The 123,939-nt window shown below is 43.2% G+C and overlaps 2 protein-coding genes and 1 long non-coding RNA gene across 9 annotated transcripts; 2 read left to right on the top strand and 1 right to left on the bottom strand.

The window, feature by feature from the left end:
• Positions 1–11,492: 11,492 nt before the first annotated feature.
• Positions 11,493–37,910, bottom strand: RRP1B (ribosomal RNA processing 1B). The gene is made up of 16 exons (XM_037376698.1): positions 37,644–37,910; positions 33,274–33,356; positions 32,283–32,340; positions 31,496–31,581; positions 30,437–30,498; positions 28,106–28,235; positions 26,567–26,631; positions 25,863–26,023; positions 25,120–25,214; positions 23,989–24,086; positions 23,463–23,482; positions 22,929–23,054; positions 21,381–22,120; positions 18,387–18,533; positions 17,579–17,645; positions 11,493–16,457 (listed from the first exon to the last, which is right to left on the bottom strand). Exons 1-16 carry the CDS (start codon positions 37,888–37,890, stop codon positions 16,267–16,269), a joined length of 2,376 nt encoding a protein of 791 aa, XP_037232595.1. The 5' UTR covers positions 37,891–37,910; the 3' UTR covers positions 11,493–16,266.
• A 412-nt stretch (positions 37,911–38,322) lies between these two features.
• LOC119143002 (heat shock transcription factor 2 binding protein) lies at positions 38,323–72,865 on the top strand. 7 transcript variants are annotated; one of them, XR_005102539.1, is made up of 10 exons: positions 38,323–38,402; positions 40,735–40,885; positions 45,625–45,728; positions 50,021–50,170; positions 54,281–54,419; positions 56,526–56,643; positions 63,462–63,565; positions 67,026–67,122; positions 67,747–67,914; positions 72,159–72,235. XR_005102539.1 is itself a non-coding variant. In XM_037376699.1 (8 exons), exons 1-8 carry the CDS (start codon positions 38,367–38,369, stop codon positions 72,365–72,367), a joined length of 1,011 nt encoding a protein of 336 aa, XP_037232596.1. In that variant the 5' UTR covers positions 38,323–38,366; the 3' UTR covers positions 72,368–72,865. The 7 variants fall into 7 exon arrangements, 2 of the variants coding, with proteins under 2 accessions (XP_037232596.1, XP_037232597.1); XR_005102540.1 differs by having other exon boundaries at positions 67,744–67,914; XR_005102541.1 differs by lacking the exon at positions 67,747–67,914 and having other exon boundaries at positions 72,159–72,269.
• Positions 72,866–89,111: 16,246 nt separating this feature from the next.
• LOC119143843 lies at positions 89,112–123,544 on the top strand. Its single transcript, XR_005102847.1, has 3 exons — positions 89,112–89,253; positions 93,613–93,658; positions 122,692–123,544. It is a non-coding gene; the product is annotated as an uncharacterized LOC119143843 (long non-coding RNA).
• Positions 123,545–123,939: the final 395 nt, after the last annotated feature.

Genomic DNA, 123,939 nt, shown 5'->3' with positions numbered 1-123,939 from the left:
TCTCAGAAAAAAGTGAAGCTAGACTTCAAATACGTAGTCATCATGCATTCTATTATGCTATCCTCAGCCCTATTCTGCTTGAAAAAAATTAACTCCTGGGTACTCCTTGAAATCTGGGGATTACTAGGACTATTCAAAGAGTGAATAACAAGGTATGACAAAGGACTTCATTAGGAAAAAAGTAAAAGGCAGGGGAGGTTAGATCAAATGTAGCAATACAGAAGCTTCCTACTACAGCTGATGATGTAGTACTACTGGGATGATACCTTCTCAAGCTCCTGACCTTGCCACTAGACTGTGCATGGAGTATTATGATTTATTTTTTAAGGTAACCTGACCTCTCAAACCAGTTCTCCTTGGTCAGAGCAGAATATTTTCTGGAAATCATGAATTATGAGTAGAAGATTATCATAATTTGATCAAGAGAGAGGATAGTCAGAGAAACCAGTTTATCAACAACCAGCAATGTTTCTTCCACAGATGTTCTTTGTTCCTCCTATGCTCTCCTACAGTTCCCCTAAATCCTTCTCACATCTCCTCCACTCCTTTGCTCAGCCTGTCAGTGCACCAAAAAGCAATGCACCCTGTGGCAGACCTGAGGCAATAATACACATGACAGTTGGCCAGCAGCCCAGGAAGATACAGATCTTTACCTACCTTCTTTGCTCCTGGGTGGACAGGACAAAGATCTTTATGGGTCATGTGTTGCACAGGCTGTTGTCTTCCTAGGTCTGCGTTGTTACCCTTTGGAATTCCAGCTCACGATGCATGAAGAAATTGTGAGATTACAGTGAGTAACAAGCTTAACATGGGTCAACAATGTCACAATACTGCAATAAAGGTAATCACTTTTTGGCCTGCATAAACAATATAGCCTGCAAGACATTTGAAGTAATCTTTGCAGCATAATCAGCACTGGTAGGATCTCTGGTGGAGTACTGCAAAGATTTTGGAATGGCATTTCATTCAAGATGAAGCAATGTAACAATGCAAAAGGCCATAAGAAGGATCCAAGGCTCAGGGGACAGAACCTAGGAGGAAATGGTTTCTTTAGCTTAATGAAAGCCCAACTCTAATCACAGCCTAGAAATACATATCACACGGAGCTACGAAGGACCAGAAGGGAATAAACTGATGTCCATAATGAAGGGCTTACCTCCATTACACAGAGGATTACGAAAACCGCAGGAAGAGACTGCTTTGGAAGAGTGATGAGTTTTTATCTTCAGTTTCTTTGTTTTTCCATAACTAGTGGAAGACATACTTTTGTAAATGTCGATAGCTGTATTTAAGTTTGTCTTGGAACAGGGGACCGAGTGTGTTAACTACCAAGGTCTCCTGAAGTTCAGATCTTCAATATAAGCACAATAGAAAAGATATGGAGCTGCTAAGAATATGACACACTCCTCTTGAGAAAAGGTGCATAGAGAGAGGGTCTTAAATCAGATCTTGTAAATTGTATATGGATTCTTTAAACCATAGACATCAACAGAAAATAGGTCAAGGTTATGTAAAAGTTGTATGAGTAGCCTCTCCTTTTCTCAGCAAGTCTTCAAGGTGGCAGAATTGGATGACCAGAGAATAATAATTGAATCATAGAATTGTTTAGGTTTGAAAAGAACTTTAAGATCACCAAGTCCAACCATTAACCTAGTACTGCCAAGTCCACCACTAAACCATGTCCCTAAGTGCCACATCTTTTAAATACCTCCAGGGATGGTGACTCAGCTGCTTCCCCCTCCCGGCAGCCTGTTCCAATGCTTGACCACCCTTTCAGTGAAGAAATTCTTCCTAGTATCCAAACTGAACCTCCCCTGGCACAACTTGAGGCCATTTCCTCTTGTCCTGTCCCTTGTTACCTGGCAGAGGAGGCCAATGTGCAGCTGCCTGCAGCCTCCTGGCAGGGAGTTGGACGGAGCCAAAGGTCCCCCTGAGCCTCCTCCTCTCCAGGCTGAACAGCCCCAATTCCCTCAGCTGCTCCTCATAACGCTTGTGCTCCAGACCCTTCACCGGCTGCGTTGCCCTTCTCTGGACACGCTCCGGCACCTCCATGTCTGTCTCTGTTGTAGCAAGGGGCCCAAAACTGAACACAGGGTTTGAGGTGCGGCCTCACCCGAGCCGAGTACAGGGGGACGACCCCTTCCCTGGCCACACTGTTTCTGGTACGAGCCAGGATGCTGTTGGCCTTCTTGGTCACCTTGGCACACTGCTGGCTCGTGTTCAGCCGGCTGTTGATGAACACCCTCAGGTCCTTTCCCACCGGGCAGCTTCCCCGCCACTCTGCCCCCGCCTGTAGCGCTGCGCGGGGTTGTTGTGAGCCCAGTGCAGGACCTGGCGCTTCTCCTTGTTGAACCTCATGCAATTGGCCTCGGCCCATCGGTCCGGCCTGTCCAGATCCCTCTGCAGAGCCTGCCTGCCCTCAAGCACATCCTCACTCCTGACCGACTTGCTGTCACCTGCACACTTACTGAGGGTGCACTCAATGTTCTTGTCCAGGGCACTGATAAAGGTATGAAACAGGGCCGGCCCCAGTACTGAGCTGTGGGGAACACCACTTGGCTGCTAACTGGGTGTAACTCCATCCACCACCACCCTGTGGGCTGGGCTGTCCAGGCAGCTTTTAACGCAGCGTAGAGTGCGCCTGTCCAAGCCATGAGCAGCCAGTTTCTCCAGGAGAATGCTGTGGGAGGCGGTGTCAAAAGCTTTACTAAGGTCTAGGTAGACAATGTCCAATGGTGGACTCTCCAGTCAGAAGACCATGTTTATTTAAGGTACTGATTTTTGCTGGTCAGTTGAATGTTCACTAAGACAGAATGTAAAGTACCAATTTATCACTGTAATAATAATAATAATAAAGTATTAGCAGTATTAGAGGTCAGAGGGGGCCAGTATTCTTGTTTCGCAGCAAATTTTCACTTGGCCTTTATTAAAATAATTGACTTTGTCAGGAGTTGTCAATACTGGCAGTGAAGGAGCCATTTTTTCAGCTAAAGGAAGCAGATTGTTGAAAACTGATCTTGCCATCAAAGCTGTTCTGCATGGGGGAATTAGAAAGGCCATTCTAAACCCTTTGACAGACAAGTAGGGCTGCTGTGTCTAGTACAAAAAGAGCACCCATCAGTGCTGTTTCTCCAAAACCTAGCATGAAATAGAACTGCAAACTAGCAAGGTTGATATGCTGTCAGCTTTGGTGAAAAAGCAGCCAGCAGAAAAATTGTTGGACTTAAATCCATATTGACTCCACTAGCAATTATCATGCAGAGAACAGTACTCATAGATGCCCCAACTTCTTTAAACAGAATTGAGAGAAACAGTCCTCATAACAGGCAGTAAATAATGAAAGTGATATGTGTAATTCCGTACTCCAGATCCAATCATGCAAACTGCTGGGTGCTCCCTTCTCTTATAGCCTTTGAAATTTGCAGAACAAGGACCTGTACAATCTTTCCCACACCCCAGAGGAGCCTACTGCTGCAGCCATTTAAAAAAAAAAAAAAGTAATTTTATGTATTAAGAGATGACATGATCAGAAGAGTAACAGTGGGTATTCACTCTCTTACACCTTTGACTCAAACCTGTTCTCTATCACTGCCTTGCCGAAGCTCCATATATTCTGAGCATTTTTGCAAAATGGGGCCTCAGGGAGGAGATCACGCAACCTATCAATTTCCAAATGTCAGGCCTGCTCTTGCAATTCTTACATCAATTGTTTTATTGAAGTAAATGGAACTGCTCCTATGAATAAGACACAAGGGGCCAGGTGTCAGGCTGAGAGAGAGGCCAGCGATAACGTAGTTCTTTTTAAAATGCTGTATGACTGTCAGGTGTCACAGTTGTACAGCACTGTATAGCATGGCATTCTTGATCCTCACCTCCTTTAGAAACCTAAAAATATACCTCTTTTGTAAAAAATGCAAGACCACTCAGCTGTGAAATTCTAAGAGAAAACACCCCTTACACTGTTACAATTCCCAATAACTGTACGCAAATATTTTGGTTAGTGCTGATGTCTGCACATTTTGGTTCCAGTGTCCATTTAACGAAATGGTTGATATTAATCAAAAGGAAGCAGAAGGCTTCCTATGGGGGGCTAAGGGAGCTACAGTGCCTAGGATCAACTTGCAGTTTTGTCCTGTGCTATAGTTTTGTCCTGTGGATCCTCAAGATCCAGTCTTATTGCACTTAGTATCTACTGCCTAGTACTGGGGAAGAGTAACTTAGTATTATAAGGAGTTTAATCCCAGTTACACCTTTTTGTCCTTGAATAACCATACACCAGCATTAATGAGTTAGCACAGCAAGTGCACACAAGTCTTTGCCAACCAATGTATTTCTAGCAGCAGACCGATACCCTGTTTTGCTAAGCAGAGGTAGGAGATGCAAGCAGTTATGGTGCAATATAGTACAATGTGGCATGCAGTCGTGATAAGAGCTTTAGAGAAATGCATACAGATGTTTTCATTTTGCTTTTGCTTCATTTTTAAGGCATTTGGGAGGAAAGGGTGAAGGAATTGGTGTAGTATTACTTCTTTTTTTATACGTTGCTTTTAGTATTTTGATTGCACAGACACTTCTGTGCCTGGGTTTTAATATTTAATTTTGACAACTGTTTGATACAGATTTTGGATCAGAAATGCCTCACTATGTATATTTATTTTGTAAAACATGGTAACAGCTGGAAAAGAACAAGGCCTTTCCTGGCAGTGGGAATAAACCTCTCAGTCATGAACTGCATCTCTCAGCAGTTTGTCCTCTGTGTGTCTTGCATCACATGCTGTCGTCTTGCAGTCATGAGTCACTTGCTTCATCTCCCACAGCTCAGGGATATCGGCTTGGCAAAGCTACACAGCTTATTCCCTGGGGAAATGTGCACACAAAGCAGTGGGAAGTCAGGCTGCTGCTGTGCTCGGAACAGAACAGATTTGCATTTGAGTTCAAGCTGCAGGGAGTACATGCGAAGTTGACTAATACTGTATCTATTTCTAGTCCTGTTACCTGGGTAATGTAATTTCATTTTGTTCTTTTACTTCAGTGGTTACAAAAAGATTTTCTGCTTTAAATTAACCTTTAAAAATCTGAATGAAATACAGGAAGTTCAGAAACAAACTATGTAATTTTTCCAGTTAGCGTCTTATAACTAAATAGCAAAATAGTGAAGATACAGGACAGATTTCAGGAGTCTGAGAGACGTTAGTTCTGTTTCAGGCTGGACATTTCTTTCCAATTTGCTCTTGCCTTTGTCTGTGTTATTAGGGGACAGTTCTCCCCACTATTGTAGCTTTGACCATTGTGACTAGTAGCGGTGCGTAACCTATGTAGTTCTAAAGGTCTCCTTCTTAGTACAAAAGTATAATGGTAGGATGAAATTACCAGACATTAGTGGGACCAGAATTTCAAACCACACTTTCATCAGGAGTTTCAGAGTGATCCTAGGTTTGCTAGATTTAGTGTTTACTAGTATATTACTGGTTTAGCACCCGTTTAGGTACCTAAAGAGAGAGAGAGAGAGAGAGAGAGAGAGAGAGAGAGCTAACACCATCCCATCTCCACTCCTCCAGAACTGCAGTTCACACATATAGCCAGATTTACAAAAAATCAGAGAAACATGAAACATTTGCTTCCATTCTTGGAACATGAATAATGAACAGTTATTTCTGGGAATCCAGCTTAAGATCCTCTCAACAAATAGCAACAATTCAAAGGCAGTCCCCCAGAACTCTAGCAAAAGTAAAAGGATAAAATGAGAACCTAAAACTTAGAGCCCATTAGCATAACATGAGCAATGAAACTGTGTGCAAGCCACAGTATCTGGATTCAGGCTTCTGGAAAGGGAGGGCCAGAAAACAGAACGTTGTTTTGGACTCATTTCAGTCCCTCAACTAAGTGAAAGCAAGATGCTTTATACAAGATTATTTCTTACGAGCACCTTTCATCTTCCTAAATTTGGTATTCTGGAATTGAAGGAGAGAAGAGAGAACTTTTTACATAAAAATTGCCAACCAACACAGTGAAAAATATCCAGCAAGATACTGGTAGGTTTGGTAGCAAAGGTATTTTTTCAGGACAACCAACCACCTCTACAATTAAATAAGCTAAACCAATACAGAAAAGATATGAAGATTGCATGAGATAAATGGGCAAAAACTAAAAGTTGCCATCTGGTCCTGGCAGATACGTGAGCTGCCTATCATCATCATCAGTTCCCTGGCCAGTTACACATCATTGCCCATAGCTCGTTAGAAATAATCAGCAAAAATGTCTGTATCATATGTAAGCCCTAAAAGTGCCAGTGGTCAATGACAAATTCCTGTGCTTGGCATTAGAATGCAATCTACTACTTCCTACTCTTGGCAAGCGAATGTGTTGGAGTTCAGCCCTCAACAGCTAACTTGGTAGCTTGTGGACATCAAAAAACACTTTCTTCCCATCTTGCTATAAAGGGCTCCTGTATGGCTTTCTATGGGAGAAACAGTGGGCACTCTGCTCTCTGCCAGTCTATTTGAAGGCAGCGATGACTGATGAATGAATGATTCCCGTTCTTCCTTTCAAAGGGATTAATGACAGGGGAAGACTTGAGGGCTTTCTTTTCAGAAACCCAATTACTCTGTGGCAATACTCTGCAGAGACAAGCACACATTACTGGATTATTAAAGTGTTTACAGTTTCAGCCTTCATTTTGTAGCAGATGCCTCCCAGATGTTCACCATAGAGGTAAAGCCTATGAAAACATGGGTCGAGGCTTGAATGAGAACTGCTCCCTAAACTGCGTGTGGAATTCACTTCCCTGGAAAGCCTAACTCTTGGCGCTTCCACGTTTTTCACAAATCTGTCTCAAAGAGGTGGGATGTAATCAGGGATTGTCTCAGGATGTAATCAGGGATTCTCTCCACATCCCCACTACTTTGTAAAGAGCAAAATTCCCTCACAGAGAACTGTTTTAGTACTGTATCCTCTGAGCAAGATCACAGAGAAGGGTCCAGGCTGGAGCCTGACCAAACCTTCATTAAACTAAAGCTTTTAACAGCAGAAGGAGATTCTAAGAAATTGTGCACCCAAAAATCTTACTGGACCTTGGGAAGAAGTCTGGCTTTTTTTGTCATTAAGAAGGTCTTGAACTTCAGTTTGAGTCTTTTTCCTCTTAATTTAATTCTTTGCCTTTCTGACCTTGTACGTGTATTTTTGTGCTGAGTATTGCATTCAGCATGGTGTTAGCACTCTTAGTCTTCCGGGAAGGTGGACCATAGAAACAGTAACAGCAGCTTTTCACCAACAGACCTTGCAGGAATGCAAACAAGAGACGGTTTCCAACACTGCAGAACTTGTACCCACAGTCAAAACCACACAGTGAGCGGAACGCAAACCTCCCAGGGCTTTACTTTGATTATGCAAGACAAACATCTGAAAGAGAAATGTAAATAAGGAACAGTTTAGCCTAGGAACTGTGTAACTGCACCGGGCTACACATTGTATGTGGAGTCTTGTAAAATGCTTGTGCTGAAGCCATTGGAGATTTTGTTGTTTTTTTTTAAAAAAAGCAACTCTGAAATTGACTAGTGTCTGCTAGTATTGAATCCAATACACTGTGATATTTCAGAAGAATGGCAGAAAAATCCTAAACAAAAGATGTTACTAATAAGTGCTCTGTTACACAAACAAGTTAAACTCCCCCAAAGAAGTCAGCACACAACTGATTGTAGGAAAGATTTTGAGCTTCTGCCTTAAAGTTCTTGTCCAAGATAAAATGTTCAGAAGATTTCTTATGTAGAAAATAATCTCACCAATGCCTCCTTTAACATTTCTGGATTTTTTTCTGGTGTGGGGCCAATATCAGAAAGACAATATAGAGGTGCTAAAACCTGAAGCCTGCCTCTCAGAAATAAGGAATATAAGCAGCTCTACAGAAAACAGCCATATCTTTTCTTGAAAGTAAATTTCTGTAAAATGATGCATCTTCCAAGATGAAATTAATGTAAACATGCTTCTAAAAACAGGTTTTGGAGGTTCCTTAAATCCTTTTTTAAAAGGCTTCCTAAAAACCGAGATTTTTCCTCTCCTGTGTCTAAAACACATGCCAATGAAGTGGCTGTATTAAGGAAACCACTGCACAAAATGGTATTAAAATGGTATTTTGACCACCTCTTGGATTTTATTTACAGTAATTAACTGTACTATTTGCAAGATGTTGCAGCATTTTACAGATGAAATATTTTTGCCTCCTCAAAGTGGTTGGTGCTTTTACACATACAAAATGCTTGATTTTTGGTTCTACAATAGAGAATACACACTCGCTGTAATTTCAGGGATAAGAGGAAAAAAAAAATCTTTCACCTTAGAATTGTAGTATAGTTTAGGTTGGAAGGGGCCTTTAAAGGTCATCCAGCCCAACTCCCCTGCGATGGGCAGGGACATCTTCAACTAGATCAGGTTGCTCAGAGACCCATCCAGCCTGACCCTAAATGTTTCCAAGGATGGGGCATCTACCACCTCTCTGGGCAACCTGCTCCAGTGTTTCACCACCCTCATCATAAAAAATTTCTTCCTTATATCTAGTCTAAATCTACACTCTTAATTTAAAACCATTTCTCCTTTTCCTGTCGTGACAGGCACTGCTAAAAGGTTTGTCCCACTCTTTCTTATAAGCCCCATTTCAGTACTGAAAGGCCGCAGTTAGGTCTCTGCGGAGCCCTCTCTTCTCCAGGCTGAACAATCCCAACTCTCTCAGCCTGTCCTCACAGGAGAGGTGCTCCAGCCCTCTGATAATTTTTGTGGCCCAACTCTGGACCTGCTCCAACAGGTCCATGTCTTTTTTATGTTGGGGCCCCCAGAGCTGAACGCAGCACTCCAGGTGGGGTCTCAGCAGCACAGAGTAGAGGAACAGAATCACCTCCCTCGACCTGCTGGCCACGCTTCTTTTGATGCAGCCCAGGACATGGTTGGCTCTGCAAGTGCACATTGCCGGCTCATGTCCAGCTTTTCATCCACCAGTACCCCCAAGTCCTTCTCCAGGGCTGCTCTCAATCCATCCATACTCCAGCCTTGTATTGATACTGGGGGCTGTCCTGACCCAGCAGCAGGACCTTGCACTTGGCCTTGTTGTGAGGTTCACATGGGCCCATTTCTCACGCTTGTCCAGGTCCCTCTAGATGGCATTCCTTCCCTCAGGTGTGTCAACTGCACCACACAGCTTGATGTTGTCTGCAAACTTTCCAAGGGTGCACTCAATCCCACTATGCCATCGATGAAGATATTAAGCAGTGCTGGTCCCAATACAGGCCCCTGAGGGACACCACTTGGCACCGTCTCCACCTGGACATCAAGCCATTGACCACTGCCCTCTGGATGCAACCATCCAACCAATTCCTCATCCACTGAAGAGTCATCATCATCTGCACCTCTCCAGTTTAGAGAGAAGGATGTTGTGGGGGACTGTGTCAAAGACCTAAATGAGTCCAGCGAGATGACATCCGTAGCTCTTCCCTTGTCCACTGATGTAGCCACTCCATCACAGAGGGCCACTATGTTGCTCAGGTAAGACCCACCCTTGGTGAAGCCATGCTGGCTATCTTGAATCACCTCCCTGTCCTCCATGTGCCTTAGCACAGCTCCTAGGAGGATGTGTTCCATGATCTTCCCAGGCACAGAGGTGAGGCTGACAGGTCAGTAGTTCCCAGGGCCCTCCTTTCTACCCTTTTTAAAAATGGGTGTAATGTTTCCCTTTTCCCGGTCACCAGGGATGTCACCTGACTGCCGTGACTTTAAATATAATGGGGAGTAGCTTGGCAACTACATGAGCCAATTCCCTCAGGACTCTGAGATGCATCTCATCAGGTCCCACAGACTTACATATGTTCAGCTTCTTCAGGTGGCCACAAACCTGATCTTCTCTCACAGTGGGAGGGACTTTTCTCCCCCAGTCCCCATCTTGTGGTCCATCCACTTGAGAGGTATGGAAAAAGAGGCTGCCAGTGAAGACTGAGGCAAAAAAGGTAAGTACCTCAGCCTTCTCCTTGTCTGCTACCAGTTTGCTACTCTGGCTTATCGGAGGGGGTATGATTTCTCTGACCTTCTGGCTGACATACCTGTAGAAGCCCTTCTCTTACCTGAGTGAGAATTTAATTTTGGATACAACCATTACAGATGCCTGACTGCAGCAGACTAGTCAAATATGCTGAAGTTATTTTAGAGATCACTGAGTTGTCACATTGTATTTGTCCAAAACATCACAACTGTTGCAGTGTTACATTAAAGTAACAAAATCCATACTTTTTTTTTTTTTTAGTTCTTTTTTCCAGGAAGGGTTTTTTCTAGGGTTCAGCTTTTAGATATGCAACACGTGTTAATCTTGAAAGAGGCACTACATTTCTCCTTGATACGCATGGTGGGAATAACATGTGAAATACGCTTGTGTAACCTTGCAGACTGTTGTGCAAACAGACATTTTCTGCTTTCTTGGAAACACCAGCCAATATGGATCACTGAAATGCCAATCCAGGTCCAACATGCTTGCATGGATCCCACGAGGAACCATGGAGGGGCACCAAATCTTACAACAGTCCCTTGGAGCACGTTCAGGGCAGGCACTATAGGTTTCACCATACAGCATTCCACCACAGTGAGCAAGATCCTACACAGCATGAAGGTGATATAAGGTACTGCAGTAAGTCATATCTTAGCCCCACGACTAAACCACAAATGGGGACTTCCACCTGACACCACGTATAATAAAAGCACATGCAGCAATTTAATGCTATCACTATTGTCTTCCACACTGTCAATACATACTACCATCTAGAAACCTGTTCTGAAGCAAATCTCATTTTACCTGAGGATTTACGTTTCAATTTTACTAGTGCCACTGCTGTGGATAAGTTGCTTTTCCTTGCCTGAATAAAGTTTTTTGCATTTCTGAGAAGTCTGTGCCTGTCAAGAAAAGATGACTGATTTTTTTTTTTATTGATCCCATGCAGTTGGAGGGCCTGTCAGTACCCAAGGTGGAAACGCAGTACTCTCTAAGATTCTTGCATGTATGTAACTATGTATGGTGTGCTGCTGCTAATAAATAAGCAAACAGCTTTTAGAGTGTCCATCTCATACCTACTGTTAAGTTACTGCACAGTTACACAATTTTGAAATACACATCTTGCCACATTATCATTTCAATTACTGATTTTAATTGTCAAGGAATGACGGCATAATCTGCTTGTTTCTCCCGAGCAATCTTTCAGCTCCTGGTATCTACTCTAAGGCCCAATTACAAAGGTCAGAAGCTCAAGGTGTATGAACAGGCATATCCTATCATGACCCTACTCACTTCTGACATGTGTCTGGGTCATCATCAGTTTTGGTTATTTATACAATAAAGAAAGAGGGAGAGCGAGAGAGCGCACATGCATGCATACAAGAACAGCTTCCTTTGTACTTTTAAGTGGCCGGCCTGGATACTACCCTCCCATTTCCACCCCCAAATTTACAGATTTACCCCAAATACAATGTCCACAAAAAAGAATGGTTTATTGGACTAGACTAAATGATGTAATGCTTAGACGCTGTATTTGTATTAACAAAGCTGTTGCAGATGTACATGAAATGAGACATGGATTTTTTTTTTCTGCCTGTAATTAAGTCTAAGCACAGGAAATAAATGACAAAAAGGGCATCTGATGCTTTCCAAGTCACATAGCTTTGATGGACTATAAAAGATCTTGCGTACTTCATAATTTAAATATAATTTCAACTTGCCTTGCTGAATTTATTTTGTGCTTTTGAGTTCTCTTGAAGCTATAAAGAATTATAAACTATTAGCACTTGAGAAGTACAAAATTGACCAGATTCACAACAAAAATGCAGAGACAATCATTACAAAATACAGTCCTTTAAAATGTATGCCACATTACGTTACTTTGACTCAGAACGTGACTGGCAGCTATAGGGTTGGAATAACACTATGAAAAAACCTACGAAGCAACACCAAATCAGATTCTCTTCTCCTATCGATACATCTCTCCTTAGAGTACCATTGTGTCTGTTCAGTCGGTTCAGTGGATATCCCAGATGTTACATTTCTTTCTCCCTCCCCTACGCCCCCACCCACCTTTTTTTTTTTTCTTAAATGTTTATTGGAATTGTCATTATCCAAATATTTTGGCTCATGTATTCAATTTAACCCAACACTACTGATTAAACTGCACTGACAGTGCTTGCATTTTGTTTGTAAAGTCATCCTGAATGAAATTCCAGACACCACTGAAGACAATACACATTACATATGTGTATTTACAAAACATTCCACCAGTTTCATGGCACAGATGATTATGCATGCGCAAGAGAATCACCTTGAGGAGGGGAATTAGAGGAAAATTGAGTCTTAACAGAAGTGTAGTATTACGGAAAGCTTTTTAGGGTAAAATACAGCTATTGCCTTCAGGATGGTTGGCACGCACGGAATCTACGTCACCACAGTTCCCTAAGCAACACATCCTGCCAGTTCAGCACATACTGATAGGAGTGATGGAGGATGGAACGGAGTGGAGACCTTGCGGCCAGGCTCTGTCATGCTCCCTGCAGGAATGGGAACTTGATGGCACCACACAGCCGATAAGCTGCATGCCAGTTGTCACGCAAAGGATCCATGAGATGTCCATGGCTGAGCCAATCATTGTGGTGAAATTACTTTCCTCAGATGAAATAATCTCATTGTAATACCAACGCACACCTCCCTCCCAAAGTTACCTGCCTCCAAGGTACTACTACACCTCACTGGGCACACAATACCAGTTAGCAACAACAATGTATATGACTAGAGTTGCTCAAGCTCCACCTAAATGTGATGGAAATGGACTAGTCCTGGACTGAAATAAGTCCAGGGCAGGAGGAATTGTTGTCTGAACTCCTGGATTACCCAACTCTGATACAGTGTTCACAAAGCTAGGTCAATCCGACTCCCTCTAAAGTTGTTAATGAATGAAGGGACTTGTAATCAAGGGAGTCAGCCTTGGGGAGCATGAGAACAGATAGTGAAAAGAACACCATTATCTCAGTTACACAGAAAGAAGCCTTCAAGTGGGGAAAGTTCTGGCTACAAGAGGAAACAGGATGATAAGATGCTGCAATCCACTGGCATCGACAGAAAATTAGTTGAAAATAGGACAAAGATAATAGTGGTAGTGGGAGATCATGACCTTCAACTCAAACAACCCCCCTGAAAAAGGGCAAAACCCCAGTTGAGGAGCATGCGTAGTTAACAGAGAACTTCAGTAGTGCTAAGGATCTGTACTACTTTGCATTAGAAGAGAAACTTGTAACCAATCCTGTGTATGATGAATGAATATGCAATGTACTATGAAGTACAAAAAATGGACAGATGAGGGGAGACGGGATGGGAAGATTCCACCCTAACTTCTGGGATCAGTCAATGGCCTGAACACGTCTTCTTCCCCTATAGGGATGCCTTTTGGGTAAGAACTTTGACTTATGCATGCTAAATAACTAACTCATTCTACCTGTCATTAGTAATTAAGGTTTTGGTTGTATATAGTTTGGTAGTGTATAATTTCAAACTTGTTTTTGCAGACAGTCCCTGTCACCTACAATCACGAATCTTAACTTGTCACGATTTTATAATAAAGAGTGTTAATTCCGTAAACTGTTAGTGTGGGCACTAACCGCTGCTGGCAGCGGGTAACACGTTTAAACAAAGTGGGCAGACCCACTGAGGGGTCCCCCTGATGCTATTGGTGCGTCTCCCTGAACAAGGCAGTTGAATTGCCCTCCGATCCAGTGGGACTGTTCAGTGAAGGGTCCCTATAATGGGACGCTGACAGACTGGTCGGGCACAAGGGTCTCAGCTTTCCTGGGCTGCCAACAGACAGATCAAACACTGGGGTTGAGAAGATTCCCCCGCTCTCCTCCCCCTTTTCACATGACAGCATGAATCCCAACAAGCAACCACATCACTACAATCTTAGATAACAACTTGACTGCCATTTCTGCCTTCTCCATTAGCACTGTGGGCAACAAAATATTTGGACAAGCAACAGGTTCAATGGATCCCCCAACCAATAGAAAAAGATCCAGACAACAATTTAAACACACTTCCATAATAAGTTATATGTATTAAAACCAAACCCAAACCCCAATGTGTCCTGATTCTGGATTTTTCTGTGCACACCAGATCTACCTACTGATTGTTTTAATCTACATCCTTGGAGGAATGTGGCATCTTCACCGTAATGCATTAACAACCATGCACATACAAATGCTTTTATGCATATTCCACAAGAGACTTCTCACCCACAGTACAAGATAAACAGTACAACATATCAAACACTTTGTTAAATCCTACTTACCATCACCTTGTCAAAAAAATGCATTATGCTAATATACAATGAGTTTTTTTAAAATATAAAAGAACAATAATTGCTCAAACAGCAAGTATTATTAATTTTATCAGATGTATTCTCCAGAGTTCTTTACTGATCAGTCAAACCAATACAAACTGAAACAAAACCAAATGAAATTCAGTCCTTCACTTTAAATGAGAAAAGACAAGAGCAAAATGACTTTCTGGCAGTACCACAAACTGTGAACTGTCACAAACTTAGTGCAAGAATGGGCACAGATTAGAACTGAGCAACTGAGACCAACCAGCAATCTGCAAGTACACAAGTATTTTGAAGAAATTCTAGATGAGCTACAAAGAAGCAGTTTCAATCCAGTTGCTTACAAGGAGTAATCTGGCAGAGGACAGCCAGCATCAAAAACTGGTAAAAAACAGTATTGAGGTATGCAAATATATCATATCACAAAATTTAATTTTGTTGGCTGAAGTAGCTAAATGTTTACCAGTTATCACAAGACAAGATAGTGAAGCGGGCCTACCCTCTCTCTTATAGGATTACCGAAGTAACTGGTGGGAAGCTTCATGAACAGCTTTGCTCTGGCACCAGGTTTTACTTTGAAGCTGAGCTCTAACATAGAGATCTGCTGCAAAGCCTTTGCCTCATTTGTAAAAGCAAAACTTCCAAAGAAAGATTTCAAATCTTCCAACAGTATAAAACAAGTTTTTATTTTCACTTGCTCTCCCCTTCCTCACAGTTCCCCCTCAGAATACTTTAATGGTCTCTCACAGAAATACACTTCATTCTTTAGAAAAACCAAAACATGCAGAGTAGCCATAAAATATCCAAAAAACTTAACGCAAGGAAATGCTGCAGAAAGAATTATTCTGGTTCTACATCAAAGCCAAAATCAAGCTGCCTGGGCTGTAAAGTTTTACCCTGTACTGAGAGGCACCAAAGCTTTTAGAGAGATGTGTGTCCTAACCAAAGATGCACTACACCGATCTAGCTCACTTAAGTACAATCAGAGGTTCATTCACTGAATGAATCTGAGTTCTGGTAACATGTGGTGACACCAACTGCTAAAGTAGAAAACGAAAGTCTTCTCAGAGCTTCAGGAAAGACAGCAGTGGGGTGGGGGGAAGACCTGGAAATATCAAAGATTTCTCTTGCAAGAGCATTACTTCAGGTACAGTAAAGAGAAGCCCACTTACAATATGACAAGTGTGAACCAGCTTTGGCACTTGCGTTACTGAAAATAACGTGGTGACTATTCCCAACTCAGCAGGCAACCAGCTGTGAAGGTTTATGTGCAACAGTGACCACTTGAGCAGCTAGGCGTCTCTTACCCCAGGGAAAGCTTGCTTCCTATCTGTAAAGCTACCCAAGCCCAGCTGTTACTAAACAGAGACACGAGGTAACCATTACTTCCAGAAGAAGAATTAACAGAATGCCAAGGTCACACATGAAAACCGATGGGGTAAACTTAAAAAATTTATGAGCAATGAGTAGGTTTAAAGTCTACATTGTTTTTTTCCATTTTAAGCCCCGCAATTAAAACCAGTTTAATATCATGAAGTCCAAGTTTTCTTTAACCTCAAAAAAAAAAAAAAAATCACCGGAACAATCAAACGCTGAACATTCCTTAATTAAATGAACAAGTCTCTTGGGAATAACATGGGCAGAGACCATACTTTTTATAGACCAAACCTGAGCAGAGATTGAATTTTGTTTCTTTTCTGTAAATAGACAAAACAAGTATTTCAAGATACAGATGAAGTGGTGTCAAAATAGCGATGACCTAGGTCAGTCAGAATTTTGTATATACAATTTGTATTAACTTAAAAAAATAAAGAAGTTCCAAAATACCTCCAGAGAACATTCTAGGTTAGCAAAATGTCCTGTACAAAAGTAGGCCACATCTGTTGGTTTAAAAGAAGTTCATAGCAGTTGGTCTCTTCTTAGCTGATAGAGTATAAGGTTTCTTCGTTTGAGGCTCTCCTGCTGGGGTGCCACTGGGTGACTTCAGCACCCCATGACGGGGTTTCTGTTCAGGATTGAAAGCCACACGGGAGGGTCCTTCTGGGCTCACTAATATACTTTTGTCATTCTTTTTAAACTCTGTTGAAAAACAAGCAAACAAGTTAAAAGCAACACAACTCCTGGAACAACTGGGCCTGACAATCGGTTGCTGAACTGCCCAACCCTGGAAGTCTGCCTCAGATCCTCAAGTCCTTCACTAAGGATCAGAAACCTAAGACTATGGAAAAAAAGGAGATGGTGGTGAAGCACATCTCTTAGCAGAGTCTTTGAGACCGGGGTCTGCTCAGTCCACAGAGAGGCTGTGAACCATTCTCCATGGTTTCACAGACCACCAGAGACTCTGGGCCTACTCCTCTGAAATAAGTGGTCCAGCTGTCCCGAAGAACACCACACTTCAGTTTAAAAGATGACAGTGGGTAAGAAGTGTCTCTGCTCTGACTGTTAAACAGCACTGCTCTAGAGTCTCTTGGTTATCCCTTCTGCCAACAGGTAGACTTTTTCTTTTCTCTTTGTGCAGTTGTGTTACATTAACATAAAGACATGTGTCTAAACACACTGTTCTGAATTTGAATTTAGCCTATAGCACAACTCAGAGAGTTAAAAAAAATTAGCCAAATGAATACATGGAATAAACTTCCATGCTATGGAGGAAGAAGTTTATTTAACAGGGAAAACCACTGCTGCTTATACGGGGTATCCAAAAGGGAAGTAACATTTATCTACTCATTACCATTAATAAACCACAGGTAGCCAAGATAAAACTGAAACTTTGCTATTATACACCCTGAGCTCATCAGCATATCAGCACCTTTGTCCTGGGAAACAGAAGTGAGCAATGAAGACTGTGAAGTGCACTTTTCCCTAAGAGGTGTCCTGCAGAACAGGCAGCTCAGGAAGGTGAGTCTTGCTCTGCTGCACTGTTTTCTACCCATAAGGCTCCTTCTGCAAGTCAGTGAAACAGCACCCTGGAATCAGTGCAAGTCTAGCTGTCGGGCCAAATGTCCTGAACCTTACCACCTCCTCTGGACAGGAACTTGAGGATGGTTTATAAAGTATATGCAAACACTGAGATAAAAAAAAGGATCACAATCATCCTGTTCTAGAGAGGCAAAGTGTATAGGTGTGGATGAGTGCATACAGCTTCCCCCTTCCTTGACTACAAGAGAAATTGTGGAGACACACAGATGTATTAGACTCACCAGCAGTCATGTTTTTATTCAAGCCAAACGTGACTTTTTTGGAGCTTGATGACTGTAGCTGGTTCAGCTATAAAACAAAATAAAGACATGAAGTAAAATAAGATTTCTGAGGCAATGCTATGCGATCTTTTACCTTACCTGCATCCCATCAAAACCAATGCAAAGCACCTTCCTTCATTTGATTTAGAACACTCCCAGTCCTCTAGCACTGACCCCTGCTAAGACAGCAGTTTTTCTAGCCAAAAGCAAATGTATTTCATTTGTAGAGAAATCACATGCTCTCCTTAATGTCATTACATAATTCAACAACACACAAGAAGATATTTGTATATTAAATACACTGGCCCCACTGCAGTCAGGCCTCAAAGTGCAAAGACGGCTTGTTATATGTGTATTGTGAAAAAGAGGGCAGTCTTTAGAAGCCCTGTACTGTTGCCACCCTCCACAAATGGGAAGAAATGGATGCTCCAGGTCCTTAGCAAGACTGAAAGTCAGCTTATGCTTTTGCTTTCTTGCAAAATAAGCAGGTTCAGAATGGTGTCCTTTCAACAAGAGGGCATTTTTGAAAGCGGGGTGGGGACGAGGGAAGAAGAGATTTTAAGATGCATACAACTCATTTTCTGAAACTCTGGAGCCATGTGTGACTGCCTACAAGGAAACGCAACAGCATTTCCAGTTTTATCTGTCCACATGAGAAGACTAATGCAGGGTGGAAAAGACAGCATGAGTGGGTCATGCTCTTTGCTGGGGCAGGCAGCTTGGGAAGAGACCTGTGCCCAGACTCAGGGAGAAGGTGAGACCCCATTACCTGATTGGATGCCCTGGTGGAGGAGATGGCGCTTCTGGCTTTCCTGAAGAATACCGGCTTTGGTAGAGTTAGTTTTTCAAATTTTACAAAATCATTTCCTGGTTTTGCTTTCTTTTTCTTTAATGATGATAGAGCAGCACTGCTTTCCTATAAAGGAAGGAAAGAAAAAATTGCTCTCAGTGCAGAAGTACTATACTTAACTATACCTAGTAGAGTGATCAGTGCTCAGAGCTTATCATAGGTGGCTTCTGTAAATATCGTCACAGCTGAGAGAGTGCTAGTTGATACTCATAAAATCTAAGTGTCACGGTTACCTCTCAGGAGTTAATTTTGCAGTTAGTATGACTGAAAACAGCAGTTGAAGGCAAGCTCTGTGCAGAAATAGGAAGGTCATTGCAAAGCAAAGAAGGAACACTTGCCTGTCTCGTCAGACTGCAAACAAATGTGTCTTCTTCATGTGCATAAGGCTGCCTTACAACCGACCCAGCTCTCCTGCACACAATTGATGATTTTTTTGTTCCTTGCCCTTAAGCAAAAACTCTTCTGTGGTACCTCTGGACACATTAAGATACGCAACTAATGAACAAACCCAGCTTTACGCTAGATGGAGGAAAAAAAAGTGGAGTATGAAACCTGTCTACACTCTCAGAAAGCCAGCTATTGCACATTGCCACTAGTTTGCTACCTCACATTCACACTGAGGATTGCCATTTAAAGCAATCCTTTCCTCCAGCATAAGGCAATTCTTAGGACCTGTGCTGGCAGTGCCACTAATGAAATGCAAAACACCAGAGCTTTCCAACCTGTTGTCTAGGGGCCCCAGATATCTGTGGGCTACTGTCAGGGGAAGATCAGCTATGCTTCACGTCAACATACAGATGTGAAATTTGGCGAGCAGTCTGCAGCCGCGCTGTGGAAAATATCCAGGGGATATGGCTTCTTTCAATTTGAAAATCACTTCTGCTTTAAATAAAGCGAAAAAGCGTAAGTCGTTTCTTTCTGAATTCTGGAGACAACTGAGAAATAATGCTGAACTTGTTTGGGTTTTCCCCTTCTCCCCCTTGACATTTGAAGCCAATTCTTTGGAGGTGTGTGTTGCCTTTAAAATCAAGAATCCAAGCACGCCCCTCACGATTTCTGGGCACAGGACCAGTATTACATAACTAAACCCAGGAAATAAAACATATTATTTCTCAAGCAATGAAAACAAAATCAGCAAAGCCTAATTTCCTCCACATTAGTACATTTTAGCTTTACCTTGCCCTCTTTTTTTCTTATACCAACATTATCATTCTCCTCCTGACTCAACTCCCAAATTTCTCTCCTTGCCTCTGTCCCCCTGCTGCCACTCAACACACACATACACACACAGCTACCTGGATCAGGCAAGGACCAGCAAATGCTGTAGTTTCTTCAGAATTATATATGGCAAGAGTGGCCCACTAGCCCATGCACTGACTGGCCAGCCAGCCAACAGGCAAGTGCTGAGGCCATGTTGCTGTCTTTCCTTCAGTGGCTACACTAATTTGTGCCAAAAACTAATTTCCATGAAACCTGCAGGAACTTCATCTCAAACCTATCACAGATCTTTGAACCTTATAATATTTTCTTAGAAGCCAAGCTTTTATAGAGAAAGAAAGATGAGGTATGCAACATGTCGGATTTAGGTAAGAGGAGAAAAAGCCAACAGTTCCCACTTTGGAAGCCCTGCAGTGAGAAAAATGCAGCTTGCATACTGGGGAGAGAGAAATGTTTTGGTTCTTCCCTCTCAGTACTTTATCATCAAAAATTTTAAAATATCAAAGTTATTTTAATACTATTTAATCAATGTTTCAAAATGCATTTTTTTCTCCATTGAAGGACTGAGTAGTTATATCAAGTTCATATACTAGGCTGCACTACTTAAGTTTAAAACTGTATGATAAGTCAAACAGAGGCGAGTTGATAGGTAACATGCACTTTTTAGTCAGAGGAACACGGAGTTGTTTTGTACTCTGAATATCATTTATGCTTTCTGAATTTTCTTTCCACCAAAGTGAGACTGTCAGCAAGACTTCCAAGAATATAATGGAACCCCTTAATGTGTTAGGATGAATACACACACAAGAAATGAGCAGTTAAAAGCATTTCAGTGGCAGGAGAGGGAAGAACCCTTGCACTCTCTTCTCTTAGCCACGCCACCAAAAATACACAGTGCAAAATGCTTCTCAACTCCCAAACTGCTGAGCAAAATCAACCCTATTCTATTTGTTGCCAAGAAGAAAATGGATATGGGAGGTAAAGGGTAGAAAAGTTAGCTTGTTCCCAAACTGCAAGACACACATTTTTGAAGACAACTACAACTAGACTTTCCTAGTAAAAACCCTACGGTATTGACTTTGTATGAAACTGGACCATTCATAAATGTGATTATACAGCCATTGATGACATTGAAGGTCACAGTGTCATATTTTCTGTTCGCTTTTTCCCCATACAGCACTAACAATTTGTTTAAGATGGAGAAATGAGCTAGCAAAAGAAGCCACTATTGGAATTGCTGAGGGCACAAGCAGCTTATACTGATCTAAATGTGTGCTGCTGCTGCTGAAAAAGGGAAGTTCCATCTTCCCAGTCTCATCCTTTTGCCAAAATATGCCATCTGTGAACATGCTGTAAGCTCAGCCAGAGACCCAATGCAAAATAATAATTAACCCAGTGACACCCCCGCCCCCCCAAAAAAAAAAAGACAACCCCGTACCCCAACAATCCAAGTTTCAGCTAGATGAGTTCTTTTAGCTAAGTAGCTGGCACAGGCTTTAGTGTTGTTGCGCACGAGGGCGTAAGACCATGGCGGTGGATGTGGATTTCTGGGGAACTGAGTTTTTTTGGTGACAATGCATGATGACATTAGCACACAGCCTGCTCATCAAGCCCCAGACTCAAAGCTAAAGCCAGATTTGAAAAGGAGCCTGGCAGCTCATCAAGAAGGCAGAGAAAAGAATGAGATATACATACCTCCTTCCTGCTTTTCTTGCATGCGGTGTCCAGAACTCCATTGACTTCAACAGAGTTTAGCACCTCTTTTACTTTTCTCTTCTTTTTCAAGTTTGCTGCTTTCTGGCTGGAGGCTTTTATCTCTTCCAAACCAACCAGCTTTGTCTTTGTCTTCAATTTGACCTTTCTGGAGGGCACAGATTCAGAGTCTGCATCTGCTGGCAGGGTCCCCAGCAAGCCCTCCTTGTTGGATTTCACGTCAGTTTGCTGCAAAAGGGTATTCCCATTCACCAAGACAGCCCCTACCTTCTGTTTCTTCTTCACAACCTTAAGAGTTAACGGTGTGACAGATGGGCTGACATCCTGTGCCTCGCTGGCATTAGCTGGTCCATTCTGACATGCTGGTTTTACAAGAACATTTTGCACTTTTGGATTCACTTTCTTCACTTGACTCTTTTTACTCTGTTCTGCATCATTCAGACTGCTCTGTGCAGAGATACTGTGATTTTCTCTGGTGTCAGCTGCTACATTTGTGGTCTCATTTGCCTCATTTACTAGCGATTTCTTTTTCTTCCTTTCCTTGTTGTTTTCTGGCACCTTTTCCTGGCCAAAAACATTAGATCCAGATGTTTCAGTTATTCCCTCCTCACGATTTCCATTAGCTGCTCCAGAATCAGCACTTGGGCTGTCCCTCTTCTTCCTTTTTCTCCTCTTCTGGGAACCTGATGCCTCTTTCACACTTGACATCTCTTGTTCATCCTCTAAATCCATTCCAAAAAGAATACCATATAATACAGACGTGAAACACAAAGGTACTTACAACTGAATTCTGATGGGTTTTTTTTGGTGGTTTTTTTTTCTTTCTTTCTTTTTCTTGTCTTTTAAAATAGGCATACCATTTTCCTGCCACCAGTCAGCACAACAACTTTACTATTATAGCTGGTCAGGACGCTGCAGTCCTCTGACACCTGGCCTAACTAATATTTTGCTGATCTTGCCTTGTCACAGCTAATATCTAAGCCATTCGCTGTGGTAACCCTATTTAGTATAACAATATTCCTATAAAAAATTATTACCCACCCATTAAGCCAAACAGAAGGGCAACTCAGGGGTTCAGTAGTTCAGTGACATATTTTGGGGTATGACTGGGCTTTTGCCAATAAGCCATGATGCTACAGATACTTGCACCTGGTTCTCAGTAACTCTCTTCACCTTCCAGAAATACCCCCAAACTCCTATATTCTAACAGTCATCCTATTTTAAGAAGGCTGACATGTTTCTGTTTTCCTACAGTAAATGGAACTGCTCAATGGAGCAATGTATACAACTGCTTCCAGTTCTGCTTTTGACTGAAATTTTTGAGGTGATGCTTGCCTCACAACTGGTGACAAAATTCCCACCACTTTCAAAGAGACCTTAATCTCACATTTAACCTTCATCACAACATGATACAAATCAGCATATCCTGAACAACAGGTTTGCCTTCTTCAGAACTGCTTATCTGATACTTTGACAAAATACTCAAGCGACTGCAGACTGTCTCTCTTCCAGAAGTTGATCTTGCTTTACCTTCCACTTTTTCCAAATTGTTTTTCTCCCATGGCTTGACAGCTTTTTTCTTTCGCCTTCCCCTGCTGAATTCATCATCATCTTCATCTGTAGAAACATCTTCAGGAAAATCTTGGGGGAAGATTCCTGTTGAGGAGGAAGTATAAGGGATCTGAAAACTCCCAGCTCTATTTCTATGTACAGTTATGCTGTTCATATACAACATAACTCCCACAGAAAGAAAATCAACCCCTTGCTCCCCACTCAACCTGAAAGAAAATCATAGGAATGATTCCTACTTGTTTAAGTAAAAATAATCTCCTTTCATTTAAGGACAAAGTACAGGGTTGCTCAAATTGTGAAGGGGATTTGGCCATCTCACCAAAAACACGTAATGTATCTTAATGAGATTTAAAAAAATCAACCCAAAACAGTATTCTTGAATAACATATTAACAAAAAAAAAAAAAAAAAAAAGCAATATACATTGTACAGGGACAATATATATCCTTCAATGGAAAGAAACTACTGCCTCTGTATGCTGCTCAGTCCTTACCTTCTGCTAAGTCCTGGAACCTGGAGGTGGGGCAGGAGAGAAGGAAAAACAAAACAGTATTACTGGTTTAGTACCAATAATTACACTAGCAGCACAGCGTCACTTGTCACTGTACTTACGGATTTGTCAAAATAGGAACAACATACTTTGCATAGGAAGTTACAAAGAAATTCCAGAAGAAATTTGCCTCAGAAATCCAAAACCTCAAAACCAAATCACTGAAAGTATTGAGAAAACACCAATGTAATGCTTCTCCCACATCTGTAACCTGCGTATCGCACAATCTAATGTCACATCCTGCAGTACAAATCCACCGAGTGCGGACACACCTCAGCTAGCTGCAGTTTTCTGTACCTATGATGAACAGTAACACAGGCTTCAGGCACCTTATGTGTGTTATCTGGGGCTGTGAGACAAGCCTGCTCTCGTGACATTGTCACCAGGACAAGCGAGGGTAGAGAAAAAGCAAAGCATAAGATGTTTAGGACAAAGTGGCACATGCAAGGTGTATTTCAACAGAACTCACTTTTTGACCAGCTTGTACAGACGCTTTCGGTTAAGGGAAGGTGTATTTTTCTTGCTCGCCAATTCAAAGAGTTTGTCAGCAACAGCCTTATAATCAAACTGTTGGAGGAAAGCATTATACAGCTTTTCTTAGTTAGCTTATTAATGCAGGAGAACCCAATGTGACTCGTGTTACCAATACTTCAAGTAGCATACACATCCTTTAAACAGCCACCTCCTTTGAACACAAAGTGTTTTCTCTCTGTTGAAATTTACACCCCCTTCACATGTATACTGACTTACAGCCAGTTGCTTCATTAACAGAACAGTTGAACTCAGTATCACTTTCTCAAACATTCCTAACCTTAATACTTACTCAAGAGAGAAGCCAACCAACTTCAAAACTCCTACAAATATTTAAGTAAATATCAGATTTAAAGCATGTCGTATCCTAATTCTTGCTAAAAATCCACAGATGCATGAAGTGTATCTACCATGCATGTGCATGCATGATGGGTGAAACTGTCAAAAACACTTCACTGCACTGGAAGTGGGTCTACAAAAAACCCAGATTGCAATGTTACCCTCTCTCCCACGTATCCCATCGGCCACTACTTTTGGTCTTACTGTCAATGAAACCTAAGCTGATTGCTTCACCACCCACAGTGATGTGTGGCTTTTACCATACACTTTTGAACTCTTGAAACAGGAAGGGAGGAGCACAGAAAGAAGGTATGGGAGAGAGGAATGAAGAATTCAGAATTGAAACATGAATTTATTTTCTCATAAACTGTTCACAGAGTACACGTTACATCAGGGGTCCTCAAACTACAGCCCGCGGGCCGGATACAAGCCCCCAGGGTCCTCAATATGGCCCCTGGTATTTACAGAACCCCCCAGCGCCGGGGGTTAGGGGGGGAAACCAAGCAGCCGCAGGTGACCTCCTGCCACTTCATCCGCGCGCCGGCCCCCTGTTTAAAAAGTTTGAGGACCCCTGCATTACTAAATACCACCTTACATTAAAGCAGAAGGAGATTAAAATTTTGTAACATGCTTATCTGATTAATACCCTTTACTTCTGTACTTCCTGAAAGGGATGGGAAAAAAGAAAACAAAGGGTGAGTATCAATAATAAAGCAAACAAGCCACAAACCTGAAGAACAGGCCCGATACCATCATCAGTATTTTCAGAAACATCCTCTGTTTTTTCAGAGCTCTGCACTGATTTTCTCGACAAACACCTTTCTGCTATTGTAAAAAAAATACTGAATATTAATGTTTAGTTTGTTTGACATAGCTTGAGATGGTTGCTTCATTAACAGAACAGTTGAACCCTGTAGCACTTTCTCAAACTGTGACAGCACATGGTACTCTGATCACTCTGACAGAAGATCAGATGTATTTTTCTTCATGCAATCTTGTGAGCCTGGACTGATTGAACTACTTTACATCACCATTATGCAATACACAACTGTGGCATTATCTGAGTGCCTTTTAAAAAAAATTGCCTCTATACCAGAGTACACCTGGATTGAAAATCTTCCTGCTCAGATTTATTTTACTTTTTTTTTAATTTAAAATGCCCACAGAATGCCAAAACCTCATCTTGTTCAAAAATGTTATGGACAACCAAGCCAAAAGCCAGACTGGGTTATCATCTAGCACTGTTGCAGAAAACTGTATTGCCTGATTTTACAGAGACCAGTGATTTTTGTGACATGCTCTTATGGAGTCACTTTGTTTAAGCACATCTGAAGGGAAGACAGGAAAGCACAATTATCCTTACAACTCCTTGAACATGTGTTTGACTGGTTCAGAGCAGAAATGTATTTTTAAGAAACAGATTTTTTAAATCCCACAAAGTGTTACCAAAGCAGTTTAAAACTTTCTCCTCACCTTTGGTTTTAAGCACCTCTTCATTTTCCTGTTTGTCTTCTTCAGACACATCCTCATCTTTGTTGCTACCCAATTCTCTCATTAGATCCTCAATGGCGTAGGGGGACTGATCCACAATGATCTCAAAGATACCAGTGGCTATGGCGTGCAGCACACATCGACTGTGTTACAAGACAGCAGGGATGAGAGTCAAAAGGCAGAAGCATACACACCTTCCCCTCTCACATTAAAAAAAAAAAAGAAAATTTGAGGGGCACAGGGAACATGGGTAAGAAAGTGGACAAGCATCTAGCTCTCCAGATGAGGAAAGTGAACCTGTTACTTCCTAAACAGAAGCCCTTTAATCAAGTGTCCTACCAGTGTTTTCCTCTTAAATTTCACTGTGTTTATATGCTGCTCTATATTACGCTGCAGCAACAAAGGATCTAATTAGCTTAGCTGTTCTATACACGTTTAAAAAAAATTAATAACCAGACAAAACCAACAGAGCCTGATATAGTTCTCACAAATCCATAAACACTATCTACAGCTCTGATGAATACAAGTTTTCTTCAAATGACTGTGCACATCATTAGTAAAATATCCTTTCTCTACATTCTGAAGTTATACTACGACTCTTCTTCAAGCCATTTATTACCATGTGGAGTGGTATATGCAGAATTTCTTAATTCTTAAAAAAATATTTATCCTTTCATTAAACTTACTCCTTTGATTTGGCAGCAATTTTGCAGAAAGGTTCAATGAACTTGAGATTCTGGTCTGCTGTGAGCTGTATGATTAGAAAGAAAAAAAATGAGTACAGTAAATATTGTATGTGTACACTCAAATTCCTTGAATATTTGGTGTAGGGGGATCTTCTTCAAGAAATTAAGTCAGAGTTTTTCAGCATACTATCTAATTCCAACTGACAGGAGTATCCAGTGACTTTTTGTTATGACTACTACCACTAACTTCCAGGTATTTCCTGGAAGCATTATAAAAATGTTGACTGCTTTGCAGACTTTCATCTACCGAGTACAGAAAGATAAAAAAGCTTCTAATTTTAGATATGGAAACATGAGGCAGAGAAAACAAGTAACTTTCGCAAAGATGGTCTGTAGCAGACGTGAGTAAGACCTGGGTTTAACTGGACTGCTTGGACCAAAACACTGTCAGCTACTTTAGTAGTACTAAAGATAAAAATCCTTCCCTAAATTAAATTTATGAGCATCAGCTGTGATTACACATAGTCTAGAGAACTAATTCCCCATGCTTCCTGTGAATGGCTTAGTCACAGTTTTCTGCCTGTGGAGCTGCAGAAATTATTTGGGCTCCAAGTGCAGTCACTTGTGCAAGCACCTTCTCTCTCACACTTCACAATCCAGAACCACAAAAACCGCAGGCAGGATTGCTTTCAATACTGACTGCAAAGAATACAAATGGAAAATTGCTGACAGCTTTGTCCATTGCAAGACGTATCCAGATGTCAGAAACAAGAGGAGGTGAATGAGCAGAAGTCTGGAAGGAGGTGTGGGGCAGCGGGCACCTCACCCTAGTAGAGTAACAGAAGAAATACTCTGAAGTATTTCTGAAGAAGTTCAGTGGTGACAGCTGCAGGAACATGCATTCAGTTGCTGGAAAACTCTGCATCACTGTAACCAATACAGCGACCACTGTAACAATCAACCAAAACTAAGGACAACTGAAATAGCAACATACAGCTGAGAAAGACAGATTCACCAGCAAAATAAACAACTGGATGTAGAAGGTAAATTTGCTCAATGGACAGCCAACAAGGTTTGAAGCCAGCAATTAGCAAATATTAGATAACTTTGAAAGCTCACTTTCTTCCTCTATTTAGGTGTCATACTATCAGCCAAGAGCAGGTTTTACATCAGTTTTTGCAAAAGCAAAGACTGGCAAACATGTTCACACAAGGGAAAATATGTTAATTCCCTTCTGTTGAAACAAACAAATGAGAATAGTCTTAACTTTTCTATTTCTATTTCCAACCTCAGTTTGGAGCAGTATAGCAGTACTCAGGAACTTGAGAGAAACTACTATATTCTCACTGTCTATAACAAGCCATGAGTAAAAGTACCAGCACAAATTGTAATAAGTCACTTTCTTCATGGTTATTCAACGTTCCTACATTACACTTAAAACTGTTAAAACATAAATAATCTAAAAATTCTGTTTCTTCTAAAATGCTGCATGCTACAGTTAACATTAATCAGGAGGAAAATGACAAAGTATTTTCTAACCTCCTCTGCACCAACTTTAGCCAATTCATCCAGATAGATATCAATGAAATGTAACTTTATCCCAGTGGGAGCATTGCTGCTTGCGTCCATAACTTCCTTCATTAGTAGCTGCAGGAATAGTTCAATTAGACTGGCGGGGGAAAAAAAGAAAAGAGAGAAATAAAAGAGAACAATATATTCACATCCAATTGCTCATGTTCTATTTGCTTTGAAATCAAACTCTAGCCATTCACAGTTTTATCTGTTCTTTAAGATGGCTATCCAACACTCACAAGAAATAAATCCAGTGGTCAATTTTCACATTTTAAAGCAAACTTTTTAAAAATATCCATCCATAATCAGAAGTCCTTACAGTCTAGATGATTTTGTGGCATCATACAATCCACTCAATGCAGTTTGCTGCAGTGAAAATCACTGTTTTAAAATTCACACCTTAATTTGGACTCAAGTTTATTATGCTATATGATTAATGGATAGGAGGAGGGATTCTGGCATTTGAGCAGGGCATTCTGAAGACACAGCTGTCGCATTCATCTATCCTTGATGGACAACACCTCATACCCTTCCATTTTATGAGACAAATTGCATTTTGGTGCATAGCCAAGGTTTAAATTTAATACCGATCCTTCTCAAACTCATTTCAACTGTGCAGATTTTGCCTTCATTAAACTATGTTATCCACTGTCCCTTAAAGCAAAACGGTAACATTGAAGAACAGATCAATGCCTAAGGTAGGCATAAAAAAATTACCATCCCAATAGCTCAAGCCAAAAGTGACTGAGCTGTGTACATGTAGGACTGTGGCTCTGTTCAATTACTGACTTCTGGAGTACTAACAAATACTGCTGGAGTGACATGGCTCAAAGAGACATGCTGTCATTGCTGCATCTGAGCGGCACTTGGGACTTCTTTTCCTTTTTTTTTCTGCCTATCCTCATCATCTTTCAGGAAAGTGAAGCTATGTATAGTCCATGTGTTCTCCCCTGACGTTCTGTGGGGCCTCCTGCAATTTTGCTTATAACAAACATTTCCAGTTCCAAAGAGAATTTAAAGCATTCCAAACCCACAAAGATTATTTCAGTTTCACTTTAATACTCTTCTCTTCTAAAAGCATTTTAAAAGAAAAGATAAACGGAAAACATGCTAGGCAGCTTCTAGGCTACACCTAGGAGGGAATTGCAGCTCTTGAGCACCCTTGCTCTGCAAAGAAAGGAATCATGATTGTCTCCCCCCATGCTGCTTCCTCTGGTGGTGAAAAGCCTCCAGGCCATCCTTCCAGTGAAGCTGGAAAAAAGGAGACCAAAGCCATAACAAACCGCATCAGGCATCAGTTTGGGTGACCATGTCTCTGCCATGGGAATGTGTGTGGGGAAGAAGGGGTTCAGATTTATCAAACCTCCTCACACACTTTCTGTTCTGGTCAATAAACATTTTCATCTCTTCAACCTGTGGGCATTCACCCAATGCAAAATTAAGGTAGAAGAAATGGGGTGTACTTTAGCTTTGCATTCCTTCCTATTTCCACAAAAATATGCCTATATGCATTCCACATTTCAGAAGGCAAGAGGGAGAAAGGATAACCTAACTAGGTTATCAAGTGCTTTTAATTAAAAGACTTAAAGTTCTTCATCAGTTTAAACACAAAGCAAGCTTAGAAGCGCCACAAGAGCTCTAGACAGAGCAAGATGACTGCATTTACTTCCCATTTAATAGAATATAGAAGAAATACAAACAAAACCACTGATGTGTACAACAAACAGAAAGCTAGTTTACAATTAAGGAGTTCCATCTTATCAAAAGACTGTGATTAAATACAGTAAAATAAAATAAAAATAAAAATCAAAAGTCACAGCCAATCAGAAAAACAACATAACCCCCAAAAATTTAATTTTCTGGGATGCAGGCTCTCTGTCTAATCCCTCCACACTCCATTGATAGCTCTCCTGACTAAATCAGTCAGATCTAGCAAACTCCGTGAAAAATCTGGATCCCTCAGATTTCATGACTGCTTGGAATACCACATGAAAAACTCCTATGTTCAGGTTTTGCATAAGCATACATGAATTACTTTCTCAAATCTTTTTCTGTGAAACACAATAAATGGCTTAAGTGAGTTACTGATTGCAGTGTGCTTTTAACTTAATGAAGCATAACACAACTTTTTTCTAAGCTACACATCATAAGTGATCTTCAGAACAAGTAAGACTGAGTGTTAAGACTTCATGACAGCACCACCTATGGAGAGGAAGGATCTACAAACTGAAAACATATTAGATAAAAGTAAATTGGGCAACTTCTTCATGATGCAACTACATTCAGAAATCTGTTTACCTTTCATCCCATTCGTTTCTTTTCAGCGCTTCAAAGGATTGCCTCAAAATCCTACGCATTAGCTGCGAAATACAAAATTTGTTATACATGTTCTTCATGAAACAGATAAAGGAGTTACTATGACTGAAATATGAATAGACTTCTTAATAAACTTCTTTGTAGCACAATAAAGTGGAAAGCTTCCTCATATGAATGTTTTGACAGACCTATCATTTCAAGCAACAGAAGGATGCTGTGAAGCTCAAAAGACAATGAACTATTTTCATATCTTAAGTCCAGAAAATTCCACAACCATCTCTACTATACAGCTTTCTCTTGCTCTATCACCCTGAGCTCTTCATGAAGTGCTGCCAAATCTAAAAAAACCCCACAGCTCAAATGGAGACAACAATACAGGGCAGATGATAACAGTAACAACTTATTTACTTAAAACTTGCACTAAGAGACAGACATATGTAAAACAGCTACATTAAACTGGCTCAAAACACTCCATTTACTGAAATAACTGTTTCTGCTAGGATTTAGAAACAAAACCCAGCAGTGTATGTGCCTGCAATTAACTTATTTCAAAGAAGACTAATGTGAATTTCCTCTTTACAAAGGCAGGTCTTTTCAGATTCTTTTCTCATTGATTTTACTATTTGTTTTAATATAGTGTTTTCTACAGAAAGAATTCTGGTAGCTGAATGTACTTTAGCAATGGAAAGTTGGGGTTCTAGTGACAACTACTTTATACAGAATCACAGAAGTCTTTAAACAGTCTGGTCTAAGTAACTGATATTGATGCAGTGTCTTCTGAGACAGTATTTGTATTCCATACAGAAACCAATGAGAAACATTACTAAGTTCTAAAGGAAGGCAAACAAGAAAGCACTTGCAGCATGACATAAACCGTAACGGCTTTTAGATTTGCAGTGGTGAGTGAAAGCCTTTAAAACAAGTGTCTCTTGCGATGCATCAAGATGACAGTCACTTCTCTTCTCTTACAACATACATAAATGCATGTGCAGACAAAGCTGCTTCCCAGCAAGAAAAGATCTGCAGAGGAGTTTGTATTACCATATAGTACTTATCAAGACGCAGACTGTCTATCCCAATCCACTCACGGTTCATAGTTTGCCAAAATGTCTGAATGAACAGGTGTCCTGTAAGAGAGTAAGAAAAAATATCTGCATGTCTGGCACAACAGTTTATTTTGCTAACCTAAAAGAATCTCAAGAAATCACTTCAACGTGAGAAAGGGATGCATTTCCCTAGAGATCAGCCTAGCAACAGGGATAGAGCTATGGGAAGACATGCTTGAGACGGGTACAAGGACAAGTCAAACTTCAGGACAACACAAGAAAAGGCACACTGTTAAAGGTAAGTGTAATTACAGGGACAGCTTTGTATCTATTTTGTGTTACATATGCACAAGTTAAGAGAAAAATACCCATTCTGCACTCATTTCTATCCATGCAAGTTTTGGCATTGACTGAGCACTCTTATTTCATGTGCATTTTGAATACTAGGTGCTTAACAGCTCACGAAAGAGGGTTGATTTTGAGTGGGAAATACACAGAACAAGTCAGTCTATGCAGAATAGCAAAGTAAGGGGACAAGTTTGCTTTGCTACCCCATCCTGCAAAGTCTCACCTTTATCATGCTGGATATACAACTCTTCCCTTGCAACAACCAGAACAAACTGCACCTCATGCTTCCCTTAATGCAATCACACACACCAGCTAGACACAAAGCAAAGAACGAAAGCAGCACCCGTATCTGGCTGTCTCTGTACAATAGTGGTCTCAAAATCACCAAAGATGAAAGTATCTTACAAAACATTAGACAATGAAATAGTACTTACGAGCCTCTGTATTTTGAATCACATGGATAAGCTGTGACATATTGTCTGCAAGTTCCTCCTAAAAGTTAATAGTATAGCACATTTCAGAGCTTGGTCTCCTCACTGAACATTCCATCAGAAAACAGCAAGAAGTATGAATATCATTAAACATCTTTCAAAATGAAAAATACTCTTTTAACAGCTGCTTTAGTACTGCAGTTATCCTTCCACATGGATTAGGTCAGTTGTAAGAGAAGATTCAACGGTATCAACCTCTGTTTGTTTCACCAGATCCCTGCACAAATCATCTTTCTGACAGCAGACAAAATTAAAGTAGGGGGAAAAATATACCATGTATTTGAATTAACAAATGATGTAAAAATTTAGGGGTACTGTTTTCATATACCTTAATTGTAGGTGGAGCTCTCTGTACTCTGTGTGAGATAAACCTTGTTCATGCAAACAGACAAGTCATTTGAAAACTGATTAAGTGAGGTTACTAAGATCTGGTAATCCAAAACTGGTGTCTTTTGAGAGTAGGGAGACAAACTGGTAGTAGTTGACAAAAGTCAGTAGTAGAGACAAATCTGGTAGTAGAGGAAGTGCTACCAAACTAACAAAAGAAAAGGATGTGTGAAACTTTCAAACTAGGCTAACTAAAGACTGCAAGTACGTTGTAGTTGCAGTTAAGGGGAACTTGCTGTTACTGCTTTAGTTCTACCAGATTAATGAACTTCATAATGGTATATATTTCAGTTCTGGTTTTGGAAGGTAAATGGCTACACCTGCTGTTCAGAGGGTGACTCCAAACGTGCCATTTAGGCTTCTGTTCATGTGGTGAGTACCACTGAGTTACAGTCACCCCACCTGCACTTGCTGTATATGGGCAGCAGCAGAAGAAAAAAAAAGGTGAGCAACTCATCAGGTAATTTTCACTATTCTAAATTAGTACGTCCCTATAGTGTATTTTAGAAGAGAACCTCTCAAGCAAATATAAACCCAGTTACAATACCTGTAGCAAAGGTTTATCCTGCATCCACATACAATAGAACAAGCCCTTCCATATTTTTAGCAGTTCTTCCTGGCTGAAGCCACCTAGAACAGAGAAGAAGTCTGAATGAAAATGAAAAAGACCCGTATTTCCACCAAAATATTTTCACGCAGTTCCCTCTGTTCCCTGCTTTCTTCTTTGTTTTTGTTATATTCCCTTGGGTAAAGATTGGTTCCTACTGTAAGCACACTAACTGGAAGGCAACTTGGTGTAGTTCAGTGATTCCATCACTGTAAGCTTCTACCTTGTAGCAAAGTAACAAAGATTTCAAAGAAATCACAGGTGGGATAAGATGAATACTAAGATAATTCTGATAAAACCCTCGGGCATATTTTTAGCACCAAGTTTGAAAGACATTTTTAATGAGGGCATCATATCTAATTTTGCAAGAGAGATGATGTGCAAATCCTCAGAGATAACTGAAATGGCTTTTGGGTTTGTTTAATTTTTTTTTGTCTTTTTTTTTTTTAAATAAAAGTCTCACTTTATCAATAGTTTTGTTCCTTATTAGAGACTTGTTTTGACAGAATAAACTTCTAGCAGTCAACACACTTATTTCTATATTTAAATATATAATCAAAGAGCCTGAGAAACTATAATGAAAATACTTTTATTCCAGTTAGCCTTAAGATACTGTATTGCCTGAATTTTAACAGCAAAGAATATTTTTGCTATTGACCATAAAAATTCACATTATAATCAAAATCATATACTACAGAAGGAAAGTACTACATGGAAAATAAAATTTTACTGTCAATAATAGTTGCTCAAGAACATTTTAAAAACTGGATTATTCATGACATCAAATACATTTCTGGGAAGTAAAAATGTAACAGTATACTGTTACAAGGTAGCTACAATAACCTACTACAGCTATTTTCAAACTATGGCCTATTAAGTACTCTCAAGTAATTTCAAGAAAAACCACGTCAAAAAGGTAATCAACTTCAGTAAGCTCAAATTTCGTCCAAAAAGATCACTGTCACTTTTGAAAAATGTTCAGGGGTCTGCCAATCAAAAAAGCCTGACAGCCAGTACTAGATGTAAATTGATTATCTCCTCCTTGGACCAAGTAATTTGAAAGCAATTATCACTACTGCATCATTCTCCACTCAGACGAAAAATTGTAAACATGTTAGTTAAATCACCTACAGCCATGCTTGGTTAAAAAGAAAGGGAGTATTGCTGAGTGAAGGAAATACGCAAAATGCTATGTAGGAAGAAATGTATCTAGTAATATTAAGCATTAGTTATAAATTTAACTTAGATTTGGTAATAATGTTAAGATTAAATATGAAACAAATCACTGATTTAATAATCATTGAAATATTAAAATTAATAACATTTCTGAACAGAATTATATGCTATTATATATAGATTATATGTAGCAGTAAGGAGCAGGATTAACCTCACACACAGCATTAACTCTACAGAGGCATCAGACTTGAAGCTTATGTCCAGGGGATGTCAGCTGCAACCTATAAAGATGGCTCAGGAGTTCTTCCCTGTCTAGGGAATACAGACTTCCATGGGGTTGCTTTTCATACACGGAGGGCTTTTTAAAGTGTCCTAGGCAGTCCTGACCCTGATCAAAAGGTTTTAGAGTAAATTTCTTATCCTAGTCACTCAAAAAGTTGTTTCAAGATTGTGTTTTCCATTTTTCAACTTCATGTGCCCTGCTGTCACCATCCACAGCTGGCAAATAATAATCATTCAAGCAAGGTTAATTTAAAACCTGAATCTATTGCATTAGCAACTACAGTGTGCAAAACTGAAGGCCGCCTTTACCTTCAAGCTACCTTGACAAATATTTTGGGTTTAGGGTCTGAATTGTAACTCTCTCCCTATGCACAGCAGGGTTGCTTGGATTAATACTGTTAGAACCACTCACTGAAGGCACACTACTTTAATGCAAGCCTTTTAAGCTTTTTTTATTTGGGAGTTAGCTGTTTTGACATTGCTATCATTAAAAATGTTGGTATTTTTCCTATTCTAAATAATTTCCAAGGACCAGATTCCACATTTCCGTGGAAATTACATAAATCCCTTACAGATCCAGGCCCAAGTTAAGTGCAGCTCTGTCAGATAAGAAACCACACAGCAATCTTTTATCTTCTACTAAAAGTTACTTTTATTTAATATTCTTTCACCAATTAATTTCCCAATGTCTCTATAAAGATATCCTATTATCAGCCCAATACAGCATGCTCTTCTCTTTCAAGGTAGCTAACAAAAAACCTGCACACAAAAAACAAAACAAAAAAAACAACCAAAAGACCACTTCCAAGGAATAATGTGCTCATTCAAGCTCATCTGCACGCGTGACAACTTCAGTAGTTCTATGCCTTATGTAGCGTTTAACTTCTTGTTGAAAATTAAGAGCTCTAGCTCTTTGAAGAAGTTTCCCCAGCACGATCCATAATTCAGCCTTAGCACAGATCATACGGAGCAGTTCCGTCTACCTATGAAAGTTGTGACTGAGGTGAACGTCAGGTAAACTCCACCACACCTTTCCAAAGTTAGCATGTTCTCAGCTGCTCAAATTAGGGTATCTAGCTGGGTTGTCTAATGTGTAAACCTCATCTCCCTCAGAATGCTGGATGGATATAAGACTGCTAATTAATAAATAACTCCTGAATAAAATGCTTTCTCTCCAAGTCAAAAAAATTTAACCTCTGTTTTAATATTACCACCTTGAATAGTACATAGCAGTAAGTAAATCTAGGTGGTCTGGAAATTAAGTCACCCTTGTTTCTGACTCATTTGCATTTCATGGTGGGCTGACTGACACGCAGAAGGTTCACATCCCAAGTGACAATTGCCCAGGGCAGGGGGGGTGGGATTCCTAATATCTTATCTTATGGCATTAGCTTAACCTCCAACCTTCTCTCTCAGTTAGGGCACTCCTCTCTATCTGGATACTTCCATAAACTTAAAGGAATATGCACTTTGCAGCAAGCTGCACAAAGCACTACTGAACACAAGAGAAACCATGTGCAGCTTAGGAAGCCTCCAGAGTTCAAAATAGTTGGAGGTTCAGATGGTACTTGGGAGGAATACAGTGTACACTTGCTTGCTCTTACTAATCCCCAGGCAACCCTTACACCTACGGTAACTGTCAGAAATGGGACGGTGGGCTATTTGGCTCTCTAGCCTGACCGTGTAAGGCTGTTCTTACATGCTCTTCCCCCGTCAAATGCATTAATGGGTCAAATACTATGCAGAAAGGAAAGAGAGTAAAATGAAGAAACAACATCTATTCCCCAGAGTCTTTTCAAGGAATTATCTCTGGGTCAACCAGTATTCCAGTTTCAGTTTAGCTCCTGGGGTGCCAGGTCTAGGCTGGCTTCCTCAAAGCCGAATGAGTGTGTATGCATAAACCTCCGTACCAGTTTCCCAAATGCTATGGGAAGGTTTACTAGGTTAGACACAGTGTTCGGCAAATGCTCATGACCAGTCTCCTTCCCTTGATTCTAAGGTGGCAGTACACAGCTCCCAAGTAGGACAACAAATGTTGTTGGAAAAATGCTTTTGATACTATGAATGTGGAGGTAACAGGTAACCCAGATAATCTGAATGAGTAACAGAATCGACTGCAATTATACAAGTGCTGAAGCACTCCTGAGCTTTCCTCCGATGCTCCTGAGTATCAGTCATGGAAACAGGCAGCCACCACTTCACTAGGCAGCACAGCAGAAAATAAAACTATATGCTCCGTATACTGGGCTGAGCTCAGTCGGGATCTGTCGGGATTTCTGTCCTCTTCCTAGGAATAAGAGCCTGCGAGCTACACTGCTTCCATCCCGGCCACGCTACTGCTGCCAGCCAGGCCCCTGCACCCCCCGGACCAGGCAGATCCTCCCCGAGCCCTCCAGCCCCCGGCGGCGGTGCGGTGCCCCGGCCTGCCCGCGGGGAAACCCATGGGCAAGGATCGGACCCGAACGGGCCTCTGCTCCCTCACGGCGTGCTCGGCCCTCGCGGTATCACCGAGGCAAATACTTCCTCTGATGAAATATGTGCGTAAAAGTAAAAAACTAAAAACAATCCAAAAAAAGCAAAACAAAAAGAAAGAATAAGAAAAAAATACCCAAAAGGAAATAAAATAGATAAATAAAAAAAAAAAACCCAGAAGACCCACAGGTGGCGGCCCCGGCCGGGGAAGGGGGCGGCCCCGGCTCCCCGCCACACGTGCTTCCCACCGCCGCCAGCTGCCGGCCCCCCGCTCCACCCGCGCCGCACCGCTGGGCCCCGGCCGGCCCCCCGCCCCCACCGGCCCCCCGCCCCCACCGGCCCCCCGCCCCCGTCCCGGGCCACGCCGCCCCGCGCCCTACCGGCCGTGCGCTGGGTGCGGACGCTGATGTACCCCCGCAGCTTCTTCAGGGCGCGGTCCCGGATGCGCTTCTCGTTGGCGGCCAGCCGCTGCGCGAACTGGATCTCAGGCGGCTGCACGGCGGCAGGAGCCATGGCCTGTCCCCGTCCCCGTCCCGGCCGGGCCCGTCCCGGCCGCGCCGCGCTGCGGAGAGCTGGGCGCCGCCTGATGGCGTCACCGGCACCCCTGTCGCCCGCCTTTGCCGTCATCACGGGGCGGGCGCCGTGGCCGCGGGTAGCTGGGGCAGCTGCCGGGGCATCCCAAACCCGTCTGCTACGGCTTGAAAACTTGGCTGTACAAACGGGACGGGAGCAGCCGAGGGAAGCATCTGCCGGGGCCCCGCGGCCCCCTCACCTGCCTACGGCCCCGCACCACCCACCGGCGCCGTTAGCCCCTGCCCCAGCGGCGCCACAGCCGGGCCGGTCTCCAGCTCCCGCAGCCCTGCCCTGCCTTGCCCGGCCGTGGGCGCCGCCGAGCCGGGCTCATGTCTCGGCCCGTCCCCAGGGAGCCCGCGGCCAGGGCCGCCCTGGTGCTCCTGGCTGCTCCGGGCCCCCGGCCCCGCTCCGGCCCCGGCCCCCCGCCCGCGGGGAGGGTGTGGCTGCCGTGAGGGACGGGGTCAGTGACGCCAGGGGCGGGCCCTTCCCGCCCGCGCTCCCTCTCGAGGCTGGCGGGGGCTGGGGGCGCCATGAGGCGCCACGCCGGCCTCGCAGGCGACGCGCAGGTAGCGTGGGCGGCCCTGGCCGGCCGCGGGTCGGCGTGTGGGGACCCCGCCGCGGCGGGTCGGTCCCCGGCGGAGGAGAAGGAGGGCAAGCGGGGCCTGTGTGGTGGTCGGCGCTGGCCGCTGGGCCTCGTGGGGCCCTGAGGAGGCGCTGGCGGGGCCTGCGCAGTGGAGCTCCGCGGGGGACGGGGCGTGTCGGGCAGGGCTGGCGGTGGGGACGTGGCCGTGCGAGGGGCGCAGGAGCTCGGCCCCAGGGCCTCGTTGTCCGGGGCTGTGGTGACAGCTCCGGTGTGCTCCTGCCTGCAGTGTTGGCTCATAAGGCGCCTGTGGGCGAGGGCGAGGGACCCTCACCCTTGTGAGCAGGGAGCATGGTGGAACTGTGTAGAGGAGTGCAGGGGACACCGGGGGCTGGGAAGCGGAGGAAGGGCTGGTGGTGATTCTCTGCTGGGTGTTCTTCACCGGCTGGTGTCTGCCCTGTTCAGCCCCTGTCAGGCAGGGAATGGGGATTTGAATCGTGCAGGTTGTGAGGTAAGGTGCATAACCAAAGAACTTGACTGTGGTGCAAGAGGTCTGTGAGGACCAAAGTCACATTTCCTACATCCAGTCACTTGCAATTTCTGTAAGGGGCTGGACAGAAAGCTACTATTCACCGTTGTCTGTATTTGCTTTTAACATACTCTTGTAGTGGGCGGGAGGTGTTGAGTAGCTACTTCAGCTGAGAAAATAAAACTTGTCTGTTGGAGCTGCAGTATTCCAAAGATCTGTGTTCACAGTGGGAACTACAAATGAGAATTTTCTCCCCGTTGTGTATTTCATAGTTCAATCCCAGTACTACAGTACTGTATTTGAATTGAGCTTCTGCTACTGAATAGAGCTATTTTTATGCCTGTACCAAATTATGCTCCATGATTTTGAGCAGTACTGGGTTGTCTCTCGGTCCTTTCTGTTTGCTGACCTGCAGATGGTATTCTTCTAGAAGCCTTTTGCCTCGCCTTTATTCCATACTTCTTGAGACCTGAATGAATTGTATTTTTCTTGAATCATGTAATGTGGTGGTACTTGGCCATGCAAACTTTGTCATAAGTACTTCCTAAATGCAGCTTAGAGCATACAACTCAAGTTAAAAGCAAAATCTTTCTTCCATACCTTTATTGCAGCTCTGATGCCTCTGAACCAGGAAAGTTGGAATTGGCCTGTTCTGTCTCGTCCCTACAACTAGTGTGGGTTTGAATAAGATCTGGAAAAGAAACAGAGTAGGAAGCAAAACTGAGAGGAGATGTTTAACCTTGAGAAGTAGGGAAGCAGAAAGAGAGAATTGTTGAAAAGGATAGAAATGCCAGAACAGCATTGCCTGTACCAGCAGTAATGACTTCCATTTGTCTTGGGCAGCTGGATTTGACTTTGGGGTTAGCATGTTTTGTATTTTGAAGAGATAGGTACTGTGTAACACAAGAGACTTCTTCCATATGGAACAAGGTGTAATACATAAAGGATCTTATTTTTTTTCTGCACAATTTTCAATGCAGTGCAAAACAGTGCTGAGATATGTTATAATTCTGCTTTGTGAAAAGCATATTAGATGATTAATGTTTTAGGCGAAGGTTGTTAAACCTTTATGTCTGTGTGTATATGGTGACCTTTTTAAGGTATAGCAGTGTGCGCATGTACATACTTGAGAAATTGGAGTTAGGAGATTTTTGGCAAATTTCTCTATAATTTTAAAATTAATGTACATTCTCTTGGACTGTGGAATTAAAGTTATTTTATGCCAACAGCTTGGCAGAAGAGTCAACTAATGAACATTTTTTGTCTTAACTCAGGATTAAATTGCTTTTAAGTGGTATGGGATTGCAAATAGTTGCAAACATTAATTCCTTTGAAAAAATAGTTTCATCTAAAAGAGCTGTTGTAGTTTAGTAAGGTGACTGAGGATGTTGCAAATACATGAGTTAATTAAAAACTGAGCTATTGTATCCTTTACAACAGTCTTGAAGCAGTAGCTTGGCATATACATAGCTGCTCGCATTTTAAAATGTGAATGTTAATTTTTACAACATTCTGAGATACATTGCACATATTTTCGGTGAAGAAACAGATGCAGAGAGGTAGTATGATCTGCTTTAGGCAAAAATTAGATTACAGTCAGAGTCTATCTTGGAGACTTCTGAGTTTAGTTACTACTGAATAGTTCTCTTTTAAAAAGGCCATGAATTTCTGAAATGATGTAATACAAAGGAATATTTTTGTCTGAGAGAAGAGATTCAAGCAGAAAAGCATTGTAAGGCTGTAACAGTGGCTTTGCTTGGTTGTTGGTTTGTTTGTTTTTTAATTTCAGAAGGCTGAGACCAAAGAGGAGTTTGTTAAAGTTAGAAGGAGGGATTTGGAAAGGCTGACAACTGAGGTTATGCAATTGCGGGATTTCTTACCGAAAATAGTAAATGAGGATATCCTGGGGACGTTCCAGAAACTGGAAGCTATTGAATCAAGTGAGTAGTACTTTATTACAAGCTCTTAAAGTTTCTGCCAACAACTGTAGAGTTTGTGGAGGTATTCCATATTAAAGTATGATGTCCAGTGACTGCTTCAGTAAATTAATGTGTTTGTAATGAGGAAAATTACAAACTGCCAAAGAAATAATCAGACATGTCAAATTAATCTTTAAAAATATTTTACTGTGGATAAAAATATATTTAGTTCAGGCAATAAGGGAAGCTGTATCAGGAAAAAAGTGATTCCTCTTTGAGAAAAGACAAAACCATTCTGTTTTTTCAAAATGTCACTTTAGATGTACAGCAAAAAAACATGGTGAATAGCTGTGGATAAAAAGTTAGATTTGAAAGAAGAGGTAATATCATTGTATTTAGCCTGTCTTGGTTTGTAGCTTGTATGCTTTTATTGCCATAAATATTTCAGAATAATAATAAAAAAAAGAGCTGAAGGCTCTCTGTTATAAAGGTCTTTTTACTGCTCTCCCCTGTTTTTCAGTCTTACGATTCTCCATGCCTTATTTTTACAACAACTGTACCACTCCCAACATGCCATTAGGACCAAATCTGAGTCAGCTCCATCCCTAGCCTGTAGCTTACATGCAGCACTACAATTAATCTGTTCTACTAGGAACTGGTTTCATCTGAAAAGACATGAGACAAGCACTGAGACAGATTCTAGAGTATCTCTTCTAGAATATCAAGTGATTAACTGCAAACTGATTTGCAACAGCTAGCTAAGAAAGGGTAAGAGCTTCAAGGTCTGTCTCCGATATTGGGGCAGAGCTTCCAGCTGCCTCAGTGAACCACTCTTTGGAAAGATGCCATCAAATCCTAACAGATGAGAAGACTGTACCACCACCTCTCCTGCTGCCAGGTGAGATGTCATCTCTGTACAAGAAGTCATTGACGTGGGATCTGGAAATGTTTTCTTTATGCTATTGCAAGGCATCAAGGACTGTTTCCAGTTGCATTAAGTGTTCAGGATCCTCAAGTAGTCAGATCCTTCTTTTGCCTGCTTTTGTCAGTGCTCAGCCTCAGGATTTCTCTCAATGATCCTTACTACGCTCCTTGTGCCAGACATCAAGAAGGTGCTGTCAGGGCCTTTCACCAGCAGGTTCATGGCATCAACATGGGGATTGTAAGACTTCCCTTCCAATGTTCTACTAGCTGGTCAGCATTCTCTGGGTCCTTTGGAGGGCTACCTGAAGCTGAGTCAGTCTTTGAACTCTCTTGAGTATATCCTTGCAGTGGAGATTTCTCTTGCAGTTAATGAGGTCATCTGAATATTTATTCAGGCTCCTGCCATTGTTTGCCCCAACACCACAGACAAATCAAGTGGTGATGTTTTGCTGCTCCCATCTGCTCCTACCTTTGCAGCATGCAATAAGGCAGACTGTGATGAGGCCTTGGAGCATACAGTTCACAAAAGGTTGGACATCACAGGGATGCAAGCAGACTTCAGTCTCAAAATGGTGAGCTCTCTGCTGCTGTTCATAAAATACAGTCTCTTAGTGTTGGCCTGTGAAACTTCGAGGAGTCCTGGCAGCTACTAGAGATGTTTTTTTGACATTGTTCTTACAGAAGCCTAATGAGCGATTTGTACATCTCTAGACATTGATCAGCTATTGCAGTTTCCTAAGTATTGTAAACGTGAAGTGGTTAGCAGGTTCTCGTGCTCCTCAAGCAGTTCAGTTTACAGTCCAAGGCATTCAACAGCTCTGGCCCATTCAGTTGTGAGACTGATGGAGTCTCAAATAACTTTGAGAATTGTGTGTTTCACTTGGTTATCCTATTGATGTAGATATGTATTTGCTGTGGGGGCATCCCATCTGAGCTAGCAATGCAGCCAACACCTACATTTTGGGCTGGTGCCAGGGTCTTCACTAAGGCGTTTGCCAGGGTAATTGTTCATTTCAAAAAGAAAGGTCTCTTTTGTTCTTTCTGCCCTTCTTAGGAGGAGCATTTGACTCCAGGAATCGTAGAAAAATAGCTAAAACATTTTTTTTGTATTATTCTGTGTATGTTTGGTGGAACGCTGTCCACTGTTGAAATGTTAAGAATTGCATTTGACATTGATCTAGCATTTAGATCAGTAGAATTGGAATTCCAACACTTGTTGGCATTCATCGTAACTGTACTCAGTTCTCCACCTCCCAGAGTTTTGAGATGAGATCTCTGGTCCAGAAAATCTCCTGATGTGACCTGTAGCATTGATGAGAATGAGTCCACCTCACGCCTGAAACGTGGGCCTCCTTTTGTTGTGCCCAATGCCTTGTTCTGGTTTTGAGTCTGCTGTGTATCTCGGGAGCCAATGCCACTTCCCAGAGTGTTGTATCGCTGCAGTGGTAAAGTTAAGTATTTCTTATTTGTATAAGGATGCTATCTCATATTTTTTCGCTCATCCAAGTTGATAGTGAAAACTGCTTCTTCACTTGGAGGTAGACAATTTGAGCCTCAAGATTTTAGTGTCGAGAGCGAAGGAGCTTCTTACCAGGGGCTGGGACTTGAAGCCAGTGGGAGAACCTGTCAGACTTCCCTGTATGCTGCTCAGGACCACGGTGCGCAGCACTGAGCAGCACAGCTGTGGTCTTTGGTGTCAGCAAAACGTCTGCTGCTCATTCTGATGCTATGTGTCAAGAGGCTGTCAAATGTCAGAACTGGTGCATGCAACCTTGAACTCTCTTCAGAGCAAAGGCATGCACAGCTGGGAGAGGTGACTGTGGGTGCAAAAGGGGGAGTTTCCATGAATGAGGCACAGCCAGAAGTAGGTCTCTCTTCAGCAGCTTCCAGTACTACTTCCCACCCCCCAACCCCCCCAACATAAAACATTGTGACATTGTGATGCCCTAGAGGAGGTTGACACATCCTCCTTTTATCTGGAGGACTTAAAAAAAAATATTACAGGTTAACTGTGTTAACACTCAGTTAGTATTATTCCCCTTCTTCTGGCTCAGTTTTGGTTCCTGGACCTTTGAAGTCTGCCAGTGAAGGATGTTGTATCTCTGTGTGTCCACTGTATATGCTAATGTTGGATTCGGGGCGGATCCATCCTCTCAAAGGCTGGAAGGGATTCTTCTCATTCAGGACAGCTTGTTTCCTTGCAGTGAGAGAGATTTTCATTGTATGTACTTACCTGGCAAGGATAAGGAGGTTCTTGGTCTGCTGTTGATAAGCAAAGCATACACTACTCATGCTCAAGATGTTTTTCTGTTGAGTACTTAAGATCACAGACAGATAGTGGAAGGTGCATGGGACTGAAATTTCTTTACATGAGGGAAGGAAAGGAAGTTTCTTACCACTGATCAGAGTTATTCCTCAAAACCTCAATGAATCCATCTCTCTTAATCCTTTTTCTTTGGATTGCAGGTTAAAAAGAACTGAATGCTTAGAGAGCATGCCCTGGCATGTACATGTCTCCTAGGAGTGCACCTTTGCCTTGTCGCCTTGGTTTCTGTTGAAAAGTCTTAGTGTTGATGGCTTAGAATCACACAAGGGCTAGGTGGAAATATGTTCCACCTCTTTAGACAAGCTGTTTGTGTTTGTGGCTAGATTATTTTTTTTTTTAAATACCTGTTACTCAAAGCAATGTCTAGATATTTGATATTATAACATTTTGTCAATTAGGACAGAAACAGAAATAAATATCTTTCAAAATAACGTAGAATTACCAAATAAAATGCCAGAACTCAAGCTCTTTGGATAATAGGGGCTGGTTTTTTAAACTGTTATCTTTTTATCATTGAATTTTATATGCCTTTTGGTAAATGCATTCAAAAATACTGACCACATGTAAGGGGAAGTATTTGAAGTCTGTTAAGCCACTGACTGTACTCTCATGATGAAGCGTATGGTGCTCAAAGTGGGGTGTAACTTGTTTTTTAAGCTAAGCAAAATTACAGTGGACGCTGTTTGGACATTACTGTTTGGAATTACTTAAATGTGTTTCTTTTTTTCAGTATAAATACCAAGCATCCAGAACCATAGTTTATAAAGTAAAATACAATACACAACAATTGTTAAAAATATCCTTCAAAGTCAATTTTTTTGAAACAGACATTATGGTAGTGAAATGTAATTCTTTTAGCTTGATTTCCACTTACTAAAATAAAGTGTCTAAATTGGGATATATTTCTCAAAACATCAGAGATAATTTTTTAAAGGTAATTGTAAAATTTGCTTGTCGCTGACTGTTTAAATAGTTCATAATGTTTTACAATGCTTCATTAATTTAAAATGCTTGGAGTAGTTGCATTTCATTCTTGCTAATCATACAATTTGTACATTGTATATTGAAACACTCAGTCTTGACTGATCTTGGTGTTCTTTTTCTTAGATTTTTCACTATACTTACAGAATTTCAAACACACTACACATGAAAACCATCATGAAAACAAACAAAAAAAAGTAGAAAATTGAGTAAATTTATAAAAATTCCTGAGGGTCCAGAGCTTAGTTCCAGAATAGTATTATATCGGCACACAGTATTTAACAGCTAGATGTGATACTTTCTGTCTTTCCCTGTTACAAATCAGAAACATCATGTTCGTTTAGTTTTCTGTAGAACTGTAGAAATGCGGCAAATTGCGAGATACCAGTTTAGCCACGAGGAGGTGATCTAACACAAGCAAATAGTTAAAGCACCTCATTAAAGTTGCACTTGGTGGATTCTTTTTCCTTTAGTGCAAGCCCGTGGGTCGTAACTTACTACTTTGTTTACCTGATTTATCCTATCACAGCCATGGAGAAAAAGGAGGAGGAAATAGAGCAGCTGAAAATGGATTGTGAACACTTCAGAGCCCGTCTGGAAACAGCCCAGGCAGATTGCATGAGAGAGAAGGAGGTAGATTTGCTGTCAGAGTATTGGTGTATATATGTACTTGCGCTTTAAGAACAAAAGCAGTAATGATCAGTTTCTCATGTTCACATCACGAAATACATCCTCAGCCTGAGAAACAATCTGGGATTTCTATTCATACAGTCACATGGTGGGTAAATCACTTGCCTATAAGTTCATAACTGATGGGGTTTTGCCCTTGATATTTCTGGAGCAAAAGAGTCAATATTATGATTAAACAGAATATGATGCAGTACCAAGAAGTATTCAGTGTGTACAAACAGAGGTACCAAATGACAGTGGGTCTCCCACTTAGGTACATAACTCTTGCATAACTGTACAGATCTTTATTAACTTCCATACTGTATGAGGTGCAGTTGTATGGGGTTGCATTACGGGCTTCTTGGCAGGGTTGGTTTTAGCGTGTGTAAAGTTAAAAATGAACCATTAGCATTTTGTTTATATTAACATGTTCAAGTAAAACATTGGATGTTTGGGAAGATTGTGGTGTAACTGGCATCAGAAGGTTCTCTGCAGAATCAGGTATTTTGAATTTAATGTAATTATAATGTATTTTCAAAGAGGACAATGGAAAATAATGTACAGAATGAAACTGATCTCCCTTTTGGCGTGCTCTAAGCTGTGTACCTTTGTTTAATTTTAATAGTCTTTCTCAGTGCACCTGTTGATTCAATTGCCATGTACAGCTGTGAGTCAAAGAACACTTACAGGGCTCCTTTTGCTCTGTCAATATTGTATTTAGTGATTATGAGAGGGGAGGTTCTTGACAATGAAGGAATAGCAAAGGCCATGACTTCTCAGACTGTGGGTCTTCTATGAAGTTATTGGGGTTCAAATAGGACCACACAGTCTAGCGCAGGGGTCCTCAAACTTTTTAAACAGGGGGCCGTCACGCGGATGCAGTGGCAGGCAGTCATCTGCAGCTGCTTGGTTTCCCCCCCCAACCCCTGGCGGGGCGGGGGGGGTCTGTAAATACGGGGGGCTGGATTGAGGACCCTGGGGGGCCATATCCAGTCCACGGGTCGTAGTTTGAGGACCCCTGGTCTAGCAGCTTAATTTCTGAGAGGTGTGAGAATCGGTTGTGATTATTTGCTGCAAAAGTTCATTCCCTTGGAGCTGATCGCTGTCTTCAGTAGGCAGCAGAAGCTCACTTTGTTGGGGTTCTAGAGTTAGTATCTGCTGGCCTTGGGATTGCACAGAGAGATGAATCTACAGAAACTATTTCATTTATTAAAGGGAATAAATTAAGAGTTCAGACATGCAGTTTTAGGGCATATCTGCATGGACAAGTCATTCTGGAATGAAGTCTGGTATGAACATGAAGTGTGATGACATAGTTGTCTTCTGAATATTCCCTACTTCAAAATAAGTGTCTTCTGTGATACCTATTGCCAAACTGCAATAGCTATGTGGTTAGTTTCGCTGTGCACCCAGGCGTTTGGTTGTATAAGCATCTAGATAAAATCTCTGTAAGATTTAGTGTTGCTGCTTTAGATATTAATAAAGTGGGTCCCATCCTTTATTCTTGTTAATATTACAAAATAAATGGCAGGTGGTTTAGGTTTGTGATTTCTTTTGGGTGGAAGTTTTACTTAAAGCATGGATAGTTTACTAAAAGTAGTTATCTTGGTGTTCCTGATCAAAGGTGTTCTCTTTGTATCATTGCTGTTGTGCAGCGTACACTGGTTGTCTAAATGGCTTCTGTTATGCCACAAAGGTATATTTGTCTGAGTGGATTGTGCATATGTTTGTTGTGAAATTGTTTAGCTCTTCAGGGTAAAAGAAAATGGTGTACATACATATATGTGTAATTTTTGTTCCCGTTAATCACTCTGCATGGTGTTGTTCATTTGGTTACTATTCTGGTATGGGCAGCCTTGTGTATAGTTTCTGAATTATTTACTACATATTCATTTTCTGAAGGAAAAGGGAACGATTCACTGAAACAAACATAAAATAAATGCATTTTCTGGTTGAGCAGTGCCCTTTTCTTAGGGGATCACAAATCAACATGCGTTCCAACATTTCTGTGCAGTGCTGTATTACTGATTAGGGAATTGCTGTGCTTTCTGAACCTGAGCAAAACTTGAAGTGCACGTTATTCTTGGCTAATGTTGTCTTTGTCTTCTCATAGTTCTGTACTTAAGCACTGCTGTATTCTTGTGCCTTGACCCTTTCCTGAAGATGGTGGTGTTGCGTAGCACAGCGATTGCTTCATGATGTGAACTCTCAGGAGTGTTGCTTCCAGCTAGGTTATTTGCTTTTGAAGGCTCAGTTTATTTTCCTGGCTCTTGAATGTACTGTTTTGTTTTTCTTGCTTCGTACCTTTGTTCTGATGTTGCTTTTGATCTATTAAAAAATTCTGGCATTTCTTGTGCTGGCTTTGCATCCTTGTTGGGGGATCTAGCTTTGGTGTGACAGAGTTTTGTATCTTACTATGCAGTATTGGCATCAAAATGCAAAGAAAATGTCATAGGAAAATGTGTATTTTAATACAAGGACAGTGTGGTAAAGAAAGACAGGGACAATGTAGGGGTCAGACAGAAAGATGCCTGTGAACATTTTGTTGATGCACATGTTGGCAGAAAAGCTGATAGGTCTGGCAGTGAGCTATGTAAAAGAGAAAATTTGGCTAACTTGCTTAAAAATGATTGAAGTATTAAGAAATAAGAGACTTTTCTTGGGACTTCTATTCATAGGGAATCAGCAGCAAATGTCAGTCTTTTGTCTGTATTAAACTATAAGGTGAAAGACACTCCAGAGAGTAAATATGCACAGAAATCTGCTTGATAAATTTAATTTGAACTTTACAAATTCTAGCCTGTGTGTTCCATTAGCAGCATGATAAAGCAATGCAAATCAGGCTGTCAGATGTGATCCAGGAGGCTAGGTAAGTAATTGATGACAGAGTACAAGCAGCTTTGTACTGGTTGATATCATGTTAACGTAAATTTTCAGATAAGTTTGTGTCTCTGTTCTTTCCAAACCCTCAACACAAACCATTGAGGTGAACCCCAAAAATGACAAGGTGTTTATTTAAAAATCTTGATGGCAATACATGATTGGAAGTTTTGTTCTGTTTACTTGCTTTTAGAATTGACATGGAAAAGATTCCTTCTCATTTCCACATACTTCATCCTCATAGCTAAGTACCCAGGGGAGGCTGGGCTGTGGAGGGCACTTTTAGTAGTGAATCTGAAACCCCCATGCCCACAAAAATGGGCAGAGTAAGATCCTTCTGTTCTTTTTACATTGTGATCTGTGATTCTCTCATGTTCTCTTTTAATACTTGAGTTAGCATAATTTTTCTTGACTGGCCTTTAGCTTTTCCTGCAGCACTGTCTAATTCCACCCCACTCAGAGTTAGCAGGGAGCCCCGACCCACGCGGAGAGACCACAGGCTGTGGTGTCTCTGCCTTGATCTCACTGTCTGCACTAGCTCTAAGCTGAGAAGTGCAGCAGCTTCGCTACCCCTGTGGCAATTGGTAGGAAGCCAGCGAGGCCTAGAATCATACCTAATCTCACGATAGTCTTCTGGCCAACTTCCCATGTGATTGGAAAAAAGTACGGGTGAATTGAAATAGTGTCCTGGTCATGATGGATTGCTCTGTTCTCTCATGCTTTGTGGCAAGGATCACTGAGCAGCTCACTCAAGTGATGGATACGTAATGGTGCCTGGGCTTTCTTGGTATGAAAGGCCCTCCAAACTTCAAACTTTAGCTGTGTTTTTCCAGGGACTCTGTTTTACTTTGCCACTGGTGATCAGGAATGTGCCAATAGAAAAAAGCTGAAAGAGACAATGGTATTTATCCTAGATATCCAGCAACTCTACCATGCTGGTGAAGGCAGAAGTCTGTCTGGAAAAACAGAATGACCCTTCCTTTCTGTAAGATGTTTCCAGTATCTTTTGTAAGGTGTCTGGAAAGGCTGACCTCTGATACTGAAATCCCTTGTCTCTCAAAGAGACACATAGCTGTTTGCTTAGGAGAAGTAGACTCCCCTATCAGACTTCTCTAGGTGCCATTCAGTCTCGGTGGCTCACGTGGTCTGACCTTGTGGACAGGCTTCTGGTTACTGTCAGCCTCCACAACATACCTTGTCTCCTGAGCTACATTTAAGTAGTATGTATCTGCAACTGCTCTGAGTTTGTGACCCCACCCCACCCCTTCCCTCCATTTTATACGTGGCTGTGATGTTGTTTCTTGTTCTGCCCCTTAGCCTAGAAACTTGCTTTGGCTAATTCAACGTGCAACCAACATTTCCTTATGCTATTTCAGGAGAAACTAGACCTCCGCCAGCAGCTGAATGAGGCCAAGCAACAGCTTCTGCAGCAAGCAGAGTATTGCACAGAAATGGGTGCAGCTGTGTGCACGTTGTTGTGGGGTGTATCTGGCAATGAGGAAGCTGTTAAAACCATTCTAGGAGGAGTAAGTATGGCAGGTGAATACTTCCTGGTGGTAATTCTGTTAGGCCTTTAAAATAAGGACCTTGCTCTGTAACACGCTTTAAGGATATATTTCAGAACTGACTGGACAGCAGAAATGTTTTCTGAATTGTGTATTCTTTGGGAACCATCCGTTCTCAGTTAAGAAGTGCTGGAACTATAAAGTGTTACAAAGAAGGTTGGGAATAAATGCAGTTAAGTAATTCTTATGTTACCAAACAAGGAATATCAGTTTTCCACCACACACAGTTGAACTGGAAGCAAGGCTACAGCTAGCACAATGTAAATGTCTTTAAAAGTCAACAGAAGAAGAAAATAATTCTTGGGCATGTGCACCAGTTCCCATGCCTGTAGAGAGCTTGGAGGAGCTATTTGTATGGAAGGAAGACAGATTCATCAATTCTCAACTTCTTTAAATCTCTGTGCTAGCATAATACTTGTATGACTCTTGGAAATTTAGACAGCCTAGCTGCTAGTGAATCTTATTAAATTTTCAGTGTTAAATGTGGACAGGTAGCTTATTTGAAACAAAACAACAACAGTTAACAGTAATACTACAACTAACACAGTTTCACTGCCAAGTGCAGCTGATGGAATTAGGAGGGAACAGAGGAACAGGCCTGATAAAAACAGGATTTTCAGTGTTGTCACAGCCAACATGAGAGGGAATTGTATTTAATCTGAGTGAACGATGCCATGGTTTCTTCTGTCTTGATTTTTCAGCAGCATGATGAACAGCTGAGTGAATAGGATTAGTTCATTACAGTAAGTGGTAAACTAGTGTGTGTGTAAGAGGTTTTCCAGTTTGGGTGCACCAAAATACAATTATAACTTTATATTGGAGATTAGAAAGCTTTACAGTGATGCCTTTTGCTGACAACTGATGATTCAAGATCCAAGCAGCAGCAGTTACTAAGGAAACAAAAACCTGTAAAAACACTGTATTAAGCAGTTAAAAAAAAGGGGGGGGGGGGAGCAGGTGGGTACCACAAAGCTCCCACATATAGCAACAAAACCAGTATTAAATTCCATTCTGTATTTTCAGAACAGTTTATAACTGTAAGAGTCAACAATATTTAGTGACTAGCTGTTGTTTGACTTGTGAAACAGTATTGAAATGGTATGTTTCCCACAAACAAAACACTAGTAGTGATGAAAATGACTATGTTTCTACAAGATGAGGGTTAAATTAGCAGAAGCCTTGTTGAAAGCAGTCATAAGTATCAAAATTAAGTAGAATTAGGTAGAAACAAAAGTTACCTGATGATTTGTATGAGGGTAAAAAACCCAGCTGTGAAGATGCAATGCTTTTGTTTCTAGGTTTGTTTCAAAAGCAGAATACTTCTACTATAGTCATTCCCAGCAATCAGTAGAGCTGATTGAAATACCAGACTTCTGGTGAAGGTCATAGCAACATTTTTGGGCATAATTTTCTTGTGATGGTGCACATAACACGGTAAGAAATGTGCCTGGGTTTGCAACAAGACTACTAGGAAAAACATAATCAGATAGTATGGCATTGCATCAACCACAGATTACAACTGGCAATGAGTCAGGTTATTAAAAGATGATGGAGATTTGTCATACAAAATTTTTGGTTTGGGTTCTTTTTGGGCAAGTTGTACAGCTTGTAGCATCTTCCCCCTTCCCCTGAGAAGGTGCTTTGAAGTACAGAAATGTATAAGAACATAAAGAATCGTTTGAAACTGTTGCTCATTTAAATATGTGGGGTGGGGAGGGTTGCATTAATTCAAAATCATTTCATGCCTTGGAGGACAGTGCTCAAGCTTTTTTCAGTCTTTGCATGTAGGACCTTCATACAATTCTGTAATGCAGATTGACTGAAATGTTTGGGACCAATGCCGTTTGTGTCCATGCAGGTTGGGAAAGTCAAAATTCAAGCAGCAAACTTGAAATGTAACACAAGTAGTTTTCAAGGCAGTGGGGGAGAGTTGCCTACTGTTGTTGTTTCTGCATGTGTGTAGCATTTCTGGAGAGAAATGGAAGAAACATCCAGAGAAGCAGCATGAGAGAGTTTGCAAAGGTGCCTACCTGCATGTGCCAAAAAAGAATTAATTCCCATGAGATTCTTTTAGATGTCTTTTTTAAAAGCTTCAATCCGATATCCATGTGACAGGGCTCTCACACGGGAACACAGACCGAAGGTTTGATTTCAGAATGACATCAAGGCTTCAACTTGAGAAATTTTGAATGCTACGAGGTGGTCTGCTACTTCAGTTATCTGTTATGGTGACAAACTGCTTTATATTTTATGGCAGCAGTTTTGCACATTAACTGATGTTTCAGCGCAGGAGTTACTTGGACAGTACAGGGTTCATTGCACTATCTGAGCTCAAACACCTTAATGGCTGCTCTCGGAACTGTCCTTATCTCAGTGTCTGTGGGTGAGACATTCTTCAGTCCCTTGAAAATACTGTCAAGCTAGTAAGAGACTGCACAGAGTATGTAATGTTTACTATTTATAAACCTGATTGGTCTCCTCTGAAGTTCCTCAGACCTCACTGTTAGTTAATAAATGGTTATTTGGAAAGAAGGTTCAGGAGAGAGGATATCAGTGGCACCTCAGGAGACTGGCAAATGGAAGATTTTGCTTGTTTTCTGAGCCACATACCAACTACTTGGTTTGTTTAGTATTCTTACTGTATTCCCGTGTGAATACATATTTTTGTAATGGTTTATACTAGTCTGCTACAGGAGGCTCTCTTCATTTTCTGTCACACCCTCTGCTGCTTGAACTATGCACTGCTTATGTTAAAATTGCCATCTTTGAGGTGTGGTGTCCATGTAAGTATAAAAAGTGCATCCAATATGTGCAGAAGTGCACTTTTTTCCATCCTCTTTCCCCACAATTCCTTCTGGGACCACAGTATCATTTGTGAAGATGCTGAGTATTGGTTGACCCTGCTTTTTATGTCCTGTTGCTGGAGTCACCCCGCAGGAACTGTACATCTTTCATGTGGTGAATGTGCTGCAGTGGAGGAATAAATAGATATCATGAATAGCTTTGCACATCTTTTGAAAGCAGTACTTTTGACAAATATTAAAATTTTCAGTCACTTTGAGAAATTAATAAAACTTCAGGCATTTCTTGGGCTGTCCCATTAGGTTGCTGCTGGGAATGGCTGGAAGTTTCAGCTGCTTCATGAAGCAACTGGCAAAACTATTAAAGACGCTGGGAAACCTGGCATTATGGGCTCGCCACTACACTATTTTTGTTATGAAAACCAGCATCCTCTGTGTGAAATGATGTTCCAGACATGTTTTACAGATCATAATTAAACAGAAACAGTTCCTGCCATCTTTCTTTGTGGGCTCTGTCTGCAGCTCTCACCAGGCTCTTTGACCTGCCCTGAGCTTTGTACCAGGTGGCTGCTTCTTCAACCAAGATACCCCAAATAGAGCAGTATTTGAGCTGGGGGGAAAAGACTGTATAACATAATTATGGGCTGTACTCCTGTTTATATGCTCTGGTGTGATGATCATCCTCATGTGGCATTGCCAACTTAAATTCAACCAGTGACCCAGGAGAGACCTCTGTTTTCTTTTCTAAAGACATTCTACCTAGTCCATTGTTCTCCATCCTGTATTGAGCAGTTAATGAATCCTGTTAGGATCCAATCAAGTTCTGCTTTTTTTCTGGGTGTTTCATTGGTTTTCATAGGAAATTCATGTCAAATCACTATGTCAGGCTGCTCTGCAGTCTACAGCTGGATGAGGTTTCGACAAAAGCTGCTGTAGTACTGGTGCAGCAAAGCAATGAGATAATATCCTCGCTTCTGAAAATATGCTTTAATTCTGCTGTTTGATACATATTATTGTGTGTTTAGGAGGTAAATACACAATGGCTTAGTTTTATAAAATGTAGCATTGAGTATTTTCCATTTTCTTCTGAGGTAACGGTTTCAAATAATAGGGGATCAGACATGTCACATAGTGTATACCTGCTATTTTCTGTTGGGTTTTGAAGTTACTGAATGCTTTAGTAATTTTGAAAATTGTCCAGGTTTACTGTAGTATCTAATAATCATAGTTGCTGTAGTGTATATCATGGTTTTTTTCTTTACACTTGCAGAGTAAAGTAGTAAAGTTTTTCACAATGACTGCACAGACCATGGAGAGCTTTGTGAAGTCACTAAGTGAAGACATGAAACAGCAGGATTTGGATTCTGATGAAAATCAGTTCGTGTTAGCTTTGGCAGGGATTGTAACAAGTAAGTTAACGTTATCTCTCAGAATAGAATTCCACATGTACTGGGAATTTCTATGTTGCGTTATATGTGCTGCAGTAAATACAGCTTTTCAAAGTTGGGTATTTAGTCCATGTTGATATGTTGGGTGACTTCCTAGTCTTTTATTCTAGATTTTGTCAGTGACATTTCTGTGAGGCATTGTACTTAAGGATTAGACAGGTAAGAGCCATTCAGTTCTGAAATTCCCTAACACATCTGTTCAGTCTGGAGAAAAACAAGGACCATTCTGCTAGTCTTGTATGCTCACCTTAGTTTGTAAATGTCGAGCAGTTTACTTTCTGAATCATCAGTAATGCTAACTTCTTCAAGATGTATGAATTGCAGATGATGCAAGTAGATCAGGCCCATATTAAAGTTTGTGTTCAGTATTTTGAAACTGCTTAAAAATTTTGTTGCTGTCAGATGGACCTCACCTTCGCTGTCCTGAATCCATAGTATTAAGAGAAGTAAAAAGTAATAAACCTGACTTCCATACTAAATGTTTTCTTTTGGGGGTCAGAAAATAAATGGAAAATGATAGATCTATCTTACTATGCCTGCCCTTGGCTTGGAAGGCTGTGAGAAGTGTGGTAGATATGTCATCTGCATCTTTGTGAAACTGTGCAGCTGTCAAAATAACACCAATGACATGATGCAAGATAGTTGAAACAGTGGGTATTTATACAAATAAGTGAATCTTGCTTTAACAGCTTTTTTGAATGTGTGTTTTTTGGTGTTGTAGCGTTGAAGATCGTAATAAAAACCAATATGTGATGCATTATGCCACTGTACCAAGGCAGAATCCAGTTCACTCTCGTTTCATTGAAAAAACCCTGAAATAGCATAGCAAAAGTAAAGTCTGAAAAAAGAAAATACTTAAATGATGGGGATGGGGTTGGGGGGGGACAGGGGCGGGTGTGTGTTTGGGTTCTGCCTGAGGAGGAATCGGGATGGTGGAACAAAATCTTGCTTCACTGAAGCTGACTGAAATATTGCCAGTGAATTGGTTATTACCAAGATTTGTCTCTTGTAATTTGGGAAAGGAGGTTGCTGAAACTCAGGTGTGGTAAAGGATAGTCAGATGAATGATGTAGAAGGTACCAGTTTAATCCTCCTAGTTATGCTGTAAATTAAAAAGCAGTATTAAAAGAACTGAGGAGGTAGTTGTAAAGTGCCAAGTATTCAGAAGTTAGAAAACACCAGAATGGAGTTTTCAGTGCAGTCTTAACACATGCCAGTGCGCACAAACATTGCGGTAACAGTCTTTAATTATGTGCTGTGTCCATAGTACCTCTGCTTACTCTGAGATTAAAAAAGGTATCATAATGTATATGGATAGGAGAGAGCACCTGAGCCTGCATGGAAGTGGAAGAACTGCATCATGCAGTAGATCCCCTCACTTGCCCTGAACAGGAGGTCAGGGAGCCAAGTTGTGTTGCTAGTTACATACACTGCGGCTCATGCATTTGGAGGAGGCTTGGCCAGTTGCACAGTACAAAGAAGCTTGGATGGCTCAAGGTATACCTCTTGCGCATAAGGATGCCCTAAAGTATGAGGCAAGCATAAGGGAAAATACTAAAGGAAAGTATGCTTTGGAGCAGTAGTCTTTGGAAATGTTTTTGCCTCTTGGTTTGTGTATGAGTAGTGCAGTGCTTACAGAGATGTAGGAAAAGAACTTTTGAGTAGATATCCATGAGAGTTTTGGTTGTGCAATGTGCCAGGTATATTGGATTGAGCAATTGAAACAAGATTGCAGATTTACTTTAAAGTGGAACCTATAATGGTCAGCTTTTCTTCAGGCCTATATTATTTGTGGATGAATTCAACCTTTGTTTCATAATTCACTGTGTTGCTATTAGGATAGTGGCCACTCTGAATAAATATTTAAATCACCAAAGTGGAATTATGAGGAGTTTGACAAGTATATTTTGCTGCTTCAGTATTTTCTATGTAGATGAATATAGTCTGAAGGTTATGCAGATGTCATAGTTCATTCTTCACAGCTGACATATCTTTTTCAGTGGTCCTGATAATTAGCTTTTGTTTTAAAATGTGATTTTTATGGTGATGTTTTGTGTCCTCTCACAGATGTGGCTGCGTTGGCATGTGGCCGTGAGTTCTTGGTTAATTCAAGTCGTGAATTACTGGACACAATGATGCACCTCCTGGGACATGTGAAGCCGGGACTCTGTACCAAATTTAAAGTGTATGATGCCTTTTTTTTTTTTTTTTTTCCTTCTCAAATGAAAAGCATTATCTTGCAATGTAGTGATGACAGTAGTTTTCCTGCTGTCCCGTTATTTCCTTTCTGGGAGAAGAAACATAATTTTTGGAAGCTATTTTCACAGTAGCATTCCTTGCAGATATACCGGGCCTGGCTACAAGGCTAGCTTCATCCAGATCTTGTGTCTCTTCAGAAGTCTCTTAAGCACCATAATATTGTAGAGATGAGCAGGGATGCACTCTTCTACCTTAGCAGGGACTCATGGAAGGTGTGGGGTCAAGTTTTAGAACAAAGAGGATGTGGGAAATGTGGACTCTGATTTGTTCCCTTCCAGTATTAACTGTAAAATGCTATATCTGTTTGGTGAAGAAAGTGATTTATATATCTTCTAAGAGCAAAAATTAAATTAATTTATGCAACGTAGTAGGCAAAAGCAACCATGCACTTACCTTTGTGAAAGGTACTGCCTATAAAGGGACTTTATGATACAGCATTGTGAAGAAAAGACCATGTTACACAGTTCAGATGCTGGTAAAATTGTACTTTACATCTGATAGAGAGATGAACTATTGTCTTTGCGTTTTTCTCAGAGCTGTTACAAGCTGAGGATATATGGCCTTGACCAAACAAATTACTGTGGCTTGATAAGTAGTTGCTCATCTGCTAAGCTGTGGGCATTTGCCCTGTACACCTGGTTAATTTGTTCAGGCAGATGGCTTAAGCAACTGTGGTGGTTTTGTTTTTTTGGTTTTTTTTCATAAATGGGACAGGGACACACACACACACAGATTCTCTTAAGAATACATACCCAAGCCAGCTGTCGCTGACAAACAGCAACCTGTCAGCCACAGTAGCTTGACTGCATCCATGCACACATTTAGGCAGATTTTATGTGATAGGCATGAAATCAGGCATGGTCTTTGGATGTGTTTTATCTTGCCTAACCTCAGCTGTCAGAAACCTAGATGTCAAGTATATGCTGTCTGGGCTCCTTCCCACAGTCAGTGGAAGGGGATGGTGCTGTCAGATGATCACTTGCTCAGCCCGTGTTAGGGGGAACGAGTTGCCCTCTGAAGGTGCTTGCCTTTCCCCACTGGGTAGCGAGGGGTAAGCTGAATAGCCAGTGCTGTAGGTAGTGGTTAGATACTTTGATGTCAGTCATTTACTTTTCCCAAGTGCTGGGTTGAAGATCAGCACTTAAAACAGTAGTTAACTCTTGCAACAGTGGTGGGGGTTTTGGTTGGGTTTTTTTTGCAAAGCCCCAACTAAAGGACTTGTATGAGAATCCCAGCTTAAGGATGAAAAGGTAATTTGTGCCTTCATGTATATAACAACAAAAAAACCCACAACATGGAAAGAGGACCTACACTGTTTCAAAATCTATACAGAAAAAAAAAATGCGGACTTTATTTTGAAAGGAGGAGGGAGAGGAAGGTGTTCCTAAACACATACACACACACTCTGAATTTCAAGCAAATGTAAGTCTGTGGGCCCAGATAAATTATTTTTGATCATTTTAGATTGTATTAATGTAATTGGACAATGTAACTGGATTTGAGGGCCTTCCTTTTGAATTGATGTTTTTGGTGGTTTTTAAATTATATTTCAAAATCTGCATGCTTTGTAAAAGAATTATATATGGTGATATAAACTCGGCTGCCATACAGCAATACTGATAAAAATATACATAAAACAATCCCATGAAGCAGCTAGAGATTCAACAGGGGCCAGCCACTTAGGCTAACAAATTGAGTGAAGCTTAAAAAGAGGTTGAACAAGGTATTTGATAAATGATAATATTAAGCATATGTTACAGTAGCTTAAGTTCAGTGAAGTGATAATATTTTCAGAGGTTCCACAGAACCAGCAAGTTTTTTTCTTACCCTGAACTTGCTAGTTGATAAAAAAATTGGTGTATTATGACATTAGAACAAATGTCAGAAAGGAGATTTCTTCATGGCATTGTCATGGAATGAGGAGTCCTAATTTGCTCAAATGTTTTAGCACAAGATGTTCCTGCTCTGTTTGTCTTTCATGTCAATGCTCAGGTTCCTTTTTGTCTATGAGTTCCCTATGTGTCTTGTCACTGCTCAGTTCTTAAAACCTATTACTACACTAGATCTCTTTCCTGTCGTTTTTGAGGATTTTACACTCTGCCAGCCCAGCAAAGAAGGGGTTTGGGGTGGGGTGGTTGATTTGTTTTTATAACTATTCTCTGCATGTGAAGTTTTATAGCTGCTTGTTAATCTTGAATAATTAACATTTTCATAAGCAGATATGTCAGAACCAACTCCCTTTTCTCCCTACTGTAAGGAACATAAGGCAGTACAAAATGAAAGACAATTACAAGATAAGGATATGATAGTAACATAAACTGTAGTGAAATTTTGAAGTTATGTATAGATGGACTCTGCAGTTGTAAATAATGTTTACACACACATATACATACAGACAGACAGATTTTTACAACTATACCTCATGGATGAAAATGTACATTATTTTGGAAATGCAATGTGGTTTTCTCAAAATATCACCGTGGTGTTACATGGAAGGACTTAATCAACTTAAAATATAGTCCATTAAAGAAAAAAATAATTTTCAAGGATATGTTTATCCTTTTCTCAGTTTTAATTTATAATTTGATTTACAATTATTTTCGAGTTTTTATTTTCAAAAATATTTTTCTGTGCTTCATAATGAATCAGGGGAAACTGTGAGTCTAATTCTTTACACAGGAGCAGTAAACAAAGCAAGCTGATAAAGAGAGTAGTTCTCTTTCCTTTCCTAGTTCTAGCAATCCTGAGTTTTACTTGCACCAGTATAGAAATAAAAAAATTTACAAGGAAAAGCTGTCATTTATTCCAGCATTGCTACAACATCCGTTGTAGTCCATAGTAGGTAATAAATACGTCCAAGGCATCTACATGAGTGCTGAGACTGAAATCTCATCAATGTCTTTGCCTTTCTGAAATAGCAGTGGTGTGAAAGACACTGAATTTTCTTCTCATTGGTGTAGGATTTGTTCAACACCTGTAATCATTAGGCAGTCAATAAACACACAGTTCTTCATAACTGTAATTATATTGTTAGGAGTATTTAACTTTGCTTTTGTAGCAGTTGAAAGTAGCCAGTAAAAATACGTACTTTAGAACATATCAGTACATTTATGTACCATTTATGTATTAAGCAGACAAGAAGGGGCTTTAGCTGTGCTTTTAGTTCTACGATTTTAAAGAAAGCATTGACAGCTATAGTAGTACAAGATGCTAATTAAATTTAGCTTGCCTAAATAGGAAGACAAAGAAGTGTATAGTTAAAAAGCCCTCCACATTAGAAAAAAAAACCAGAAAGGATTGTTTATCCAGTACTTACGTGTGTCAGGTTTGCTTCAAAAGCACTTTTGCAATGTTATAGCAAAAAATACTTACTAGAATGTGCAAGTACTAGATGTGAATGTGGTATTAAATGGCCTCAAAATGCTTCTATGTTGTGCTCAGGTCAGTGTGTTTAATTAGTGGGGGTGGGTTATGTCTTCTGATGCTCCAAAACCACAGCACTTCCCTGGATCATCACCACCAGTCCCTTTTGTCTGCACAAAGCAAACAAGTGAAATAAAAATACAAACATAGCAGTATCTTATTACGTCACTTTATTTCTAACTGCAAATGTCAAGGAAATTAAGGATAAAGACATTGTCAAGAGATGTTAATATTTTCCGTTATAAGATACTGGTTTATTGATCATTTTAATTCTGGCTGATTATAGGTAATTATGGCTGTTCTCCTTTGTCAGGGCTTGGGTTCTGGAAGTCAAGAGCTGCAGAGCCTATATGAAAGGAAGCTTATGGGCTTTACAAGCTGCGATTTCAGTTCCACGACACCCCTCACTGCTTGTCAGTGGCCACTAATGCAAGTAGATTTAATAATCTACTGTTTCTTCTTGCTATGCTTAAGAGCCTCGGTGATCAAACTCACAGTGGAGCAGCACATAAGTTATGTCTCTTACAGCTCAGTTTAGCCTGCAGTGGGTTACTTTCTTTCCTGCTTTGTGAAGGTATGCACAGAGTGTCTGAAGGTCTGCTGGTGGCATAGTAGCTTAAGCCATGAGAACTTGTTTGAGAATAGGATGTGAGGTGTGATGTCCGTTCAGGATAGTATTATTTCATTTTGTTTGAAAACAGTGGCAGTGCAGTGACTTTCAGGTTTATTGCAATCATGAGAGAGAGCAGCAGCCAAGCCAGCCCCACAACAGAGAACATCCCAGCCCATTCCTGTTTCTCTGTAATTGTTTTGTATGCAACCGAGCACTGAGCTGTGAGTAGGTATGATGACATGTTCCATAAATGTTATAGGAGCCCTGCTCATTCGTCTTTCCTTTTCTCTGTCCAGAAGCTTGACTTGTGTGTTAATCATCTTTGAAAAGAAATAAAATAAAAAGTAATAGCATCCATCATAGTACATCATAAAGTGTACTAATGCCCTGTCCCTCCAGCTACTCCAGAGCTGTAAAGATGATCTGCATAAAAGGTAGGACAGGAGAACATTGCTAGAAGGGTGAAAGAATTTGTAAGACAACTTCTGACTCCAGAGTACAGATTTTTTTTTTTAGGAACATCAGGGGCCTCTTGGTTTAAAGTCCATAGTAAAGCAGTGATCTCATTCCAAAAGAGGCTGAGCATTAATTTGTCTTGTTAATGTTAGTGGGGATTTTTTTCTGGACACTTTCTACGTTTGAGTATCAGGTCCTATCATACTGGAAGTTAGAGGGAGATTGAAATAATTTGCATTAAGCTCACTGAGACTCTGCTTAGCTGAAAAAGAAGGTTTTATTTACCAGAAGCATAAAAACTTTTATCAGCATTGTGAAAGACAGTGTAACAACATCAACTGTTTGAAAGCAGAACTTACTGTTCAGTGGAAACTGCAGGAGATTTAATCCCAGTGAAGTGCTCTGCATTATTAGCTATTGTTCTGGATAGTTTTGGAAAGGGAGACTTGTTTTGAGCCCCAACTTGTCTGACAGTCAAAAGCAGCTAACAGTAAGTTTTGACCTGGGTACTTTATCTGCATAAAGAGGCAAAGCTGCCATTTCTGTACGCATCCTCCTGTACATTACAACATTATCTCAGCTCTGTCATGGCTGAGGCTGAGGGAGTATTGGTAGCCAAACCCCTTTTCACTGATGCTTTTCAGATTTTGCAAGTTACTGATCATACTGAAGCTTTTCATGTTTGCAATAACTTCAGCGTGAGCCACCATGGGAGAAGCTAGTGGGATCAGCAGGCTAGAGTAGTTCTTTTAAAATGCAAAGCCTTCTCCAGCCTACCTGGTTTTCTCTCTGTATAAGAATTGAGACTTTGATTTAATTTTTAATGTGTGATGTATGCAGCCCCAAAATGACTAATGAACTTCCTATTTTAGGAGGCTGATAAATTAGGAAATCTTGGGTTTGGAAGCCTTTGAAAATGTGGCTGAAATTAACCATGTGCTTACTACATGTATTTTTGTTTTCTTGTTTACACATAGATGTGCAAGGGACAGTCTTGGTTTTGGTTTGTCAGAGATGTCATCTTTGTTTTTTTCTTAATGCTCAATTAAGGAAATGTTTTCTAGCTGCCAGGCCCTAGATCTTCTCTGTTACCTGTAAGATAGGAGTGGGTTCTGTCCTCCTTCAACATCAATGACTGTAATAAAAGATCAAAAAGAATTATATTCTTGGGGGGGGGGAGGGGGCAGTGGCTTTCCGTGAGCCCAGATGTTATTTGAAAACAGTTTTGAAGAAGTGCGGGTGGCCTGTATCTGGTGTTGATCTGTTCTAGGACAAGAGCACAGTTTGCATCCAAATTGAATTCCAGTGTTATTGATATTAAAAATACAAATTTTCCACTAGTATGTTGAACACAATCAATCTGGATTCTGAAAGGCAGAGTAATTAGGAAAGTCCCTGATGACATTTTAAGGGACAAGCAGTCGTTTTGTTTTGCAACAGGGTCTCAGTTGATGGCCCAGATAGTATGGCCCTGCCTGGCTGCAAGGGGCCGCAGAGCAGGCAGAGCAAGCCAGCCTTGCACCCACAGCAGAAGGGACAAGTGGAACTTAGGAGAGAGTGTGCTAAGCTGAGCTGGGACTGCTAGTACCTTCTTTTTCCCCTCCTTCAGGCCCATCTCCTTCCGGATGCTTCTGTAGGTGTAGTAAAGTTCCCCTGCCAGCAGAGACTACATTGGTGTTTGCTGCATATTGGCTATGTTATTACATCTGTTCCCATTTGGAGGAGGAACAGGAGGATATGTGAAAGAGGATGACTGGAGGGTCAGTGTACAGGAAGGCCACCGTTGTACAGCTGGTGGAGCAGAGGCTTCCTTTGACGTTTCTAGAACTCAGTATACAATCTTGCTTTCTGTGTTTCCTAGAGGCCCTTTAATCTGTCAAGGCAAACAGCTTGTTTGAGATGGTTGTCTGCCCAGTGGGGATCATCGCCACAAAAGCTCTGTTTTGTAGGTTGTGTAGTCATGTAAAGCCAAGTCCTGGTTTTGCACATCTCAGGTAATGAATCTCACGGAGTTTGATGAGACTTTCTTACTCTCGTCTGGAATATTTTTCTGTGTGTTTGAAATATGTGACATAGCAGCAGAAACAAGGGTTTGCACAACATTGCTTATATATAATTTGTCTCTTTTATCAAAATAAAAATTATTAGAATATGCTTCTGCATCAGTACATGCTTAACATTAAGTAGCAAAAGATGCTAAAACATGCAAAGAACTTAAAGGACATCACATTTTTTTTTCCTCTCTATTCTAGGCTAATGCTAATGTCACTTTACAATGTGAGTATCAACTTGAGAGGCTTGAAGTATATCAGTGAAAGTCCAGGCTTTATTCCTTTGCTTTGGTGGCTATTGAATGGTAAGTTGCTCTACAAACCTTGTAAATTATGACTTTGGGGTTTGTAGATTGGCAATAAGTGTTGCAAATAACAGACCAGAAATTTAGATCTGTTAGCTTTTCCCACATTAAAAGTAAACTAAAAGGGCAGATAGAGGGAGATGATCTGCATTTTCCACATTTTTGGCACTCTATGTAATAGTCCGTTAACATAAAATTTAAAAACAGGGAATGGAGAAATTTGATGGAGTGGATTAAAAAATGCCACCTTTAGAATAAACCCTGAGGGGAAACTATGTATCAGTCCACTACCACTTACAGAAGAAAACATTATTGCGTCCTGACATACTTTGGGGAAAGAAGCCAGCCTCTGTAACTATGTTCACCTGTGACAAAATGACCCTTTCTACATCTGAAGAGAGGCCTTGTGCTGTAGTAGGATTTGGGCTTGCAAGGCTTGAGTACTATTCCCAGCTTTGCCTTTGGCCAGTGCAGGAATTCAAGGACATCAGGGACTTCCGTTGCCACTCTCAAGTACAAGTGACATCAAGGCTCTGCTTTTTCAGAGGCTTCGAATCCTTGTGTAGGAGCCAGCAGAGATTGGTGTTGCCAGTGTGCATTGGATTTGGCTGGCAGCTGTACGTACAGCTTGTAAGGGACAGCGAGGACAGCAGTAAGGACAGAACCATGACACTGTCCTACCTATAAGCTGCTCCTAGAGTTGCTCTGTCTTGGCTTTCTCAAGTTTTTGTGGCTTCTCCATGAGAAGATTTTAGTGTGTGGTTCATACGACTGGGGAAGTTGGTCATCTTGTCACTCTGTACTGCTGTGCAAAACCCTGGTAAAGTACAACTAGTAAATACTAACAGCAGCTGAAGTGAGAGAGGTTGCACCTGCTTTTTCAAGGAATTAATTTGGTATCGAAGTTTTGGAAAAGCTTTGATTTGGGTTGATGAACTGGAAGGTACTTGGTTTTGCCCATATTTCCCTCAGCTGTTTTACAGAAAATGTAGGTACTCATGCTTTTCACCAAATAATGACCAGTTTTGCAATGCCATAGGCTCGCTTCTGACATCTCAGAAAATTAAGTAATCCTTGTAAGACTGTTGGAAAAGACCAGTGTTACAGATACTTTTTTTCCCTGTAGTTCAAGCAAAATTGTATTCTTAGAGAACACTGAATACATGGTCCTTTGTTCTGCTGTGCTTAGAAATTTAACATGTTAGTAGAGATTTTCCTTTTACTTTATGTTTGGCTAGTATACACGTAAGCTGTTGTTCTAGCAAAAAAACCAAAAACCAAACACTCTCAACCCCCCTGTCTAACTGTGAGTTCCCACATGTGCTGTTCTAAATGTTGTGATAAAACAAATTAGCTAATCGTTTGATGCTGTCTGTTGTTTGAAGAAGGCTCCTAGGTTACGTAAGGGGATGAAATGGGGCACAGTTTTAATTCATTTGCAGTTGCTAATGGAAAGACTACTCTGCATTTTGAAAGTGTTAATTGTGTATGGCCGGGTTGTAGAAGGAAGGATAGGCATGGCTAATTCCTTCACTTTTTGATAATGAAGTTCTCCAGCTATAGCAAAGGAGGAAGATTCTCAGATAAACCATGTCTGCTGGTTCAGATTTCTGACTTCAGAGGAAGTTTGCTTACCGTCAGGGGAGAGGACTGACTAGTTTGTGTATCAGATGAGAGGTCAGATCCAAGACCCAATCTTGTTCCCATTGTTTTGTATGAGATCTCTGTAGTTTTCTCTACACTTAATCTATTTCTAAGTGTTTCAATGTGCAAAACTCAGTAGATTCCTCTCATTCTTGCTTCTCTCATGTTTCTGTGGCCAGCATCTTCAGCTTCTGCTGGTTGTGGTTCAGCTTGTAAACACCTGGAGCTGCTGTAGTATGAAGTCTCTCTTAACAGTTTTTTCCAATCAAGAGAGTAGAGCACTACACTCTGCTGGCAGGGTATCCTGTATATGCTGTCTTCCTGCAGGAAGCTTCTTCAAAGAGTGTTTTGATTAAGGTTTATGGGATGATTGATTCAGCATTCCACAGTTCTGTAAGCTTTTATCAGCATTCCCACTAAGAGGGGCCCCAGAAATCATCCTCCGATTTTTTTATTTTCAGAAAATCATCCTGTTTGCTTTTCCATTGTCAGTCTACAAGTGTCTTGTGACCTCAGCCTATACATCAAGGCCATTTTTCTCCCACTGGCTTGTACACAGCTGATAAATCCCTCAAATTTCTCTGAATTCTCTGTCTGTGCCCAGTCTTCTTGTCCCCTGAAGAAGAATGTCCTTGCCATTAAGTGAAAGGAGCAAATAATTAACTTGATTTTCTTTATTCCCCTTTGTTCCTCTCTGAATCAAAGAGGGATTTGATTCAGGTTGTCTAGCAGGCTTTTTGAAGAGACAGAATTATGCCTTGACATTGAATACATTGGTTGTAAGAGAAAGGAGGAAAAAAAACTAATAAAAACTTCCTCTGGAGTAAGAATGTTAACAGCAAACTGGGTTTGTTTGCCCTACTGTCTTCGGAAATTTTGGATGAGCCGGTATGACTTTACACTCACTAATAAGAATTCTTAATAGCTTGTTCTGCTAGAGGCTATACTGCTAATAGGAGAAAAACAGTAGTTTGACACACTTTTTGAAGGTAATGCAGATCTCTGTAGTTTTAGCGCTTTAAGAGGTGGGCTATTTATTTTTCTTTATTTTTTTCCACCTTTTAAAATTGTCTAAAATGTGGATATCCTTTAATAAGCAACACTAATCACTGAAGAATATACTCTGATAGCTTATGTAGTGTTGCGTTCTTGTGTAGGTATCAGCTTTGCCTACCTATATCTTCCCAGCCTCCTGCCAGCATAAAACACGTGAATGATGACTCAGATTTCTGTCCATGGAGCAGCTTCTGGGATCAGTAGAATTCTCTTCTTGTGGAGCACCCTTTGTTTGCAGAGCAGCTGTTCCCTTCTTGGAGAATATTGGCAGCTTTAATTTCCTCCATCAGCTGCTGTCCCTGGGCTGATGTCATGGCTAAGGGTTTCACATAACTTTCAGATTTAAGAAGCCCTGTCCTCAGCAATAAAAAATGAAGTTATATAATTTTGGGTAGAAATCCACCTGAGATTTGTCAGTATTTTTTTTGGTGCTTTACATCTATAGATGCAATAAGACTTTCATTCTGTAATTCCCAAAGAGGTAGACTGAGGCTTTTTTGCCAAGGACCTTTTGAAGAATGTGATGCAGTCAGCTGAGGTATTAATAATAAAGATTAGATTTATATTTTTCATTTGTGATCGTACAGAACATCTACCAACACATGGGTGCTGGAGAAAAAGGGTCTAGGTTCTTCTCTGGTGTTTGTTTTGGATTTTGTTTTGGTTTGTTTTTTGTTTTTTTTTTTTTATTATTATTATTATTATTATTTTGCTATTCTGTATCTTTATTTTGGTTTTCCGTACTCTTCTTTGAATGCAGCTTAAAAAAATGATCTCCTTGGATACATGAGAAAGTGTGGAATTCGGAGAGACAGTGTCAGTGACACTTGTCATCTATAGCTGGGAAATTGCTCCAGGTACTTCATTAAACAAAAGACTACAAGAGAAGTATGACTAATTTTAGATCTTGCCCTTCAGTTTCCTCCACCCCAGTTCCACATGGAAATCTAACCTTGTTTACCCAAATTCTTTGCAAATGACTGTCTCTGTTATAAATGCCTGCATGAAGCACATTCTCATTTTGCTAATGCTGCCTACAACCTTCAATATTTGCTTTTCATGACTAACCCTGACCGTTTCTAATGCCTTGCTTTTCTGTCTGAGTTGGTTTTGGCTGTGAGAGTTTTTGAAAATTCAGGTTATTTGCATGGCAGCATGTTATTTAAAAGACATCTGAACTAACAGACTCCCCCCTGATTATAAACTGATGTCTGTATTAAAAAAAATTTTGGTTCTTAAATCAAAACCTCAGTTACCAGCCTTTCAAGTGCTCAACAGTTTCATACCCTTCAGACTATGAAACTAATCTTAAAAAGAGGATTGCCCTTCTTGTCCTTTAAGACCACATCTATTTTCTTAAATGTAAAGATGTCAGCTCTGACGCAGGAAGTCCCTGAACCACAGTTAGCTGAGAGGCTGGAAGAGTGGCTGGGGGAAGTTTCACTGATCGCTTGCCCTTTTCCATACTCTTCTGGAAGCAGCTGCTGCAAACGATACTTGCCCAGATGGAGCTCCGGCTGCGTGCGGTGTGGCTGTCCTTGCCATCTGTGCAGGAGTTTCTTGACTACAACCTTGCCCTGCCTCACAGCAGACTCATGCAAACTGACGTTCTCCGGAGGAACACAGTGTTGCTCCTTTTGTGTATGTATGTAAGAAACCTTAACATGCGTCTGTCACTGTAAAGCATTGGCTTGTTCTTACATTGTTACTTTTGTTCAGTAGCTACTGTGGGAATCTTCAGAAGCCCAAGCTAGGACGGATGGGAGCTGGACAACATAACAGCTCGCCCACAAATCTGCCAGCTGCAGAGCGATGTCTATGCAAGCTCCTTTTCACTTGCACCCCCTAAGTAGCAGTCAGGGAAACTGGGACTGAATTGCTGCTTCAATTTGGACTCTGGGAGCCTCTCTCAAGAATTTCCGATAAAAGCATGACAAGTGTGTCCGCAGGAGAGAGGGGAGTTCTGATTATCTGAACTCCATGTGAGAGCAGCCACCTGGCCAGGGAGGAGACTGAAGCAAACCCAGCTGTTACACAGGAGCTGGGGCAAATATGTCGTAGAGAGAAAGTGCATCAATGTCCACAAGAACTGCAGCAGCAAGGCTCAGTCTTCTTTCTGCCGTAGTGTTCTCCCTGCTCCTTCCCCTCATAGTGTCTTTTTTGCAATGTTTCTTGTCTCCTCAGACCTATCAGCGTTATGAAAATGTCTGGAAAACTGCTGCTCCAGATACTGGCATACCTTCGCCAGCATTGGCAATGTGAAGAGATCTTAGATGGGGCAAGCTGTGGCCCTGACTGTCTCTGTTAGACGTGCTGTGAACATAGGTAGTCTTGACAGGTTCACAAAAAGGAAGGGTGGAGTGGCAGGTGTCCCTTCATGCTAGAATCAAACAGTAATTGAATTGAATGACATTTATGACAGTAGTGAGGAGCTTTTGAAATACTGCTCTTATACATAGGCATAGCTGTAAAACAGTTTGCTGATAGTAAATCTTGTATTCAGGTGACCAGGGAATGGTATGGCCACGTGTAAATTGAGTTCACACAACTCAGCCAATTGTAGATAAGCTGTTTAGCATTGATGTAATGCAATTACTTAAACCCTGCTGTAGGGAACAGTTCATCTGAGACCATGGTGCTAATGGCAGATGTGACTAAAATCTGTCGACGTTATCAGTTGCTTTTGTCAGTGACTGAAAACCAGTGACATCAAACGATAGTGCTGGCAGCTAGCAGAACATTGGCAAACTCCAGCAGTTTCAACACCTTGTTAAAATTGCATCAGCATTTTACGATGGTAGTAGGCTTACGCTAAGCTTGTGATCCCCGACTGAGGCAAGCAGCTTGATTTCTTCCCCTGTTCCCCAGAAATAATGATTATAGTTTTGAAATCTTGGTTGAAGAGATGTGTGTGCTAGTTGTTGGGAGGATATAATGTGGTGATTTGATTACAACTAAAGGATTTTTTTTATCTTGTACAAATGAAATGTTACTCAGCTAGTGTAGAAATGACTAAATCTGGAAGCTGTTGAAATAAATATAATGCTGAATAATGAAGATTCCTTACATTTCTTCTGAGTATTCTTTAGATGGGGTTCTTAGAAAAAATCCCTAATGATACTGGAGAAAGACTTCTAGAATATTTTTTTTTTTTAAATCCTCTTAGAAAACATGATTATCCATAATAAGTAGTATTCTCAAAACTGCATGTAATCCCTAAGGGAGTATATTTTAAGGCATATGTATGTATTTAACTTGAAGCATCTCAGAATACATGCAAAACAATGGCAATCAGAGGTTAAATGCATATTAAGTAATTTTCTGGTGCAGGATCATTTCCTTCCTTTGCTGTATGCCTGAGTGCCTAATCTGTTCTTCATTTGAGTGACTCAAGCCATTCAGCTTCCTTCCCTGGCTGCTGCTGGAGATTCTTCCTAGAACCTCTTCGCCCTTACTGGAAAATGTTCTTGCTCGTCAAGCTGGAAGTAATTTCCTGATCTTCTACAGATCCTAATTTTGTTAGCTCCCCTGCTAACACTTCCCTGATCAATTCTTTACTTTCTACAGCCTTTTAAACACTTGCAGATAATGGTAACATAAATGCCTGTAACAGTATTAATAGCAAAGCACTTTTCATCCAGGGATTTAAAACATCTTACATATATGAAGCTTCCCAGCAGTAGTGCAAGCCATTAACATTAATAATGGCTTTATTTCATGGAAGAATAATGTCACACAGAGGAAGACTATAATGAACTACATAGATTTCACTCCCAAAAGCTTCTTTCTTTTTTACCTGTTCGGGCTATGTCTTGTTGCTGCTATTTCCAGTGAGTAAGTGTAGAATAGTACTAAGTACCAGGAAGGGGGGCAGATGATATGTGCAGAGCTTGAACATTATGTCTGGGGAAAAAAAAAAAGAAAAGAATTAAAAGAAACCTCTGGCAGACATGAAGACAAAAATGGAAGGAATAGGAGGAAGAATTCAAGGTGTTTAGTCATATTTTGATTAGATCAGAATAAATCTTAAAACCAAAACTTGCACCCAGAGTTTTTTCAAAAGGATTCACTGAAGTGTTGCTGCCCAAGAAATTGGATATAAAGTCTTGCTGTCTGTGAGGCTGAGTTGCAGCGTTTCTGCATGAGTTATGGCTGCTCATCAGTCAGAAAATTGCATCTGCTGGTACTGCTGAAGGTGGTGATGGAAAGAGACTCCTTAGAGCCTTCAGCCCAGGTGGCAGCAGTAGGAGTGGCTGTGCTATGGGTATGGCCAGTTCTGCAGGGTGCTTTTTTTAAAAAAAGCTGATTTGAATGTTTGAAGTTGTCCAGTATGCCCAGTAGCTGAGATTCTCATCATACAGAAAATCAGAAAATGCTTGTTAGTGTTTGGTTTTGGACAACTCCTGTGTCCTCAGATTATAGTAGATTCTGCTAGTTTCCCAGGAGAATTCCTTTCATAAGAAGTTTACATTTTAAACAGGGAAGAAGTTACGGTAGAAAAGACCTATGTATCTCGTTTATGATGGAAAATGGAGGAAGAGAAGATAGTGCCTGGCTTGTGGGTGTAGATCAGATGTCACAATCTTGACTATTGTGCTTCAGCCATGTGCTAGTGGGAATTACTTAAAAATTTCCATCTTGATAGTCAGTTTCATGCTTAAGGCCATAGTCATCTTCGCTGTCCATCACTTTCTGGTTTCTCCCCTGGGTGCTTTCAGTGTTTCCCCTTACATTTTAATGAATAAGTCTCTTTAGTCCTTTTTCAGGTCACCAGTGTTATGTATTAAAATAAGCCAGGAAAGTAAAGAACTTGCCTCAGCCCACCAAACGCTTCCTTCAAACTCAGTACAGTGTGGTTTATTGCTGCACTGCATTTATGCTGCTTCAGTGAGATTTTGGTCTTGGTCTCTGTGATGATTTTGTGCACAAAGTGATCTGAATTAATTTTTCGCAACATTTCTGCACAATGCTTTATCAAAACCTCGCTGAAGACTAGATATGTTAATGACAAGCACATAAAAAATGCATAGCACGTGGAATAAATAACTACTTCAGCCATAAAAATATATTATAAATTTTAATTTGGAATGTGCGGAATACAGAAATGCAAAAATGGGGCTTTCAACTAGTTGCTTTTGATAAAGCTATAAACAACTAAATGCAAATGGACTGTTGTGAATGATTAAAATATAATGCTCCTAATGTTTTAGTAATTAAAAATGCATCCTGTGTTCTTAACAGTAGAGTTATTATGTGTCTTCCTAGCTTCAGTCAAAGGTCTTTGCTACATTTCTCTGACGCACTCCTAAGGTGCAGTGCTTAGCTTCAATACCCATTTCAGGTTTTTGTAGACTGAATTAAACACTTGGAAGGGTGATACATGGTTACCAGAAAGTTTTATAAAGATTAATATTTTATTGAGCTTTGAAGAAATCTGAAGGCTTGTATAAAAAGAAATTAAAGAAAAAGCCTGGTTTGATTTGATTAGTTGGTCTGTTTTGTTTTTAAGTCTGAATAGTCACGGGATATAGCTTGTCCTGCTCTTAAATTGGATTGCAGCCAACAGTACATTTTGGCTACTGACTGGATAAATTCAAGTTGATAAATTCCCTGATTTATAATGTTTTCAACATTTGAAAAACAGGAGAAAGGTTCCTGGTTACCTCTGCCTCCCAAACACTGCTGAGCACAAGCTGCTGAGGAGGGCGAAGATGATGTTTTCAGGTTCCTTCTAGAGCCAGCCTGCCAGCACCAAATGGCGGCTGTGAATTACGAAACTTAGTTATTCCCTGCGTGCCTGGTGGGTCGTGGGGAATGGCACTGTAGAGCTTTAATGCTGCTTTATTGGTCTGGCTTCTAATGAGCACTGGATTTTTTCCTCCCCCGCTTTTAGACCCGGATACAGAAGTTTGTCTTCATGCTCTGCGGCTCCTCCAATCTGTGATTCTGGAGCCAGAAGTATTAGCCAAGGCAGCCTCTGAGATGCGTGATACTTTGCCATTTCAGCGTATCATTGCACTGTCAAAGAGCCGCAATGCAGAACTGCAAGCACTTGCAAAAGAACTACTTGAAGATCTTAAAATACTTGAGTATGAAGCATAGAAGAGATCTATGACACCAACTGCTTACGTCTTTCCTATATTTTTGTGCTGCAAGAGTTGTGGGAGATAGGCTTGACTGAAAAAACCTCTGCCTAATTTCCTCTGACAAAATCCTTTTTTGGGAGTTAGGTAACCCAACTGAAATAATACTTGGGAAATCTTGGCGTTTAGCTCCCCCAGGATGATCTTAGGTAGTCTAGTGGAGTTGGGACAGACTTTATTTCTTTGAGTAGGATTTTGTTGATAATGGGTTTCCAAAACGATCCAGGTTGTGTCATCTGTTTGCCATATATAGGGAGTACAATAGTCATTCACTGATTACATATAGTTTATTGCAGTGGTAAATAATCCTTTTGGCCCACCCTTACGAATTACTGTACTGTGAGGAAAACCTTGTTGCTTTTCATGACTGTTCTGTGTCAGAATGCATCCCAAGTTCCAGTTACGTTGTTACTTCTCACCTCTTTCTATTCTAATAAAAGAACACTTAAATTCTGTAGCGTGTAGTGGATTCTGCTTTCAAAATTTGCATTCAGATTCACTCAAACTGCAAGCCCACTCAGTCAGTGGCTGCCAGGCATACTAGAAACAGCCACTGTTGTTTCAAAAACCCTGAAAAAAGGAAATTAATTACTGTTGTCCGTGGTAACTTGCTGTGCACCAAAGAGGCTAAAATGAACTGCTCTGTTGTGAGCAGCATTGCATTCTCTCACAACTGTGGTATTTGTTGAAGTTTCTGTGTACACCTTGCTTACCTCACTGGTAAATACAAACATTTGTGTGCTTATTATCGGTAGAATTTACACATTTTTTTAGGAAAAAAAATAGCATCCATTTCTTTGATGACAGAAACGCAGCCAGCAAATGAAAAATGCAATGCTGCGGTAGCAACTTTTTCATACTAAAGTTATGGTACCTCAGCTGTGAACTCACAAATTAACAAAATACAATGTGGACTTCTAATCCAAATGCAGAGAAACATGAAGTAAACTTTGTAGGGTTTAAATACTGTGCTTGGTAGCCAGTTTTAGAGGAAAACCATTGTAAAATGTGTAAGTTGAGTCATCGGTCATCTCCCATTAGGCTGTTTGCAGAATGATGAATGTTCAGAGTTAGAAATGTAATAAATCAGTTTAAAATTACTTGAAATGATTGGCTCCAATGCTGCAAACAGTAGCAGTCTGATTTGGGACTGTCTAAAATGGAGATTAAGATACAGATCTCGCGTAAGTGAAAGGGTTGCATGTGGGTTCTGCCCTGTCTGATTCAACACTACATTGAATCTTTCAATCATGCTTGCTTTGGATTTGGTTTTTAATCTTGCTGTCCTAGTTAAACCTCCTAGAGTTTTATCCTAAAGGGATCAAAATGATAATCGGTAATTTCCTGGAATATCAACTCATGAAAGCATTAAATTTTAAGAAACGCTGAAGGGCATCCACTTCCCATTTAATTGGTATCTGCTTGTGAAGGTCTTGTATCAAACTTTTGGAAGGCATTAAATAGCAGAAAAAGAAGTGGTTCTGTGAGCAGAAGAGCTGGCGAAGCCTCGTGTTCTGTAGATTTGAGATATTTCTTGAAAATGTTGCTGTCCTTCCCAGCCCTTCCCACTGAAACCAAGTCCATCTAAGGGGCAGCATGAAGCGCGTGAGCTGAGGGTGACACGGATGCTCATGGCAGGTTGGTAAGCTGTAGTGATGGGCTGGTTAGTTGCCACCAAGCAGGGTGTATGCCGCTCTGCCAGCTTTACCCTCATAAAGGTTCTAATTTAGGTCTTCTCTGCTGCTACCCTAGCTGGGAGCTTGAGGGAGCTTAATTATCTTTTAGAAGTCTTCTCCCTCTGCCAAGTTTGCTGGGAGATGACTGACAGATTCAGTGTTACGAGGGGGAGTGGCAATGCAATTGCACCTCATTTTCGTAGGAAATCAGGAAATAAACAGGACTGTTCATTTTAATTGTGTGTCCACTAGCATGGTCAGTGCTTAAAAGCCATGCTAAAATAGATGATTCAAGACACTGCAGTTTTTCCCCAGCAAGCAGCTCAGATCTGATGATTAGTCCTTGGACATCTACCAGATGACTTTATTTTCAGATGCGGTTTGCCAGGAATCTTTAGAATCAAGCTATCGATGATCCACTGGCCTTCAGAAAGTTTTTTTTTTCTGCACTAAGTGTTCCATTATGCAAGACTGATAAATAAGAGAAAGTCACCTTATCTGTGAAACACAGTGTATCTTAAAAAATACTAAAGAGCAAAAATACCAGAAGCATTATAGAGAACCTGTGACAAACAGGCCCCTAGGAAAGCCTTAAAGTTTTCCCTAAATTTACTTTGTCTAGGTGTTTGCAATTAATGCTGTGGTTTCAGTTCTTTGGGTTTCTGGAAAAGAAAAATTTAAGTGGAACTTGTTAGCACAGGGAAGCAAATTCATAAAACTTTTTGTTTTGGAAATTAAAAAGGGTCACTGGAGTCAAATTGTACTGTAGTTAGGCAAATAGAAGCCAGGGATAAGCCTGACCCTCTAACATTTCAGAGTATTTGGAATTTCATTAAGGCTTCTCATACTTAAATATTTTAGTAAAATAAGTTGGACATTACTAGTTGCAGATTGCATTGTGAACTGTTACATCTTTTTGCTGGTTTTCACGTTCCTTCATCCCCCATTTAATGGAGCCAGGGACCAGCCCCCTCCTCCTGCTCCTCTGCAGGTCTAGGGCTGTGTTGCCATCAATTGAACCTTTTTGCTGTGGGAGTGAAGCCTGCAGCTTTCCATACAGGTGCCTGCTATACCCCATGCATAGCGTCCTGTTGGGATTCTCCCAGACCCTGGTATCTATCATAAACCAGTGATTTACACTTTTCAATCAGCGTCATCAATGCCTTCTTTACTGGTTCTTTCTCCATGTTAAAATTGGTGGGAGCCTTATGCCGTTGGCTGGAGAGGAAGCTCCGGTGACCTGCTGATGCGAGAGTGCTGACTGTTTAGTTGAGATGGATCCTATCTTTTGGTGTCTATTTTGCAATAATAGATACAGAGCAAGTTTTGAGATTACCCTATTGTTCACAGGCAGCATTTTTAGAAACTTGTTTGCTGATAAGATTGAGAAATCCTTGTTTGGGAGAGTGGTTAAAGTCTTCATTTGTCTTCGTGTGGCTAGTGCCAGAAATAGGGCTCTTGAGTAACTGTGGATCTCCTTTGAGTCTCCCTCTCCCCTGAAGCACATCTTTTTTGATGGTTTATGAGTATAAGAAAGTCTCTAAAGAAGAGGTGCTGCTCCAAAACCTTAGAGCTTTATTTACAAAGTGGAACAATGAGTGATATACAGAAACACAGTGTGACACTGTAAGGTTGCTGCTGCAGTTAAAGAATGGTTAACGTACGCATTATAAATCTCTGGGTTTATTTTGCTGTGAAGTTTTGCTTCGGTCTGAAACTGTGGGCCATTAGGAAGCTTTACTGGTTTAAAATGAGTTCAGCCTATGCTTTGGAAAACGCTGGTTTTAGAATGTTGCTTTTTCTGGATCCTGTGGAAAAGTCTGGGATTCTTCTGTGTAGTAATTGATTACTTGCATTACTAGCTTGCAGGAGATAAGATGTTTCACACAGTCAAAGCACTAGTTTTACTAACCGTGTTCAAAGTCCAGAGTTTATCCATCATTGCCGTTTGCTCTGTTGCACAATCTCAGAGTTTCGGTGAAGAGGAAAATGAGAGTTTGGTGTTGCTTTAAGATTATCAGAGTTACTCCAGATTTATACTCATATAACTGAAAGCAAAATTTGACTCTTATGCTAAATCTGTTTTAAACAAAATCTCTGTCTAAATCTATGAAAAACCGGTGTTAAAAACCCTTTGAAGAAAGCGCCTGTTTACTTCACAGTATCAGCTGCACACTTACAGTTGAACTTCAGTCCATTCAGTTTTATATGCTGTGTAAAGAGCTGCTGAAATTATGTCAGCTTGCTAACACTCCTCGGAAATGCTGGCTTTCCATATTTGCTGCTGCTGATCAATTAGATGCAAAAGAAAATTAAATTAGGATCCCCTAAATGTGTTTCCTGTGACTTAAGAAGTTTAGCTATATAATGTACTGCCCCACCGCTTCTTTATGTGTTATCTTAGGCTGATGTTTGGCCTGGACTATGAGCTGGCTGAAAAGAAAGTGGAAAACCTCAGCAGAAGACAGGGAGACCCAGAAAGGCAGACCTTCCCCGGTGGCTCTGTGCCCCGTGCTGAGTGGCAGACACAGCAGCATGAGTGGCCTGGCATCTCTGAAGGGGCCTGTGGGATCTTGGATGAGAACAGCAACCAGCTGCCCAGCTCCTGGGGGAAGCTGCTGTTTGGTTGCATGCCAGCACTGGCCCACTCCCAGGAGGTGGGACAATGGTGGTGAACTAGAGTTCAAGACACATCATCCCATTATGGTTGTTTAAGAGAGGGAAGTAAGTTGGAGGAGGAATGGGAGAGGGTGACAGTTTGGTGATACGGACACGAGTGAACTTGCAGATGATTCAGTTTCAGCTGGTTACACCACTCATTTAGCTGCCCCTTTGGGTTAGTGTTTGTGCTTGCGATATGCGCCGATTAGCACAAATTGGACTTCAGAATTGGTAAGATTTTACAGGTCTTGCAAATGTTGTGTGATTCATCTCCTCTACTGCTTCCAGCCCTGCAAGGGTGCTGGACATGAGGAGAAAGGAGTTTTACTGGAGAGTAAGCAACCTCTGTTTCCTCTTGTTATCCCTGCCCCATGTACGTGCTACAAGTTAAGGGATCTGCAAAGCATGGCTGCCCCTTCCCTTCACAGCATCTAATTTGCAGCTACATCTGGCCGCGTCTGTGTTGTTCTGTAGCTAATTTCCTGATTTGTATGCAGGAACTTTTGCAACTGCTAGTTGCTTCTCGTATATGAGAGTTACAAGTCACAGCTGATAAAAGTCACCAGAAAACTCCTGATGTCACGCAGATTTTAATTTCTCTGATGCTTTATGATGACCTTTGCAACCTATAACTTGCTCAGTCGGAAACCTTAAAAAGACTTTGACCAAATTATAGGTCATGTAATTTATAGGACTATAATTTTTACTGCGGGCGTGGCTGTAGTTAAAGCACTTCTGATGCCAGGTGCTCAGTCAAATGAATGCACGGGGTTTTCATTTGGTGTGCTGTTGTGCTGCAGTCATGAGTGGCAGCAATCACTGAGGGCAAGGCTGGTCTGGGCCTCGGCAAGGGCTGGGAAAGGGCCAGATGTGGGTGGTTCTGCTGGGTGGATTGGAAAGGTCAGGTCCAACTGAGCTGCGTAAGTGGCTTTCGTGCCACCTGGGTCTTACTTTGAACCGAAGCAGGGGAATGGGTTGGGTGTTAGGGAAGCAAGCTGTTTGTCGCTCTCTGCAGAGAGATAAATGCTTCCTTTCTTCTGTAGCTGTATTGCCACCAGGGTCAAATAAAGTGCAGCAGTTACCCTGTATTAGCAGAAAACAGAAAATGGAGAATGTAGGGGAAAAAAGCCCAGCTCTTGGGTCTGCGCTTCTTCCTCCTGAGCAGGATCTGTTGTGTCCAGAATCAATTTCAAGGGTACTTTGGCTTAGCCATGATGTGTGCGAAAGCTGATCGATGCAACCAGCCCCTCGCCGCCTGCCAGTGTACTGCAGCTTTACCAGAGGACTTGCTACTCTGGTTCCCGGCATATTTACAGCTGTCGTAGGGCTCGCTGGGCCTTTGGTGCAGCACAAGGATGGATCTTTAGGAGGACTTCTGCCATTTTCTCAGCCTGTGGGTTTCCAGGAGCTGCTGGCGTGGGGAAGACAGCGGTGGGCATTCAGAGACCAAGGAAAGTCAGGATGCCCTGCTAGGGTAACAAGTCCTCTAGGTCAATGTCTGGAGCAACTGGATTTGTGTCAGTACTCCTAGGCACGTGCCAGAACATTTCATTAGAGGTGGAAGATCTACAAGGTGGTGCCATGGTGATGACAAGCAAAGAGAAACATGGGAGGCAGGTTTTCAGGCTGGGCTAAGTGGGGAGCTGAGCACCAGGGTGCTGAGGGCATGGCAGCCTGGGGCCCTGTGAGGCAGTGCTGTTCCTGCCGACGGGCTGTGGAGCTCCCAGCAGGGCTTCGCTGGCCTGGCATGAGGTGTGCAGCAAACGGGGAAGAGACTGGGTTTGGGTAGAAGGCAGCTTCTGCTGAAAGGGAGGTTTCCACAGAGCCAACATGCTGGTGGGGAGCAGAGCTGAGCTGCTGCAGGGCTGAGGCAGCTGTGGCATGGTGACAAGGAGCTGGCATGAGTGGCTCTGCAGACACACGGGGCCTCGCTCTGTCTCCATCTGCCTCCTCAGCTGCTTTATACATGGCTGACAGCGTCCCAGGCCAAGCTGAGCAGGTGTCAGCTGCCTTTGCTGCACCGAGGGCAGCTCCTCCATGCCACTGATGACAGCACTGAGAGGAGACATCGGGGAGGTTTTGTGGTGAAAGGACCGCTTCACGTGTGGGTGAGCTGCCTGATGCTTTTCAAGCGGAGCATCCCTTGCCTCCACAGCATGATGGCCATGAAAGAGGATCAAGACAAGCCTCAAATGGCCCAGCAGAGCCCTGGGGAGCCCGAAGCCAGCAGCCGGGCACTCCTGACAGCACGCCAGCCTGTGGCTGGACCCTGCTGCTTGAAAGCGGGCCGGGTGCCAGCATAAGGGAGTGAAGTCCCCGAGGAGGGGACCAGCAGGGCAGGGCAGGGCAGAGCAGCTGAGCGGGGTGGGGGCAGGCATGCCCGGGATTTGAGCAATGCTCTGGGCTCTTCTCCCAGCAGCGTGGCAGGCGTGTTTCTGCCCAGGTGGGGGGCACTGGCGCATGCGATCCTGAATGATTTTCCTGAGCTGCCTTCCTTTGGGGAGGGTGGCTGAAAGCACTAGGGCCTTGCCTGTGCCAGAAAGCGGCGCTAGCATTATGCGGGATGCCTTCCCTGAGTAACAAACCTGGGAAGGACAGGGTGGCCAACTTGAAGGACACACAGACACTGCAAACCTGAGCGCCAGTAAGCAAAGGCTCTCCTGCTGGCCTCCCTGCCCACCCCAGCAGACCTTGCTGGCACTGGAGGTGTGTGGGCAGAGCTGCTCACAGGGAAAATGGAGGACTTCTGGGGGGTCTGTAATGCCTAATGGGCCCATAGTCACAATGCCAGTGTGGCAGATGGGCAGGTGGTTACCTCTGCTTTTGACGTGTAGGCTTGCCATAGTGCCTGCAAGATCCCCAGCATGCGCATACATAAATACGCATGCTCTTGTGACCGCTTTTTACATTTAACAGCTTGGCTGGGTGCAGCTGCGTTTTGGAAAATGCAGTGGACGCTTCATCCTGTGCCTGACGCAAAGAGACGCGGAGCTCTCCATGCACTCGGAAAGTGGTCAGCAGCGAGAAGGGACCGACAGCAACTGCTGTTCTTCCCAAAAGTACCCTTTCTCTTTTTAGTGCAGTAACTGTTTATTCCTTCAGAGTGATTTTCATTAACATCGTTACTACCCTGTTGCAGCAGAAGCTTAATCTCCCTGAGACAAGAGCAGCTGAGTAGGAGTGAGTCACCCTGGTTCCAGTAAGGAAGCCCCTTCAGGAAGCCTCTCTAGCAATGTTGTCCTGTGCAGCCCCGATCTGCCACCGAGCTATTCAGCTTTAACAATGCTGACAGTGTGTAATACTGCCCCGGAAACCTTCAGAGATTGCTTGTCAGACAGAGCCCGTGTCTCCAGTGCCCAGGCAGCTAATCTAGCGGCAGGCAGATCTCTGGTAAGGAAGCCAAGGGAAAGGTGGTACCCTCTTAGCTATAAATGGCAAGGGACCAAAAGGTGCTGGAGTCATTTCATGAGCATCCAATGGCAACCTGGAACACAGTCAGAAAAAAAGGGACTGCCTCTGGGGATCTTAAAGTCAGCTGAAAAAATGAGCTGCTAAAAACAATAGTGATGCTGTAAGTGGCCTAGGGAGGGGGGAGGCTTCTAGGGCAGATTACAAGCCTGAGAGCACAGTGAAACCGATCAAGAAGCTGCCACAGAGGAGGCAGCTTTTGAGCAACATACCAAGCCTGTAACGGAAAGTGCTTGGTGTTCCACAAGCCTTTGGCCTCAGAATGATACACGTTTTTCAGGATGGATGAAGGGAGAAAGTGCATTTGCCATTATTTTTTAATTATAATGGAGTGCTCTGTAGTGATAGGTAGTTTCTATTGCACAGGCTGTCTACAGCAGGGGGTGGCCCGCTGGCAACCTTTTCACCAATAAGGCTGTCACAAGAGGATTACAGAGGAAAGGATGGAAAATGTTCTAAGGTACTGCTATAATGCCACAAAAAATGAAATGTTACTACACAAACTGAGCCTTTCCATTTTAGTGCTCAGCTGCTACTAAATTACAGTTTCTTAGAGCTGCATTTCCATTTCTTTGGGTACAAGATATACAATATACAGCTTGTGCTGCACTGGTGGCCAGGAGGTATTGTTCCTGCTGTTCTTGCTGGGCCCTGAGATGCAGGCCTCCCAAGGTGGGTCACGGCATAGCTGCTGGGCTTATCTGGGACTCAGGGCATGTGGGTTTGGTTCCCTGTGCAGTCACAGACCTCCTGTGTGCTCAGGTAAGTCATGTGGACCAAATTTGCTGAGAGGCTGAGCTGGTGTTGGAGCATTCCTAATTTCAGAGGGAGTATGCTGGAGGGTTCAGTCCTCCAGATTAGATTTCTGCTTTGGTTCTTTTCCTGTTAACTTCCCTCTTCTCTGCCTTAGTCCGACCACTTTTATTTGGGTTGCAAAAGTCTTTGGAATAAGTATCTGAAGTGTCTGGCAGACACAAGGGGGCTGTTACCTTGCTCAGCTAGTACTTGGCTGTCCATGCGGTGGGTGGCAGAGAGGAGAAGAGGGAGCCTGAGGTGTTGATACCCAGTATGGCTGCCAGCTTCCAGCTAGCTCCTGGCCTGGTTGTGTAGCTGTGACATGGCCTCTCTGTGAACCTGATAGTCCACCCATGGGTAATTAGTGAGACCCATGCAAGCTGCTAAGAGTAGCTATCTTTGCAAAGTCCTACGAGGCCTTTCCATCCCAGGAGATGTTGATCCTGCCAGGTTACAGAGAACTCAGTGGAAAAGGCGGCCCTGGGCGTGCTGGTCCTGCCTGTCTGCAGACCAGCTTGCACAAAGCAGTCTGAATTTGGGCAGTGTGAGCTCTCCTGGGCTCGTGCTATGAAAGCAGGACACGGATGCCAAGAGGAGCAGCTCCTGTATTGTGGGGAGGGCTAAAACTGGTGTTCCTGCTCTCAGCGGCATAGGTTATGGGAGGGAGAAGTGCTCCAGCCCTGTGCTCCTCTGCCCCTCTGGATGGGAGACTGCAATAATCCTAAATGAGGCTTCTAAGATCCTAAATGAGATGCTAAGATCCTAAATGAGAATGAAGCAATCCTTTCTGGATACTTTGAGGGAAGACAAAAGGACAAAGGGTGTTCTGGCACCAAGAGGGAGAGAAAAAAGAAATTTGCTTCCAAGGATTCAACCCTTAAGCACAGTGACGTAGAAAGAAGGAGATTCTGTTTACAGAGGAAGTGAGAAAGGAAATTAGCGTGGGGGAGGAAGAAGCAGCTTGCTAACAAAAGCTTGTCCTTTGGGGCAGGGCAAAGAGGTAGGTCTGCTCCCTGTGGAGCTTCTCTCCCAGAAGCAGAAACCACTGTCTGGCTGCATTGCCTTTGGCACTGGGGCACTGCTGTTCATGGGCCAGGCTTTGAGGAGGCCTGTGTGTGCACTCCTTCATGCTGCAGCATAGCCAGACCTGGCTCCCTTCCCTCCCCTGGGGGGTCAGGGCAGGATGCTTTTTACACATTGAATCTGTTCATTCTTGAAGAGCTCACTTCCTTGGAAAGTAAGAGATACAGTTGGGGAGCAGACAACCTAAGACTTGGAATGTGTCTTGGAAATTGGAAAATGTCCCATTTGTTTTGTTCCCGCTGCTGGTGGGAACCTGGAGAAGTTGGTTGGGTCTATGGCATCATTCTGGCTGTGGATCAGCACATCTCCCAGACCTTCAGCCAAGTACAGCATGTGTTAGCGCTGCCCCTGCAGCCCTCGTCTCTCTGTCAGGTCTCAAAAAATTCCTTCCTTCATTTCACAAGGTCTTAGAGCAAGCTCCGCATGCCGCTGAGCCTGCTGGTAGCTTCGGACGATGTATCTAATAAGCTGACAGCAGGGTAGCTGCAGTGATGCTATCCCAAAGGGGCTGCAAATCCTGTCTTAACCAAGCAGGCTGATATTTCAGCTTCTCTGCATCAGCAATGAGCGTGGGATTGCTGCAGGGGATAGAGCAGAACTGAGAAGGAAAAACAGCAGCAGCAGTGACCCGGTGCTGCATAAAGTTACCTGGCCCGCTTTGAGTGACCGAGCCAGGGCACCAGGAGCTGCCCAGCTGCAGCAGGGTGCCTCCTTCTGTCTGCTCCATGGCCACAACGTGCAGAGAGAGGAAGGAAAACAGACAGGTAGGTGCCGTGACTTTCTGTTTATCCTGACCCTCTCCCAAGAGCTCGCTGTGGTTCCCTTCCTTCCTCTGCCCTGCAGGGGATGCTTTTTTTGCTTTGAAAATCTCACTGTCCTTGAATTCAGAATAGCAGTCAAGGCCAAGGATGCAACAGGGACAGGGCAGAAGGTCTCGTAGGTGTCTGTGACTGACGATGGGAATCTTTCGATTTCTTGCTCTTTCTACTCCTTTCCACAAAGATAGGCATCTTCCTTTCAGCCCTCTTTCCTCTCCTGGGCATTAAGCACTAGAAAATGCATATGGGCCTTTGTATGGAAAAAGGCTGAAAACTGCTGTAGTGGCTGGGATGCAGCTGTCTCTTGTCAGCAGTGCTACATCTGATACTTTTCTGATTTGGACTTGTGCGAATGAGCATGCAGAAAACCCTTTCAGTATCACGCAGATAGTGCTATCAACTGCAGGACTTCAGGTGCCAGCACCCTGGTGGCAGGGGACAAGGACAACATCAGCTCCTATTGCATATTGTTTAACAGATTTTCTGCTCAAGGCCAGAACTAATTTGCAGTTGAGCAGCAGAGGAGCTGTCTGCAGGCGGCTGGCTGGATTCAGGGGTGACTCAGCTTGCTAAGCATGTGTTCACTCAGATCTAGTAATCTCCCAACTCCTGCTTGACTTTGCTATCTTACAAAAGTATTTGAAGAACTAACTGAAAGTATGTGCTCAGTAGTACAATACAGGGTATGGGTTTCCGTGAACATCCCAGGTTTTCTCTTGAGAAAAGCAATACGGAAAGTCTCAATAAAAAAGTTGAACTAGTTTTTATTCTTTCTCTCTTTGTTTTCCTTTGTGGGGTAAGACTTAGAATATGGAGCAAAAGCAACAGTACAAAAGGACAGAAATGGGAGTTTGCCAATAGAGAACTGAAGCAAAATGTAACCTCAGCATTGGTGATGTCATTTTTCAGATGAGAAGCACTGAAAGCATCCCAAGCCATTACCAATGCTCTCCTCCTTACCTGTCATGTATGCGGAGTCAACCCCATGTGTGAGCACTGCTAAGCAGATCTCCACCTGCGTTCCTGCAGCACGGGTTTCTGCATTTGCCCGTGTATGCCTAGAGCGTATCTCTTGGCTCATTGGGCTGAGATGCTCTAGAGCTCTTTCCCAGGCAGTTAAAAGGAAGCCTGTATGTCCTTCCAGGAAGAGATCAGGGAAAGCAGTGGGAGATTTTCAACACTGATTTCTTCCCTCACCTCCTCTGTGCAGCCAGGCAGCTCAGGACATAACCTTTGGCCTTGGCCTCACCAGCTAGAAGAAGTTTCCCAGGCCAGAGTCCTTCTGTGTGGAAAGGTAGTGAGGTAAGAATGAAACTCACGTGACTGCAGAGAAAATGGTTACTGATCATAAAACCACCTTTTGATGGCCAGTGTGACCTTTCACAAGAGCTGCCCCCTTGGAGTTTTTTGTAGTAGGTAAAAATACATCCCTGTCCAGTGAGTGCATGTGGGCTTCTTGCACCTGTAAGATGCCCTCTTCCTGCAGGTTAGGAGGAATTTGACGGCTTCCATAGTATATACCAGCATCTCAGTGGGGATGTTCCACTGATCTTTGCTCCAGCAGAATTAATATTTGCTTCATCTATTTTGAGATAAATAGGAAATTCCAGCAGCTGTCATCTCAGAGGAGTACTGCAGAAGGCTATGGTTAAAATCCAACATTATGTTGACCTCCTGGGACTGCCAGGCAAGGCATCTCTTTACTAATGATGACATTTTAAAAAACACTCTGAAGGTTTGATCTTGATCCCATTGGGCGTTTTGCCATAGATCTTAATGGCTCTGTGGCTGATCTCTTAATCTCTAATGCACCTGTGCAAACTTGACAGTTTATTGCAATTTCATGCTTTTTGGAAATTGTCTCGCACTAATGCCATCAGAGAGAGCAATTTTTAAGGTCATTAGCTCAGGACATAACAAATAAATACTGAGAGAAAACAATCTGTAAATGTCATATTTGTTTAACACCGAAAGTAGCTCCTGAAGAGCACTTACACTTACGTCTAGAGACAGCATGAAGATTACATTCTGTGGCTTGAAAATGTGGATCTGATGGAAGTCAAAAGAGTATAACATAGTTTTTATCTTCTCTGCTTTGTTCCCCATCTCCTCATTGCTCCCCATGCATCTGTTGTTTGACTTCTTCAACAATCCTTAAATTCTCAGACTACAGACCAGTGCTCAAGGCATAACTGAAGGACTTCAGGTTCTGCTGCTGAGATTTGATAACTGTGTTTTTTGCTCTGAGGGTAAATAATACTTTTTAGCTGCTATTCCCAATAAAAGGAATTGGGGTGAGTGGGAAGTGTTATCCCTTCTCCGTATCAGTAGAAAAGACAGAGGCCCACTAGCGTGACCTGATGCAAATGCTTCCTGAATGAAAAAAAGCAGAAACAGGCACAACCTTTATCACTTGAATCAGGTCTGTTTCCTCAATAATTACACTTCAAACTGACTTCCAGGTTTGCCAGTGGTTTTGCTTGTGGAGGCAAGCCTGAACCCGTGGACACAAATGGGCATTAGGATGGGAAAATCAGTAAAAATGCACATAGATACTCACTTTGCTAGGGATTAGACTGGGGGAACAAGAGGAATGTGAGGAGTCTGTAAGCCCCTTGCCCTCCTGTGTCCCCACAGCAGCTCTGCCTTGCAGGGTGCATTTGCTATGTGGTGTGATGGGGAGAGGCCACCCAGCCCAACTGCTGCTGGAACATCAGCATCTGCCTGACGTTTTGCCCTGAGTATTTTGTGGTCACTGATACATTTTTATTTAGGCTAGAAAAAGGCTTCCCTTTAGGTGGTCTTCCAGCTGCCCTTGAAGAGGATCTCTGAAGATCAGAATACTGATGTCACCACAACTTCAGTGCACGGCCTGATTTTGTCAGTAAAACCTTCTCCTGTGGCCCATATTGGTCCATTCCAACTAGGTAGGGTGTCCCCACCATGAAAGCAGATGGGGGCACTGACACACTCCTAATGGTCCACGAAGGTGGTCTTAAGACCTCTTCTGCTTTTCCCCGCGTGTGTGCAAGCAGGTCATGATATTGTGTTCCAGTTCCCCAGAGAAGAGGCTTTGTCCTCTCTGTCACCATCTACCCTTCCTCTCCCCATTCTCAGCGCAGGATACACTCTCCAGAAGTACTGGAGCATCTGCTTGTGGGCAGCACAGATTCACAGATTTAAAAGAAACCTGACTTCTCTCTTGAGTGATTTTTGGAAGATTTGTGGGAAGTCACTCACAGTGGCTTTCCCTTTGGTAAACTGTAAGTGGGAGACCAGACCCTCAGCTTCTGAGATGGAGATTTAGTAAATATTCACCCTGTCCTACTTCAGGCATCTGAGCTGACAGATTAGTCAGCTCTCCAGAGACTGACTGTAGCCCCAAGTGAGCCATTCAAAGCACCCAAGTGTTTCTTGGTTTATGCTGAGTATACAGGCAGTTGGGCCTCCTACAGTGGCGGGTGGATTAAAAACGCTTGGTGTCCAAGATAAATGGAGAGAAATACACGTTTCTTTATATGCTACAAGAACACCAAGCTATCTGCAAACCCAGATAAGCTTCAGTAATGGGCAATTATTACAAGGCATTGTGTCACACTTGGGTTAAGCATGACAAGAATTTCCACAATGTAAGAAGATGTCAGTGTTTGCTGAAAGTACGTGCATATTTTTTGCTTGCTTAATATATTTATTTGTTCATGCTGGAGAAAGTTAACACTTTAAATTTCTATTTTACAATGTAAACATTAGTCTGCTAGCTAGTTTTTCTTTTTGGCCAGGTTTCTTTAAATATTAGCAACGTGTTTAATGGTTACTTCATTCATTACACTTTTATACATTCCTTTAATTGATCTTGTAACCCAGCAGGGCAGTAGAGGCCTGAAGTGGGACTTCACTCCCATCATGATGATGTCTGTTTGCTTTTATCAAGCCTGGTGACTCAGTTTCAATTGATTTGTACATCCAGAGTTTCAGCCACGCTAGGGTGTAGATGCAATTTCAAATAAAGAGAGACAAACTAAAACGAATGTAGAAATGATGCCAGTTTTGTTATGCTAGAGGATTTGGTGTCTTTGCAAATTCAGCTTCTGTAAAGGGCTTAAAATTTTGTCTGGTGGAAATATGAAATGCCAGGATTTGCTGTCCAAGTGGCAGGTGCAAGATGTCGAAACCTTCTGGGTGCTTAATGGCCTGACACTCTGCCATAACTCACATCAGCAGTAATCCAGACATTCCTGCCCAAAATGTGTAGTTGATCAGCACTAAAAAAACAGCAAGGACTGTGTCTTCCGCAGGCAGGTTGTTACCACTGTGGCAGGGACTGTGCAAAGGCAGCGGCAGCTATATTGGGCAAAATCACAACTAATAATCCAGAATCCCATCTCCAGCAGGGAACACCACCAGATGCTCTCAAAAAAATTGCTGAAAGATTGGGGAATAGGTATGTTTCATAGGAGGAGGAGAGGGATGGGACAGTTCTTGAGCCCCACTGTTTGCTCTGATCTGTACTCTGAAGCAAGAGCTGGCCCCTTGCCCTTTGCCAGACGTTCCTTGGCCACTGCCTCATGCTCTGGCAGGAGAAGGCACTGTGGTGTCACTCCTGCCCCATAACAACCCCTACCATCACCCCCGATGTGAGGGGTCAGCCTGACCCATGGTCCGTGCTGTGTTGCCCTCAGCAGGGCCTTGTTGGGTGCTGCCAGGAGACACATGCTCCATACCTGGGCCCTCCTCCATCACATGGCAGGGTGATCCCATCCCGTGGCCTGGTGGTGGAGCAGCTCCGAGTTTGGGGGGGAAAATCGACTGTCACCGGAAGGGTTATAGACACTGCAGCTGGCGCTGGAAATCCCTGAAACACAGGTGGTTGTAGGCTGGAAGGGCATTCAGGAGAGGCATCGTATGTAGTTGCCCTGTTCATGGAGAGCCAGGGGGAGCTCAGCCAGGCTGTGCTTTTGCACAGTCGCATCTTTGGCAGCACTGCTGGCTTCAGCGGTGGATGCCATCAGCTCTGCACCTCTGCCTCATGCTGGGGCTCACCTGCCTTCTGTTGGGCTGCCCACCTGCTTTTGGCCAGCACTGTCAAGCAGGTGGGACACCTGCGCTAAGTCAAAACCCAAAGACTCTTTGTTGTGTTTTTGTTTTAATTACTTTTCTGCTGGATCCAGTCCCCTATGCCATTTCAAAACATGGCCCCACAGACAACGGTGCTAGGTAGTGTTGAGGGGATTAAGAGAGGGCAAGAAAGGAGGGCAGTGTTAATTGCCTGAGCCGGTGATGCTGCTGATGGCTTTGATTGCGAAACCATAGCCTGTTAGTCCTGGTGTTATTATGTCCACAGGAACCTTTGCAGTTAAAACCTCAGCTGATGGCAACAGCACTCTGGTAAAGGTAGAAGTGTGCTGATTTGCAGCAGCAGCAAGTAACTCCGGAGAATACCCTGTGGCTCCAATACTCTACATCAATCCTACCCAGCCTGTGAACACGTTGTTGTCCTGTGGCAATGAGTTCTGCAGGCTGCCGGAGCTGTGCTAGTCTTTGTAGTAGTACAGGTACAGATCTGAAAAAATATTTTCTCACAGTTCGCATTAATAAAGCTAACGAAACTCTCCCCAGCACATCCACTACTGGCATTTTTCCAGGTTTGAATACAAGGTTTTTAAAATCCCTGCGGTTTTTATATTTTTATTTCTCTGTTAGGAAAAAAGAATATGTATACCTATATAACTATATTAATGTGTATGTGTGCATATATATATATATATATAAAACTGCTGAGAAGAATGAGCCCTGCTGTCGTAACAATTTTAAGCAAGAAACGGTTCTATGAAAAGCAAAGAACACATCAGTTTAAAGAAATGCTGGTATAAAATAGTTGTGCAGATTCTTCTGTGTGCTCTGATTGCTGTGCAGCTTTCCGGGAATTCAGTGCAGCCATAAGCCCAGCTTATGGATGGCAGCTAATGGCTCAGAGCTGTGGCTCCAGGTGTGTAGCTGGATCAGTAAATTTGCCCATATATAAAGAAGAGATTTTTCAAATGCAGAGTGGAGTCCCCTGCTGCTTGTGAAGCCTTCCTGTGTGTCCTTTGAAGGCCGTAGCAATCAATACATGACACGTGACAGCAATCATATATTGATTGTGTATCTTGTCTATTGTATATTGCATATATTGTCTATCGCATATACTGTCTATTGTATATCTCCCTTTTTGCAGCCTGGCACCCCACGATTCATTGATCCTTTGGGGCAAAATTTCCCTTTGGAAATGGAGCAGCCTTCTGTGTCTCCAAAATCACCAGTCTCCCTGGAAATCTGGGAAGCAGGTCACTGAATAAAACACAAATGTAGGTCTGATGGATTTTTTACACCTGAAAACCCCAAACCAAGCAGCCACTTCCCAGCTTGCTGTAACAGCGATGGGCCCAGCACAGGGGGACAGGGTGGGACTGACTTCCTGGCGGTACATTCCTTGCTGAATTACGGGCCTAAGGCAGAGACCTCATTTTCTCCAGATGACTCTCAGGAAATACCCTCCCCATCAGCTATTATTGCCTAAATAATAGGGAGGGAAGTGCAACAGACTTGAGCAATATCTGAGGTACTCCATAGGGCACATCCCAAATCTGGTGTAGGGCAAGGCTGCTAAGACAACTGATTATAATGTCACTCGGTGGGTGTATACAGTTCTCTTTTTGCTCCAGAGTTCTGAGGTCTTGTGGAAAAATACAGATACTTGTTTAGAAATAGGTAACTTGTTGAAAAGGAACATTACAAAATCTCTTCCTAAGCACGGGCCCGTCCTGTCAACATTCGTGCATAGATTTAACTTCAATAATGGTGCCTCTAGGTAGGAAAATGTGTACAAATGTTTGCAGGATTAGAATCTTAAACGTTAAGTTTCCAGAAAGTCCAGTCCAGGAAGGGAAAAGCCTGTCAAGGGAGAGGTCTGCTGGGATTTGATTTATGAACAGGACATCCTGCTTAGTTCTGAGATCTTGCAGATACGATTCTAGTGAGACCGCCGGGTTATTGTGGTGGCAAAGAAAAGGAGCTCACCCTCTCCTGTCTGCCAAAGGCACTCAAACCTGTCTGGGCATTGTATCAGTGCTAAACATTTGGCATTCTTTATCACATTTCATCATCACTGTTTAGTAAGCAATGTTAAAAATGCATGGTATGTGTGCAGCTCCATGCAAGCAGATTGACATGTCTGTCATTAATTAGCAAGTTGCATGCTGTCATTTGTGCAATTAAGCTGAGGGTTGATTCCATAACCTAGCCACAGAAGATGACTGTCCAGAAAGCTGGAGCAAAAGGCTGAGAAGTAGAGCTCTTAGGACGTTTCCCAGTTCTTCTTCGGGATTGCTGCAGCTTCACCTACATTTTCCACAAGCTGTGACACTGGTCTAGCTCAGCTTGTGCTCTCAAGTTTCCTTTGTGTGGGAGTTAGGTCCAGTGGGGATGAGAGAAAGGATGTTTCACTCCCACATCATTCTCTGGTAGGAGGTAAGAGACATCCAAGACATGCTCTGGGGCAGTGATGTTGATACATCTTCTGTTACTCGAGTGAGTAAATCACAACAAAGAGGGTGTAGAAAGCTGCTTTGTTCTTGTTGCTGCCCATGCTGGTGCTCAGCTTGGACCACTGAAGGGTTAGCTGCCAGTGGCTGCCTGAAACCGTCCCCTGGTTTTAGCTGGAGTTCCAGTACTTCAGCACCTCAAGCTACTTCTCTGCTACTTAATTAAGTAGTGCCAGGGCAGTTCCCAGACATTAAGACTGAGTCATCTATACTGTTAAATTGTGAGGATGTTTGAAGCAGGTCTGTGGTCCGGTCCTTCAGATGTTTCCCAGGCATGGGTTGGAAGCCAGCAGGGCCTGGAGACCTTTCTTGGTAGACATTTCAGATGAAACTGCCCTGTTTTGGCAGATAAGAAAGTTCAATAGCCTGGAAGTGCAGCGTTTCATGCGGGCTGGCCTTAGTGCCAGAGGACAGACCTGGGCATGTTTGGTACACTGTGATGGGCATAGCTGGGTGTCTCCAGCTGCCTGTCCTTCGGGCAGAAGGCTCTTTTATTTACAGGGGGGTTACAAAGGATTCTATAGTGCTTTAAAGGACAGTGCTAGAGCTGGCTGTTCAACTAACTATAATACAGTGTGGCTTGGTGGGAGCTGGTAAGGAAAGAGGTGGGTAAACTCACTTGTCTGGCTGCTTCCTCATACATGAAGGAGGGAAGCGTCTGAATTAGAAATAGGTGAGCTGTGTTTACCCGTGTTTCCTTCTGGCTACATCAGTGACAAAGCTAACTTTTTACCTTGTTTTATTTCTGATATGTCACTTACCTCATTCCTTTACCTGGCCCCACATCCCCACAAACTAGTGCTGAACCTCACACTTTGCTGGACATTGCAGAAAATCTCAAGCCCACCTTGTTGTCAGCGGACAGTGTGTGCATGTTATCTAGAGTAAGTCATACAGCTGCAGATTAGCAGAAGGGACCTCCAGGCAGAGTTTCCTCCCTACCTCATTCATTACTCTGTCACTGGCTGCATCCCTGTAATTCATCTTTGTGCTCTGTCATTTTACTGGAAGTCATGGCACTTTCACCTCCGGAAAAAGGGAAATCAAATCAGAAACCCCAGGCAGATGACTTGTAGCCACCTCATGGAGCTGCCTGTGTCTTCCAGTTGCTGGTGTCCAGCTAGCTACGTCACTTCCAGAATAAAGAAGCTCTGGGTGGGTCTGGCTACCCATGGCTTTCACTTGGAAACCTCCCATTTCTAACCTTGTAAGTAGCCCTGAAGGTATGCGGGGCTGCTAAAATTAAAACAGTCTGACCCCAGGAATGGGACGGGTGATATGACAGCTGTGTGGCCTTTGAATCAGTTGTTTATCTAATGAAGGGCGATGTAGCTCTGCCAGTTACACATATACATTGCAGCTGAAGCAGCGCCTATTGGAGATGTGATCAAAGAGCCACCCTGCTGCACAGCGATCCCTTGCTCCCCCTTCCCCAGGGCTGTCGCCAGCATGGACACAGCCTCAGCTGTGGGGCCATGTGTCCAGGGAGGTGGCAAATCTGAGTTTAGAGCACTTTGTCCTGGGTGAAAGAGCACTGCAGCCATGTGACACAAAGTGCTTAAGAGGAATAACATTTCTTGGCTAAATCAGAGAGGTGTGAAAAATTCAAGCTGGTGTGTTGTGCTGCTCTGTGCCTCCATGGTTCTTGACTCTTCCCCAGGATTTTGCTCAGTTGTCCTATCTCCTTTCCCTTCTCAGTTCTCCAGAGTCATGGCCCCAGGTGAAGCCCCCCCCTCTTTTAAGCAAGTTTGTGCTCATACACACCTTCTTTTGCTCCACTGCTCCCCTGACTTGGATTATTCTTTGCTGCCAGCTGCCTTGCGCCAACCTCCTCTGCAGCCAGCAGCTAGGCTTGTTGACACTGAGCAGAGTCCCAGCACCCAGCCTGCTCTCCGGCCACTTGGCCTCATTATGTCCCAACTCTGGAAAAGCGTCTGCTCTGAGAAAGAGAACGCAGGCACGGGTATCCAACCCAGCTTTACTTTTTAAGCTCTGAATGGAATTTCATGCAGTGAAGTGGGATGGAGCAGGTCTGGGGCCGGGGGGGACCATGTAAAAAAACCTCTGTCCCCAAAAGCTGATGCAGAGGTCAGAGGGTGGATGAGAGGAGAAGCTGTGGTGTTGGCATCGGAGACAGGCAATTGGGACAGAGAGGGCTCAACTGTCTTCCCTAATGTCATGCAGGGAGTCTGTAGCAAATTGAAACACCAACTCAGACTTCCTGTGTCTGGACCCCAGCCATGAAGGGCAGCTTTTGGTATGATGAATGAAGAGAAACCCCAGCACACGTGCCTTATCAGCTGGCTCTGTCTGGGACGGAGTGGTGAGGCTGGATTCGGCCCCATGCAAGGCATCCTGGAGGAGTGTGGCGAGAGCTGATGTGGGCTGGGTGGGAGACAGTGGTCACTGGGAAGGATGCATGTGATCGGTGACAAGCAGAGGAGCTGCCCTCTTTTTGCTCACAAGCGCTTTCAAGGTGACTTTGAAGTAGTCTGCAAGATCTTGAGCAGTTTTGGCCGGCTTCTGACGGGAAACTTTGTGGCTGCCAGTGGAGACTCCAGAAGTGAAATAACATGCCTGATAGCAGACCTCATGAGACAGAACCCCTGTGGGTGTAAATCAGCACCGTTCCCTTGGTCCCATTTAGAGCTACGCTGGCTTGCAGCCCGTGCTCCCAGCCATCCTCCCAGGCAGTAAGAAGCACTGGAACAAATTCAGGTGTAATTGCTTCTCACAGAAAAAGCTCAAAGGAAAGGCAGCTCACTTAGTGTGGATAAACCTAGGTCTCATTGTTTTCTTTTCCTTGAAGGAAAGCAGAGTTATGATGCAAAGGCAGAAAGACAGGAATGCCACAAAACAAGCAAACAAGGGTGGAAAGGTTTGCCATCTCACAGTCTTCTTTTCCTACATCCTCCTCCCACATAGCAGCTAGCAAAATGAACTTGAAAACCTGAGGGAACGGCTACACGAACAGCCTCTTAAAAAGCCTGGGCTAGTTAGTTGTCATTACGTTGTTTTTATTCACCAGTGCCATTCCATTAATTTTCACTGCAGTGACACAGCTGTAAAACAGGCTTAATGTAGTGGAGAATCAAACTGTATGTATCTAAATTTGTTTTTCAGAATGGTGCTTTTCTTAGAGGGAAGAAGAAGTGCCTTGAGTTTAAAGGTAAGCTCCGTATCTTCACTGCACGGTGAAGATTTGCAGATATAAATCCCATTCAGATGACTTTATAAAACACTGAAGTACTCCATAGCAGGAGGATTTAACCTTGGGATGTTCACTTGCTGTAATGTGATTAATGAGCCTTTCCCCATGCATAGCAGATATCTAAGCAATTTTTTGTGTATGGAAGTGGAGCAATTGTCTGGCTTTACGCAAATGAGGAGCTACTTCAGTGTTTGCCCTGTGAAGAGACTTCAGTTTCAATGGCCTTCAAGATTGCACTTTTGTGTTAAGTGGAACTGTGATCTTTTTCCAATGAGTGTTGCTATGCAGGGCCAATTTGTGACGTCCATTATTCTAAAATAAGTAACTTCTGCACAGCAGAAATATGCTCCACTTGCACTGCTAATCTGTCTCTCACACAAAGGCATGTTTGGAAGAAAAGTTATTTATTGCAAGTAATAAATGCAGGTTCTCAAAAGCATTTATAACTTCGTTTTCAGAGTCAGAGCACTCCAGTTTGAAATAATTTCCTTTCAATTTTCTGTGTTTTCAATCTCTTTCCTGGCTGTTTTAGACCATATATTGAATACTTAATTATTCTCTGAAGGAGAATCTCAGGCACTGAAAATGGAATACACATAACAATTTTTTTCATGCAAGAATCTCTTCTTCAGGTATCAACTATTGCCTTTTACATGAGAAAAAAACTGACTCTGTTAAATAAGCATGTTATGTTGAAGTCTGCTGCCTCACCTGTGCAAATGGTTATAGATCTCGTCTGTGTAGTTTATGAGCTCTTCTTAGTCATTGGTGTAACAGTCCTTTGAATATCCTCTGGTGGAAAATGGATACCGTAGTTAATGCTTACCTGGTTTGTCAGAAATCACAGAGGAGAGCCCAGGTGCAGTGAGATTTGAAACCAGCTCATGTGTGTTTTTATACAGTATCTTTCCCTCTAGATAAGTTGCATCACTGTAAGAGCAGAGCTGTTTAAATCCTTCCAAAAAGGACACAGAAAGCTTGATTTCGTTACAAACCATGAGTTACTACCTATTGAGGACTCCACTTACTTGAGGAGTTTGTATGTTTTTTTGAGACTGTTCTCAAGAAGGTAACATGCAAATATATCAATATTTGGAAGGGTTTATTGGGTTACTTTGGCATTTCTTCGTGACTTTGGCTATCAGGTGCCATGGGACTGGGAAGTGCAACTGAATAACTCCATGGAAGCAAAAAAAAAAGAAAAAAAGAAAAAAAGAAAAAAAGAAAAAAAGAAAAAAGAAAAAAAGAAAAGGGTGGTTTGCACTTCTATTTCACTCCTGTGTGAGGTGTGTAAGCCTGGCCTAAGAGATCCCAACCCTTTTCCCGCCCCTAGCAGCAGCTGGCTGAGGCTGTGCAGCTGCACAGCTCTTGCAGCAGGACAAGGGCCGACTCCATCCTTGTTGTACAAAGAGTTTGCATACAAGATAAAGTACAGCTGCATCCCCCTCTTGTTTAATAACCATGAACAAATTTATAGCCATCCAAGTAGGTATGTGAATAATTTGCAAAGTGGAAAAGCATGTTTACAGCAAATAATTCATGTGCTTAAAATCCCTACCTGTCCAGTGTGTTAAGACTTACCGTTGCTCTTATAGAGTGGGAGGAACTGCAGGTGTTCCTGTCATCTCTCTGCCTTTGGAGGAAGGGAGAAATTATGGTTCAAACAGGGGTTAAACCACTGTTCCAAGGTCACACAAAAGCTCTGTGGCAGTACTGGAAATATCTGTATTTCCCTCTCATTTTCAAAATCCTGGAAGGATTTCATCCTTTCTGGCAGACTGTGTTAGTCAAAAGAGATTTATCCTGTTATTTGAAAGACCTGTTGCCTAACAGTTCTGTCCTCTGAGGAAGCATTTTTTCACAAGTTTGTCTTGAATTGGTTTGGTTTGATTTTCATTTTTTTCTTATAGCCCACAGCAGAACTTGTACCCCAGTATAACTAGTTTTCATTAACTTCTTTATAAAATGCAGGGCAAGTTGTGTTGACTTCTCCCTCTGGGAGTGGAAAATAAAAGACAGCCAGTCCCTTAGCAAGGTGTAAAGCCTGTGCGGGACCCTGGTTCAGCTGAGTTCACTTGAGTGTAACGAACCTGCACACACATCAGGCAGTGGGCTGTATGCTGGGGGCTATACATAGTGGATGGTAGAATATGAGTTTGCATGTGCAGCTCTTTCTGAGGCATCAGTGCATTGTTGCTTCAGCCCATTTGAACTGTGTGGCATGTTGCATGGCTGGCATGTGTTATCGCCAAGTACAGTTATACTTACATTGCTTACGAAGGCTGCCAAGTCCCTCTGAAGGACAGAGCTTTCTGGGGCTCCTTCCCTCCTCAGCAGCCAGGCTGCTCTAATCACTGTTTAAAAGTGGGGGGGGGGGGGGGGGGGGGGGGGAAAGAAAAGCAAAAAGCTGTGAGCTATTCTGTAAAGTCATGGCTTGCTTCTTTCACTTCCCTCCTTGGGACATGTCTCCAATATGAGGCTGATATTTATGTACATGTAATGCCTGTGTCCCGGGGGGAGGCACTCCTGAGTCAGGAATTTGTTGTGTTCCCAATTAGCACACTGTAGCCATGCCTGCTCAGTCCTGCCACCCTCAATTTCCATCTATGCCACTGGGAAGAGAGAAGAAAGCTCTTCCCCTGGTGCTGTCACAACTAATATGCTGGCCAGACTGGCTGCATCCAGGAAGGCAGGTGGTGCCACCCTCCCCAGGACTTGTGCAGTCTCCTGGGGTGTTGATCAGTGACCATGCTGACATGGACACCTGGAAATGACACAGAGAACAAACCTCACTGGGATAACTGAAAAAAACACCATGTCAGGCATCATACTGTGGTCATTGATTGTCCCAGGAGAGGTTTGCACCCAGCGAGAGGAGGCTCCACGCTCCCCTGTGAATATCTGCAGAGCTGTTGAATTCTCTCATGCCTACGAAGTTTGTTGATAACTCACCAGAACTTTTCTGGGGTTGTTCTGGAGGCTGGCAATCCAGATATGCTTGAGCTTTTACTTTGGGGTTGAGCTAACAAGTATAAATGAGGGCTCAAGTTAGTTTACAGATCCATAAAAGAGGTGCTTTGTTTTTTACAGCTCTGTATGCATTTGTGTGTGCATGCATGCACATACATATAAAGAAGAAATACGGGCTGTTCCCTTGGCCTCGTCCCACTTTCCATGAAAAGAAGTGTTCCCCTGGAAGCTGCAGCCATTCACGTCTCACGATCTGCCACCTGTCAAAGCAATCTGAGATTTACTAGTGACAACTGAGTGCTGATGTCTGCCATCCTTGCCCTGCAAATAGCCAATGCATTCCAAGTACCACGGCCCTTGGCCCTTACGTCAGCTTTCCTCCCCAAGATTAGTTCAAACTCAGCCAGTTACCCAGTGGCCATTTGGAGTGATTCACTCTTAGAAGTACATATCTTTGACACTCACTAAAACTTCAGGGGGAAAATGAGTCATTTCACATTATAGAAAGTCATATCTTGCCCTTGGTATTTCTATGTATACATGAGTGATAATCATTTATTTTTAGATAAGTTTATCCAGTAAAAATGCTGCTTCCTTTGATAAAGGTCGTCTCAAGAGCCACATGCTAATATTCTGCTTATTGCACAAATGCTATGGGAGAGTATTTATTTATTCACGCATTTGCAGCAGTGCAGTTGAATGACAGGAGCTACAGTAGTGGCTGATTGCTGGGAGTCAGCCTGCAGACAGGGTCCCTGCTGTTAGGCTTATCTGTCGAATGTGTGTTCAATACTGTCGTGAAATCATCCCCTTTCTGGCATTTGCTCTCTGAATCACTCGGGTCTGCCTCCTAGACTGTCTGGCAAGGGCTGTTTTCAGGATGCAGAAAATCCTGGCTTTTCAGGGAGAGCCATTAGACAAGATATTGGTCACGGTGTCCTGGAGGAGAACTTGGCTATGGCTAAGACCAAGCAAACAGATAAAGCAGAGCCTCAGGCCTCCCTAGGTCTTGTCACCATCCCAATGAACCGAACCATTCGACGTGGCAGTGGTGGGTGGATGTGGGTTTGGTCCAAGCATACCATTGTGCCTGTGCCCCCCACAGCAGATCTGTGTCGGGACCCGTGGCAGTTTTGAGACGTGACAACCCTGATACTGCACCCAAGTGCTTCAGCTGCAGCACCCTCTGAGTAACAGCCTCACTTTTTTTGTGCAAAACACAGGAGCACTCCTGCCTCGGGGGTCATCTGGCCTTGCTTCACCCGGTTTCACCCATGGCAGGTCCATCCCCTGCTAAGCCTACATGAGGAGTTCCTTGGCAGTTCCCGAGGGGCTCCAGCTCTTGAGCAAGCACAAACCTCCACTGCTTTGTCGAGACATCTGCGGAGAAAGGCAGGGAATACCATCTGGCCATAAGAGGCATTTCGGTGCCCTGCCTGAAGGGAAGTGGGAGAACTTTCTACTGCACTTAAATGTCTTTTTTAAACATCTTTTGAGTTTTCTGTATGTATAAATAATGTGTGTAAATATATGTTTATATTATAGATAATATGGAAATTTATATTTAAAAATCCCAATGCATAGCTGTGTCCCAGAGGGGAAATTTGCAAATTGTTGAGATTTCGTTTGCTGCCCCCCGAACTGAAAATGATTTGGATATAATTCTTACAGAAGCAGCTTTCACCCCAGTCATTAATGAATCCAAAATAACAGCAACATGTACCTCAGGGGCTGTGTGTGTCTCAATACCCAGATGCTGAATGCCCTGGGTGTGTTCTGTGCCCCCCATGCCCAGCCAGCCCCTCAGCAGCCTCCCTGGAAGCAGGGGTCAGTTCTGCCAGCTGCGGTGGCAGGACCTCGTTTCACAGCCTGCAGTAAAGGACGTGTTCTCAGTTTTGAAGCTTGGCCTCTGGGTTTTGGGCTGTATCCCTTGCAGAGGAGATGCAAGGTGCCCTTCGGCACGGAGTGAGGGAGCAGGAGAGGAAGCTGAGCAGTGCAGGCAGTGTGTGTCGCCTGTGGAGTGATTCCCGCCTCCTCCCGGGGAGGCAGGCTCAGTCGAGCTGTCTCATGTGCCAAGTTTGGCCTGTGCCTTTCTCATTTGAGCCTCTTGCCCTGTAGCATACATTTGGGGGGGAAATCCCAAGTGCCTTTGCCCTTCTGTACAGATGTGTTTTCCCTCTCTGCTCCTCTCCTAAGGCCTCCAAGGCCAGAGTTCATCCCCGATCTGGAGCCACTCTCTAGGTCTTGTTCCCCAGGACTGGCTTCCAAGAGGCAGTACCCAATGCACTCAATAAAACCAAGTCCAAATTGTGACTCTCTGTCCTTCCCATCCTCCAACAGTTAAATGTAATTTTGGGTATAAACTATCCAGATTAAAAAGATATCTGAGATATTTTACTATCATGCTGTCTCTTAAGTTAAATAAACACTATAAATCAGTGTAATCAGCTCTGACTGAACTTTCACATCAAGCTTTAGTTTGATGTTGAAATAAGGTGACATACCAATTTTGAGAGTACTGACTTATTCCCTATTGGTGTTTATGTAAAGAGTTCAGCTCATGGACTTCTCCCTGCACCATGGAGATACTGCCAATGTTACTCAAAGTGGTGTTTTCCCACTCTGTCTTGCAACGTTCACCAAATGCTCAGGAAAAACGGGTCTCAGACAGCGAGCACAGATGTTATATCATTTTGGCTCTGGGTGAAAGAACGTAATTATCAGAAAACTTTTCTAGGTAACAGGCTCATTGTCTGCTCCATGTAAGGCAATTTCTTGCAAATGATCGTATCACAGGCAAAAGAGCAACCATCGTCTTATGGCAGAATAGTGTAGTAAGTATGCATGGTAAGGACCTGAGTGAGAATCAAGTCAGCAAGATGTCTGTCTACTTATGGTGAAGCTTTCTTGCTACCTTACAGAGAAAAGAAGGAAAACCAAGAGAAAAGACAGGCTGTATATGATAGAAGATGTATGCCTCAAATGTGACGTTCAGCAGTTTGACCATTTTTACTGCAACAGCAGAGGAAGTAAGGCAAATGCTTTGCATGCCTACACTAGGACATATTTATGTTTTATATGACTGGATGACATAAAAAACTGGTTCTCATCTTTTTCTGTAGCTGTGAAAGCTGGCCATGTTCATGCTTCACTAGGCCTGCTGGAGCCAACCCATCAGTGATGAAGTCTGTTGTTTGGCAACCAATGGCCATAGAAATTACCAAACCAGACAGAGCAGTTTAGTGCTTCTTGATATTTTCCCTGCCTGCAGTCCAGCTGCAGAGCACACTCTCCCATTCTGCTTCTCTCACATTTTTGACAGAGATAAAAACTTTTCAAATCTTTTAAATTATTGCGTTCATAGTCTTCAACGTTTTTAAATCCTTTGTGATCAGTTTGCTTGACCTTTTTACAATGGAGAACTTTGACTTTTGTCTTCCAGTTCCTAAAATCAAGCACAACAGCTTTTGGTTGAACAGTGTCTCTTATGAAAATTTTGCCAGTCTAGATGTAAAGGCACGAAGTAACAGGGATTGCATGATATGCCTTTCTAATGAGTCCCTTGACCGATTGCTTTCAGTATTAGATGTCTGGTAGCATAATGTTTTCCTGAGTTCAGTTTCCAGCTGCTCTTTTTAGCACTCCGTTGCCTGCTTTATTAAGGAACCATCTCTACTGTATAGTGCTTCCTTTTCAAGGTGCCTGGACACTTCCCTTTGGTATGCTGTGTAGAAATCCTGAGCTCTTAATCAATGACAACCTTTGATGGGGACCTATTCCTATTGCAACTTGACAGATCAGGGGGTGCATCTGCAAACTAGAATTACGCATAAGGCCCCATGGCCATGTGTAGGCTTGTGCTCTTAGGGCTGGCCCCTGTGAGGTGCTTACCGTGTCTGTGTGATGCTGAACATGCTCACCTCATCAAAATATTTGCTGATGGAGGACATTCAGCATCTCTCAGGCAGCCTGGGCGCCTTGGATGATCAGCCTGTGTAAATGGAGTTTACTGGCACCTGGGCTTTCCTGTCCCTGCCAAGCAAAGGGCTGTTGCATTGAAACCCCTACATTAGGGGTTACCTCTTGTCCAGCCAGCAGCTGATTGAAAGAATTAGGGAATCCTGGGTGTATTGCAGATGAGTTGCTGGGGCTGTCGTAGTGGAGTTATATGTGGGAAATGTAAGGGGGTAAAGAGGACAGTATGTACTTAGAAATTATTCCTGTAATTTAATTATTCATTTCTAGTTGGTTTGTTGGTTATGGGTTTTTTTCTTAAAGCAACTCCTGACAGTCTTTTATTTGCAAAGAAACATGATGTACTTATCAACAGCAGGAAAACACAACTGTTTGTTGAGCTGTGGAATTTTTAGCTTCTGCTTTCCCTTGAGCTGCTGATGAGACATTGAGAAATACTTGTTTAGTGGCCTTAGAGTTGTGTAAATCATTTTAGTCAACAAACTTGGCTGCTCTTTCAAGTTAATGTGCCCTTAAAATGTAAAAACATTAAACTATTTGGTTTTGCAATGTTAATGTAAGTACTTTTGCTTATAAACAAGAAGCATCTATAAAAAGGACTCTGCAAAACAGTCAGTTCAGAATGTGCAATAGTGCTTCTTCCACGGTGTCAACCCTTTCCAGAGAATGAGCTAAGTCACTATCCTTCTGAAGCCCACGGATGTGTTTCCATTCAAATCAACCTAGTCAATATTTGGCACAGTAAGAAAACAAGCTCTGGGTGTCAATGTATTCTACCTCTCCCAGATGCACAGACATGCATTTTGGCCCTCTGACAGTGTACATTTTATAGTTATGCACTGGTATATTGATGTAAATCGCAAAACATTATTTAAGTCCATAAATAGAAAATGAAGATGCAAACCCTAAAGCTCTCCCTTTAGGTCAGAATCTCCTTTTTCCTGTCAATTACAGTTGCCTATGCCATGGAAGTATGTCAGCAGCTTTCCTGCTGTACATATTATATCGTGTATTTTGCAGCTTAAACTTCAGTCTTTTTTCATATTAAAGCCCTGCTGGGAGTATTCAGTCATACAAAGTCTTTAAAGTCAGTGGCAAGGATTCTTGTTGACTTCAGTGGAGTTTGGATCAAGGCCATATAATTAAGCCACAGAAAAGGCTGTTTGGCTGTAGTATCTTTTTCTGGTTTAACGGTGTTACCTGGATAGGATCATATAATCTCCATCCTATAAGGCTAGTAAAAATGGCACCAAAAGCTACTGAATAGCCAGCAAGCTGCTGAAAGGTTGTTGTTGTTTTCGGCTGAATTATTTGTTGGCACTGGAACCTAGTTTTTCCTCCTTTTTTTGTTGTTGGCAAAACATCCTATAACTTTCCTGTTCACTTGGGTGACTGAGTTTTGCCAGTTGATGTCCTTGCTACACAGACTGTATTCATATACCTCTGAAATAAAATTATTTGTATGAGCTGGAAGAGGGGTGCATCCTGTTCCCTGTCTGTCTTCTACCTCCATTTTGCACATTGGACTTTGATGACAACCATGAGGATGCTGGTACAAGTTGAATGGTGTGACAGCCTGTTTTGATGTGCTCCTGCACAAGGCATCTCTCCCACTCTGGAGGCTTTAACTGTGCTGGAGGGCTGCTGCTTGGACAAGAAAAGGTCTGATCTCGATGGTGGTCTCAGTCGTTCCCTGAGGACATGGTATGATAGCTCCTGACCCTGATGTGAAAAAGCATGCAGCCTCCTGTGTTGTAGCTGCTGGCTATCAGTCACTGTCTCTGTCTGCAGCTGCCTCCTCTGAAGTGTGTTTCATCTGTGATAATAACAACCAGCTTCTGATGTGGGGACTCAAGCTCTGCAAAGGAGCCCCAGATCCTCTCTGAAAGACGCTTGGTATGATTCCCTCCTTCTGTGATACTCATCCCAGGTATTTCTGAGCTCTCAGACACTTGAGCAGAGGCAGCTTGAGGAAGAAACCCTCAGGGTCCTCAATACTACAGATGGGCTCACAAGCAGAGGGCTGTAGGAAGAGGAGGGGAGAGGGAAGGACCCAGAATACTGAAGGGCTGTGACGTCCTCTCCTTTCTGGGAGAGGTGGGAAAACCAAGGTTTTTGGTTAAGTACAAGCAACTTGCCCATAGAGTTGTTGCAGTGTGCTGAATAGCATATATAAAGTTGGAAATAATTATTTTGATTGCACTGTGGTGTTAGGGGCAGTGGGTTTTGCCCTATCTCAGCTGCCTTGCTGGAGAGAAGGGAGGCAGCTGCCTGCAGACCTGAGCAGCGTGTCTGGGAGCACCAAGGAGGGAATGGTCTCCTCCTTTCCCCATTCCCACACCTTGAGCAGGTAAGGTCTGCTTACAGCTGTCTCCTGAGTTAACCTCAACAACCCAAGGCACAGAGGAACTTTTGGAGAGCCTTTGACCTTGCACTGCCAGCCTCTGAGGGTGGCCAGGCCTCCTTCCTTTGGAGCTGCCTCTGAAAGAGGAGGAGGAGGAGAACAAGGAGGAGGTCTCAGGACTCTAGTGGCCAAAGCAGAGGAAAAAATGCAAAAACAGAACAGGGAAAGAAGGCTATTCCCCATGGAGAAGTATCGAAATGGAAGGTTGCCAAGCCCATCCCTGCTGCATCCAGTGTCTGTAAAGATGAGTATAAGGTAGCTGCTTCCATGGCAGGGCTGGGGGTGAAGGCCAGAAGCTTGGGAGGACATTTGAGGAAGGCATTCAAATAGACAGCAGGTAGGGGAAAAGGGTGAGCACCATCTTCAATAATGCAGACTCCAGAGCAAGGAGAGAGAAAATTCAGAGAGAAGGTAACAGGAATGACAGAGGGTGGAAATGCCCAAACCAAACCGCTGGGGATGGATGTGAGGAGGAAGTGAACAACTCTTGTTAAGGAAACAACAAGAGGTGGATTAGCAAGGAACTGAATGTGAAGGGATGACTCAGTAGTGATGCCTCCATTATGAGAGCAGCTGAAGGGGGAGCCTTGGAATGCTAGTGCAGGGAGGCAGAGGCCAGGCATAGGTGCAAGAAAGGAGGAGGAGAGAATCAATTCAATCAACCCTTCCAATGAGAAAAAAAAAATAATTCTCCCTGCCCAAAGCTGTAAGCAAATGAATTCAGAGCTAGCTATTCGTGGCACTGACATCAATTCTTTGCTCCTGAAACAATCATGGGAATAAGTGGAGAAAGTGGGAGGAAAAAGAGGAAATGAGGGATATTAATTTTTGGCAGTCAGATTTATCAGGAACACTTAGGTACTTCTGGAAATGTTACTGAAATTTCCCAAGTAGCAGAGGCTGTGGCTCAGTGAAACAGTAAATCAACTTTCAGGGCACTTAGCACTGACCCAAATCCATTGCAAACATATAGCACAAAACATGAGCTATTTTGAATCCCCTTGCTGCTTTTTATTCACCAGACAACATAGTTTTGGATGGGTTAACATTATTAAAGCTATTTTCATGCTAGATCTGGTGCTACACGTCCTCCTGAAGCTGGCGCAAGGCCAGGGTGACAGAGTAGAGCTGCACAGACACTGGGCCATGTGTTGTGGCTAATTCAATGGAGAGACAACTGTGTGAGCGTCACTGATCACGCTCAGCTTGGTCCTGCCAGGTGATATGCTAGCGCAGAGAGCTGATGGTGATGGTGGAGGAGCCGCAGCCTTCAGGGCTGAAAGCTGAAAGCCTGCTGGTGGATGATGCCAGTGGCTCTCAAAGGCCAGATGTGCAATGAGCTCCAGGTGGTGGGGGAGAGGGGGGTGTGGAGCAGTGGGGCTTTGGGAAGCCCCTTTGTCCCCATCTTTCATTGAAATAAATGCATAGGAAGATTGGGATCTTTTGAAAACCCTTCTGGGTGTCTTTACAAATGTGCCTCTGGGTGCCTAATTCTCACCAGAAACCACTTGAATTGTGAAGTTTCTCTATCACTTCCACAGACCCAAACATCACCTTACCCTGTGGCCATGCTTCCACAGGCTGGGCTGAGCTGCTGGTCCTCACCTCCTGGGGATGCCTTTGGCTGGCAGTTTGGAAGATGCCATCCAGAAAACTTAGGACTTGCCTAATTCACAAGGGCTCCAAATGGCCCTTCTCCTCTGAGGGTTTCCCTCCTTGTAGGGATGAGGAACTCAGGGAAGCCGCAGCAGCAGCTGCGCTGCCTGAACACCACCTCTCCCTGGCCTGGGGCCAGGGCTGTGGTGTTCAGGAAAGACCTCATTGACAGAGGCTGAAATCAGAGGTGACCTTTCAGCCTGGGAGAAGCGCTGCGGAACCTGATGGCAGCTTGAGGGGGTAAAGGAGTGCCTCTTTAACACCTAGCAGGACATCAGCAGCTTCAAGGTTTCCTTCAGCAATCCGTAGTTCTTGGGAAGTGGCAGTATCTGTTTTGGGGTGCTCTGCAGAGCAATGATATGATCAAAGGGACCTTAGGATAGGAACTCGGTTGCTGCAAGAAGGTTGAAGGATAGTGTGATGCAGGCAGAGAGAAAGTACCTTCTTTTGAAGAATTTCTTATCATGAAGCTGGAAGATTTTACACTTCAGCAAACTGAGGAACTTGAAAGAAGAGTTTCAAGGCAGGAAGAGAAGGCCCCCAAGGTGAGCTTACGTCCATGAGAGACATTACTAGTGCTATGTCAACAGGACAGTGATGCAAAGTCGGGTGAGGTTAGCTCTAATGGCACACAGCTAACAGGGCGCCTGGGGACCAGACATGAAAGGGGTGCTCCAACTTGCTAATGCCTTCCTCTGGGTCAGCCGCTAATAGTCAGACACTGATTCACAGAACTTCCCTTCCCTGAGACGTCCTGTAAATACATGTATTTTTTTAAACAGTGAGGAAATGAATAGCTATGCTGAGGATTAAGTGCTCCTCACATATGACAGGCATGCTGGCACTACCCCAGCCCAAGCTGCCTGCTGCCGAGGCACTCCTCTCCGGCTTTCTCCATGTTTACCCCATGCCCTTTCCCTTGCTCCCTTCTCCTCCCTCCAATGTTGGGGCCATCCAAAACTGAGTTCTTGCTCTGGCATGGGGTGGGGAACAAGTGTCGAAATCCTTCTTTTTGTTTTTCTTTCTGTGAAATGCGGTTCTTGCTCACTGGCCATCTTATTCTCTGCATATCCCCTGCTGGACCCCTCGCCCTTTTCCCCAGTCCCTGCACAGCTGCACGAAGATGTCAGTGACATGGCAAGAGCAGCCTTCCCCAGGGGCTTGGTCTGGCCCTGAAGGCACCTCACTGGTGCTGGCCCCCATGCTCAGGAGGTCTCCACTTGCCACAGCTCGAACTGGCTGGCGCAGAGGATGGAGCCCGCTGGCACCTGCCACGGGGGGCTGTAGCCAGCTCATGCCCTGGGCTACACAGAGACATCACATAAATGTTCACAGGGCTTCTGGTAAAGCCCTTCAATTGAAAAAATGCTGTTATTCACTTTTGCGGGGGCTATTCCAGTTCAAACTTTAAATACTGAAGCATATATCTCAAAAAATTTCAGCAGGATCCTTTAATCATGATCATGAAATGATAGTTTTTGATTCTCAGAGAATTGAGGAGGGGGGTCAGCAGAAATGCCACCTTGGGCTTCCATAGGGCTGGCTTTGGCCTGTTGAGGAGGTTGGTTGACAAGAATCCCTTGGAAGGCAGTCCTGAAGGGCAGAGGGGTCCAGGAAGGCTGGGCATTCTTCAAGAAGGAAATCTTCAGGATGCAGGAGCCAGCCATCCCCAAGTGCTGAAAGACAAGCCGGCAGGGGAGAACACCAGCCTGGCTGAACAGAGAGCTTTGGCTGCAACTCAGGGAAAAAAGGAGAGTTCACTACTTTTGCAAGAGGGAGCAAGCAACTAAGGAGGACTATAAGGATGTCATGAGGTTATGCAGGGACAAAATTAGAACAAAAAACCCAGTTAGAACTCAGGCTGGCTGCTGCCATAAAAGAAAATTTAAAATGTTTTTATAAATACATTAGCAACAAAAGGAGCACTAAGGATATACTCCACCCTTTACTGGATCCAGAGGGAAACATACTGACAAAGGCTGAGGAAAAGGCTGAGGCACCAAATGCTTTTGCCTCAGTCTTTGATAGCAAGACCATTTGCCCTCCGGGTACTCAGACCCCTGAGCTGGAAGACAGGGACGAGGAACAGAATGAAGTCCCAACAGTCCAGGAGGAAACCATCAGTGACCTGCTGCTCCACTTAAGACACACACAGATCTATGGGTCTGGATGAGATCCACCCGAGGGCACTGAGGGAGCTGATGGAGGAGCTCATCAAGCTGCTCTCCATCATTTACCAGCAGTCCTGGCTAACTGGGGAGGTCCCAGAAGACTGGAGATTAACCAACGTGATGCCCATCTACAGGAAGGGCCAGAAGAAGGATCCAGGGAACTGCAGACCTGTCAGTCTAACCTCAGTTATAGAGCAGATCACCTTGAGCACCATCACATGGCACATACAGGACAACCAGGTGATCAGGCCCAGCCGGCGTGGGTTTATGAAAGGCAGGTCCTGCTTGACAAACCTGATCTGCTTCTACAAGATGACCTGCCTAGCGGATGAGGGAAAGGCTCTGGACCTAGACCTTAGTAAAGCCTTTGACACTGTCTCCCACAGCATTCTCCTGGAGAAACTGGCTGCTCATGGCTTGGACAGGCGCACTCTACGCTGCGTTAAAAGCTGCCTGGACAGCCCAGCCCACAGGGTGGTGGTGGATGGAGTTACACCCAGTTAGCAGCCAAGTGGTGTTCCCCACGGCTCAGTACTGGGGCCGGCCCTGTTTCATACCTTTATCAGTGCCCTGGACAAGAACATTGAGTGCACCCTCAGTAAGTGTGCAGGTGACAGCAAGTCGGTCAGGAGTGAGGATGTGCTTGAGGGCAGGCAGGCTCTGCAGAGGGATCTGGACAGGCCGGACCGATGGGCCGAGGCCAATTGCATGAGGTTCAACAAGGAGAAGCGCCAGGTCCTGCACTGGGCTCACAACAACCCCGCGCAGCGCTACAGGCGGGGGCAGAGTGGCGGGGAAGCTGCCTGGTGGGAAAGGACCTGAGGGTGTTCATCAACAGCCGGCTGAACACGAGCCAGCAGTGTGCCAAGGTGACCAAGAAGGCCAACAGCATCCTGGCTTGTACCAGAAACAGTGTGGCCAGGGAAGGGGTCGTCCCCCTGTACTCGGCTCGGGTGAGGCCGCACCTCAAACCCTGTGTTCAGTTTTGGGCCCCTTGCTACAACAGAGACAGACATGGAGGTGCCGGAGCGTGTCCAGAGAAGGGCAACGCAGCCGGTGAAGGGTCTGGAGCACAAGCGTTATGAGGAGCAGCTGAGGGAACTGGGGCTGTTCAGCCTGGAGAGGAGGAGGCTCAGGGGGACCTTTGGCTCCGTCCAACTCCCTGCCAGGAGGCTGCAGGCAGCTGCACATTGGCCTCCTCTGCCAGGTAACAAGGGACAGGACAAGAGGAAATGGCCTCAAGTTGTGCCAGGGGAGGTTCAGTTTGGATACTAGGAAGAATTTCTTCACTGAAAGGGTGGTCAAGCATTGGAACAGGCTGCCGGGAGGGGGAAGCAGCTGAGTCACCATCCCTGGAGGTATTTAAAAGATGTGGCACTTAGGGACATGGTTTAGTGGTGGACTTGGCAGTACTAGGTTAATGGTTGGACTTGGTGATCTTACAGGTCTTTTCCAACCTAAACAGTGCTATATGATCCTATAATCTAGGTCTCTCAGCTTCCTTCTCATCCCCAATTGCCCTGTCCTCCAGAGTCTGGCCATTTCTGAAAAGGACATGTCCTTCAGGGCAATGTTTTATGCCTTTCCTGATGTGTTTTGTTTGTCCCTTAATGTAAACTCTCTCTGTGACAGGCTTTTAAGCATGACTGTCTGTGATAAGCTGTTTAGCTTTTTTCCTTTGGGTTTTGTCTGTAACAAAAATGATTTATCATTGGGATTCCTTTCCTTGCCTGTTTTTTATCCCAAATTTCCTGCCTCTTGTCATCGTTATATGTAATTTCTTCTCAGCTGCCACCTTTATCTGTGTTTGCCACTGCATCAGTCTCCTCAGTCAAACTGATATTCTGAAGGTTTTCTGGGGAAAAAAGATTATTTCCCAAACCAGGTTAGGTAGATCAGGAAAACCACCAAGTAAGCACAACTTAGACCAGCAGAAGAACATAGCTTATTTTATTTGGGGAAGACATTAAGATATATCTTCCAAATCACTCCCATCCAAATATAAGCTTATTCTGCTTCAAGAGACACTGCTGACATAAATCGGCCAGTTTAGCTGCTGGTAAAGGCTCTGTAGTGTAGAGAAGTGCTCCTAAGTGAAGCTGACTGAAGTGCCGGTGGTTTGACTCAATTGCTGTACGTCACTAGGTAAGGTCACCACTTTATTCATGCAGCGTTTCTGCAGATTCATGTAGCCCCCCAAGGGAGTGATGCTCTGCAGTGAACCTTTTTGCATTTGTTATTTTCATATCCTGGGTGTCTTCTGGCAGTCATCATATGCATCACTGCTCGATTCCAGCCTCTCGTGTTCTCAAGTCTCCTTTACAAGCAGGGTGGGATCTGGCTTGTGGAGCTCAGGGTTGTCTGGGCTTGAGCAAAGTGAATCATCCTCACAGAGTAATCTCCCTTCTCCACTGGCACTGAACTGCAGCAAGCCGTTCCTATTCAGCAAAGCACGTAAGCCAATTTTTGGCTTCATTGCTATTCAGCAGAATATTTAACTGTGAGTTTAATATCAAACTCATGCTCAAATCCCGTGGCTTATTATTGGATTTAGGTGAATGTCCACACTACATGACTGAATGAGAAGGGGATTAATTACAAGGAGGGGAGAGCTTTGCTGAGCTGGGTTCAGACAGAATAGTAGTGTACTCCTGCCCCAAGGCTTCCCTGCTTCTCCAGTTATGCATGCAACAGTTTATTCCCAGGGCACAGTGTTAACATTTTAATCTTGCTCGTCAAGGGACATTTTCATAGCGTTGGATGAACATGATGAACATGGTGAAATGCCTCTGGGGTTGCTCAAGACCTTGGTGAGCATCTTAGTTCTGCTGCGTGGGAAGGGTGATGGCAGATGGGTGATCCCATGTGGCACGCAGAGGGCATCCCTTTACACACCCAGTTTTTTCATCTCTGGCTTCAGACAGAGGAGATGAAGGAGGCAGGCAAAGCACAGTGGGCTGGTCTGACTGACTGTTTTTCCATAGCAGATTTCACACAAGCTCAGAAGGATCGAAACTGAAGTACTCAGTTGCTGCAGTGTGTTTGTAGAGGGGAGGAGGTGACAGCTCCATTTGTATCCCTTGCAAGAGCAGTTTGGGCAGGGCACCACATGCCTGCTGGTCTCTGTGAAGGGGTTCTTGCTTTCTGTAAGGAGATTCCTTCTTCCCTGTTTACTTCTTGCAGAAAATGCTAAACTGAATATGTTTTTAGAAGCATACTGTCTTCACAAAGTCATATGATTTAGACAGATCTCTTCCTCTAAGGCACAAGATTACATTATATTCATGAAATGTTTCACACAGTCCTGTCTTGTCCTTAACTGTTTGCTATAAAACATGTTAATTCCTTACAGAGCTGCATTTCTGTCCCCGTTGCAGCTAGATGAACACAGCCCATTGTCATGATAAAAGTGTTTTACCTGTCCCTAAAGCTAGATCTCAAAAAAAGTGTAAAACCATCTAATGAGCAGGGTGCAGTACGAGAGACGGGACCTGTAACAGCTAGCCCACACAGAAGGGAATACAGGAGGAGCTGTTACGAAAGTCATGCTGTTGGGGTTTGATCGGTTAAAACTGGATGCTAGGTAGAGCAACTCTTCTGCAAGCTATCTTGAGCCCTGAGCAAAAGCTGGACACAGCATAAAGATTGATGCTGTCAGTCCCTGAATGCTGATGAAGAACTCAGCTCTACGGGCACGGACCAAGCTCTCAGTCTTTGCATCTCACTTTTCCCAGCCATTACAATGTGTGTAATAACAGTTGCTACCTCACAGCAGTGTGGTGTTGGCTGTGTTTAAACAGTTTTAAATGGAAACTCTGAGCACACTTGTGAAACTCCATTTAATTGCTTATGGACTTAGATTTAGCACTTGGTTTTTCCAGTGTTCCCATTGGATCTAGTAGCCCCTGTGACATGCAGTGGCAGTGAGGGACTGATCTCTGACTTCTAAGGGTGCAAATCAGAAGCCTTTCCTTCAACAGAGCGAGGCGTGCCATTGCCAGCCTGTGGTAAGTGAGAGGACGTTCACTGCGGGCTGTTATGATTTGTAGAGAAAAAACAGAGAGCTTAGTCATCAAAAACAAGGGTTAGTCATCAAAAGCAATCTACCTTCCTCTTAAAATATAAAAAAGGCTTAAAAATTTGGTAAGGTTTACAGAGCATGAAAAAAACACTGCTATTACAATTGCCAGTGTTAATTCTCATCAGGTAGCCTTCCTTCCCCATTGGATGCAGGCTTACAGCTTCACGTGTGTTGCCAAATGCTTCAGCCCTGGTGCCCATAAAAGGTTTCTGCTGTAACTGTCTTGTTATCAGCCCATCAATGTCCTGACACTTCCTAGTGATTAATCCTGTGTTGAAATGAAATTAAGTTTCCATATATTTGGCAGAATGACCCCAGGACTTCCTATTTGGGGAATACAAAGAATAAAGCATCTGCAGCCTACAGGAAGCCAGAGTCTCTGATTTCCTGCAGAGGCAGAACAAGAACAAACATATTTCACAGCAGCAGTCGAAAGCGCACGTAAGAGCCCTGGCGGCCCCCATGATGAAAACAATTAGAAGGGGGAACATCCCTGCTCCCAAAATTATTTGTGGGTGTTTTGTTACATACACAATATGCCATTAGAAAATAGATGTAACTCCAGTTAATGTTTTTTCCAGGTGACTATTAACTTTTCCTTGGCATATGTGTTTTGGTTTACATCAGCAGGACTGTACTTGTAAAGCAAGTGAATTTTACATTGCCATTTGCTACGCTAGGCTCTCTAAATCCATTTGTGCTTAGGAAAACACAGTGACATTTTCTTTGATGGCTTTGTTTAAATAAGCCAGGCCAGATTCAGGCTCCAGTGAAAGGGGCAGGAGGAGGTGACAAGGCAGAAAATCCTACTAGCAGCCTAGCTCTGACTTGCAATGAAAGGCACATGGGGAAGCAAGGGCACCAGCCTGCTTTCTGGGGCTGTGCAGCACAGTCTTCCTAAGACAGGGACATTGCTGCCTCTACAATGCGATTTAGCAGCTCTACACCCACAAAAGGAAACACTTCCAAGTGCTTCCAAATTGCTGGTTACGCCTTGCACTAATGGGCATCATCAGCTTAAAATTAGACCTCTGTCTGAATAATGCTTCTACCTGAATATAAATACTTGCATGTGTGCATGCGTATATATAGATGTGTGTGTGTATGTGTGTCTAGACAGAGAAAAACCTGTTCTGTTTACCTGCCACATTGTTGGGATTATCTTGGTTGTTGTAGTGCATTTACTTAGCTTTGTCAGATGTCTCTCACTCCTTCGCCATAGCCTGTTTTGCCAGTGTCAATGGTTCTGTGGCTGCTGGTTCCTGTCAAAAGAAATTGTCTTATTTCTGTCCTGCAAAGGTACCGCATTACCATAACCACTGTGTCTAAGAATATCTTGTTTCCGGCAGTTTTATTTCAGTCAAGCCTCTTTCAATGCTTCCTAACCCAAACTGGAGTGAAAGAGGGGAGACCGAGATGCTGCAGGATGTTAGGCTTGCTTCCATGGGGAAAGGTCTGATCGGTGGCTAAGACGTCTGTCCTTCAACAGGCAGAAATAGGGGTAGTGTAATCCCCTGGGAAGTTGCTTGTCTTGGCATTTTTAATAAATGGCTGTCTAGAAACAAAATGCAAACTGCTGCTCTCCTTTAAACCGTGATTCCATATGGGGAACTGGTTTTGAAGCTCCAGACTTGAGAGAAGGCGTAAAGAGTCTGAATATGATATTTTTCTGGAAGGTTATCTTTAAGTTTTTCTTTGAGATGATAGCCTCAGAGTGGATATTTCTGTAGCTCTGAAAGTATCAAATGTGTGAGCAGTGCAGGATGTGGCTCACAGGTCCTTACTGTGATGACATTGAGAAGATCACATTATATCAAACAAGTCCCAAGAGAACCACAGAGAACTGTGAGTGAAGTAAGGGTGAACTTACACCACAAAACACTGCTGGCCACTGAAATGCCAAAGGCAGTGGCAATCAAAGCTGGTCTGCCCGCAGTCTAGACACATTGACTTGGCAACTGCCTGGAGTTAATAAGACCTTTACCTTAAGTCATGCTCTGTTGGACTTTGTTTCCCCTGCAGTTTGGTAAAAGGCTCAAAGAGCACCTTTTCATGCTGAAATCTGCAGGGATTTGGGGATGCAGCAGGAAACAAGGGCATTCACAGAGACAGACTAGATCTGCAAGACTCTCACGCTGCAATTCTGCATCTGCAGGGAGTTGTGCTACACTACCTTTTCACTTTGTTCTCTGCTGAGTTTTACAAGCCACCACGTGTCCCTGTCTCTGCCAGTGGACTGGTTAGGTCCCTCCCAATCATTCTAGAATGAATAACATACAAAACTACACAGTGCTGCCAGCTCTTGTGATTTTGTAAGTCCTGAAATATTTGCTTTTTGTTCTCTCAGTTTTTGCTCCCAGATTAATGCAATGGAATTCCTCTTCCCATTAGAAAGCAAGAAGAGGGGGGAAAAAAGCACTCCAGTTGTCCAGTCTACCTGGCAGGAAAGGAAAGCCAGGACCTATGACGCAGGAACCCCTTGGCTATTAGAACTGGTCTCAAACATGTCACCCCCATGAAAGCCACAGCTCCATCACCGCACTGTGGATATTGTAAATAACCCCTGCTCAGTAAATCAGACTATCAAATGAGTGCCCTTCTTTCTCACTGCTGCCCACCCCCATTCATGCATTATCTCATTGTTCTTTTCTCCTACAACAATTGTGCTTTCCTGCTTGAGAGCTGCTGGTGGTTTTCCAGTCTTCCAGGAGAAAGCCTTCAGGGAGAAGCAGCCAGATGCAGCAGGGCCCAGACTGAGCCTCAACAGACAGGGGAGGAGACCAGCCAAGGCAGACTTCTTAGAATAGGCAGCTGGTCTCCCTGGCAGCTCTGGCCTGAAGAGAGCCCACTGGAGAGGCAAGGGATACCCTGCATCATCTTTCCTCAGCAAACGTGGGGTGGTGGACAGATGCCCCAGGGTGTATGTGCCATTGGTGGAAGCCAGTGCTGCATGACCCATCCTGCACAGGAACTGCACACCTCTACTGTTTTTATCAACACACATCCCCTCACTCATCAGTCAGGGCTAAGCCTCTCAGCCACCCCTTCCAACACAGATTTCCTGTAATATACTGTCAAATTCCATGTTCTGTATGAAAGGCACATGGGGGACAGCTTTTCTTGTATACTTTTGCTGTCTGGCCATTTTGTGCGGCAGAGGCTCTCTCTGCATGTGTGACTTATCAGCCCAGATGTCCGTCATTTGCAAACCCCCGGGTTTTTATAAAGAAAGAACTTTCTTCAAGGAAAAAGTAGCTGGATTGCAAAGGTTGCTATATACAGACTCAGAGTACCTTGTTCAGTAAATCTGTACTTTTATTCTTCTGCTTCCTGTTAAAACCCACCATGCCAAGCGAATCAGTGAATCGTAGACATGGTGCATACCTGGAGATGGAGAAGTCATTCTACTGCTGCTTCTGTTGGTCAAGCCCTGTTCCTTCCATGAGCACACCAGGTATAAGCATCCCCTTCCCTTTCTCTCTTGCTGACACCAAGCTGTCCTGGCTGTGGCTCTCAAGTTTCACATGATGAGAAGCATGTCGCACCCCTGTGACTATCACTGTTTGCTTTCTAAGCTGTGATGTACTAAAGCACCTCAAGATGCTATTTCTGTGTGAGCAACTGGAAGTAACTGTAAAGCGATGTGTTGCCTTAACAAAAATGCAGGCATCTGAGCTCTACTGCTTCACTTCTACACAGGGGTAACCCCATGGAACTCATCATGGCTGATATTTGATGTGTACCGCAGATGGAAAATGCTGTAGTTTTTTTCAATGCTGTAACTCTCCTGTTGTATTCATTACCTAAGGATGTCATCAAAATCACTGTTGTGTTACAAAGGTGTCAGTGAACAGGCAATCCACCTGATATGTCAGAACCGATGATGTTTCCCTGATACAGCAAATAAATTGCCAAGCAAGTGTTGTCTTCATTTACATCACTTTTATCCCAACATAATTCCATTAATTTGACAATTACAAGAGGGGTGTGGATCTCCTGGGAGGAAGCTCACCTTTACCATTCTTGAAATTGATGACATGGGTTTCCAGCAGCTTAACAGTGATTGTTCAGCAAAAATTAGATCTATGCAGGGCTGATGAAACTGCACGCACCAGAGTCATTAACAACAAGCAACCGAGTCTTGTTTACATCATTTCAGAGTCTGTTTAGAATTGGAAACCCATTAATGTATGAAAAGATTCTCTGAGGAAAGAGAGTGTTAGACTTTCTACCCTTCTCCAGTCTCTAGCCTGAGTAGGGACTGCCGCGGCAAAAAATGTTGGGATATCTCCAGTCTATTCCTTGCTCAGTGGCAGAGAGGAGATAGGCTCAGAGGAAGGTCTGACCCTGACCTCTTGTCCTGTGCCCCTTGCAACACCATGCAAGGGACGTTTTTGCCTTGCCTTTTGACAGTGTGACCATATCTCTTGTATTCATTTTCATGTCCCTTGGGTCTGAAAAGAAGTTGGGATTTTCTGCTTACCGTTAAAAATTTGTAGATCACTTTAAAGCTTTTATCCTAGAAAAATGCTCTCTAGGAGCAAAATACATTGGTAGATCTTGTGTGATTTGCATGTAGTTTATACGTCTGATGCGAATTGAAAAACTTTGAAGTTTGAATAGGGAAACCTCTGGTCTGCACTGTAGGTTTGGCTGATAGAAAGCCCTTCTGTGCTTCAAAGCTTTTCTAAGAAGTCAATAATTTTGAGTTAATTAGGGTTAGGAGCTGTTTCACTGTTTGAATTTGTGATAGCAGAGAGTTAAAGCTTTGCTTACGAAGTCTCTCACCTGGAAATACACACAAAGCTGTTCAGTGTTAATTCCCAAGTTTGCTTTAAAGTTTTTGGGTAAACCTCTTCTCTCAATCCACATGAAAAAGCTCTTCCAGGTCTTTATTTGCCTTCCTTTCACAGCAGTTTGTCTAGGCTTGGTGGGGATTGTGCTGCCTTTGCTATCAAATCTGCAGGAAGACTGTTAAAACACTTTCTACTTGTGTGCCAGCTCTTCAGGATGGTTGCTTACAGAGGGCTGGAGGTTCAAATGTAACAGCAGTATGGATATGATGTTAAGGGTTTACAGATGACTTCTGACAGAATTCTGAGAGTATTAAGGGAGGTTAACTGCTTTCAAGTTGAAAAAAAGCATCCAAGACAGTCACCTGAGCTAGATGATGTTGTCCTGGTTAAGTTTATTCTTGACGTTTTCACTAGCCCTGTAAGAATTTTACATCTTCTTTAAAGATCTGCAGTTGTTCTTTATTATTATGGAGAAGACACAAAAACACACTAGGACACAAAAAGGAAAATGTATCCTGGGGTCATGTGAGCAAGCCCACTTCTCTATGCCATCTAAAGGGTTAATCAGAATGTCTTGGGCCTCTAAAACTGATACGATACCATTTGTCTTTCCCAGGCCTGCCATTTTGGGCTGTAGAAAAGCAGATCTCACCCCCACCTTATGAGACTGAAGGAAACCACCTGGCCACTTCCAGCTGGTGTCCTTCGCTCCACCAGGAGTCTATGGGACTGTAGCCCATGTCTTGCTGCTGGAGGCTGCAGTCCAAGGTTTCCTGGTGGCTGAGAGCCCAGCCTCGTACTGCAGCCCCCAGACCTTGCCAAGCCATGGCTCCAGTGCCACTAGGCTTACCTACCAGTTGTAACTGTTTGGGCAGCAAGCAAATTCATTTTTCTCCTATGAGATGTCCTGCCCCAGGGTGCTCCCTTGGATGGGTTGGAGCTCCTGGCTGGAACCTAGCATCTCCCACTGACTGACTGGAGGCATCTGTCCTGCCCCACCACATGAGAGGCTGTTCCCCGTTGTCTTTTGATCAGATGTGCCAGAGGCACTGTGGGTGAACAGAAGATGAGACAGAGCTGGGGACCACATCAGCCACGAGTCACGCTGGGTATATTTGAGGTGGTTGAGCTCCCCTCACCTACATATCTTGGGGGCAGTGGGGGGCATGTTCAGCTCTTCACAAAACATTTGTCCTACAGTAAGGCAGGGGAATAAACTGTGGGCACGCTGCCTTATCAGCCTTAGTCTTTTCATTCAGGATGAAATAGCTAAATGTCTAAATGTTCTTTTCTAAGAGGCAGCTGATTTCGGCAAAAATTTACTGGAAGTCTGGCCCAGAAACGTTAAGTCGCTTTCAAAGATGTTGCAAAGTGAATGGTTTGTCTGCAAATTAAGACCATTTATAGTTGTAATATCCACTACTAGTTCTTAAGATACTTGAATGGCATTTCAAGGCTAGAGCTTAGGATTTTGTTAGGATGTAGAACATTCCTTCTCTGTTTGCCTTTTTATTTAAATAATCTCTGAATGAGATATTAAGGTCTTGTCTACTGGAAAAAATGTGGTGAAATATTTTATATCAGAAAACCAAAGGAGGCAGCTTCATGCAGACATGACTATGTGACATTAGAGTCTTTTATTGATTTCACTTATGCCTCTTGGGAATAGCTCACATTTAAAGTTACATCTAAAAGGTCATTTTTATATTGGAATAGGGATATTTACATAGGGAAGAGATGATGGTGTAACTGCACCAGGTATGTTATAGGTAACTGCTACCACTTTGATAAGTAGACAAGGTCTTTGAGATTGCATGAACGAGTAATTCTAGATCTAAATCTTGGCCCCAAATCATGCTTGAGGCTTATTCGTACACATCAGGGTTTAAGCCCTCAGCTGGGGTAAGCTGATGCCACTGTATTGATTTTTGAAAAGCTAAACCAATTTACAGCAGATGAGAAACTGCTCCAGATTTCCCAGCTGCCCTATCAAAAGTCTTCTCAGAGCATTGACTGAGGGAAAAAAGGTCTCAGCCTGATTTCAAAGAACATAATAGACTTTTAATTTAATTGACTTAATTTTATTGGCAACTATTGTATGATGAAATGAAAACCAATGATCTGGTTGAACAAGAAAAGGTTAGATGGGAGTAACCCATCAGCAAATATCAGGGCATCATCCTGTTGTCCTCATTTAATAAAAGAACGGGTCAGTAGGTATAAACATTTTTGCATTTTAGTGAAGATTTATTTGACATTACTAGCAGAGAGATGGATTCTTGGAAAAGCTAATGATGAAATAGTCTAGCAGATGAGAAGCTAGATCCTTTATCTGGCATAAAATCACACAGCTGTACAGACTGACCTCTTTTAATTTCACCTTTTATAGCAGTTGAGTTGAGCTATTATTTTGGACTGCTGTGCGATATTTGGTATTTTTTAACTTTTCTTTGAGGTTTGTTTTTTTTTTTACTTACAGCTTCTCTTGCCTGTCTCTAATGTCCTAAGCAATCTCTGCGTAGATCTAACTGGATATACAGTATACCTGAGAGACAAAGACTCAGAGAGGGAGATGAGTTTCTTATCAGGGTGTATTCCAGGGTAAAACTTCAGGTCCAACATTTAAGAACATTTAGCACTGAAATGTGTTGGTGCTCAGGACAGCACAGGACACAGCTTGCTAACCACCTTGGCCATCCCTTGGCCTGCCAGCAAGCACAGCTGCTGCCAGGATCTCCATAAGCATGTCATTGTATTGCATAGTTGGGGCCACCATCCCTTCCTCCACACCAGGTCTTCCACCTCCCTCCCAGCCCTGGGCATTGCCAACCTCTGCCGATTTGGCACTGTGCTTGCTGGCTCCTGAGAGCCAACAGGGCTTGCCTTAACACACTGCGATGGCTTGGCCATTGAAGGTGGGTGACGTGGCTGGACACGGGGCTATGTGGAGTGGGCCAACAAAGCAGGTTATCTGCAGCCTCGCAGGCCCAGGAGAGCAGGCAATGGGTGGGCTGCTTTGGAAACCTGCCCACCACACGTAAGGTCTTGTCTGAAGAAGCAGGTTCTTCTCATGCCTGCTCCGTGCACCACATACCAAATGGTCCTATTTTACATGCTGTGCAACCAAGCTTTCAGCTGTCTGGGGCTTGCTGGAAGTCCAGCCAAACAGGATTTAAGAGCAACAATAAAATCTCATCCAAGGACAGGAGTACCCTGAGGGATAGAACAAATATCATCCAGTGCAAAATGAGCAAATTCAGAGTAGATGTAGGGAAACTAGATGTGATTCCTCCCTTTATTTTTTGCTCATATAACTTGCTAGCGGTGGGTGTCACTTGCAAGAGAAAAGTAGTTTTTAACAGAAAGCTGTCAGACCAACTTTGAAAAAAAGCTTTTCTGAATCAGTACCTGCAAATAAATAATTAATATATGTATATATGAACTAAAAGTTTAGCGTTTTCTTCATTTTAGCTGTCCTTGGTTAGAACTAAGTACTCCAGGAGTGCAGCTTTTTTTGTGTGTTTACATGTGCTGGGGTTTGATTTGGCCCTGTAGGTGCAAGGCCTGTAGACTCAGGCTTCTTGCAAAGACTTCTACTCAGCCTTCTCGTGAAGACGGGAGCAGCCACCCCGACCTGGAGCTCCATTGCTGGCAGCTGCCCGAGGGCTGCACTGCTCCCTTCACATGTAGAGACATGGCCGGCCAAATCCAGTATAAGCACCCCAGGCACACATGAAATCTCCGCCACCTTACACCACCGCCCCTACACTGGTCACCTCATTGCCTCCCCAGGGGTCACGTGTGCTGCCGCAGACCTCCTAAGTGCAACCCTTTGTCCGTGTTTCTGAGAGATGGATTGGTCCCTGCCTCAGAAACCCTGGGTTGGGCTTTGCCATGCTCCAGACCAACTCCATCATTTTGTGCTAGTTTCTGTCCCCACATGCCTATCCCAGCTCTTCACTGAAGATTTCTGGTTCCATGGCAGAGGCAGCGGGAAGAGCTTCTTGTCCTCTGGCTGGGATGGTGAGTGTTACTGTTGTTTTATCAGGGATCCTTGTCCCTGTCAGAGTACCCCTACAGGTGTGCCACAAGGCATGCTGTGGTGGTTTCTGCTCTGATTTTCTTCCTTCCCCTGTCTCCAGCTCCCCTAAACTGCTCCAGCCTGGCTTTGTGCTTTCAAGGCACCATCCCCAGCCAAATCTAAGGGCAAAAAGGCACAGCCACTACTGATAATGCCAAGTATTACAAACAAGGCAGTCTAGTGACACTGTATCAGCTGGGCTGGACCACCATGGAGATGATCACACAGCAGCAATTTGGTTTTACAGTGGTCTTACCCTTTCTCTCAGTATGTTCCCCTTGGGTTTAATGAGCAGAGCCTTCATGGGCTTCACTGAGCGCGTGCTCATAGAGGGTTCACTGAAAAAGTCAGTGTTCATCCTCTGGTGCTGTGCCCAAGAGTGGGGAGAGGATGCCAGGGGCTCTGCTTTCGGGGAGAGTTGCTGGTGGCTCCCCTTGTCCCAGAGCAGAGGCAAGTTCAGGGCATGTAATCTCCTCCTGGGGGTGTGAGACTCCTAAGGGCAGAGTTATGTGATGCTAGGGTTGCCCCTCTATTATCACATTCCTGCAGGGTGAAGTCCTAACCACTGCAGAATATGCCTGCTGCTGTGAGACTAGGTGTCAGATGCTATAGTCCTCATGGAATAGCTGCCTTTCCAATGCAAAGTTGAAAACTAACCATTTTCACCTGAAAATCCAAACACTTTCTCCAAAGGAAACCCCAAACCCAACCCCTTCCTACCCCGTTTTAAATATTTTACTTTTCAGGTCTGCACTTTTCAACAACAAAAAGAAAAAGAGGTGATAAAACCCCAAGATTTTCCCAGGAAAAAGCATTCTTAATGAAATTTTTTGGTCTGGTCCATAACAGAACATCTTGCAGCTGACCTCCCTGTTTGAATGCCAGCAGCAGCTGGAGCCTGTGATGCAGGATGAGGCCTGCTTTGCCTGGCTCCCAGGGCTCTTGCCATCCGGCTGTGCACCACAAACTGTGCCTGGTGCAGGGTGGGCTCCACAGAGGAGGGCTGTTCCCTGTACTGCAGCTATTGCGGAGGAAAAGCAGCTTGTATCTTAACACGTTTCTCCTGGCAGTCATTTCAAAGGCTTCTCCTCTGAATCACGGCTGCAGGCACTGCCTACATTTCCTTTTTACAGAAATTGGCAGGTTGAGCTATGCAAAATTCCCTAATCCTGTTTATCTGCTGCCTCCTTCCCAAGAGGCACAAGGCTCCTGTGGCCTCTCCAAGGTTTCCTCTATGCCGTTACCGGAGTTATATTTGCCCGTTTGAAGGCCAAACGCAGGCACGGGGAGAGGAAGGCAACCTGGAGCCCTCGGCATGTCAGAATTCGGGATTTCAGCATGCAGTAAGGCAGGCAAGTGCCGTGGTACTGTGTCCCTTTAGCCTTTCCTGGAATAATAAACTCCACAGCAAATTACTTGTGTCCAGAGCAGGTGTTTGGCACATAAAAATAATCCATTGCCCAGGGTTACAGGTAGCAAAATGATGACCTTAAGGGTCTTCTCCCTACCACCCTGTGGTCCTGAAGGAGGGTGGGGTGAGGATGCAGGCAGGGGAGCCTGGGTTACCTGTCTTCTGGGCCAAAATCTTGATCTCAGTGCCCTGAGCCACTCAATGAAGGTTGGCTGCTCTGTGCAGCTGAACTTTATAGGCCCAAGGGTAAGGAGAAAATAAATCATCTCTGTCCTTAAACTTTGCACAGTGAAATTCACTAATGTGCTTGCCAAGAAGGAGCATTGGTCTGATCCTTAGAGTTTCTGCTCAAGGCCAGCTGGGCTATACCAGGGTGCCCGTGGGGGATAGAGGACAAACTGGGGAGCTGACCAGCTTCTGAGGTGGGGTGGTGGCAGTGGGACAGGTTGCAAAGGTATGAAGCGAGGTGCTACCAGGGTGAAGGAAGAAGAGCTTGGGCAAGGGTAGCATGAAGGAGGTGGAGAGAGGAAGCATCTCACTTTTGGGGAATGGCCGAAGCCCTGTGCCACCAGGAGTGATGCTCATCTCCTCAGCTGGACCACAGAGTGCTGAACCTCCATGTGGCTGCTGTGGACAAAGGCATGTGAAAGCCCTTGGAGCACTCATGTCTCACCTCTCTTCCCTGCTGGGCCACAGAGGGTCCATGCAGCCATCCCTTACTCCACAATGACTGCGGCAGGAGTCTGGGTGGTGAACTTCGAGGTCCGAATCCTGCTGATGAGGGGTGTGAAGGCTGGTGCACCACCACGGGGCACTCCCGGAACAGGGTTGGTGGCACACACACATGCACATGGTGCTCAGCGAGTGTTAGGGCCAAAATCTTGACTTCGCAACCTTAGTGGTGTTTTAGCAAAGTTTGTGTGTGGGTATTGACTAAGCTGGGATCCTGTCTGGATATGATTCACCTTCCTTCCCCCTCAAGTGAGGTACGTTTGGGAACCTATCACCAGGCTGGCAACAGCTCTGTGAAACACTGGCTGTCTTATTGTGGAACTAGGGAGGCCACCTCAAGTACATTTCTAAAATCAGCCTCTTTCTGTTATTTACGACATTATTTTACGTAAGAAGCATTGCTCGTGAGCCTGTTCTCTAGGATGACATACTGAAGGACCATATGTCATGGTTTGGACTGCCAACACATCAACATTGCAATCGTTTGCAGACTGTTTTGTTTTTCTTTGATTTGGGAATCTGTGTAATTAGCTCCCCAGAACAGCCGGGGAAAGGAAACGCAGTCTGTTATTTAGGCAGAATTAACATCCTTGTTCTCTGTATTGTGATCCCTAGTTTCCTAGTGCTGGTGCCAGAGCAGTGGAGAGATCAGTGCTGAGACATTCATTCCCTGAACATACTTTCATTGCAAAACTATTTCTGCTCCTTTGCTAGGCTATCCCAAGAACCCATGGACTGGGACAAGACATGCTGATGCTGTAATTAGTAAATACCCACTGCAAGTGACAGCTAAAGATTTATAGCTGCCATCAGAGGTTTCAGCAAGAGGAAAAGCACCAAAGCACTTACAGTCACCACCAGCATAACAGTTTTCTGTTGTTTACTGCATTTTTCTCCACCCTCCCAGCAGGGCCCAGCTATCATTTCCTTTGTGCTGCAGATCTGGTAAATAATTCTATACTGACCTGTTGTGGCAGAAGTCATGTATGAATGTGCCGGTGGGGAAAGAGTTATGTTATTTTAGTAGGTTAACAAGCCCGTATAGGCTTCTTTGCTGTCAGCATTTGGCCTTCTACCAAGCATATGATTGTTCTGTTACGCTTTCTGTTCCTATTCTGGTGGTTTATGCAGGTTGGTGTTAGCACTGCCTATAGACAGCCAAAAAGCAGGAGAAGAGCACCCATGCTGAATGGCCTCCCACTCACTTCTAGATGGGTGCCTCACACTTGTCCTTTGGAGGCAGGAAAGAGCTCTGCCCCCTGGTAGAAAGGGCAGGCAGGTGCCTGCAGGTGGGTGGTTAGGGGCTAGAGCAGTGCTCCCCCAACTTTAGCACGAGCACTGACCATACCTGAGGGTATAATCTGAAATCTGTGATGCACATGCACGCAAAAGGAGAGCTTGTTTTGTGCTGTTGCAAGTAGCATGTCTCCCAAACACATTACCAGCGAGGCAACATGTCTAGTGCTTGATTGGCATTGATGCCTAAGATGATATGAGCTCGGCCAGAGATGTTACTGTGTTTGGACACCTCTCTCATCCTCTTTCTTCCTCACCCCTGCAGAGGCATGTGCACACATGGATCCTCTCTTGCTTGGTAAATGGTGAGTTTATACTGGTCTCTCAAATAGGATAAATTCTCTTCTCTGCTCAGCCAGGGCAACTCATATAGGAATGAAATTGTCATTGATATCATTGCCTCTCAGTAAATTTAATCAAAATTGTCCAATAAGTTCAAAAGTTATTAAAGTCAGGGGAAGGGGATCAGAGTGCGTTGTTTCCATAGGAAAACAGGCAGAAAGGGGGGATGTGTATTATAGAAGAAGAATGGAAATTACTATTTGCAGTCTTAGCATGCTATCTCCCTGTCTGTTTTCCTCTCTTCCACGTGTAAAACAAATATTTTAACTGATTATCATTTCTTTGCATTTACTCTTTCTGCTCCCTTGGCCAGCTCCACAGGCA

The sequence above is a fragment of the Falco rusticolus genome, chromosome 2, assembly GCF_015220075.1.
Source record: "Falco rusticolus isolate bFalRus1 chromosome 2, bFalRus1.pri, whole genome shotgun sequence".
Taxonomy (NCBI): Eukaryota; Metazoa; Chordata; class Aves; order Falconiformes; family Falconidae; genus Falco; species Falco rusticolus.
The sequence above is the reverse complement of the archived record's forward strand: the minus strand, read 5'-3'. Positions and strand labels throughout refer to the sequence as shown.

Coding starts and splice junctions, on each gene's coding strand:
- LOC119143002 (XM_037376699.1), top strand. CDS start 38,367: ATGAGGCGCCACGCCGGCCTCGCAGGCGACGCGCAG. Junction 54,420..56,525: donor TTTGGCAGGGATTGTAACAA/GTAAGTTAACGT, acceptor GTCCTCTCACAG/ATGTGGCTGCGTTGGCATGT. Junction 56,644..63,461: donor CTCTGTACCAAATTTAAAGT/GTATGATGCCTT, acceptor TCTCTATTCTAG/GCTAATGCTAATGTCACTTT.
- RRP1B (XM_037376698.1), bottom strand. CDS start 37,890: ATGACGGCAAAGGCGGGCGACAGGGGTGCCGGTGACGCCATCAGGCGG. Junction 26,632..28,105: donor CTAAAGTTGGTGCAGAGGAG/GTTAGAAAATAC, acceptor CTAATCATACAG/CTCACAGCAGACCAGAATCT. Junction 16,458..17,578: donor GAATAAAAACATGACTGCTG/GTGAGTCTAATA, acceptor GTTTTTCAACAG/AGTTTAAAAAGAATGACAAA.